The sequence below is a fragment of the Camelus bactrianus genome, chromosome 23 (genome assembly GCF_048773025.1).
Source record: "Camelus bactrianus isolate YW-2024 breed Bactrian camel chromosome 23, ASM4877302v1, whole genome shotgun sequence".
In the NCBI taxonomy this organism is placed as follows: Eukaryota; Metazoa; Chordata; class Mammalia; order Artiodactyla; family Camelidae; genus Camelus; species Camelus bactrianus.
In genome coordinates this window covers 15,729,433-15,846,057 of record NC_133561.1, presented here as the reverse complement: position 1 = coordinate 15,846,057, position 116,625 = coordinate 15,729,433, and the positions used below count along the sequence as shown (strand labels likewise).

General features: G+C 38.5%; 1 protein-coding gene, 1 long non-coding RNA gene and 1 other non-coding gene across 7 annotated transcripts; 1 reads left to right on the top strand and 2 right to left on the bottom strand.

The window, feature by feature from the left end:
• Positions 1-1,086: 1,086 nt before the first annotated feature.
• Positions 1,087-11,998, bottom strand: LOC141574757 (uncharacterized). Its single transcript, XR_012501813.1, has 3 exons — positions 11,482-11,998; positions 8,562-8,677; positions 1,087-5,688 (listed from the first exon to the last, which is right to left on the bottom strand). It is a non-coding gene; the product is annotated as an uncharacterized LOC141574757 (long non-coding RNA).
• Positions 5,061-5,132, bottom strand: TRNAA-AGC (transfer RNA alanine (anticodon AGC)). Its single transcript has one exon. It is a non-coding gene; the product is annotated as a tRNA-Ala (tRNA).
• On the top strand, positions 11,956-91,365 carry NVL (nuclear VCP like). 5 transcript variants are annotated; one of them, XR_006721439.2, is made up of 24 exons: positions 11,956-12,113; positions 15,522-15,595; positions 17,503-17,555; positions 17,641-17,740; positions 21,045-21,102; positions 21,812-22,084; positions 24,374-24,503; positions 24,710-24,786; positions 25,319-25,453; positions 26,882-26,983; positions 27,137-27,254; positions 31,942-32,086; positions 42,559-42,823; positions 44,304-44,522; positions 45,345-45,449; positions 50,123-50,185; positions 54,937-55,056; positions 58,256-58,355; positions 69,940-70,046; positions 80,080-80,156; positions 81,323-81,411; positions 82,076-82,261; positions 84,193-84,263; positions 91,042-91,365. XR_006721439.2 is itself a non-coding variant. In XM_045509473.2 (23 exons), the coding sequence occupies exons 1-23, from the start codon at positions 12,057-12,059 to the stop codon at positions 91,084-91,086; spliced, it is 2,583 nt and encodes an 860-aa protein (XP_045365429.2). In that variant the 5' UTR covers positions 11,957-12,056; the 3' UTR covers positions 91,087-91,365. The 5 variants fall into 5 exon arrangements, 4 of the variants coding, with proteins under 4 accessions (XP_045365429.2, XP_074207772.1, XP_045365433.2 ...); XM_045509473.2 differs by lacking the exon at positions 82,076-82,261 and having other exon boundaries at positions 11,957-12,113; XM_074351671.1 differs by lacking the exon at positions 82,076-82,261 and having other exon boundaries at positions 12,058-12,076.
• Positions 91,366-116,625: the final 25,260 nt, after the last annotated feature.

Here is a 116,625-nt window from a genome sequence, read left to right as displayed (position 1 = left end):
AGAGCATCACTAAGGAAAGAATCTCTGATCTTGAGAATATGTCAATAGAAATTTCCAACACTGAAAAGCAAAGGAAAAAACACTAAAAAAATGTAATATTTAAAAATTGTAGGATAACTCCAGAAGGTGTACTATATGCATAATAGGAATATATTCTCTCCAGAAGGATAAGAAAGAGAGAAACAAACACAAGAAATATTTGAAGCAATAATGACTGGGAATTTCCCCAAATTAATATCAGACACCAAACCACAAATCAAGGAAGCCCAGAGAATGTAAGGCAGCATAAATGCCAAAACAAAAAACCAATCAAAAAAACCTACAAATAGGTATATTATATTCAAAGTTCAGAAAAGCAAACATAAAAAACATACTTGAAAGAAGCCAAAGGAAAACAACATCTTACCTACAGAGGAACAAAGATAAAAATTACATCCTACTTCTCAGAAACTATGTAAGCAAGAAAAGAGTGGAGTGGACTAGCTAAACTGTTGAGAGAAAAAAAAACCCCATCAACCTAGAATTCTATATCCTGCAAAATTAGCCTCCAAAATTGAAGGAGAAACAAAGAGTTTCTCAGACAAACAAAAACAAAGACTTTGTTGTCCAAAATCTCACCTTGCAAAAAAATGTTAAAAGAAGTTCTTCAGAGAGAAGGAAATTGATATAAATCAGAAAGGAAGATCTGTATAAAGAAAGGAAGATCTTTAGAGAAGGAATGCACAAAGGTAAATAAAACTTTTTATTTTTCTTATTCTTGACTGATATAAAATAAATTTGTTCAAAATAATAATAGCAAGAATGTATTCAAGTATATATATATACATATATATACATACATATATATGTATATATATATATATATACACATACACACATACACACTTGCTTATGTGTAAGTGAAATAATTCAAGGGACAGGAGAGAGGAATTACAAATATTAGAATTTTTTTTTTATTTTGGGGGAGAGGTAATTAGATTTTTATTTATTTATTTTAATGGAGATACTGGGATTGAACCCAGGCCCTCAAGCATGCTAAGCATGTTCCATCCACTGAGCTATACCCTCCCCCAGGAATATTTTTAATAAGGTACTTGCATTAACCACAAAGTAGTGTAGTGTTATTGAAAAGTGGACTTGGATTAATTGTAAATGTATTTTGCAAACTCTAAGGCAATCACAAAAAAAGTAAAAAAAGAAATAAATGAGAGATCTTTTGTGTCCTCTAATTCTTCTTTTTTTAAATAGCATCCTGTTCTTATATCAGTGATACACAATCTTCTCATTTCTATGAGGATATAAATTTTGGTATACTTAAAATACTCTTTTGCTCTGTGCATTCTCTATTTTCTCTGATTTTTTCCATGACTTTGTTTTGGTTTATACTTCATGTCAGAGACTACCTGCAAACAAACTTTGATCCTTGACAGTCTTTTCATAAAGTATTAAAAAAAAAAAAACACTAAAAAGGTCATTCGAAGCTCAATGTGGATAGGCAGCGCTGTTTGATTAATGATTTCACTGTGTGTTGATCAGTGGTGACCTAGTTGATCAGTGATTAACCTTCACCTCCTCAAATGTGGATCCTTTCCCTACAGCTCTTCAGTTACTCCAGAAAAGAATCCAAGCTTTTGCCTGCAAGAGTGTAAGCCAGGCTGCCAGCGTTCTGAGAGACAAATGAAGAAATTAAACTGTGATTTCATGTTTGAAGACTTTCACTTAATCTTCCTATTTTCAGTGTGCTGGCCTCCTTTCTATTCCCTGCTATGTCTTATCAGTACAATAAGGGAAGAAAAAATATTTATGGGCTGGACAGGAGGATATTAATTTTTTCTATGTAGACTGTTTTATTAACAAGTTTGGAGGACACAAAGGCAATACACAAGAACCAATTGCATTTTTATATACTACCAATTAACAGCGAAAAATGAAAATCTTAAAACAGTACCACTTACAATATCACCAAAAAAGCATGAGATACTATCTGCAAGATCTTTTTGTGATAACTACAAAACACTAATGAAATAAATCAAACACTTAAATGAATAGACAGATAAACTGTGTTGGCAGATTAAATCATTCAAAATTGTTAAAATGTCAATTTCTCCAAAACTGATCTATAGGTTCAATACAATTCTAATCAAAACTATAGCAGGAAAAAAGACTATAGCAGGATTTCTTTTATAAAAATATCAAGCTTATTTTAAAATTTATGTGGAAAGGCAAAGGAAATATAATAGCCAAGACAATTTGAAAAAGAAAAAATTGAAAGGATTCACACTACCTGATTTCAAGATGTACTAAAATCTACAGCAGACATTGTGATATTAATGAAAGTAGAGACACATAGGTAAATGGAACAAAATGGAACCTCTGAAAAAGACCGACATATACATAGTCAATTTATCTTTTTTGATAAAAGTGCAAAGACGATACTGTAATCTTTTCCAGAATAAATTACTTTGTAACCATTGGACATCCATAGGCAAAAAAAAAAAAATGAACCTCAGCCCATAATCTTCACCTTATTCACAAACTAACTCAAAATGGAATCAGACCTAAACATAAACTTCGGGTAGAAAAAGAGGCATCCAAAAGAAATCAGAATCCCAGGTCAGGGCCATGCTTATACGCATGGTCTTACTGACACTCACATTTACACTACACATATGGGACGAGTTTCTAAGGTCTGCGATTAATAGGGAAAAAATTGTTCTCAAACAAAGGAAACACTGACAGAAGCAAACTACCAATTGAACAAAATAAAACATAAAAAAGAGGTTATTAATATTAAATTAATATTAGTTTTATTATACTATTATTTAATATTTTAATATATTATTATTTAAATTTTAATATATTAATATTTTAAAAGTACACTTAAAGATAGTGGAGAAAGCCAAAAAATGGAAATCACACAACAATTCTGATAGGCAAATGGGTTAAAAAATCGTGGTGTAACCATACAATGGAATACTACCTAGCAATAAAAACAACGAACTACTGATATATGCAAAACATGGATAAAACTCAAAGGCATTATCTTGAGCAAGAGAAATTAGAAACAAAAGAGTACATACTACATGATTCTATTATATGAAACTAGTCGAACTAAAATCAAATATATAGTAACAGAAAGCATTTCACTGGTGACCAATATTTAGAGAACAGTGGATTGACTGTGATGGGGCATAAGATAATATTTCAGGGTTTATAGAAATGATCTCTATCTTTCTACTGCTTATATGGGTTCACATATTGTCAGTACCAATTAATTTGAGTGACATCAGTGAAGCTGGTAGGGTAAGGAACTCCAAAAGTCTCTCTCTCCACAAAACCCCCAAAAATAAACTGGCAAAACAGTCAAAATCAACTTTATCAGAACTTCAGAAACTAATTAAAAGTTTACAGCACCAAGAAAAAGGCTTGATCAAGGAAAAAAACAACTGAATCTCAGCAGTTAAGAAAATCTCTGTTGAGTCACTAGCTGACCACTAAGCTAAAGGAACAGAGAATTTAGGTGCCACACACAACAAAGAATACACAGTTAATAAAATTAGTTCAGAAAATTTCTAAACAAGCACATGACAACCACAATAAGCAGCAACAATAAAACCTGGGGAGGGAGTTGTCACATTACAACATTCAAAATGTCCAGTTTTCAACAGCAACAACAATAATGAAGCATGAAAAGAAAGTACGGCCCATACACAAAATGAAAAGAAATTAATAGAAACTGTCTCTGAGGAGGCCAAGACATTGGATTTACTAGACAGAGACTTCAAATCAATTATTTAAAATATGCTCAAAAATCTAAAGAGAATCACATACAAAAAAACTAAAGGATACTGTGAGAATGATGTCTCAACAAATAGAGAAACTAATAGATAGATATGAAAAGAACCAAACAGAAATTAAGGAGTTAAAAAGTAAAATAACTGAAATGAAAAATTCACTAGAGAGTTGCAACAACAGATTTGAGCAGGCAGAAGAAGAATAAGCAAACTTAAAGATAGGCCAATTGAAATTACTTGGTTTGAGAAGGAGAAAGAAAGTTTCCTTAAAATTTTAAAGTAAGAGTTACCACATAATTGAGCAATTCCACTTCTGGGTATATATCCAAAAAAATTGAAAGTGAGATCTAGCAGAGATATTTGCACACCTGTGTTCATTGCAGTATTACTCACAATAGCAAAGAGGTAGAAACAAGCCAAGTCCATTGACAGATAAATGGATACAGAAGATGTGGTATATAAATGCAATGGAATATTATTCAGCCTTTAAAAGCATATCCTATCACATGCTACAACATTGGTGAACATTGAGGATACTATGCTACATTGAAATAAGCCAGCCACATATAAGATTCCACTTATATGAGGTACTCTAATAGTCAAACTCTTAGAAACAGAAAGTAGAATGGTGTTCTCCAGGGGCTGGAGTGAAGAGGAAATGGAAATTTTTTGTTCAATGGGTATAGAGTTTCAGTTTTGCATGATGAAAATGTTCTAAAGATCTGTTGTTCAATGTTAATATGGTTAACACCACTGAAATATACACTTAGAAATGGTTACGATGGTAAACTCTATTTCATGTTTTTTTTTACCAAAATTTTTTTAAAAATTTAAATGTGGGAAAAATGAAGACATTTCTAGAGAAACAAAAATTGAGAGACTCTTTTGCCAGTAGACCTGCCCTACAAAAAAGGTAAAGGATGTTGGTCCTTTTGGCTGAAATGAAGGACATTAACTTGAACCCAAATGAGGAAACAAAGAATTCCAGTAAAAGTAACTACAAAAAAAAAAAAAAAAAAAAAGTCAGTATTTATTCAATTTTGGTTTGAATTCTTTTTTGTTTAACTTTTTACCTAAAGTTTTTAATAGTTCATTTTTTATTTTTTGGTGGATGTGAACACCAATGAAACCCCACCACAATCAAGATAGGTAACATTTCCATCACTCCCGAAGAGGTACAAATTTTGAATTCCCAATTTATCCCTTCTCACCCCTATTTATTTTATTTTTGTTGTAGGGGGAGGTAATTAGGTTTATTCATTTTAATGGAGGTGCTGGGGATTGAACCCAGGACCTTGTGCATGCTAAGCACACACTCTACCACTGAGCTATACCTCCCCACCAAAACGGTGGACTTTCTGATTTGGTAACACTTTCCCATAATAGGTCACATAAATTTACCTAATACTCCCCCACTGCCCTATAATATTTTGTTACGAAAAAATTTAAACAGAGTATGTATAATATTTACTATGTATATGTATTCATCCCTGTGTCTATCCACTAATCCATCATTTTTTCTGTTTTTCTATCATATATTTTTATTTGTTTACTTTATAAAACTTTCCAGCATCTAGGCATTATCTCATTTTTTCTTTTATTTTGCTCTTGAATCAGCAATTAGTTACTGGAATTCCTTAAAACGTTGTCACTTTTATGAAGGTATCTTCCTGCTTTGCTTTTCTTGAAAATTTTCTCTCCTTTCCCACATCCTGGATGGAGTCAGGCAGAGGTTGATTTCTGGTTTTAGGAAAGAGTGGGACAACAAGACCAGAGAGGATGGGGAAGACTCCATAGATGATCCAGGGCAGGTGGGCAGGATACATCATTAGGATCATGATGAGGGGAGACAGGACTGCCCCAGTATTAGCAGCAATTCCCAGGATTCCTGTAGCTGTTATCCCATAAAAAAGAAGGATATTTTGCCATTTGCGGCCCTTCATTCACTTTTTTTTTCATGTCAAAAACCAGAGTTTTATAACTGGCATAAACATTTCCATTGCATCTGAATCAGCAAAATACCTACAAATAAACTTAACCAAGGAGGTTACCTACACTCTGAAAACTGTAAAACACCAATGAAGAAAATTGAAGATGATACCAAGAAATGGAAAGATATCTTGTGCTCTTGGATTGGAAGAATCAACATTATCAAAATGACTGTAATACCCAAAGCAATCTACAGATCCAATGCAATCCCTGTCAAAATACTCATGACATTTTTCACAGAACTAGAACAAACAATTCCAAAATTTATATGGAACCATGAAAGACCCCAAATTGCCAAAGCAATCTTTTGTAGGTCTTTTTCACTCCTTCTTCTTTTTGTTCTCTTTTCTCATGGTTTGATGACTAGAGAAGTCCCTTTAACATTTGTTGTAAAACTGGTCTGGTGGTGCTGAATTCTTTTAGTTTTTCTTTATCTTTTAAGCTTTTGATTTCTCCATCAAGTCTGAACAAGAGCTTTGCTGGGGAGAGTATTCTTGGTTTAAGTTGTTCTCTTTCATTACTTTAAATATATCGTGCCACTCCCTTCTGACCTGTAGAGTTTCTGCTGAAAAACCAGGTGATAATCTTATGGGAGTTCTCGTGCATGTTATTTGTTGCTTTTCTTTTACTGATTTTAATATTTTCTCCTTATCTTTAATTTTTGTCAATGTGATTACTATGTGCCTCAGTGTGTTCCTCTTTGAGTTAATCCTGTGTGGAACTCTCTGCACTTCCTGGACTTGGGTGACTGTTTTCTTTCCCAAGTTAGGGAAGTTTTCAGCTATTACCTCTTCAAATATTTTCTCAGGTCCTTTCTCTCTCTTCTCTTTCTGGGACCCCTATAATGTGATTATTAGTGGGCTTCATGTAGTCCCAGAGTTCTCTTAAACTATCCTACTTCTTTTCATTCTTTTTTTTCCTTCTGTTCTGCGGTAGTGATTTCCACTAATCTGTCTTCTAGATCATTGATCCGTTCTTCTGCCTCATTTAGTCTATTCTTGGTTCCTTCTAGTGTGTTATTCATTTCAGTGATTTTATTCTCCAACTCTGTTTGGGTATTATTTATATTTTCTAACTCTTTGCTAAAAACTGCTCTGTGCATCTATTCTCTTTCCAAGTTCTCTGACAATCTTCACAATCAATTACTCTAAATGCTTTCTTGTATAGATTGCCTATCTCCTCATCTCTTATTTCTTCTGGAATTTTTATCTTGTGCTTTGGCCTGGAGGATATTCCTCTCCTGCCTCATATTGTCTAACTTTCTATTTATATTTTTAGTCAGGTTAGTTACTTTCTCGACCTTGCAAAAGTGGCCCTCTGTGGGAGACATCCTATGCGTCCCAGCAGTACACTTCTCTCTTGTCACCCAAGGGCCAGGATTCAGCGGGTCCCAGGGTAGAGTCTGGCAGATTCCTTCCACAAGCTTTGGGATCGTTGTTTTCTTGTTTCTGATATCTGCCTCCTGGTAGATGAGGCTAGACTAGAGGCTTATGCAGGTTGCCTAGCAGGAGGAGTCGGTGCCTGCCCATTGCTGGGTGGAGCTTGGTCCTGGCTCTCTGGTAGGTAGGGCCATGTCTAGTGGCAGGTCTAGAAGTGTTTGAGGGCTCAGGAAGTCTGCTGATGGGTGGGGCTGCGTTCCCACCAAGTATGTTGTTTGGCCTGAGGCTTAATAAAGCTTTTTTTTTTTAAAGAGTAATGATACAGAGCTCTTTTAAATTGAAGTATAGTTGATTTACAGAGCTGTGTTAGTTTCTGGTCTATAGCATAGTGATTCAGTTACATATATATATATATATATATTCTTTTTTTATCATAGGTTATTACAAGCTGTTGAATATAGTTCCGTGGTATACAGCAGGACCTTGTTGTTTTCACATTGAGTTCCTATTCAAGAATCTTTTGGCTCTTCTCGGTCATTTGCTCTTTCACATTAATCTTATATTGAACTTTTAAAATTCCTCCAAATAACCTATATTCACTCTAATGTTGGTTGTGAATGGCAGAAGGCTTAAAAAAATGGTGATTTAAATAAGAAAGAGGTTTCATTTCTCTCTTTCTTATTCCTCTCTTTCTGTTCCTAGAACAGGTCAACTTCTTTCCTGCTTTAGGGCCTTTGCACTCTCTCTCTACCTGAAATTCTTTTCCAACACAACCAGTTCCTCCTATCCTCAAGGTCCTTATATGTCATGGTCTCAGAAAGTCTTCCACTAACTTCTCAGACTGAGGTAGGCTGTCTTTGTTATTCTCTATCACAGTACCCTGATTATTGATGTCACAATTTTCATTCCTTTACTTAGCCATTACTCACTGAAAACCTTCTATATGAAAGGTACTGTTCCAAGGGCTATGAACTCCTCATTATTTATCATTATTGTAATTATATGTTTATTGTTTTGCCAGCCCACTGCCTGACTCTCTTACTGGAATAGAAGTTCCAAGACCATATCTTTTTGATCATCACTGCATCCTCTGACTTTAGCGTAGTAACTGCCGTATGGTAGACAATGAACATTTGTAGATTGAATGTATAAAATACCAGCTCAAAATATTATTTTCCTTCTATTCAAGATTAGGGACATGAATAAGGCAATTGTCTCAAAGGAGAAAAAACTTGATAGAAAACTGAATTATTATTATTTACAAAATAAAATAAATCAGATCAAAGATTTTTTTTCCTTAACCTCACAAAACATAGACATAGACTCAGTCTCCAGCTCCCAGCATACAGGCAACCTCCCTCTTGAACCTTGGTAAGGAACCTCTGCTAAGCACACTCACCTTTTCTTCCATGTTCCTATTGTACATAGATGACCATATCATTCATTGTCCAAACTGGAATCCTTATGAGAGATGAAGGTGAGAAACTGAATATACAAATGAACAATGGCCAGACCCTGTTGAAAAAAAAAAAAAAAAACCAGAACTCTAACTTAGAGGCTGCAGCAACTAAGCCCAGGAAACCAGCCTATTATCTGCAGCAACCAAATCAGGAAGCCAGCCTGCTATCTACAAGTCAGACTTGTAGGAAATCAGAACACTATCTCTAGCAAACAATCCAGGAAGCCAAACAATAAACCCTGTAACATTGGCCCCAAATGTCTAGGATTCCATTGACAGCTTCCCTAATTTTTGTCCATGCTTCAAACTTAGGACCAACTAGAGAAAGCTAAGTACATTTTCCTAACTAGTCACATAACTGCTTCCAGTTAGTTCTCCCAGAACTTCCCTGTCCCAACAGACTTCAAGCAAGGCATATCTGAAGCCTTCCCTTTTTCAGCTATAAAGCTTTCCCAGTCCTTTGCCTGCCTTAGAGTCTCTGCCAATATGCAAGTGACAGTGGCCAAGTCCCTTGTTATTATTGCAAGCTCTGAATAGTCTTTGCCTGTTCTCATTTGGGCACTTTTCATTTATTTCCACAAAGGGAATACTATTAATAATCGTGCTGAATCAAGAGGGAAAAATCGGGACTGTCTTGAGTAAATTAGGACATAGGTCACCCTAGTTAAAAACGACAGTTGGACAAGTGGCTGTTTGCTTGAGATACAAAATTTGGGAGCGCAAAGGTGTGAAGAACAGAAGGTAAAATGTGCCATTACCACTAGGTGGGGTTGCACCATCAAAGAATGGAGGACTTTTCAATTACTGCAGGAAGTTCTTGAGCTGGACATGCATTCAGTAATCTTTTTAGTTTAGAGGTATAGTACTGTAAAATCTGAATACTGGAATTGAAGTAAAATTGTCTTCAGGGCGACAATTACTGGAAATAATTCCAATGAAAAAATGTTCTAGCATACCATTATTGACACTTAGTATTAACTCACTTTCAACTATTGCCTTCTGCACTGATGCAGTAAACTCCTTGTCCTTAACAAGTTTGCACTCTAGAGTACTTAAGGTCCAAATGAGCTACCTAACTGGGAGAGCCCAGTGCACAATTAAAATAAGGGACAACTAGTTCAAAAAGTATTAAGAATTTCCTGATAGCAACAGCTAAGCATTAAACCAAGGGTGGAGCCCTTCTGAGCACAAAGCCCTTTGCAACTGCACAGATCACATACCCATGAACCCAACCCTAAATGTAGAACAGTATTCTACAACAAATTATAGACTAACAAACTACACTGTTTATTGTATATGTTGTAATGCTGCTGGAGCCTTCAGTCTCTTACTTTATGTGATACTTTGGCATGCACGGAATTATATTACATTTAAAAAGTTATTGCATATTGAATATATTTGTGCTATTGGCTGTAGGGAATCTTTGCTAAAGTTTAATATAATCAAGCCCATAAATACTTGATCTAATTTAAAATGTTATAAAAAGTTACAACTAGAATTATTTTGCTTTTCCCTACATGACTCAAGGGGAGGGCAGAAATGAATACTGGTATGTACTCAATGAACACTTGTCGATTGAATGAAAGGAGGGTTCAATGGGTGAAGATTTTAACAACGAGAGATATCAGGAAAGGCTGTAAGGGAGATGGTTAGCTAGGATTCTGAAACTTATAGGCAAGCCAGGATGGACATTGTAGGTAAGGGGAAAAGTCAGTGAAAGCAAAGTTTTGTGTATAGTTTGTCTGTTTAATATCATTATCTTTCATAGGCCCCATAGAAGCAGGAATCTTTTCTGTTTCTTCCTAGCTGTACCCAGGGCCTGTGACATAGTAGCCCCTCAGTAAATATTTATTGACTGAATAAATGCAGGCAATGTTACTTAGCTAAATGCAGAATACCTATATACTGAAGAAGTAAAAAATGAGGCTGGAATCTTATTGATCAATATTTGAATATCAGAGTGAGAATCTATACTTTATCCTGTGTACAGAAAAAGAGCAATGGTAGGCTCTGAACTCTGAACAGAATATAAGTCAGTGGTATTCCCAACTAGAAGATTAAATTATCTGCTGTTGACTGAAAAAAATGCATAACCTAAAAGTTGATAATTATATTTTATCCAGCAGACTTACTGAGGACTATAGCCTGAGAACCAGCCTTTCAAATAGCTCTGAGAAACTTCCAAAGAGATAAGGGAGGGGTAAGGATATACAGGAGTTTTTGCTGGAAAACAAACAAAACCCATGTAGTCGAATATCAAAAGATTACTGCTAATCAAAAAAAACACACATCTCAAGTTAATGATTTGAGTGCTTTTCTCTATACGGGAAGATGCAAGAGTATGGGCTTTTTGAAATTATTCCTTTGATATGTACCTTAACTATCTAGGGCCAGTATCCTGTTTTTCTGCATCCTGAATTCCCTTCAGGTTCGGGGTGGCTGCAGTGGCTGATGGCTTTATGACCACAACATCCTTTATTTACTGAAATGGCAGGCAACATTTTGTCCACACTGTCAACATCTCTCTGCCTTCTCTTAATTTCATGTCCTCGCCTTGCCTCTCCATAGCCCAATACGTGACTTAGACTCCACTATAAGCCAAATAAGACCTCAAGTAAGAAAACTGAAAACGCGATTAAAACAAGCAAACTAAAGCTGGTTAATTTTTTGATAATTGTCCCTTTCTTTGTGTCTCCTTAGCTGCAGGATAAATTTCTCGGGGGCAAATACATACATTTAATACAATTCTGGGCAGTTTCTAGGCCAAGATGGAGTCTGCCACTGGATTTGCTCAATGAATTACCTGTCGAAAACAGCATAAGATCGAATGATTTACAAATGTAACAGATGGTTTAGTTACCTGGGTAAACCAGTCTTTCCTTTTGACACCTAGCTCCTTTGTGGTGCGTCAGTGAATCATGGGGTGGAAAGACAAACAGCAGGATGGTGGTGTTTTTTACCCTAATCTAATCGTCCTAATTATTTGTTTTGATTTTGTAAGATTCTTGGTCAAAACTAACTATGCATGCAAATAAGGTGTGGCTGGAACGCCTGGAAAGTGACAAACGAAACCTGTTACCAACAGACGAAGCGACCAAGCCAGGGCGGGAACTTCCCCGCAGCCGCCGCATGCGCGTGTCCGCCCAATTGGGAACAATAAAGTTGAGCGTGTTCAAAGGGGTCCTTGTCATCCAAGGCCTGTTGACAAGCCTGTAAAATAATACTTCTAAAAACTCCCTACTGTTTCCAAGTCTTCTCCTTGTTCTTGGCAGTTTTTTCCCCTCACTCGCGGTACAAAAATCCTGAGCGGATCGGCCCGGCCTAGGCCGGTTGCAGGGCATTTCGAGGGCGGCTGGCCCGGCGATCGCCGCGGGCAGCCTCAGGGAGGCCCCCGTCTCCCGTGAAGCCGAGGCTGCGGCGTCGGAGACAGACGAGATGAAGCCCAGACCCGCCAGGTTCGTGGATAATAAGCTGAAGCAACGTGTCACCCAGGTCTGTACCCTGTATCGCAGAGCCTCAAAGCGGGCCCCGTTCGCTGCTCAAGGGCACCGGAGGCCCTTTCTTGGGCGGCTCCCAGGTGGAACTCGACTAGCCGCCTACTCTGGCCTGGGTTCGGGTGGGGCTGTTGACACCTCCACTCCTCCTCGGGTGGTTCAAGGCCTTCCCTCTAGCCTGTGGGGCGGGGTTTCAAGGAGGGGCCGGGGACTGTGGGAGGCTGCTGCTTGATGACCCGGGCCTGCTGGGATCTGGTCGACCTCAGCGGAGCTCAGTAAGGGGAGAGGTGATGGCCTTTGAGTTTAAATCTTCCTGTCTTCTGAAGTTGGGAGAGAAAGGAAATGTGGAAGGGGCCGCTTTGGGGGCCATAAAAAATACGTTAATGTCCATTTCCAAGAAAATGGGGTCACTTGGAACACCGTAAAAATAAGTATTCTAGATCTGACTTTGTAATAGACACTTTACCTATAGATTTTTTTCCTCCATTTTCATAATCATCAATAGAAAGCATTCTGCGGTAAATGTCTGGGAATGGTACAGTAATGCACGCAATCTTAGAAGAAAGGGAGAGAGACCTGAAGAGCTGTGTATACTCTCTTTGTTTTTCTGCCGGCCTCTATACAATCTCCTTTTTTCCCTTCCTACCATCCCTTCCTACCATCTTTAAATGTTGGAAGTGCTCTGAGACCCTGAGCTCTTACCTTCTCTTTCTTTATCCTCATACTCCTCTCTTACCTGTCCACACTTTTAGGTGGTCCAGTCTAAAACCTTTAAATACTATCTATACATTCATGATTCCTAAATTTATTTTTATATTATAATCCAGTGCAGATTAAACTTGAATTCCGGATTGATATATCCAGCTACCTATTCAGCACCTCTTGAGGGTCGGATAGTTATCTTCAATTTAACATATCCATACGGAACTTTTGATATTCTCCTCCAAACCTGTTCTTTCTTCGTGTTCTCTAATTCAGTAAATCACATCCCCATCCATCCATTTGTTAAGACCAGAAACCTTAAGAATCATCCTGATACTTGTTTCCTGTAACCAATTAAGTAATTAGCAACCTATTTGGCTTTACCTTCGAAATATGTTTCAAACCCAACCACTTTTTACCATCTCCTCTTCTAACCATCCTAGTCCAAACCCCTCTCTCTATCAGGCTATTGCAGTAGCCTTCTAACTCATCTCTCTGATTCTAGTTTTACTTAAAGGCTTTTCCCTGCAGAGCAGCTAGGGAGATCCTTTTAAAGGGAAAATTGGAGTTTGCCAGGGCCCTGCTGAAAACCTTTTGGAGGACTCAGACATTTGGAGTAAAACCCATCCTCAGAAGCCCTCCATATTTTGGCCCTTGTCTACCTTTTTGTCCATTGCTTTTTTTCCCCTTTTGCTCTCTGCCTTGATTACACTGTCCTTTCCACATGGAACTTCCCAGCATGCCGAGCATAGGACTTTTGCTCTTGCAGTTCACTCACTCTCAATTACTGTTGCTTTGAATGTTTGTGCAACTTGCTGCTTCACTTTATTCAGGTCTCTGAGCAGCAACGCCTAATGGCTGAAGCCAGTGGTCTCTTCCCCGTCCTCGCCACACTTGACTGCTCTTCAGCATTTGACGTTAGCAGTTTTCCTCTATTGCTTTTACTTTGGTTCATTATTAAAGTAATGGGTTCTTATGGTTTAAAATAAAAGACGGTATAAAAATGAAAAGAAAAAATTCCTTTCATCTCCACTCCACTTCTCCACAGGTAACCTAGAGAGTTTCTGTTGTATTTTTCTTAAAATTTTGTATGCATACATGCACTTAGTAGATATATTAATTTCATTATAAATCACAAACATGGGCTCATCTGCATCTATTCTGCTGCTTGCTTGTTTCACTAGCAGTATATTTTAGACATCTTTCCACAAGTAGTACATTTGCCTCCTTTTAGCATATTAGTTATCTATTGCTGCATGACAGATGACTCCCAAACTTAGTAGATTAAAGTGGTTTTAGTTCTGTTGCTTTTTAGTTTGCAGTGGGTATAAGATAAATATATATATGTATAATTCAGAATTAACTGTAGTAAATGACAGCATGCTATAGGAGTCCAAAGAAGGGGAAGACTAACTAGAACAGTCCAGCTTTGGACACCTAGTCTCTTGTCATTGGAGGCATTTATGCAGACACTGTTACCAGTGTTAGGGATCCTTGAGAAGAAATTGCTGTGTAAAGTGGGGAACCTAAACTGGATAACTAGCAAGTATTGAAACTTGGAAGTTGTTTCATTCCAGATTTGAAATCTGACCCTGTAACTTATGTGCTGAAAGGCAAGTAATTAACCTTCTAAGCCCTCATGTAAAATGGGAGAGACTAACATGAACATCATAGAATTGTGAGTACTAAAAGAGACAGTGTGTAAAAGGCCCCCTAGAACAGGTTTACCAGGCTCTTGGTTTCTCAGTAGATTTTTCATGGTGCTCCTAGGCCAAAAATAATACCTAATAGGTCTGTTTATTAAGTAGTTAGGCTCAAGCAACTTAATAACTATTTAGTCCAAATAACTTAGTAGCTCTTTGAAAAAAAATAATATATAGAAATTGAAACAAAGTTAATACATTTGTATTTATTTCTTAAATAACCACAGTTACTTAGTAGTGGGATTTATGTGCCTGTTGGGCACTGCACAGCTTCTCACACCTTGTGATGAGATTTACACTGCCACTCTCATTTCCTGTTCTACATTTTTCTTACTGAGAATGCTGAAAACCCAGTTTTGCAAAGACAGAACATCATCAAAAGGTGATTTAATATTGAAACCATGTATTGTTTCAGGTTAGTGCAGTTGACCCTTAAATAACGTGGGGGTTAGGGATGCTGACCTCCGCTCAAATCTGTGTATAACTTTACAGTTGGCTCTTCATATCTGTGGTTCGTCATCGGCAGATTCAACCAACCCGGGATCATGTAGTACTCTAATAGATATTTCTTGAAAAAAAATCCATGTATAAATGGACTGGTCAGTTCAAACCTGTGTTGTTCAGGGATTAAGAGTAGTTCCTGTCATGTTGGACAAATGTCAGTATTACTGTGTTCCCTCAACTTTAAAATATCCCTTGGAGTCCATATGAGTTTCATCTTTATTCTGGTATTTTGGGAACCTAGGATATAGTTAAGTCCTCACCTACTACCTTATAGCTATTCTAGTTACTGTTCTTGTGTTGTCATGGTGATTAATAACAGTTAAATTCTTTGATTTGACTTAATTATTCAGTGATTTTTATGTATATTTCTGGTATGCTTTATTGATGAAGAGTTTACATTAAAGTATAACATGTTTGAAAAGCTCAATCTATTATTTGTTGATTAAAATCACCAAGTTTGAAATATTATTTCGTATTTATTGTGTTTTCTGTTTTAGTACCTCACCAGTAACAGATGTGGCAAGTATGTGGACACTGGAGTTTTAGCATCTGATTTACAAAGAATGTACAGGTAAAGAAATTTTGCCTCCAGATCTTGCTTTTCTTTCTTACCATTGAAAAAAAGAAAAAAAATTTTTAATGGAGGTACTGGGGTTTGAACCCAGAACCTTGTGCATGCTGAGCATGTGCTCTACCACTGAGCTATATACCCTCCCTCTTCTTTCCTACCATTTTTGAAGTTTTTGTTCTGCCTACATTTCCAATTGATGTTAATAGCTGACATTAGTTTACCAGTCCATAAGTTTATAATTCAATTTATTAATACAAACATTTGTCAAGCACCTGTTATATACAGTATGCTGTCCTTGTTACTAAGGGGAATGACTCCTTATGTTTCAGTACCTTATTGCCTGTTCAGGAGTATTACTTCTTTTCTTGCTTCATTAAAAAATTAGTGGAGGAAGGGCATAGCTTAGTGATAGAGTACGTGCCTAGCACGCAGAAGGCCCTGAGTTCAGTCCCCAGTACCTCCATTAAAATAAGTAAAAACCTAATTACCCCCCCACCCCCCCCAAAAAAATTAAAACTATCAGGCATGATCTCCCTCAACTTCTTGACTATCTAAAAATGTATCACTTGTTTGGTCTTTCCACTGAAGATTAAATCCTTCTCTTGTGCCTCTAATCCCGCCTCTTCTGATATTTTACCTCATTAATTATCTCTTCTTTGTATATTTCAGTGTCTATTTTCTTCCTCTCTTTAGTCTGTATGTTAGTTTGTTAAGGCTGCCTTTAAAAAGAGACTAGGTGGGTTAAACAACAGAAATTTAATTTTTTAAAGTCGTGGAGGCTTCAAGTCCAAGGTCAAGGCATTGTCAGGACTGGTTTCTTTTGAGATCTTTCCCTGACTTGCAGATAGCTGTCTTCTCCTTATGTCTTCACATGGTCTTTCCTCTGTGTGTCTCTGTATCCTAATCTCTTCTTGTAAAGACATCAGTCATCCTGGATTAGGGCCTACACAGATGACCTCATTTTACCTTAATTACGTCTTTACAGACCCTGTCTCCAAATACAGTCACATCCTGAGGTACTGAGGATTAGGACTTAAATGTGAATTTTGGGGGGATACAATTCAGCCTATAACATTGTGCTTCTTGCCCCCCAAAATTCATGTCTTTATTGTTTACAAATTCATTCACTCCACACCAGAGACTCCAAAGGTCTTAACCTATTGACATCAACTCTAAATCCAAAATCTTACCTGAATATCATCTGACTCAGGTATGGGTGTGACTGGAGGTATGTTTTCTCCTGAGGCAAAATTTCTCTCAAGCTGTGAACTTATGACATCAGACAAGGTATCTGTTTCTGAAATACAATAGTGGGACAGGCATAGGATAGACATTCTCATTCCAAGAGGGAGAAATTGGGTCATAATCTCAAGCGAGTCCGAAACCTAGCAGGGCGAATCCCTCTTTAGCTCAATGCTCTGCCAGATGCTCTCCCCCGTGGGCTCACTGGGATGACTGCCCTGCCTGGAACTGAGGAGGAGACAGTGCCTTTCCTTGGGCCTGTGCCTCTGGGTGTGTGGTGTCAGTGGTAGCCCTGCCAACTTTGGAGCCTCCTTTGGAGTCCTTCTTCCCTTTTCTTGAAGGATAATGTATTCGCAGCTGCATTGCTGTTTTGGCCTGTCTTGTAGAATCCAAAAAGTCCAACGGCCTTCCTTCATTTCATCCCTTCTCTGTCTTCTTCAGTATAAGCTGGCAATGTTGCTGCTGCTATAACCTCATTTTTAATCAAGAAAAATTACAGTAGTAAAAATACAAAGTCAGAAATTGTTTGGAAATAGGTTATTGTCAGTGTGAATACAATGGCATAATCGTATATTCTTGCAAATTTATGTGATCAATTTAGATTGAGCTTAATGGAAAAATATTGATGAGGACCACTGTACTAAACTTCTTGTTATATTTTCCAGTATAGACTATGGTCGAAGAAAAAGAAATGCTTTTAGGATTCAGGTAGAAAAAGGTGAGTCTTTTAGTGGTAGACCTGAATTATTAGTAAAATCGTAGAAAGAATTGCCTTAGCTCATGGCTTTTCCTTTTTGTTTCAGTATTTAGCATAATTAGTAGTGAAAAAGGACTTAAGGACCTAGCAGAATTAGAAGATGAACACCTGGCCAAAAGAGCAAGACACAATGAAGAGGATAATGAGTAAGGATTACAGAATGGAGGGTTTTTTCCTAAAACATGAACCTGATCATATTTCATTCCTGCTTGTAAAACTTCTAGTCGCTCTTCATTGCCAATGAGGCCCTGCGTTACACTTTTCTAACCTCTCCAGTCTTTTATTTCAGACGTACTGAATGCTCACTGTTCCCCAAAGAGATTAGATTCTTTCTTTGTGCCTTTGTAGGGGTAGTTTTCTGTAGCTGGAGTGTTTATTTCCTTTATAAGCTTAGCCTTGAAAGGCTATGTTACTGCCTTTTCAAGCCTTTTTGGACTCCTTTCTCAGTGTTTCCTTAACTCCTAGTTGAAGATATTTATTACAATGCTTCTGTCATATGGCTTGGAGATTATTTGTTTACGTGTTTGCATTACCAACAGAACTGTCTCATTATCTTTGTTTTTGTCTGCCCTAATACAATGGCAAGTACATAAGAATTGCCAATTAATTTTGTGTTTAGGAAATAATATTAAGTTTTTTATAACTGTGTTGCAGTGTAATTGACATACAATAAGCTGTACATTTTTAAAATGTACTATTTGTTGAGTTTTGACGTGTGTATATGCTCATTAAATCATCACTGAAGGCAAGACACTGAACATTTCCATCAACCCCACAAGTTTTCTTGTGCCCATTTGCAATTTATTTCTCCTTCCATCCTGTTCTGAGACAGCCATTGATTTGCTTTCTGTCACTATATATTTGCATTTTCTAGAACTTTATATAAATGAAATCAGTGAGTATATATTCTTAAAATCTGGATTCTTTCACTCAGGATAATGATTTTGAGATTTATCAACATTATGCGTGTCATTGTTCCATTGCTTTTTACTGCTCTATGTGTGTATGTACATGCTGTGATTTTTTATCCATTTATCTATTATTAGACAGTTCATTGTTTCCAGTTTTTGGTTATTAAAGATAAAGCTGCTGTCATCACTTATCTGAAGGAGTTTATGTGGAGAATGTTTTCATTTTCTTTGGTAAATACCTGGGAGTGGAATAGCTGAGTCATATGGTACTGTGTATTTAACATTATAAGAAACTGCCAAACTATTTTTAAAGTGTGTTTCCATTTTACCTTTACATCAGCAGTATTTGAGAGTTTCACTAGTTCCACATATTACCAACACTTGATATGGTCAGTCTTTAATTTTAGAGTCTTTCATTATAAATGTGATGTTAGCTATAGGTTTTTTAATAGATGCCCTTTAGCAGACTGAGGAAGTTTCCTAGTATTCCTAGTTTGCATCTGTATTCATATTGGTCTGAATTCTTTTCCTTTCTTTTTTTGCAGTGTCTTTGTCAGATTTTGGTATTAGGGTTATACTGGCCTCATAATATCCATTGGAAAATGGGGTTTTTTGGGTCTCTAGTTAATGAAAAAGTTTGTGTAATATTACTGTTATTTCATTCTTGAGTGTTTGTTAGAATTCATCTTAAATTCACCCAGACCTAGAGTCTTTTTATGGAAGGGAGTTTGATAACATTTAATTTTGCAAAATTTAGGACTCTTCCTATTTATTTTTTTCTTTTATCAGAGTTGGTAGGTTGTACTTTTAAAGAAATTTGTTCATTTCACCTAAGCTGTGGCATTTGTTGGCATAAAGTTTTCAAAATATTGTCTTGTTTCCTTTTTATAACTATAGGATCTGTGGTGATAGCTCCTTTTAATTCTTTATAGCTGCTGCTTTTGCATTTGGGTTTACTATAATTTTCACAACAGGTTTTGCATTTGTGAACATTTAGTTGTTTCTAGTTTTGCACTGTTGTACATGTAATAAATAATCCTTTAGTGCATATATCTTTGTACACATGTCTCTTTTTTATGTTAATTCCTGAGGTAGTATTTCTAGGGTCAAAAAGATTTATATTTTTGAGATTCCTGGTACATTTGGAGTTGCCATCCAAAAAAAGTTGCCTCGGTTTATATTCCCAACATCTTTGTATAAAGACTGCATTTCTCTTTACCTTTGCAATCCTAGTTATACTATTATTTAATCTCTGCTAGTTTTATAGACAAAAATTGATCATATAATTTTTATTTGTGATTTTTTGATAACTAGTGAGGTTAAATTTTTTTTATTGTTTCATGTTTCCTTTGTGAATTGCTTGTGTATGGGTTTTGTCTTTCACTTGAGAGCTACTTGAATTTTCCTTGTTAGTTGTCAGAGCTCTTTGTATAAAATAGCACCTCTTTTTGTATGTATTACAGATGCTTGTCACAGTTTGCCATTTGATTTTTATTTTTGTTTTTAGTGTGTTTTGATTAGATAAGTTTTGCATCTTTGCCTAGTCAAATCTTTCAGTTTTTCCTTTATGGTTTATGCTGATATGTTTAGAAAAGATCTCTATGACAAGAGTATATAGAATAATTACCTGTACTTTTTTCTTATACTTTAATGCTATTTCATTTAACTCTTTAAAATTAATTTTGTTAACTTATAATTAATTTTATTTGTAGGGCATAGATTATAGGGCAAAATAATTTTTTTCCAAATGTTTGAATAATCCACCCTTGTTACATTGATTAGAAAAGCCCCAAATTATATAAAGTGAATTTAATGAATAATGACAAAAGAATTCATGTCTTAATTATAAAGGTGGGGCATAGCATTTTTTTACTTAGGAAAAGTCCTTATTTATTTTCTAAAAAGCTGTATTAAATAGTAGTGTAGTCCTCTAGTTACTTGAAGCTATCAGATACCAACTCTCAGTAATAATGAACTGAGGCTGCATTCTCAATTTGTAGTTATTAGGATTTAATACTTGGTTTTGGCCAGATTATATGAAAAATTCTTTGTACCTTCATTTCTCATGAATGGTCTTAGAAAAGTTACATTTGGTCACATGGCTTGGCCATGTTGAATTTGTTAGTCAAACTGCTTAATTATGGCTTGTGGGAATATTTCTTCTACTGGCATCTTACGTTCCTAAATGAGACCCGTGGATCTGATGGAAATTTGTATGTCACTTTGCTAGGATAAAGGTAACCACAGGTTCTTAAGCACTTGCTGTGTGCTGAGGACTTTGCAAGCTTTCTTTCAATCCTCTGATAAACCAATGAGATGGACATTATTTATTATCTACATTTTATAGGTAAGGAAGCTGAGGTTGAGTAGAAACTGGTAACTGGTTAAGCTGGATTTTGAATCCACATTTCTCTGATTCCAAACCCTGGGCTCTTAACCACCATAATATTTTGCCTCAGTATATTTTCTCGTTTTGAGTAGTAATTTTTTAGGATGTGGGAGAAAACTTTAAAATATTTCTTTTCTTATTTTTACTAAGGTATACTGAAAGCTATTCTGATGATGATTCAAATGCAGAAGAATACCCAGATCCACAGGTAAGCCAGATGTTTAATGGACAAACTGATTTTTTAAAAATCATTAAGAACCCTCCATAGAAAAGATCAGTAAGGAATAGAATAAGAGACTTTTGACATCTTCATCAGTAGATAATTGAATATTTCCTGGGTACAGCATTGATGAACTCTTGAATTAGCCATCTTTCCAGTATTGGTGTGCATAGCCTATTATACAGGGAAAGAGAGGGGAAGAGAATGGCCAGAAATAAGGACAGACAAGAATAGAAAGGGGGATTAATAATAAAAATGGAGAAAAGTACACATTTTCTGCAGAAGAGGTGGCATTGCCAATAAATAGACTTGGATTAAAGAGCAGTATGAATTTATTAACAAAGTCATGATGATACTGTTAGATTTAATCCAGTTTGAATCGGTGGGGTAGTAGTGACTCATTGACTACCATCTCATTTTCATGCTTGCTTCTATTATATTTTTTTAAAAACAACCACTCTTATTTGGTTTTTAATTGCTAGTTATAAATTTGTACATTAACCTGGACTGGAGGGGGTGCATTCTATTTAATAGTAAAGGTTTGACTATTATCCTGTGTTGAACATCTATATTTTCTGACTGTAAATATTTTGAGAGGAGGTGTTGAAAGGGAAATGGAGAAAGCTTCTTAATATAGATAATCAAACTTTCGTGAGTACCTATTGAGTAATTTATGCTAAACTCATGTTTCTGCCAGTCAGCAAATCATATGAACAGCTCCCTGCTCTCCTTATATCGTAAAGGAAATCCTGATTCTGTTTCAAGTACTCCCGAGATGGAGCAAAGAGAAACCGCCGTTTCAACAGAACGGATAACTTCCAAAACAGGCTCCATTCCTTTGAAGACCTCTGCCAGAAGTTCTGAAGGAGGATGGTTTATTGACAAAACCCCAGGTGGAAGGAAAGACAGTTTTTTCTCGGACCTATCAGATGAGAAAAGTAATCATAAGAAGCCAATATCTGAAATAGAGGTATCTTTATAATGAAGTTTTAGCCCCACGTGGTCAGAGCACATTACAACCTTTTCATTGAATCATTGAATTCAACAAGCACATTCCTGTGTTTTGTAAAAGACACAGGAACTTGGAAATACATATAGAATTTGATCACCTCCCACTACCACCATGATTTTCATCCTAGTCCAAGCCTCTGCTCTTTCTGGCCTTAACTACTGAAATAACCTTCCAGCTGGAGTCTGCTTCCATTCCTTTCCCCCTAGTTTATTCTTCACTCAGATACCTTTTTTTACAAGTTAAGTCAAATCATTGTCATTCTTTTATTAAACCCCCCCTTGCAATGACTTCATTCAGTCTAAAATCAGAGATCTTGCAGTTGCCAGTAAAGCCCCATATGATTTGGCATCTTCTTTAGTCTTATCTCCTGCTCCCCTCCTCCCTGACTTCCTAGATTGCTTCAGCCACAGCTGGGCTGCTTCCTGTTTCTAAAACATACCAAGCACCCTCTCACTTGGGACATTTACCCTTGTACTTTCTGTCTGGGACACCTTTCCCCAGATTCCGGTGGCTCACTCCATCAGCTCTTCACACCTCTCTTCCCATGTAATCTTCTCAGAGAGGCTTTCCCTGACATGTACGCTAACACATTGGATACTATTTCCTAGCCCTTCTTGCTTTTTTTTTTAAAGTACTTAATAATCACTTTTTTTTTTTTAAGTACTTAAAATGACCCTGTATAATTGTTTAGTTGGTTTGTTTTCATTAGAATGGCAGCTCCAGGGGAGGAGGGACTTTGTTTCATAATGTGTTCCTGGCTAAAATAATGTCTAACATATAGTAGTCATTTTGTTGAAATAGTGCCTGATAAACTTCCTGAGATGCGTTTACTAGTGAGAGTTAAAGAATAACTACTTTGGGTGTGTATTACAGAAAGTGGATGGGCGTAGGAAGAAGGGAGGACAGCTGCTGAAACAGCAGTGTGCTTTATTTTCAGTTTAAGATGATGCCTTGAGGGGTCCAATCCAACATAAATGGGTACACTATGAAAATGGATAGAGTAAGTAGACAACTTTTTTTAAACCTTTTTAGATTGAAATATATCATACATAAAGTAAAGCTTGATGAATTATCACAAACTGAACACAGTAGACATCATTCTTACCTAATTCTTTTTGCACCTGGCAGAGAAGGAGTTTAAGGTAATCTGTCTCCCAATAGAGTGAATGTGTCCCAGGGCTCACTGTCCAGTGTGGGAAGTATTAGCTACATGTGGCTGTTGAGCACTTGAGATAAGGCTAATGCCAATGAGGAGTTGAAGACAGTTAAGTTATTAGAAAACTTCTAAGTATGTTTGAAACAAATTGGGTATGAGAATCTGCTTTTTCAGCTGTTAATTTTATGAAATCTAAATACGACTCAAGTTTTGAAACTTTTATCGTCTGAATTGAGATGTACTATAAGCATCAACTACACATTGGACTTTGATGACTTACTACAAAACCAATACAAAACATCTCATTAATAATTTTTTATACTGACTTTGTTGGAATGGTAATGTTTTAAGTATATTTGGTTAAATAAAATAGACTTTTAAATTTTTTCACCTTGTTTCTTTTTTCCTTTTTTGAATGTGGCTACTAGAATATTTAAAATTACATATGTGGATGGTATTTTTCTTTTGGACAGCAGTGCTCTAAGTGTTTTTCAGGCACCAAGCTCTTTGATTTGGCAAAACCCGTTTCCTCCCCTTTTGAATTATTAATGGACCTTTTCCAAGTCTATTTAATTATTTTGTCTTTAAAGAACATTATTGTGGTTGGCAAGGTCAGGGAAAGAGCTTGACTCTTACGTTGGCTTAATACTTTTTTATGGCTGTCAGAGCAACTCTGTCATATTTAATTTAGTGATTGGTCAGACAGCAGATAAACACCAACTATGTAAAAGAGTCAGTGAGATGAACTTTAGTGTCTTAACTCCAAAAGCCCACAATTCAATGAGAGAGACATAGGCATGTGAATACAAGGCAGGTTATGATACGCTTAATAAAGTTGCAAGTTCATTGTTCTGGGAGTGTGAAGAAGTGATTGGTTATAACTAGAAGATGAGAGGAGGTTTTCAAACGTTAGGATATCAGCTGTGCATGACATCCCCAAGCAGAGAACATCCTTAAGCAAAGAGGTTGGAAATAGCTAACAGGGGTGAAAGTGCTAGGGCAGGAATGGATTTTTTTAAAACAATGCCCATCTTTTTAAAAAATTATTGGCATTATAATTTCAAGCATGGCATATTTAAATTTCTTCCCAGGACTCAAAAGATTCTCTTCTGGAGAGTAATAAAAAAAGAAAAGGCAGGCTAAATAGCAAAGGAAGCAAAAGGAAGAAAGAAGATCTTCAGGAGGTAGATGGAGAAATAGAAGCTATCCTGGAAAAAAAAGGTGAGATGCGAGTCTCGTGGTGGGTGGCGACTGTGTTTGCTCTGAATACAAACTGTTTCAGTTAGGGGACCTTCTATGTGCAGTGACATACACGAGAAAATGTTTTAGTATCTAATGGAGCTTTGTTTACTTAAAGATTATTCGGTATAGTTCTGGGTTACTACTGAATCACTAATCTTATCACCTCCTCCTTTTTTGTTTACCAGCCAAAGCCAGGGGCCTAGACCTGCAAATCTCCAACGTGAAGTTTGAAGATGTTGGAGGCAATGATGCAACATTAAAAGTTAGTTCAAATTCAGAATTTCTCACTCAGAGGGAGGGGTATATTGCCAATCAGATAGTCAAGCAAAGCCTTCCCCTTTGTGTCTGTTAGGAACTGAGTGTAGAAAAGGAGGCCCAGAAGGTGAGAAGGGCAAGCCTGACTGTACCTTTCAGAGTGTTGAGGAATAAAAGAACCATAATACTTACATCTCTTTCACCATTTAAATTATAATGTGCATAAGATAGATGCTTTATAAGGAATGTTACTTTCACAGTTATAATAATAACAGTTACCATTTGTTCTTTTGTGTGTTTACTCTGTTCCTTTTACCATGCTAGTTACTTTTCATTATATCTGCAAGGTTGATACTATCACAGCTTAGGAAGTGGAAGCTCAGAGAGGTTCAGATATCAGAGCTGGGGTTCAAACTCAGGTGGAAGTGTAAAAGCCAATACTCTATTATATTTTGCTGCTCCAAAGAATAGGACATTTCATTCCACGTTAATTCTCTTTGAGACTGTGAAGGACATCTTTCCTATTTATTCCCTGCCAGGAGGTCTGCAAGATGCTCATACACATGCGTCACCCAGAGGTGTACCACCACCTGGGTGTCATACCCCCTCGCGGAGTTCTCCTTCATGGACCACCAGGCTGTGGGAAGACATTACTTGCACATGCGATTGCTGGGGTGAGATTTGCTGACACTTGTTTGCTTTTGTTATTTTTGTTTTTTCTCTCTGGTCATCTTGAACCAGACTTGGCATATTCTCAGGAGGATTGATCCCTTCTTCATTTTTTTTTTTTAATCTCTTCATGCTCGTACTTGTGAGACACTTTTTTTTTTTAATGCATCCAGTTATTTATGTGGCAAGGATTGGGTGGGAAGCAAAATACTATAGCTGTAAACAACCCTTTTTTTACATTATTTTACATTTCAGTTATTTCTTACTCTCTTTAAGCCAGTGTTTTTCAAGAGCAGTAAAATAAGGAAACAAAATTGTACTGTTTTTTATAGAGCTAACTTTACTCAGAATTTTCATTTTCAGAGTCATGGTTTTTACTTTTTAGTGTTAAAATATCCTTTCTAAAATGGCGGTAATAGATACTTACTTAACAAAGTAAAAAGTTAGCAATCTTAATTTTAGTTCCATCAGATTTCTCAGAAACTGTATTGAGTGGTAAAATGCAAAATGTCCAAGGAACTTCAATTTGAAAAATAGCATACTATACTAATCAGTAATAAATAGTGCTTTATGAAAGAAAATTGTTTTTAGAGGATAACTTGAGCCATTTGTCTCATGTATTCGTTTGTTGAATAAATCTTTTGTGTGACTGCTGCATGCCAGATGTTGAAATACAGTGATAAGTACAACAAACTCACTTGTTATCATTAAGAAATTTTCCAATCAAATATGAGAGACAGACATTAAACAGTCTTTCATACAAATAAATGTTGTTCATAGTTACAGTTATAGTGGGTGGGAGACAGAAGAAGTGCAGAATGCTGTGTGGGATGTCATTGGTATGTTGTCTTAACCCAAGTTACAAGTTAGGGTCAAAGAGAGTATCATTGAGGAAGTGAAATTTCAAGATAGCCGAAGAATAGCAGGGCTCAGGCAGGGTTGTGACCATTTGTATTGGTGGGACAGCAGTGGTTTCTGTTCCTTTACTTAAAGCACCTGCCTCTTCTGACCAGTAACTGCCTGCTGCTCTGGGTTCAGGGCAGGAGAAATGCCAGTGAGCTGTGTGGGAGACACATGTGTCACAACCCCTGCTGTGTCCTTTCCAGCAGATAAATAACAGATACAATCGCTTTGGCTCAGCTCTAAGTGGGAGGAAACATGTTTCTTAATATTCAGACCCTTTACTCAGAAGAGATAACAACAGTGTTTTATAGTGACGTCTGTAAAGTAAAAACAAGTAGGCATGGTATCCAGTCAATGTGTTTGGATAAAACTGTAGATTTTTAAGTAATACTTTTCATTGGACCAACACAGAAAGATGAAGGTCCTCAGAAAATTAGTCATTTAAAAATGTAATTTTGTGAGAAGTTCTGAATAAGGAAAAAAGTAGGAAAGTGAAAATTTGGTCATTCTTTTATGTATTTGTGCCCTAGGAGCTTGACCTTCCAATTCTGAAAGTAGCTGCTACAGAGATTGTATCTGGGGTGTCTGGAGAATCTGAACAGAAGCTGAGAGAACTATTTGAACAGGCTGTGGTGAGTTAGCTGATGACTGCCAGGTTATTCGGTGAATGATCCTTGAACGTTAAGTTTTTTTTTTTTTTAAGATTTTTAAAAATGTATGTACATCGCCATGCTGCAGTATGGAATACATTTATGATTGTCTTTCTTTGATATTCTTATTTCTAGTCAAATGCACCCTGTATCCTTTTTATTGATGAAATTGATGCTATTACCCCCAAAAGAGAAGTTGCTTCAAAAGATATGGAACGAAGAATTGTGGCCCAGCTCCTTACCTGCATGGATGGTCAGTTTAAAATAATGAATTCACTTTAAGATAATAATTTTTTTTGATAGTGTAAAGTGTGAAGATATGAAACATTCAAGTAGCATAAAACTCAGAATAAAAGACAGGAAGTTTTTCCTTTTCATTAAAGATTGCATCATTAATTTTTTGGAGTATATGTTACAGATTTCTTTATATATATATTTTTCAGATTATTTTTCATTACAGATTAAAACAAGAAATTCTTACTGTTTATCTATTTTATGTATGGTAGTTTGTTAATCCTATACTCCTAATTTATCCCTCCACTTCCCTTCCTTTCCCCTTTGGTAACCATAAGTTTGTGTTTCTATGCCTGTGAGTCTGTTTCTGTTCTGTATATAGATTTATTTGTATTATGTTTTCGATTTCACATATAAATGATAATCATGTAGTATTTGTCTTTCTCTGACTTACTTAGTATGATATTCTCTGGGTCCATCCATGTTGCTGCAAATGGCAATATTTCATTCTTTTTTATGGTTGAGTAATAGTTTAATACATTTACACACATATGTAAATATACTAACCATATTGTTTCGCTTTTTACAGCACTGGATTGCACCATCCACATTATTCTATAACTTGTGTTTGTATCTTAACAATATGTCTTGGAAATGTTGCCATTTTAATGTATTTATATCTACCTCTTTTTAGTTGCTGCTTGGTATTCTTTAGGATAAATTTATCATACTGTACTTAAATGTTTCCATTTCCATGGATATTTAAGTTGTTTTGGTTTTGTTTTTCAACAAGCTGTCGGCAGTATCTTTAAATGGGCCTTTTTGCTACACGTGTATTTTTCTAGAATGAAGTGATAGTTAAATATTTTGCATTTAAAATTTTTATAGGAAGTAGCAAATTGCCTTCTAAAAAGACTTTGCCATTTACATCTTTACCGATACTATACAAGAGTCACCCTTTCTCCAGATCCTTCACAACATTGAATGTTATCAATTGTTTTAATTTTTGCCAATCTAAGGGATGAAAGTTGATATCTGTTTGTTGTAATTTGCATTTCCCTGATTACCACAGAGGCTGATCATCTTTCCATATTTTCTTGGCTTTTCATATGATTTCCAGAATCCCTTTCCTCATCCTTTTCCCAATGTTTATTGGATTTTAAAAAATTCTTTTAAATGAGTATTATATTTTAATATATTATGGAAATAAATCCTTTGTTAAATATACTGCAGTTCCTTCCTATCTGTTTTGTTTAATGGCATTTGGATGCAAATTTGGAGGAAGGGAATCAGCACGAGTAGAATTTTTGGAACTAGATCTTACCTACTATGAAATAGCCTGTTTTGTGTACACAAGAAAATTTGAAGTAGTATGTATTTTACATTCCTTGTGATGCTAGGTTGTAGGTTGCTTATTCTGCTATATTTTTATATAAAATTTCCTTGCCATGTTTTAAGACCTATGCTCTGAATTACCACTTTATTGAAGCTAATTTATCATCAATTATAACATACACCATTACTTTATGTACCTTCAAAAAGGAAAAAGACAAGACACCAAAGTATGACATAATGCTTACTACATTGATAGTAGAAACATTCCGATTTTAGAGATATTAAAATGTGGAAAAAATGAACAAGTACAGGTTAAAAGCAGATAACTTATTTCTTGAAAATCTTGGAAGCCTGTTTGTTGAGGGTTTTGGCGTATTTCTGTCTGGGTGTTTTGAGGTTCCCCTTTATAAGCCAGAATAGTGAAAACGTTAAACAGTTCAACTTATACAGTTATCCTCTTACTGAACTGAACTTGTGTCTGTTTGGCTGATGCCCAGCGCAGCCAATCTACTGACTCTGGGTCGTGGTGAAGGAAAGTACAGTGCCTTGCAGAGCACGAAGCAAGGAGAATGCACAGCTAATGCTCCAAAGACTCAGGCTCCCTGATGGCTTTCAGGCAAGAATTCTTAAAGGCAACCTTAGGGGTGAGGATGGCAGGGTACATGATCAGCTCCTCGGTGTTTTGTAGAACTTTACTAATGCAGAGTCTACCAATATGAAATTTTAGTAATTTAAAACTTTTAAGTAAATTAGTATGAACAAGATAATTAAAGAGACTACTTAAAAAACTAGTTTTACCTAATTTTAAAAACTTAAACTCAGACATAATTCTGATTATTAAGAGCTGGGAAGGATCTTAAAATATCGTCATTTTGTGTCTGAGGAAACATGAACAGAGAGCTAAGGGCCAGGTGCTTACAGTGAGCCATTGGCAAAGCATAGGCCAGAATCCAGATGTTTAATTACACGGGTGCAGGTAGTGAGCTGTCCACAAATGCTTTCTTAATTTATGAGAGCTATTATCCCAGAAACATGTTAACTAGTTTTTTTTTCACTCTGTGTGAAAAGAAGTAAAACTTAATTTCTTCTGTAGTATTCTGAAAGTCATACTTTTGGCTAACATAACTTCAATTTAAAATGATCAAATCCTCTAGAAGAGGCAGAAAGAGAATGGAATTTATCTTGTAGTGGTTAACCAATCCTAGCTGAGCTGAAGGAAAAAAAGGTAGCATTTGAAATGGCACTTACGTTGCTAAGTATTGATTTCCTGTGGAAGGGTTTTTTCATTATGGAGGATTTAACAGATTTTCATAATTGTTCTTGTTGAATTCTGTTATTAACCCTTGATACGTTCAGAGCCTGTCACCGGTACTGTAGTGTTTGAGCAACATGAACTGGAAAAAGGAAGCAAACTCCTACCCTTGGTCACTCGCGCTGTGGGAATAAGAGCATCCGTGAGTCCTCAGTGGGGCAGCTTTGGCTCTATACAGCATTAGCGCAGGGAGGGTTCAGTGTAAGAACATCTTCCTGTGAATGTAGGTTTGTAGCTGATGGTGCTCCCTTAATTATGAGGTATCACCTCGTTTCCTGTAAAGTTCTTTTGCTTGTTCAAGGATTTTCTCTAATAGCACGAATCTCTTCCTTTAGCTGATTCCTTTTATTCAGTTTTCAAAAAGTATTAAAGAGCTTTCCGGTCTCAAACATAGACCTTATGCCTGTCTTCGTTTTAATCCAAAATTTATTGGAAGAGTATCATGCCAACTAAATATATGTTTCTATTTCCATTCTATTCTGTAACCCCAGTCCCATAATTGTCTGTCTGCCTTAACCATTCCACTGAAGCTAATCATAGAAAAGTCATTAACAGTCACTGTTAGCCACATCTTTTGGCTTACTCTTAGCCCTCACCCTTTGAACCTACCTCTTACAGTTGTTGTGAGGGTTAACTGGGGGTGTGGACTGTGCCTGGAGTAGTGCCTGGCACATGGCGAGCACCCAGTGAGTGTTAGCGGTGGTGGTTGTTGAGAGCGTCTGATACTGTGATCACCTGGTCCTTGTCATTGTTGGCTTAACACTCTGTGTCCTGCTTTCCTTGCCTCCTTTTTCCCATCCCTTAAAGGTATCTTGTAAGGTTTACACTTGATCTGCTTTTCTTCTTGCCCTCTACCTACTTCCCAACTACCTCCTGTTTAGCCCTTCATTGGAAAGCTCTTGAATTGCATCCCTAATGATTTCTGGTAAGCTTCAAATCCGCGTACCCACCTGCCTGTCTGGGTACTTGGATGTGACTACCCCAAATCCCCTCACACTCAGCATGTCCGGAGCTCCTCTTGCTACCCCTGTGGCCCTTTCTGCCCGTCTGACGTCCCTCCTGTATTCCCTAGTTTAGTTAACAGCATCCAAACTGAGTGGTCTTTGTCTCTTCTTCTCCCCCCACCCTTCACATTGAATCATTTGCTTTTGAGTCCATCTATAACATGGTACTAAAATTGGGTTTTTCCTTTTTATTTATTGTGTTCCTGCCTTACTTCACTCATTTCTCACCTGATAATTATAATTAGATCACAGCAAACTCTTTTTGCTTTTATTCCTCTATACTCTGTTCAGAATTATTACTAGAATTATTTTTCTAAAACAAATCTTATCAGAAAAGCCTTTCATGGCTTTCTGTTGGCTAAAGAATATACTTTAATCGCCTCATAACTTGGCTGTTAGAGGACTTAATTAACATCTTAGTACCTTTTTATTGCCTGTGAAGGGGTGTAATTCAGGCTCTCTACTAGTCAACCCTGGTTCAGTTGAGACAAATAATGCTTGTGAAAGATACATTTTAGTCCCTGCATCCTTTTTATTAATAAAAATCTGTATTTAGAGTAAGCTGTGTAACTGTGTTATATGCCCTATTTCAAATGAATTCTGTGAGTCTGAGACACATTATTAATCTATCCTGCCCAGATGCCCTGTTGTTGGACCACTTACCTTGTCTAAACATGCCACACCTGTTTGTACCTCTGTCCTTTTACTATTCCATTTCTTCCATGTAGAGTTTCATTAACCTGCCTCTCTGCTTATTAATATCCTATTCACCTTCAAGCCTTTTCTTGAAGGTTGTCTCCTCCCTAACCTCCCCCTGATTCCTCAGTCTGATTTCATAATTCCTTCCATTGTATTACTGAGGTGCTTTGTTTATACTTCCTACACTTCACAAGATTGGTCTTATATGTTTCTCAGTAGATTGTGAACTGCTTGAGGACAAAGTTTGTGTTTATTTTCCTCCATCTTTCACATATTAGAAATACTTGTGTAAGCATTATTGTCCTTAATGTCAAGTATCTTGTTTACCACTCATTCTTGTGTCTGCTTCTTACTAGATCTGAATAACGTGGCTGCTACAGCTCGGGTCCTAGTCATTGGAGCTACTAACCGACCAGACTCACTTGACCCTGCTTTGAGACGTGCAGGAAGGTTCGACCGAGAAATATGCCTAGGTATCCCAGATGAAGCATCCAGGGAAAGGTACACTCTTATAGAATGAAGTTTGTATGCCACTACGTGATCTGAACTGAATGCTTTGAAAATGAGGGGTGAGAAATACCATGTAACCTTTTTTTCCTCTCTCTCTTTTTGTGCCAGTGAAATGGATTTGGAAAGGAAAAGCCTACATTAAATGCTTAAGAAAACAATTTACTCTTAATACGGCAGTTGTTTCAGGCTGCTTTTTCAGTAGTGATGATGGGCTTATGTTTCCATACTCATTTGTCTGGTCTTACTAACAGTGTCTTTTGGTTTTTACTTGGCTAATCAGCCTAGGACAGTGTCTAGAGCTGTGGAATAGAGCATTGCTCACTGGTCTACACGTAGGTTAAATCTCAGTACTGTAATTTAACCTGTTGCACTGACCCACCTAAGATCATAGGTTCTGTGACAAATAAATTAATGGAGCCAGAGAGTTGAAAGCTGTGGGACCAGCCTTTCCTAGGAATTGGGGTTGAATGTCCATAGAACAAAGAAACGTCCACCAGTATCTCAGTAACCAGAAGTATCTCAGGAGGCACTGTTCAGGGGGTGGAGTAAAGAAAATCTAGTAAAGAAATATTCTAAAATACCGTATTTATGATGACTCGACTTAAGTTAGACACAAAATTGCTGTACACAATTGCCAGTGGCTCTTAAGGAAAGTGGTGTGCAGTGAAAGTATAGTCGTGGGACCGGGGAAGAAAGGAAGAGATGCAGAACTCGAGACTTCATGAATGCAGGATGTAAAGTGATCAGGAGGCACTGTGGGTGGGAGAAAGCGTTAGGAAGGAACATGTCATCCTCCCTTCTTCCCGGCGCTTAATGTGGCTTCAACTTTTAACTGTTTGGCAGTTTCTTCTTTAACTATTGTATTCAGTGTCACCTCTAGGTATGCTAATTGCATTCGCACATATATAATCTTTACATAGTTAATCAGTCATTCAGGCTTGTTTACTAATGTGTTTATATCTGCAGCAAAATATTATTTAATACTTAAGTTGTTTGTATTTGTTCAGCAAACATGTACTGAGTGTATAGCGTGTGCATACAGCACTGTGACAGGTAATATGAGGAATATAAAGAATTAGAAGTCCTTGCTTTTAGGTTGCTTATAATAACAGTAGGAAAGAAATAAGGCCTGTATCCTGTATCAAGCTTTTTTTTGATTAAGTGCCGAACTTAATGGTAGAGAGAGACAACACAGTGGAGCTCATCATCCTCACTAGGTAAAATTCTTTGTTTATCAATCCACGATTTCATCATCAACAGATGGCCATATTTTGAAAAATTTCAAATCTACAAAAAGTTGAAAGAATAGTAAGTAAAATATCTGTATGCCCTTTAGCTGAATTTACCATTTGTTAACATTTTGCTGTGTTTACTTTCTATATTTGTATGTATATGTATATGCATTTTGTGTATATCTATTTTTTTTCTGCCAACCCATTTGAAGGACAGTTGAAGACATCATGACACTTCAGTCCTAAATACTCCTCCTTTGTAATTATTGTACCATTTTCCACACTTAAGAAATTTAACACTGACAATAATATTATCTTAATATATAGTCTATTCTAATTTTCCCAATTGCCCCAAAAGTGTCCATTGTAGTTATTTTAACCTTTCATTTTGTTTAGCTTTTTTGTTTTACCTAGACTCCAGTTATCTGCTGTTTAGTCTACCTGTCCCTTTAATCTCCTTTAATCTGCCTTTTGAGGGGAGGGAGTACTTTTATGACATTGACTTTTTTGAAGTGTCCAGATAAATCTTTTGTAGACTGCCCCACAATTTAAATTCATCTGGTTGTTTCCTCATGATCAGATTCAGGTTAAACATTTTGGGCAAGAGAACTACATAGGTGGTGAGGTGTCCTTCTAGATCATCATTTCAAGAAGTTTGTAATGCCAGTTTGTATTACTGATAAGTTTGATCACTTGAAAAATTTGTCAGACTTCTCTCCTCTGAAGGTTTTTTTTTCTTTTGTACTTAATAAATAAAATCCAGATATTTTTGGCACCTACAGTTACTTACGGCTGCCTTTCATCAGTTTGTTCTTCATGTTAGATTCAGAAAGTAAGTTCTTTAGGCATATATTGGTGTTTTACATAGACTGTAATGGTCTGGCTAAGTCTTAGACGGCTTGGGCAAAAATTCTGTCTGAAACTAAAGAGGGGTATTAAATGTTTACGGTGTTTAAGGTTTGTTGGGAAGAGCAAGGTCAAAGCCTGAAAGAAGATAGCTCTTGAATGTAATTATGAGTGAGAATTTTTTAAGGAAGAGATGGGTTTTTAAAAAAATTTTTTTGTTATAAAAAATACTTACAAAACTTGCCATCTTAACCATTTTTAAGAGTACAGTTCAGTAGTGTTCTCATCGTACAAAACTTAAACTATACTCATTAAACACTAATTCCCCCTCTACCAAGAGTATTTCTGATTGAGTCTTTGACAAAGGCAGAATGTTGTTTTCTTACTTTTATACTTTGGTTTAGCTCTGAATGCAGAAGCGAAATAATGATGTTATCGTATGCAGATGTTAATCAGTTAAATTCTAAGAGGAGGAAATTATATAACTAGAATTAAGGTACATTGATGTTTGTTTTTTTATTTGTAATTCTTAAAAAGTCATTAATTGTGGAAACACTTATTTAAGCACCTGTTGTATACCAGGGAGACACAGTGATTGTCTCCTGTCACTAGTTTGAATAATCAGAAGTGTGGTAAGTCCAAAAAGACAAAGACAGAGAGGATATATCAGCAAAGCTAACATGGTCTGGAGTTTGTTTTTTTTTTCCCGTTGCAAAAAGCTTTATTGTTTCCATTTGGTCCAAGGCTTGGGAGAGGGCTCAAGGATGGTTAAAAAGCTGCCTGGTGAGTGCAGAGAGGCTTCAGGAAGAAGCCCTGACACCTGAGGTGCTCTGTAAAGGCTGCTGGGTTGCAGAGACTCCTAGTCGTGCTTGAGGGTGAGCCTTTTGGAGAGATACTCGCCCAGCCCAGCCTGGGGACCATAGAGCCTGCGGAGGTTAGTCAGGTGGTTGCCCATCTTGATGAGTTTCACCTCCTCATCCAGGAAGTGGTTCTCCAGGAAGTCACAGAGATGTGATCTGCGCGGGCAGAACCCAGGGCATGCAGATCCAAAAGGGCCTGGTTCAGGTTCTTCTCCAGGACAATAGCAGCTTCCATAGCATCCCGGGTTTTACCCCACTCATCTTGAGATGGCTTCTGCAAGTCCTGGAAGAGGGCATGGCCGCCGCGCTGGTTTTCAAGAAACGCTCCACGCCCTCGCGCTTCTCCTCAGCCAATTCACAGAAAAAGTGGCCAGCGCCCTCCAGAGCCACATCGTCGCGGTTGAAATAGAAGCCCAGAGAGAGGTAGGTATAGGAGGCCCGCAGATGCATGTTGACCAGGTGGCTGACAGAGGCCTCAACTTTGCTGGAATAATTCTGACAAATCTGGGAGCTCATGGTTGATCAGTAATAAGGAGCTAAGCTCACAAAACGGTGTTGGCTGGTCCCAGAGGCTGAAGATAGCACAGTGGCTGGCCTGGGGGTTCTTAAAGGCTTCTCTGAGGAAGCTGAGACTTGAATAAATAGTGGTTAACTGATCAAATGATGATGAGAGTGCTGGTAGGAATAGCACATGTAAAACCCTGAGGTGACTGAGAGCTCAGTGTGTCCAGGGGTCTGGAAGAATATGGCTGTAGAAGAAGACGTAGGATGTGAAAAGGCTGCAGAGGTGTACAGGAGCTGGCTCACATATACCTTGATAAGGATTTTGGTGGGAAGGAAGTAAAGCAACTAAATAAAGCAGAACAGATTTTTGTTTTGAAAGATCACTGTAGCTGCAGTGTGAAGAATGGTGACAGGAGAGCAGGAATGGGTTCTGGTAGCCCAGTGAGGAGGCTCTTGTGAGATCCAGAGGTGATGGGGAGTGGCCTTAAGGAGGTGGGAGCATAAATAGAGATCACTGGAATAGCTGGAGACGTTTATGAAGTAGAATCAGTAAGTTCATCAACAGAATATGTGTGTGGAGAGGTGGCAGCTAAGAGCAAGAGGGAAATATTCCCAAATTTCTTAAATACCTGATGGTTTTCTATTTATTTATTATTTTTATATTTTTGGCGGGGGAGGCAATTAGGTTTGGTTTGTTTGTTTGTTTAATGGTACTGGGGAATCAAACCCAGGAACTTGTGCATGCTAAGCCACTGAGCTGTACTCCCTACCTCCAATACCTGATGGTTTTCTATTGAAGGAATGAGAAATACTAGAGGGATAAGCAGATTTCAGGAGAGGATTTGGGGATAGATGGAATTTAAAGGGACTTGCAGGATGTCCAAATAGGGATGTCAACTTGGCAATTGGACAAATGAGTCTGGAGTTCTGAGGAAGTAAAAATTTGGGAATCATATGTGTATTGATGGCATTAAAGTTATGAAAGTAGATAAGATTTCCAGAGAGAGTGTGAAGAGCAAACGTCAGGTTCTGGGACAGGCCTGCAGGGGCTGATGGTCTAAGGATGTAGAAGGAGCAGCCGAAAGTATTGGGGAAATGAAGAGAATGTGTGTAATGGAAGCCAAGCAAAGTGAACATTTCCAGAAAGAGGAATGAGAGATCAAGCAAGGGAGGTCTGAAAAATTGTCTCTGAATTTAACAACCTAGAGGCCACCAGTGACCTTAACAAAAAGCTGTGTGCGTAGAACAGTAAGGGTAAACTCCAGGTTGGAATGGTTGAGGAGTACATGGAAAGTGAAGAAATGAGGGTAGCAAACTTCTGGTTCGTTTTAGGGAAGTTTGCTGTGAAGAAGAGAGAAAGTGGTAGAGAGTGATAGCTACGGGAGGTAAATAATGAGGTGTTGAAAGAGGATTTTTTTAAGATAGGAGAAGCAGGTAGTATCTTTAAATGTTGATAGGAAAGAGAAATGGGAGGAATGGGAAATCAGAGCTTATATATCGGTGCTGGCCTTAGAATGAGGGGTACTTTGTTGAAATGTTAGTAAAGAAAGATAGGATATATATAGGCAAGGAGGTTTATCAGCTTGGTACTGGAAAATTGAGGGCGTTTTCTCTGAATTCAAAAGTGAGATCATCTGATGAAAATGAAGCACATGATGGATAGCTTAGAGGTTTGAGGGTGATAAAGATGTAAAATTATTTTCTTGGATACTTTGAGATGAGCTGGCTAGAATAATAGGATTTTCAGGCAATGTTTAGGAAGGGGGTATGAAATGGTGCCACTAGGCCTGGTTTTATGATGTTTTTCCCATAGCAATGCTCAACAGTGTAGATCCGGGTAAGGAGAGAGCAGAGATTTAGAATTTTGATGAAGAAAGAAAAAAGTAGACCGTGGACTCTTAAATTGTTAAAATAAGAGTATTTGATGAGGAGGTGGTGACTCCAGGAACCTATTAAGGTTCAAGAACAGGTGTGTGGGAGACTGTGAGCAGAGAGGGAAATGCTTGAGCTAGTGATTTCAGAGGCAGAACAGATCCAGGTGCTGATAAGGTCCAGGGTGTGACAGTAAGTGAAGAGGAGAAGAGGACAGAGATGGGCGAAGCTGGGGTGGAGATGCTGCCAGTAGGTGCCAGAACTTTGAGTCATTGAAGGAAGGTATCCAGGAATTTCAGCTCTGCCATATGTCCTTGTGCCTTTTTCTAGATATTTAACATTTTCCAGTCTTAGTTTATTTAAGTGGAGTACAGTAATAGTAACAATAATAGTACTTAACTGTAAAAAGATAATGTCTTCACTTAAAGGCTTCTTGTAAGGATTGAATCAGGGCACCTAGCATAGCATCGACCCATAGAAAGAAAAAAAAATTTTTAAGGTAGCTATTGATATTTTCCTGAACTTTAAAAGCATTTTATTATGGCAAATGTGTACACAAAAGGCATCTAATATAATTGTTCTAGTTTCTATTGCTGCAAAACAAACCACTGCAAAAGTATTGGCTTACAACAACAACAGTCATTTTATTGTCTCTCACCATTTCTGTGGGTAAAGATTTCAGAAAGGCCTCAGCTAGCTGGTTCTGTCTCAGGGTTTCCTGTGGCTACAGAGACTGTGGCTGGAGCTTGAATATTGTGGGGAATTTGAGCAGCAGGGCTGAGCTTATCTTTCTGCCTACCTAGCTGTCTGTACATCTTGTCATCTCATCTAGTCTGTTCCTTACCCTCCCCCAACCCCTTTCTCTTCTTGTCCGCTGAAGGCCTCTCCATGTCGCACCCTTTACAGGATAGTGTGGGCTTCCTCAGAGCTGGGCAGCCTCAGGGTGGAAGGATTCTAACATGGCTGCAGCATGAGGATTGCAGGAAACAGGCTGAAGTAGCATTGCTGTTCTTGATCGAGCCTTGGAAGTGACATCACATAGTGTCCATTCTACTGTAACTCTGTTGCTTGATTGGTCACTTAGGTCAGCCCAGATTCAAGGAGAGGAGTCAGACCCATCTCGCGGTGAGAAGAGGGTTAAGAATTTACAAACATACGCTTTACAACTGTCACAATAATGAACCGCCATGTCTTAATAATTACCGACATTGTCACAGTCTTATTTTCTCCCACTTTTTCCCCCTGAATTAAAACAATGCAAATCCCAGGCATTGTATCATTTCAACCTATAAATACTTCCATGTCTAATGAATAAAGACTTTTTATTTAACATACACACAGTGTCATTATATACCTGACAAATAATAATTTAATATATCTAATACTAAAATCATGTTCATATATTTGTAGTATGTAGTTGTATTATGAATTTTGACTATATCCATATTTAGCATTTTCATTTCTCAGCTACATGAATATTGTTCACTGCTGACCCAAGTCATATATTATGATCACATTTCTTTTATTTACCTTTTTAACTTTTCTGAAATTCATAATTGCCAAATTTTTTCTAATTTGCTAATCCTTTTACAACTTTTTCTGCATTCTCTATTTCCTCCAAGTTTCTTTTCTTTGTGTATGTGTATGTGTTTGTTTTGGTCTGTCTTGTACATTACGTTGCCGTGAGAGGCAGCGAGAAATGATGTTTAAAATGCTGATGTTTAAAATTAGAATAACAGTACCTGTCATGTGGTAAGTCTTGATAGTTGAAAGCTATTACTATTATTATTTCATGCTGGCAGCTTAAGAGTGAGGCTAATTAGATGGCTGCAGTACAGGCTCCTTTACCGAAGTGTGAGTGCCACTGTGAAACAATCAGATTGGTCATCTGATTGGTCAAACTTTTTAGCTAGAAAATTCCAAATATCTATTTCTGTAGATTCTTTTGTTGAGCCAATTCAGCTTTTCAGAAAAAGATCTTCAGACAACACCATGGGGGTCTACATCTAGCTGCTGGTCTGCTGACAAGGGCAGGGGCAGGCGGTTGAGGGACTATATACACTGTGCACAGACTTTGACCTCCTTTTCTGGTGGAGTTGGTCTTACTGTTGTCCACAAACCTGGAGCTTCCCTCTCCTGGTTACGATTCACCAGAGAGCACATTCCTCGTATCCTGCTGGTTGAGAGGGTGGAGAATATGTGGGGCCTTCATATTTCTTATGCAGATTTTCAGATAATTTGTGTGTGCTTAGCTTTCTGCTGTGGCCCTCATTTCTATAGTCTGACACTTTGATGCCTCCTGTTCTTGGTCTTTGTAGTTCCACCAGACAAATAAACTTCCTTCTCACTAACGCACTTCTCTTACAAAAGGTTAATTTTGACTTCGTGCCCTCTGCTAGGTCATTTACCATTCTCCATAAATTTCTTCATAGATTGTGGTTCAAGGTTACAGATAATCAAATATCTGTTGGTGTATACTGATATAAATACATGATTGAATAAATAGATAAATGAGTGGGAATAGGCAAGTCTCTGGTGCAGAAGAATTCCAAATAATTTATGAAGAGTCACTGTCCTTATGGAGATGACGTATGACTCCCTACTCCTTCAGGGTGCACCAGGCATAGTGACTTATTTGAGAGTACAATATGGAAAGGGAAGGAAGAGTCACTCAAAGTGGAAACACTTTCAAACACTATCTCAAATGTGGAAATCAAGGTTCACACCCACAGTAAGTTGTGTTGATAGTATGTGTCCTTAATGTGATGTGATGAGAATGACACTTTACCTCTTAAGTATTCTTCCCCAAAACACATTGCCCTAGTCTAATCATGACAAAAATAACAAATTAATCCCAGTTGAAGGACATTCTACAAAATATCCAGTCAGTAATCCTCAGAGTTGTCCTTTTTTTTTTTTTTTTGAAGTACAGTTACAATGTGTCAGTTTCTGGTGTATAGCACAACATCCCAGTCATACATATATTCATTGTCATATTTTTCATTAAAGGTTATTACAAGATATTGAATATAGTTCCTTGTGCTGTACAGAAGAAACTTGGTATTTTTTTTTAATCTTTTTTATATATAGTGGCTAACATTTGCAAGTCTCTAACTCCCAAGTTTATCCTTCCCACTCCCTTTCCCCCGGTAACCACAAGATTGTTTAGTATGTCTTCGAGCCTCGACTTGTCCTTAATAACAGGAGAAGGGTGTGAGATCTGTAGAATCCTCTGAACTGTCTTTGCAGTAATTCTGTAAATATAGAACTTTATAAAAGGTTTATTTTTTAAAAATTAGTTAAAACTTACCTATTTATAGTCAATATATTACTAAACCTGGATCGTTTATTAAGGATTAGGGAATCCCTAGTATTTGAATCTTTATAGGGATTTACAGTCCTTAGGGCATCAGCTAGAGCCGACACAGAGAGCCTCATGTTGGTTGGCCTTTCTCTTCTTTGGTAGTAAAATGTGCATACATCAGAACGCCCCCAAATCTGTTTCCTTCAGTAATATCTCATACCAGTGTAGATACCTTCTTTATTATAGAGCCTTACTGAATGAAGCCTATAGCCTAGACAAATGTTGATAGCTTTTTAAAGACCTCATAGAGATCAAGACTGATCCTCTTGCTGCAAATTTCTTTGCAGTCCTTCCAGAGTAGGCCGAGTGGGTAGGGGGAGAGGGAGTAGAGTACAGATAATTTCCTAGTTTCTTTGACTGTGGATTTTGTGCTCCTGTTTCTTGTTCTGGTTCTTGTTCTGTTTTGTTTTGTTTTGTTTTGGAGTGGGTGGAGGAAATGTTGCTGAAACACTTTCGCTCAACTGTCTTAAAACTGGAAATCTCTTAATGATTATTTTCTCCTCCTTTGAAGTTTCTATCATATGATTACTGGAAATACCCATATTTTTTCAAAAATAGACTGTAATTGAGAAAAGAATGCTATTTATTTTATGTGAGCTATTGTTCCTAACATTCTAAATTTCTTAGTATTCTTATGCATAGCAGCAAGTCAGGTCTGTATCTTTAGGAAATAGTTGTATGATGGAACTTTTTCTTGGCTTCTATTGTTTATGGTATCTAAGTGAATTATTTTTTATTTGTCAGTAATGTTTGTCTGCTTCCATTTCACTTACATGATCCCAAATGACATTTCTGTAACTTATTCTTCAGTAGCTTGACATTTGAAAATATTAGTCTCCCCTACAAATTTGGAAATTTCAAAATATATTTCCTTATCCAAGTGAATTTATAATATTACAATCTGTAAATAATAATAATGAACTTTTATTGTGTATTTACTATGAATTAGTCACTGTTCTAAGAGCTTTGCATGTATTCATTTATAACATCTCAGTGATTAAGTGCTGCTACTGTAATATATATTTAACACATGAGAAAACTGAAGCACAGAAATGAAATAACAGGCCCAGGTTACACAGGGAGTGGCAGAGCTGGCATTCAACTCAGGTGGTCTGGCTTCAGACCTTTTGTCCTGAATACTTTTACTGCTTTTAAATTGTATTCAGTAGGTCTTACCAGAAGTTGTTTAAGGTATTCCTTTAGTAATAATAATTATCCAGGAGTCCACGTTTCATTTATACTTATCATGTTGCCAGTTCAGTTGAGCAAAATTTTTTATACATGCTGTATAGGGAATGAACAGTAAGTAAAGGTGAAGTGGGAGAAGTAACTGTCCTCAGAGGAAACTGGATATTGGAGTGTGTATCCGCCTAACTTTTTGTGATGAATAAAATGAACGGTTTGAGTTTGGAGGCTTTTTATTTCTGGTGGATGTTCATTTAATATACTCTAAAAGTAGAATTTCTGTATCCTCATAAATTATTTATCTTATTTCTCCTGTAATATTGTAAAATTCTTAAAGGCAGAATATTTTTAAGACCTATTTTTTATTCTTTTCAGAATTTAATGTAGTTCCTAACAAAACAGGTAGCTATACCTTAATCCCTAATGGAATAAGGCGGGATATGTAATAGTAATTTAACATTTGTTGAATGCGTGAACTATTTGATCTTACATTGTATCCATTATAATACCGTTGACAGGAATGATTTCAGATAAATGTTCGGTGACTTATTTTTACTAGTAGATTAGGAATCTGATTTTTCCCCCTTGTCTTTTCTACAGAATACTTCAAACTTTGTGCAGAAAACTAAGACTTCCTGAAACTTTCCATTTTCGTCAGTTAGCACACCTGACGCCGGGCTTTGTTGGCGCTGACCTGATGGCACTCTGCCGAGAGGCAGCCATGTGTGCAGTCAACAGGGTCTTAATGAAGCTGCAGGAGCAGCAGAAGAAAAATCCTGAGCTTGAAGGTTTGCCATCTGAAGGAGGCCAGGAGGAAAGGATTGGAAGCGAACCCACTTCTGAAACACGGGTGCTTTCTGTACAGGTACCTTAAACTGTCTTCTCAATTTAGGTTTTTAGTTTGTGTCATCTTAACATGCAAACAAGCATCAGTGAAGTTGAGGTTTATGGTTTTCTCTTATTGGCCTTGTATCTTTAGAATAATTATCATTTACACTCAGAATGTCTAAAATTTCAAAAGTACAAGTTGTTCTACTTTTTTTGGTTGATTCTGAATAAATTCATTTTACAATAATGACTATGAAATTCTTGAGCAGGGGTAGGCAAGTGATGGCCCTCCTGCCCACGGCCTGTTTTTGTGAACTGAGCTACGTCGGCGCACAGCCTTGCTCCTTTACTGACGTGCAGTCTTGTCTGCTCTCACACTTTGCAGCCGACTCCACACAAGGGTCCCGACAGCAGGGACTGCACGGCCCTCAGAGCCAGCACCGTTCACTCTCCCGTTCTTCACAGGGAGAGTTTGCCGCCTCCTACGACAGCATTGGCATTTAGTTCTACTTCCAGGTTACCTTTTGGTTATTAGACTAGGATGGTCTGCTGATGCAGCCTTGCCCTTGTCCCTAGCTGTGAATCTGCTGGAGGACAGTGCTGGGAAGGGGAGAGGGATGTGTATCAGTCCAAGATCTGTTAAAATTTGGAGTTTTGTGAGTATTGAAAACTCAATAGAACATTTATATAGCATTTTTTAGCTTGCACAGGGGCTTTTATATATTATATAATTTAATCTGTATAACTGTGCCAAGTAAATATCAGTTCTTACCCCATTTTATAATCAAACTAAGCCTAAGAGATTGTAATTTGTCCGAGGCCACATGGCCTCTACTTTCCAGATCAGGAACTTAGGTCCAGGTCTTTTGTTTTCAAATCATTTGTTTCTTCTTTACTCATTTGGAACCACGATTATATCTGTTAAAAATAATAATAAACTCATTCCTTTTATAATACTGCACATAAATTAGGATTTTATAAGTTGAATTACTCAGAGTTACTTTTTACACCTGTTCTTTTATATCCCTCACAAAGCGAGAAATCCGCCTTTGAAGCTCAAGATTCAGTAGTACTAGGAAAATTGCCTGCTTCCTGTTTAGTTGATAAGCCATCAAGGAACCATATTATGAAACTATACTGCCACCAGAGTAACTTTGTTTTAATTTCATCAAAATCCAGTGGTTTCTTGAATATTTATCAATGAAAAGTGGAAGTAATACGGTTGTTGAAATGAATATTTGCCAACTATTTATGTTTGCTACGGCTGGCCCTAGTATAGTATACAAAAATCATTCTATATTTGATTTGTGTCAATGCACCTTTTCTTGGCTGAATCAAATGATCCATTTACAATGAAATAAATGACATATGTCAAAATTATTAAAATACATAGAGGTTCACATAGCTTACAGAAGTATTGCAGTAATAATTTTAACAATTTTAAAAGTACAAATAGTAAATCTTTTTCAACAAACTTTGGAGTTTTTCATTTTTTTCCCTCAATTGCTCCCTTTAAGGATGAATTGCAAAGACTGCTGGGGTTGCTAAGGAACCAGGATCCCCTCTCAGAGGAGCAGCTGCAAGGGCTGTGCATTGAATTGAATGATTTCATTGTTGCTCTATCCTCAGTCCAACCGTCTGCTAAAAGGGAAGGCTTTGTCACTGTCCCTAATGTGACATGGGCAGATATTGGGGCCCTGGAAGATATTAGAGAGGAACTCACCATGGCAATATTGGTAGGTATATCTGCTGCTAACTGTTGTTGGCATCTGTGATGGATAAACAACCATATGTGTGTACTAGGTTGTAGGTCTACATTGGCTTGACTGTGTGTTTTCTATTGTATGTTCAGTTATATTATTAAGCCTTTGGTGATGGTTTTTTCATTCTTCTGAGATCTGAGACTTACTCTTTTGATTGTGCCTGAATTCTATGGCAATGAGTTTAAAAAAAAAAGTTTAGGTTTCAACTGAGACCAAATTGTTTGAGAAATAACTTTCTGATCTCAATCACATTCGTAATGGTCAAAGTAGTTTTAATGCCCATGAAACAATGGAGTGATTTTCATTTACTCTTACTTTCCTATTTTACTGATCATTTCATGGTTCATTAATGACATATGATCCATTCAGAGGTGTGTAACTACTGAAAGAGAAAATAGATGGAGAATTATAGTGGAGTATCTCTTGCTTTTGACTGCATAGAGTACTGCTTCTTTTGATTTCTTTAAGAGAAACATTGCCTAAAAATTTTATAACCTAGAAATCTAGATGAGTTTTCTAAAAATTCTTGATTTTAAAATGTTGAAATATTGTATCTTTATATTTTAAATGTTTTCAGATCTTACATTTAACTATGAATTTTTCAAGAGCAGGGATTTTTAAATTTACCACCATTTACCTCATGCTTGGAACAGAGGTAAGCTCTCTGTGCCAGACACTGTTCTTATCTTCAGGCCTCATGATCAGTATTTAAAATATGCTCCTAGAGATAAATTTGAATATGCAGTATAAAACGGACATTTGTAACAGATCACTGTTGGGATTGTTTTTTTCCAGGCACCAGTACGTAACCCAGATCAGTTCAAAGCTCTTGGATTGGTGACTCCAGCTGGAGTCCTCCTTGCTGGTCCCCCTGGCTGTGGGAAAACCCTGCTGGCAAAGGTATGGTGTAATTCAACTGCATGTATTTTTTTATTATCAGGTAGGGTAATATGAATTTAACTTTTATATGTTACAGTGAGCTATTTTTGCATAATTTCTGTTAGACGTTTATTTTAAGAATGATGGTTTTTTTCAGTAAAGTTTCCTACTTTTAATTACAAAAGGTACCTCATTGAAAATTTGGAAAAGAAAAAAAATTTAAATCAACCATAACCCCATCAATTTTAACATAGCAATTATATTTTCTGTGTATTATGTTCTAGCTTTTTAATGAGCATTATTACATAGTTGTAGTTTGTAGCTGACCTTATTTCCTGCTTTGGTAGAATTACCATTTATAACGTAAGTATTTTCCTCTGTGTTCCTTACTACAATTGTTATTTTTAAAATTGGATTTTTACAATAGGAAATAAGGATAAGCAAAAGATAAAAGCATTATTTGTAATCTTCTCACTATTTCCTACTAGTAACCACTATTTGATTTTGTTTTTTGTCCTTCCAGGTGTTGTTCTGGACATACATATCAAGATAATACGTATAACTTTTGCACATAAATTTACAAATAGAAGGTTTTTAAACATGTATTTCTTACTTAGCAATATTTCTTAAACAGCTTCCCATGTCAGTATTATACATACACATCAGTATTTTTAATGCCTGCATAGTATTCTTCCATAAAGATATTTATAATTTATGGAAATGATCCCATATTAAACCAACAGTGCATTAAACAGTCCCATACTTAAACGTTTTTGTATATTGATGGGTAATTTTAATAGAACGCATTCCTAAATAACTTTTCGGTACAAAGAATAAATATATTTAAAGTTTTTGATCCATTGCCATGCGATCAAAATGATCCATTACCAAATTGCCTTCTAAAAAGTTTATACCAGATTTCACCCTGTCAATAGGGTATCAGTATCTACTTCCCCACACCCTAAATTAGCAATAGCCATTAGTGTTGTTTTTGATGCTTGACAATCTGATAAGTAAAAATGGGGTCTTACAGTTTTTAAGTTACATTTTAAAAACTACTAGTAGGCTCTTTAAAATATATGTTTATTGGCTATTTTTCTTTATGAATTGTCTGTTCGTATCGTTTGTTCTTTTATTGACATGCGTGATTTTATTTATAATCATTCTTCATATATTAAGATGTTTTATTTGTAGTTTTTCAGTTTATTTTGGCCTTTTTACTTTATTGATCATATTTTTGACACTTTTTGGTGTGGATTTTTTTCGTAGTTAGTGGACAAATTTCTCAGTCTTTATGTGATTCCCCCCTCCTTGGAAGCATCATGCTTATTTTTAAACTTATTTTTGATGTGTATATACTAAAGCCCATTTTTTGTTGTTGTTTTATTTTTGGGGGGAGGTAATTAGGTCTATTTATTTTTTAATGGGGGTAGTGAAGAATGAACCCAGGACCTTGTGCATGCTAAGTACTCACTCTACCACTGAGCTATACCACCTTCCTCTAGAACCATTCTTCTTATTTGTAAGTTATATTAGCCATCATTATTCTTGTCTTTATAATATTCTATCTATAATTTGCTTAATCCGCTTCAGCCTTTAAACATATTTGGATTACTTATAAATAAGAATAAATAAGTAATTTGTGCCTCCTCAGTGAATACCCAATATCCACAGTGCCATTTGCTCATGTGTATATATGTATGTATATGTGTATATGCTGTACATGTAAATTTTTTTAAACTTATTTTTACTCATCGTACTAAATTTCCTTGCTTAACGCTTCCAGTACTCTTACAAGGCATTGCTATAAAGGAGTTTGGGAATAAAGGAGAACGAGGAGAACACCACAGTTGTTGCTCTACATTGTTTCACAACAGTTTTAGAAAACCATGGCCAGACGGAAGGTCCTGCATGCTAACATGTGAATTCACCAGGTGGATGCACTTCCCTCACCTGGGTACCTTATAATATTTGTGTTTTAATTAGTTAATCTGCCTTTGACTAGTCCTATTCAGAGCAGAAAGGAGATAGCATGGATAATTTGAAATCTATAATATTAAGATGTCATAGATCACTGGACAAAGAAATTGCGATATATTTATACAATGTAATACTACTCAGCCATAAAAAAGAATAAAATAATGCCATTTGCAGCAATATGGATGGACCTGGAAGATTGTCATTTAAGTGAAGTAAGCCAGAAAGAGAAAGAAAAATACCATATGATATTACTCATATGTGGAATCTAAACAAAAAGAAAAAAGTTACAAATGAAACTATCTGTAAAACAGAAACAGACTCACAGAAATAGAAGACAATCTTATAGTTACCGGAGGGGAAAGGGGGTAGGAAGGGATAAATTGGGAGATTGAGATCTGCAGATACTGTTTACTATATATAAAATAGATAAACAATAAGTTTTTGCTGCATAGCACAAGGAACTGTGTTCAATATCTTATAGTAACCTATAATGAAAAAGAATATGAAAATGAATATATGTGTGTGTATGTATGACTGAAACATTATACTGTACACCAAAAATTGGTACAACGTTGTAAACTATGTTTCCAAAAGAAAAATCATAAATCAAATTTTTCCTCTTCTCCCAACTTTCCCCTTCCCAAGTTGCCAGCAACTTGGAACCTCTCTGTTCAGTCACATCTGGTATCTGACCATTTGAAACAGGGAATCTTACCTAGGGCTCCATGGATGGACTTTAGCAGCTCAGTGGATCCGTGAGCTTAGGCAATATATTATGAGTATTGTATTTTTTACAGGGAGAGAGTTCACCATAATGAAATTTTTCTAAACACTGGTACATAGTAAGTATATAAACAGCATCAAGTAAAGACATGTCATTGCTGGAGCTGATACACGGAAAGTTGATGACCAATAAGAAGGCAACTGAAAAGAGAATAGTAAAAATCATTTAGTCATTTGGAACTGTATAGTATGGAAGCAAACAGCTCCTAACACTGGGTGCAAGATTCATAATGAAATCCATGAAAAAATTAAATTATGTTTGCTGTATTTCATTTGGAAGACAAGATCTCTGATAATTTCAGGAACTATTGGGCATTTTAATGGGTGAAATCTTAGTTATCTGATATATGGATAGTGAAAACCTAACGTAGATGAATCATACTTAGTTAGATATGTATCCTAACTCTACTTAGATTGTGAGAGGTAGACAAGTTAAGAAATTGGCAGCAGGAAAGACAGATTGCAAGATGTGGGTAAGCTACACGTTGAGCAATTTTTGCATGGCATAGCATGCATGCATTCATTTGCTCAGCAAGTATTTACTGAACTATTTCCTCTTTGTCAGAAATTATTTAAGATGCTAGGGACAAACAAGTGAACAAGACACCTACTCTAAAGGAATTTATTGTTTGTCTGGAAGAGGCAGGCAGTAAACAAAACAAAATTGCAGATTCAGCTAAGTTATGGTGGGAATATTCAAGGAGTGGTGATATTTAACAGAATCCTGAAGGACTAGCTAGCCACATGAAGACACAGGGAAAGGAGAGCTAAGTATTTCAAATTGTACTGGAAGATAAATGAGAAACATAGTAAAATGGTGTGTTCTGATTTACATTTTTAAGCATTCTCTGACATTGGAGAATGGACTGGAGGATAACAAGAGTGGAAAGGAAGCCAGTTAGGGTATTTTTGGTTTGGTTTAGTTTGGGGGTTTTTTGTTTGTTTGTTTGTTTGTTTGTTTTCCCCCAAGACCAGACAAAAGATGATAGTGGTCTGGGTGGGGGTGATGATATAATGAAGAAATAGGAAGTGTCAGACTCGCATATATTTTAGTTTTAGAGCTAATGGAACTTACAGATAGATTGGATGACCTGACAAGCAATCGAGGGAGACACCACGGTTTTGGCCTAGAAAATGTATTTACTGAGATGGGAAGGAAAAGTTTGGGGTATGGGGTTTGAAGAGAGTTGTGAGATTCAGGAGTCCTGGTTTGGAAATGATAGATTTGAAATACGTGTAAGATCCAAATGGAGATGCTGAGAAGCATGTTGAACGTAAATCTTGAACATAAATCAGACATCAGGTTGTAAGAATAGGGAAGAATTCTATTCCCTGATCATTTTGAAATTCTGAGTGATTTTCTTTGAATTTTATCTCTGGATTCAGATTATAATTTTTGGATTTCTTTACACATATAACCATATGTTTCTCCTTTGTTATTCTCTTCAGCTTTGAGCCATGCAGTTTAATCTTCATTTATTAAAAATAATCTGCAAATACTGTAAAGATTGATACTGATGATTTGAATTTTGGTTTATAAATGAATGATTGCTTTCGTTGGGCAGGGCATTTGTTTATACAGAAATTATGACTTCACTAGAATTCTGAGGTAGGGCTTCAGATGCACTTACATATAACATGTTTGTGTAAATAATATTTACATAAATGTTTCATGTCATTTCATTTCAATCTAATTTCTAGTCTGAGTAATTCATAGAAAGTTTTAAGCTAACATTTACTTCCTCTGATTTTCTTTTTATTCATTTCTCCTTTTCCCATTTGTCTTCTCTCCTTCTGATGAGAAAGAGGTGACTGTAAAAGGGGGGAAATAGAGTGTAAACCGCAAAAGGCACTTGCATCATCACAAATTATTGTTATTATTATTTTATTGTCTGTTTCCTAATTTGTGTCTTTTTGTTTTCTCTTACTAGGCTGTTGCAAATGAGTCTGGGCTGAATTTTATATCTGTCAAGGGACCAGAATTACTAAATATGGTAAGTTGTGGCATTAGCCATTATTTTTGATTAGGAAAAGTAATAGTCATTCATATTATAGGGCCCTCAGATTGTTGAAACAGTTGTGGTATTTTGGTAAAGCCACTGCTTTAGGAATGAAAAGGTTGAGCTTTGCTCTGCTATACTGTTAAGTGTGTATAAGTGCTTTCTTAATTAAGTCTGTTAACCTCTGAGCCTAAGTTTTCTCACCAGCAAAATAGAAATAATCAAAGTAGTTGACATTTTAAGGCATTAATTCTGTATTTGTCAAGCAATTTACATATATTATTCTTCAGCAACCCTGTGAGATAGGAATTATTCTTTCCTCTGATTCACAGATGAGGAAACTTAAGTTTGGAGGGTTCATGTAACTTGGCCAACGACAGCTTGGGGATAGTAGAGCTGAGATTTAAATCTGGGTTGTCTGACTCCTGACCTGCTTTCCTTGTCCTGTTGTTGTGTAGTTTGAGTGAGTTAAGTATTAATAAATAAAAATGCTTTGGGGGAACTAATGTACTCTATAACAACTCTTTCTGCATTTAAGCAGGTTGCATCTCAAATTTAAGAGACTTTGAATTTCTTATTTCCTGTTTATCTGTACGAAATGTAGTAATATTCAAACAAGAAATGACGGTGTTACCATTTGTTTTAAAAGGCTTTTAAAATTTATCTTCTCTCCCCCTTTTATATGTTTCCTACTGAATATATTACTTTCCTCCTAAAATAAGAATTCATTCTTTACTTTTCCTACACTCCATTTTGGCCTTCTAGAGGAGATATTAGAAATAAGCCTCGAAGGGGAGGGGATTGATAGGGGATAAGGCTGGAAAGGAAAGTTATAGCCAGACAGCGAAGGGCCTTCATGCCAAGCTAGAGTTGGAATTTTACCTTCAGAATTTCAGAGAGCTAACAGAGTGTAACATTTTTTTTAGGAGTAAAATTTTCAAATTTCTTGTGAACTATTTCAAACATATAAGAAGTTATAAAGTAATATAATGACCTCCCATGTCTCTGTCACTCAGCTTAAATGTATATATATTTGAAGCCCCCTGCAGAACTACCCTAATCATGACCTCTGTTCCCTTTCCCATAGAGTTTACCATAATCCTGAATTTGGTGTTTATTAATTCTGTGCACTTCTTTCTGCATTTACTATATATGTATTTATCCCTAAATAACATGTAGTATTATTTTACCTGTTTCAAAAATAAGCTTATGAGACAATTGAACACATTTGATTATGAGTAAATTTGAACACTTAACTGGATATTTTATATTAAGAAGATAACTTTTAAATGTGTTAATGATGTAGTTATGTTAAAAAATCATTTTCTTTTAGACATAGTAAAATATTTACAAATAAAATTGTGATGTCTTGGATTTCCTTCAAAATAACAAGGAGAAAGAAAAGTGAACAGGTTATAAATGAAGCAAGGTTGACCATGAATTGAGTTGACAGTGAAACAGGGTGATGGATATATTGTGGGTTCATTATACTATTATGTCAACTTTTGTTATATGTTTGGAACTCTTTACAAATGGTAAAGCAAAAACAAATTTCCTTTTATAAATGGTATGTGTTCTTTTGTAACTTGATTTTTTTGTTATTTTTATTTAACATTATATATTTGTTGATAGATTTCCTCTAGTTATTTTCTATGTAGTATTCCATTGAATGAGTATAATCACACTTGTAAAAATTCAGGTTTTTTTCTTTTTCTTTTTTTAATTGAAATATAGTTGATTTACAATGCTGTGTTAGTTTCTGGTGTACAGCAGAGATAGTGATTCAGTTATACATATATATGTATTGTATATGTTCTTTTTCATATTCTTTTCCATTATGGTTTATTACAGGGTATTGAATATAGTTCCCTGTGCTATACAGTAGGACTTTATTGTTTACTTTATATATAGTAGTTTGTATCTGCTAATCCCAAACACTTAATTTATCCCTCCCCCACTTCACTTTCCCCTTTGGTAACCATAAGTTTGTTTTCTATGTCTGTGAGTCTCTTTCTGTTTTGTAAATAAGTTTACTTGTATAATTTTTTTAGATTCCACATATAAGTGATACATATTTGTCTTTCTTTTTCCAACTTATTTCCGTTAGTATGATAATCTCTAGGTCCATCCACGTTGCTGCAAATGTCATTATTTCACTTTCTTTATGGCTGAGTAATATTCCATTCTATATATATACCACATCTTCTTTATCTGTTCATCTGTCGATGGACATTTAGGTTCCTTCCGTGTCTTGGCTATTGTAAATAGTGCCACTGTGAACATTGAGGTTCATATGTCTTTTTGAATTAGAGTTTTCTTGGGAAATTTGCCCAGGAGTGGGATTGCTGGATCATATGGTAACTCCATTTTTAGTTTTTTAAGGAAAAACATACTGTTTTCCATAGTGGCGGCACCAATTTACATTCCCACCAACAGTATAGGAGGGTTCCCTTTTCTCCACACCCTCTCCAGCATTTATTATTTGTATACTTTATAAGTATGGCCATTCTGACTGGTATGAAGTGACACTTCATTGTAGTTTTGATTTGCATTTCTCTAATAGGTAGGTAGGTTGAGTATCTTTTCATGTAGCTATTGGCCATTTGTATGTCTTCTTTGGAGGAATGTCTATTTAGGTCTACTGCCCATTTTTTGATTGGCTTTTTGTTTGTTTTGTTTTGTTGTTGTTGTTGAGTTATGTGAGCTGTTTGTATATTTTGGAAATGAAGCCCTTGTCCATTGCATCTTTTGCAAATATTTTCTCCCATTCTGTAGGTTGTCTTTTCATTTTATTGATGGTTTCCTTTGCTGTGCAAAAGCTTATAAGTTCAACTAGGTCCCATTTGTTTATTTTTGCTTTTATTTCTATTGCCTCAGTAGACTGCCCTAGGAGAACATAGCTATGATTTATATCAGAGAATGTTTTGCCTGTGTTTTCTTCTAGGAGATTTACGGTGTCCTGTCTTATGTTTAAGTCTTTAAGCCATTTTGAGTTTATTTTTGTGTATGGTGTGAGGACTGTTCTAGCTTTATTGGTTTACGTGTGGCTGTCCAGCTTTCCCAACACGACTTCCTAAAGAGACTGTCTTTTCTCCATTGTATATTCTTGCCTCCTTTGTTGAAGATTAATTGTCCTTAGGTGTGTGGGTTTATTTCTGGGCTCTCTATTCTGTTCCATTGATCCATGTATCTGTTTTTGTGCCACTGTTTTGACTGCTGTAGCTTTGTAGTATTATCTGAAGTCTGGGAGGGTAATGCCTCCAGCTTTATTCTTTTTCTTCAAGTGTTGCTTTAGCAGTTCTGGGTCTTTTGTAATTCCATATGAATTTTAGAATTATTTGTTCTAGTTCTGTGAAAAATGTCCTGGGTAATTTGATAGGGATCACATTAAATCTGTAGATTGCTTTGGGCAGTATGGCCATTTTAACAGTATTAATTTTTCCAATCCAAGAGCATAAGATACCTTTCCATTTCTTTAAATCATCTTTAATTTCCTTTATCAATGTCTTATACTTTTCAGCATATACGTTTTTACCTTGGTCAGGTTTATTCCAAAGTTTTGGGAGGTTTTTTTAATGCAATTTTAGAAGGAAATTATTTTTACTTTCCCTTTCTGATGTTTCATACCTTATGATATAATATAGTAAATGTAGAAATAGCTTAAAAGTTATAATAGTAGAAAGTGTTATAAGAGCAAAGAAGAGAGAGCAGTGGGAAGAATGATTAACAAAGATCTTTCAGAATGCAAGGAGGACTATTTGGAGGTAAGTTGGAAAAGCAGTTCAAGTGAGAGAAGCAGAATAAACAGTACAAAGAAAAGTACAGAACAGATATGAGGGGAGGACGTTCTACTCAAAAAGAAAATAAAAATACTTTAATCACTCATCTGTGATATATTCTGCTGCCTTAATTACTTTATTATGGCCATCTGGTCATAAAATAACATAAAAGATACCTTGTGATGTAATTGGCACTGCTAAAGGTGTTTTCAGATTCTGTGTTATTTAGCAGTATTGTTACAAGAAAAAAAGCTTTTCTCAGTTAACTGATTTGAAATTTTACAAGAACAATTTCTTGTGCCTAGCTAAAAGTAAAATCATATTTTGATGTATAACTTTTTATATTATTAGTCCTAATATTATTGCTGTTTGTGAATTGCTTTATATTTTTTTTACCTGTTTCTTTTTTTTAATTGAAGTATAGTCAGTTTACAATGTGTCAATTAACATCCAATTAACATCCATTATGCATTTTGAAACCTATTAGATGCCTAGCTGGTTGTGCCTCCTGATGCTATATGATCATGTAGCTCTTCCTTTAGCAAGATGAGTTGTGTAGAATTGACAGTTGGACAGTAAATTGACTTGTTTGCATTTAAACTACTGTTGAATTAATGAAAATTACTGCTGGGTATTTTCTATGCATAAAGCCTTGTTTAATTAGTTCTAAAATACAGAATTGTGGGATTTTTGTGACCTAGAGAAAAACTTTCCATTCCATTTGGTCTTCATTTTATAAATTAGGAAATTTATAGGCTTAAGTTATAGCTAATTTTATTAAGTTGAACCACATATAATTGGCTGTTTTTATAGATCAAAATGGTTAAATGTCAGGAGTTGCATATGGTTCAACCTAGCACTTTTTAGACTGTAACATATAAATGTTACTTAACACTAATTTTACTTGATTTGGACCAAACTTCAAAGTTGAATCATCTCTACATTTCATTTCCTTTATGTGATTAGTACGTTGGTGAGAGTGAGCGTGCTGTGCGACAGGTTTTTCAGCGAGCCAAGAACTCAGCACCGTGTGTGATATTCTTTGATGAAGTGGATGCCTTATGCCCTCGGAGATCAGTCCGAGAGGTAGGTATTATACTTTAATGATTTACAGATTTTTTTTTTAAGGCCCATAAACATTTTGTAAGTTCTTATAAAATTATATAAAGTTCAGATCGTTCTTAGAAAGTCATTCCTTGAGAACACTGAGACTCTTTAAGTGAAGAAACCTAGTAATTTGAAATCAGGACCTAGGAATAACAGTTGTATTTTTATTAGCCTCTGTGTTTTTTTTTTTCTGTGTATTATTTTGATTTTGCATACCTGATTCACACAAATGAGAAGTTGGGAATGGAAATAACATTAGGTTTGCATAGCCCACCTTGTAACCTTATGATTCTGTTAAGGGTTCTTGAGACAGGAGAAAATGTAATTTAAGAAATCATGCACTCAAAATAGGGTCAGATAATATGCTTTAAGACTCAGCACCATTGCTATCTGGGGAAGATATAAAATTGGTCTGCATTAAATACCACTGGCAATGGGTAGAGAGTATAGCTCAGAGGTAGAGCTCATGCTTAGCATGCACAAGGTCCTGGGTTCAATCCCCTGTATCTCCGGTAAAAAATAAAGCAAAGAAATAAACCTAATTACCCCCCCCAACACCCAGAACAAACAAACAAAAAATAAATACCACTTGCATTACCACACTGAGTCACTGTTCTTAGAAATTTCAGTACCCGGAAACAGTTATCAGGAATACAGTTATAAAAGAGCTTGAAGCATAGTGAAGCATATATAAAGAATATATAACCTTTTGAAGTAGATAGCAAGGACTGTAATAAGTACATTTTTACAAGATGATTAAGGAAGTGATTATATTTCTTTTGTGATTTAGTTTCAAATAACTATTTTGTGTGTGTTCTTGGGTTTTGAAATACTTATTAGTTGCCTCATTTTGCTTAAAATCTTCAGAAGCATTCAAAAGTTACACAAACAAAACGTTACCAGTGTAAGTGTGAGTCACATCATAGCAATTTTGTCTCCTCATCCACTAGTCATCAAAATCACGGAAAATCCCTATTACAGTCTTGTCTCTGATAATGATGTCAGTGGCCAAGGCAGAGATCCTTCCCAGGTTCCCCTGCTGACTGTCATATTCCAAAATCTAATGTGGGATTCAGAGCAAAACCCTACACATTATATCCAGCTGGTGGGGACATGGTATGCTCTGGATTTTACTCCTTTTTATTCCCTTCGCTTTTGCTATGAATAAACCCTTTGTTCATCGATAGCCTCTTTCATTAGTTTGCATCTCTCTGTTATCAACTGGTAATTTAAATAAAGAAGAATTCACTGAGATATATCGAGACAACTCCTTGCCCTCAAGGAAGTCTGCAGCCGTATGAACTACATTTCTAATTTCTAGGTGTCTCTCTCTCAGGTATCAACTACCACACGTTTCTGTACTCAGAAATGTGTTTTGCTTTAACATTTTCACCTGAAGGGGATTCTGAAAATATATTAATTTCAAATATATTCTTCTCTTATGATGCAAGTTATACTTCTGAAAAATTCAAATAAATACAAGTATAAAGAGAGTAAAGTCTTTCTTCCCATCTCCTCCCTGTTACTCTTCTTGGAGGTTACTACTGCTGACAGTTTAGGTCATTCTAGAACTTTTTCTGTAAGTTTGAAAACATGTATGACTTAAACATCTTTTTTTTATATAAATATGGTCATTCTGTCTTGACAATTTTCCCATGTGATTTCTTAATAAATTATTTTCTTAACTATTGCATAAATATTCCACAGTCTGCATAACGAAGAATTTATTCAATAATTCCCCTGTGTTGGGCATTTACATTGTTTCCAGCTGTTTCCCTTACAAACACAACTGTATTAAATATTCTTATCACATATTTTTGTATACCTGTCAGAATATGTGAGAGTTTTGGAGATGGAATTTCAGGGAAGAAGATATATACATCTTATATTTTGAAAGTTAATACTAAATCATTCTTTACAAGAACTACCAGCCTACCAACAACAGTGTGTAAAAATAAGCATTTCCTACACCTTTGTTAACAATGGATAATATCCATCTTTTTATTTTTCTCAATTTTATTGGCAAAACATGATATTAAATTTTAGTCTTCATGTCTCTGACGTTTTTGCTATTGAAATGTTTTTCTGTGCTTGCTTTAGCAGCATTTACATTAAAACACTGAAATGTCTTTTCTTTTTAATTTATAAAAGCTTTTTATATGTGATGGAAATTAATCCATTGTCATGTGTGTTGGTACTATTTTTCTGAGTTTTATCACTTGTCTTTAATCTTTTATTACATAAAATATTATAATTTTAATATAGTAAAATCTGGCAAGCTTTTCCTAAATTGATTCTGAGGGTTTGGTCTTGCTTAGGACAGTGTTGGGTTTGTTTGGCTTTTTTGTTTTGTTTTGTTTTGGGTTTTTTTGCCCAGTACTTCTCTATTTTTTAAGTCTGGATTATAATTCTGTTAATCTCCTATTAGTGTTATGTCTCCAAGGAGTAATAATAAGGTACACCAATTTTTTTTTTCTGGAGTGATCCTGTGTTAAACTCATTACCACCTCTGTACATAAAATTTATGTTGAAGAAGGCGATCAATGACAAAAAGAAACACAGCACCACTTTTCTCTTTTCCTCTGTTGTACATTTAAAACATTTCTGTATCTCAGTGATTTATCCCTCTATTCACCAACTCCCTGAACCTTTCCCTTAGATGTTGCCCTGAGGTAGCTATACTTTGTACTTATATGCTTCAGGGAAAAGAGAAAAGACCTCAGTGTCCCAGCTGAAAGATCTGGAGCATCTGATATCCTAGGGAGTCTGATCTGACATACAAAAGCTGAATCTAGATTTGCCCAAAAGGAAAGTCACTGTGGCTGTTAGGTCTTTGAATAACTCAGCGGCATAAGACTTTGGGGTCAGCTAGGCCTGAGATTGAACTTCATCTCTACCCTTATCTGGCTGTGAGGCCTTGGACAGATAGCCTCTGTAAGCCTCAGTTTCCTCATCTAAATTGTGGATGATTGCAGGATTGCTGGGGCCTCACACTGATGAGAACATGTTTTGCACGGTGCCTGGATGTTGTGACGCCTCAGGAAACTGTAATTGTTTTATCTTTTGACAAAAGCTTTCATTCAAGTTAGAAAATGTACTATTTTGTATGGGAAAAAAAATTGGTGATATATTTTTCTTTTTATTGGGAGCTGACAGAACTGTATTTATTTCTTTTTAGACAGGAGCAAGTGTCCGGGTGGTGAATCAGCTGCTTACAGAGATGGATGGTCTGGAAACACGTCAGCAGGTTTTTATTATGGCAGCCACTAACAGGCCAGGTAAGAAAGAAGAAGATAGAACAAATGAGTCTTAAAGGTTTTACCATTGACAGTGTAATTTATATACATCCTAGTAAAGGAAGATTCAGTTTGGGAAATCCCTTTTTGGTTCATAAGTTGTAAAAAAGAGAGTTTTTATGTAAGCTATAATTAAAAACAAAACGAAACAGTATTATTGCCTGGATTCCATGAGAATTTTTTTTTCTGTGTTAATTCTTAGAAAGTTATCTTATTGGCAGAGAACACTTGCAACATATACTTTTGACCACAAAGTATTATGAGAATATATGTTCTACGGTTTTTCTCAAGCTTACAGGAAGTAAGCACTAGACTCTTTTCACTGTATCTGAAGGTTGAAGATTGGTTTTTAAGGTTTTATACTGGAAGCATGTCCCTATAACTGAACTGCACTTAACTTACTTAAAATTGTTTATAAGCTTACACTCTGTGAGGAAGTTCAAAAAAGGCTCAGAACTTCAAAAGTACTGCAGGTGGCTTTTACTCTGGGTCCTAAATTCTCTTCATACTGTTTAGTACTTTGCCACCCTGTCATATAGCTGCTCCTTCATTGATATTAATGTTAATGATGTCTGCCAGCAATGATATGGAACTTGAATTGCTCAAATGGATTTATCAGTTGTGAAACTGAGGTAATTTTTCATTTCTTGTATGTTAATACAGATACTGAAACCTCATGAATTATATATACTGTTTCATTTTAAAATGAAAAGTTGAGAGGTGTTACGATTTTTACTTCGAGTCCTTTTCGAATTAGACATAACTGGTTTTGAGTCCTGGCTGTAGCACTTCGTATCTTAACTAACTTTTCTCTTTCAACCCCAGCAAGTCTACATGAACTGAGTAGATTGTATTTCAGTCCTGACACTAACCTCCTGGAGTATGTTAGGACCTGCAGGTTAAGGGAGTCAGTCGTCTACAAGGCTGCCCCATGTCAGATGCCAGCTGCAAGTGGTGTCTCCAGGACACCACACTTCTGACCTTCCTGCTGCAAACTTGGGGATTCCCATGACCCCCTCGGATTCAGTAACTCACAGGAATGACTAACAGAATGCAGAAAAGCATTGTACTTAAAATTGCAGTTTATTATACAGGGTACATGTAGGTTAGGGAATGCAGAACTCCCATACCCTCTCTCTAGAGTCAGGGCACATCACCTTACTGGCACATCATTGTGTTCATTAAACAGGAAGCTCCCTCCATCTCACCCATCCCTTTGGTGTCCAGAGTTTTATTGGGATTTCATAATATAGCCACAGTTGGTTGACTCATTGGCCATGTGGTTGAACTCAGTCTCCAGCCCAGCCTTATCTCCCCAATTGTCTGCCTCTGAGTTCCAGCCTTCTAATCCCATGGTTAGTCTTTCTAGACTAACCAGCTCTAACCTGAAGTTATCTTGGGTCCAACCTTGAGTCACCTCATTAACATAACAAAGACAGTCCTGTCACCCAGGAAGCTCTGTGCCAGAAACCTGGGGCAGAGACGGAATGGATTCTTTATTATACCACATTAATCCTGGGCTTATATTACTTCATCTTGCTACCAGTTATTTCTTCAACTATAAGATGAGGATAATGATACCTAATAGGCAGTATGGTCACAAAGGTTAAGTGATGTTGGTAATGTGTCTGCCATGGTGTGTGGCAAGGAGCTGTTTAGTAATCATTATCATTGTCATGAGCACTTTTGGTATTAACAGTAGGATCAGTCATTAGGTTATAAAGTCAGAGTCATCCTAGAGGAAACCTTGAAAGTCTCTCAAACTTGGACAGAATCACATCCTACCCTTCCTGAGCAGCTACAGATCTTTTCTAACAGATTTCAAGAAGACAGTCAGCTCTTTTTTCATATTTGTTTATTGCAAACACTCTTATCTTTTAGTTTAATCTCTGTAGATTAGAAAATAATAAGACTGGGTTTTACCTAAATCCCCTCCTTCAAAACAGTTCAGCTGCATTACCTTTTCTCATGAATTTTTTCCCCCCTGATCTTTTTAGTCATCTTTGAATTCTTTGAATTCTCCAGATTCTCCTTAGTTGTAAAACCCAGAACTGATGTTAATCATTTATGTTGAGGTTAGCCAGTGAATGACAAGGTGAATCATCCTGTGGTACCTCTGTTTTGTCCTTTCTAGTGTCCTTGAGTTTTATCTTCCTCTCCACTATACCTCACCCATCCCTTTCTCCCATAACAAACCCCATTGCAGTGAGAGGCCACATAAATTAAAAATAGGTGTTCCAGATCTTTTTGCTTGTATTGATGCTTATTTGGCCATTCTGTTCTGTTGTATACCATCCTGGGACATTCCGGTTTGATTGTTTATAACTTGTTTTTTGCTCAGCTTTAAGAAATCCCTTCTTGCCTGACTTTCTGGTTAGCTATTCCTGTATAACAAACTACTTCGATACTTAATGGTGTCAAATCACCATTTTTGCATTGCTTGTAATTTTGGAGGTCAGCAGTTCAGGAAGGGCTTGTCCAGTTGGTTCATCTCTGATCCACATGCCACCAGCTGGAGAGGCTGGGCCAGAGGATCCCCTTCGAAGGTGATGTCTTACTCACATGTCTGGTGCCTTGGTTCTCCTTGGTATCTCTTCTTTCTCTCCCACCCCCAATCCCAAGCCATCTCCATGTGGCTTGGCTTCCATTAGCGTGGTTCTCTGAGTATTCACACTTCTTACATGACAGCGGGATTCCAACAGATGAAGGCAGAAGCTTCCATTCCTCTTGAATTCAGGCAAGGCCCAGAACCAACAAGTTCTGCTGGTCAAGGGCAGTGACAGGAAGGGCCAGATTCAAAAGAAAAGAAGTGGGAATGTAAAAAAAATTGTAGTTATCTTTACTTCTTACATATATTTTTCTTTCATCACATTCTTTGTTGCACAACAATGCAGGTTATGCATTCAGTCTTAGAGTTTGGTGTTGTAAATCAGTCATATCAATATAATTTTCTTTACTTTCTCAAGATTGACTCCCTTACTCATCAAATATTTATTGAATTGTTATTACATGCCTGGCCCTACTGAGCTAACAATTTAGAAAATTTTTTTACCTCTGTATATTCTGATTTGGGGCTGGGGAACAGGGGGTAAATAATAGACAAAAAATAAAATAAAATAGGGTAAGAGGATGGAGAATGACTGGTGGCTGGGGAGAGGAATGCCCATTGAGCTATCATGGTACAGGAAGCCTTCTTCAGAAGAAGTGACATGAGCATGAACTCAAACAATGTGAAGGGTCGAGCCATGCAAAAATCTGGGAGAAGGCATTCCAGGTAGAGAACAAACAGTAAGTGTAAAGGCCCTAAAGTGAGAACAGGTTTGGTGTCCTGGAGAATCGGCAGGAAGGCTGGTGTGTCTGGAGTGAAATGAGTCAGGGGGACACTGACGGAGAGGTGCAAGGGGCCTTTTAGGCCACTGTAGGGGATGTGGATTTTATTCTGCTGTTCTGGGAAGCCATAGGAGGGTTTTGAGTGGGGGAGTGATGTGATCTGATTTTCCTTTTCTTTTTTTAAAATATGTGACTTTTTTTTTTTACTCTGTATTTTGAAACAATTATAAATTCACAGGATATTATAGAAATAATGTCCAGAAGTTCCATGGACCCAGTTTACCTCAGTTGTTACATTTTTAGTGACTGTGGTACAAAATCAAAACCAGGAAATAGACATTTGTTTGATTTGTATGTCTGTTTATTTCTGTGCCATTTTAGTACATGTATAGATTCCTATAGTCACCACTGCAGTCAACACAGGAACTATTCCATCACCACAGAGATCTTCCTTGTACTATCCCTGTATAGTAACAACCACCTCTCTCCCACCACCCCTAACTCAGGGCAACTGCTGATCTGTTCTCCGTCTCTATAACTGTGTCACTAAGAATTTTATATAAAAGTCCTCATACAAAATGTGACCTTTTAGGTTGGCTTTATTTACCTAGGCTAATGCCCTTGAGATTGATTCAAATTCCTATGTGTATCAGTAGTTTGTTCCCTTTCAGTGCTGAGTAGTATTCTGTGGTGTGGAGGTTCTGGTTTGTTTAACCAGTCTCTTCTTGGGCGTGTTATCATTTCCAGTTTTTGACAGTTACAGGTAAAGCTACTATGAACATCTACGTATAGGTTCTTGTGTGGACGTAAGGCTCCATTTCTTTGGGTTAGATGCCTAGGAGCATGATTGCTGGATCATATAAGTGTATGTTTAGTTCTTTAAAGAGATTGTCAAGCTCTTCCTGAGTGGCTGTAATTTCTATCAATTCTAAGAAAGAACCAGTTTCTTTGCGTATTTACCAGTATTTTCTGTTGTCACTGTTTTTTATTTTAGCTATCCTAAGAGATCTATAGTGACAGCTCATCATGGTTTTATTTGGTGTTTCTCTAATGGCTGAAGAGAACTTCCTTTTCATGTGTTTCTTTGCCATCATTGTATCTTCTTCAGTGAATTGTTTCTTTGTGTCCTTTGCCCGTTTCATTTTCTAGAAGTGGGACTGTATATATTTTTTTTATTATTGAGTTTTGAGAGTTCTTTATGTATTCTATATGTGAGTCCTTTGTCGTTTATGTGATGTACAATATTTAGTCCCAGTCTGTAGCTTGTCTTTTCGTCATCTTAACCACAGAGATCCAATTTGTTAATATTTCCTTTTATATATTGTACTATGGAGATCATGTCTAAGATCTGTTTTTCAGAACTATATCCCAAAGATTTTCTCCAGTGTTTTCTTCTAAAAGTTGTATGGTTTTATGTTTTACATTTAAACCTGTGATCCATTTTTAGTTAACTTTTATGTGAGGCGCAAAGTTTATTAGGTCAAAGGTTTTTCTCCTCTATGGATATCCAGTTGTTCCACCACCATTTGAGGAGACTATCCTTTCTCCATTGAATCACTTTTGCACCTTTGTCAAAAATCAGTTGGTAAATACCAGCAGTGAACAACTGGAGTTTAAAAATAAAAACACAATACCATTTACTTTGGCACCAACAGGAAAGAAATGGAGAGACAGACAGACAGACAGACAGATGGACTTAGGTACAAATCTAACAAAATATGTGTAAGATCTATATGAAGCAATCTATAAAACTGATGAAAGAAATAAAAGAAGATTGAAATAAATGGAGAGACACTCCCTCATACATGATAGGAAAACTCAATATTGTCAAGACGCTAGTCTTCCCAACTTAGTCTATAGATTTGAAGCAATCCTAGTCAAAATCTGAGCAAGTTTTTTTGTGAATATTGACAGATATTCTAAAGTTTATATGGAAAAGTGAAAGACCCAGGAGAGTTAACACAATATTAAAGGAGAAGAATAGAGTTGGAGGACTGACACTGCCCAACTTCAAGACTTACTGTTAAGAAAAAAAAAAGCCTACTGTAGAGCTACAGTAATCAAGACAGTGTGGTTTTGATAAAGGAATAAGAAAAATAAATCAATAGAACAGAAATAGACCCACATAGATAGTCAACTGATCTTTGACAAAGGAGCAAAGGCAATACAATGGAGAAAGGATGGTCTTTTCAACAAATGGTGCTGAAACAACTTCACACTCACGTGCAAAAAATCTAGACACAGACCTTGCACCTTTTATAAAAATTAACGCAAAATTGTGTTCTTAACCTTGGGAATCTGTGATTAGAATTTAGGGGGTCTTTGAACCTGAATGTGAAAAACTTTCGTCTTAATTTCACAAACCCCTAACTGAAATTTAGCATTTCCTTAAATTATGAATGTTGTCAGCAGGCCAGAGTAGTACTAGCATACCTGCAGCTGTCACCAACAAAATCATAGATGTTTCTGTGTCACCTTACAGCTGTTGCAGAAATCACAAAATACTATTTATACCCATACTACTACAAAATTACAATTTTATCATACCTGCTGTTTAAGATATTAATAAAGAAGTGCATATATTATCAATATCAAAAGTTTGTTTTTCTAACAGCTTTATAACTTTTAATACCATTGATTTCTTTGTAATCCTGTGTATTTTGTCTTATGCATTGAAAACCATTTTTTTTGAGAAGTCCGTAAACACTGCTATATTCCCAAAGGAATCCTTAACACAAAGGATCCTCTGAGTTAGAAGATCTATGGTCCAGGGGAGAATTGATGTGGGCTTGGTGGGAGAAGTAAGAAGCTGACCCCACTTTGGGATATGTTTTGAAGGTAAAACCAAAAGAAAGTGCTGAAATTAGATGTGGTTGTGAGAAAGAAAATAAACAAGGGTTACTGTTAGATTTTTTACCTAAAAAACTAGGTAAAAGATTTTGCTACTTACTAAGATGGAGAGCACTTGGAGATAAGTAGGTTTCTTTTCTGTTCTACAATATCTCTCATGGCATGAAGGAAAATCTGTCCCATTTTCTTTACACGTCCGTATTCTTTAAAGCTCATCATTGATAACAACTGGACTTCGTGGAGTATTGCTAAATGCTATATAAGCACTCTGTTAAGTGCTTCACCTTGTTAAACCTCACAACAACCCTGTGAGGAAAGTACTGTTATATATGCATACTAATGTTGCATAAATTAAAGGTCAGTGAGGTTGTTATTTGCCCAAGGATATAGAGCTGAAAAGTGGTGGAGCAGGGATTTGAATCAATCTGCCTGACTCCAAATAATCATAATCATCATACGAGCACTTTTATTCCAACATTGCTGTAAGTACTTCTGATAATTAGATCATTCAGTCTGCACAGTTAGAGCTCTGAAGCAGATTCTAATTACTTTGCCCCAGATAAGTTAGCAAGAGGCAAAACCAAGATTTGACCCCCCAGGCACTCTCCGAATTATACTTTCTTTAAGCACACGTTCATTCCCTGTTCATTCTATACCATGGTCACCTCTACAAACAAACATTGGAGTTTGTTTTGTTATGTCTCAGCTTTTGAACGGTGTTTTGTGTGACCAGGTTCCTGTAAATTGACAAAACTCCCTAAGAGAGTGGCCGTAACAGGCCTTGAGCTTGTGGATCCAATTAGTGAATGGCATGAAAAAGAAAAACCCACACATGAAGACATCAGTTAAAAGTCAAATGACACTGAAAAGCTTATAACAAAAACTGGTTATCTGCACCCCACTCCCCATCCCCTGCCCAGAGACAATTACTGGTAAATTCATTGAGCTATTTTTTTTTCTGTATTTCTTCCATATTTTCAAATAATATGCTCATACTGCTGCCTTATCAATTTCACACACTACCCATTAACTCCTTTTTAAGATAGATGAAAATTCATTATCTCATATTCATTCACCCTTTCTCCCCATACACAGCCCACTCCACCATCACTGCCACACCATCCACACCATCTGTTCTTTTCACTCCATCCTCCTAATATATTATAATACAGTTTTATCACAACTTTTGGTTAAATTACTAGTCAGCATTTACATTACCATGACTATGTTATATTTCTCTCTGCTGGCCCAAGAATAACACTATGATTAGGTTTCCTTTTTCATATAGCCATTTTATTCTTAGATTGAGACTCCTGATTTTTCGTTTGCTTTGTTCTGTGTTCTAATTCTTCACCAGATATGTTATCTACAGTACTCAGTGTTATTTATCAGATGATGTGTCAGTGCCATTTGGCTTTTTGTTCATTCTGGAGCTTTCTGTCCTGTTCCACTCTGGTCTGGTGCCATCTAGGTGTGTGGTACAAGTAGCTGTTATTTCAGGACTTGTTTCCTGCTTTTCTTTGTTTTGTGCTGTGTCTGGTCTTACGTTTGTCTCTTGGTTTACTCTCTCACTTTGCTAGAGCTTATCTTTCAGTGACTTTCCTAGGAGAGATCATGGAAGAGGCAAATTTTTTGATTTCTTATATATTTAAAAGTATCTTTATTCTACTCTCATTACTGATTGGTAGCCTGACCGGGTATAGAATTTTGAGTTGAAAATTTTTTTTTTCATAAATTGTAGACATTGCTTTTCTTCTTTTAAACATTTTATGTCATTCTGATCCTTTTTAATGTGACTTTTTATTTGTTTTATATGTATGCTTAGCACTTGGTGGATCTTAAACCTCTTGAATTGATCTTCTAAATTTCTTCCCTTCTCCTATTTTCTCTTTCTTTTATTCTTTTTCCCTGATTTTTGAGGTACTAATTTTTAGAAAGTAAATTAAAATCCTGTCCTCACCATTCTACTTTTGGTCATTCTGAAGAACTGTGACAGCCCTCTTCAAATGTGTGGTCTACCAAAGTCCATCCCCTGATCTGGAAATGAAACCACTTCCCTGTGCTCAACCAGAGGAGATGAAGCTCTGTATGCAAATTACATCTTGACCACAGATACCCTACATGTAACTTCTTCTGCACACATCTTTGCACTCTCTTCTTTAAATACCACTCCTGTAAAGGATATTCTCATTTGAGGATTAGTTTCCACTTAATCCCCTGTCTAGCTGATTAAAAACTCCTGCGCGACATACATAGGTTATGAAACCCAAATGGCCACACTGGCTTATTCCTTTTTCCTCTATTCAGTAGGTGTCTGTTTCCTACCAGTAGCAATTCAGTATCTAGAAAGAATTTCTGACCTCCATATATGTGTGCAGTCGAAAAGATACGTAAATACGTAAATAAATTGTGACATGTAAGCCTCTTCTGGGCAGGGAGTAAGTCAGTCTGCAGTTTTATATTTGAGAGTTGGCTTCTAGTTCAGGTTTCTACCCATTGTAACACCTTATTATTTATCAGATGAAAGAGTGGATGACTTACAAAGAAGACTGATTTTATTCATAGTAAAATATTCAGCTACTTAAGTTCCAAGTTAAATGCAGTGTTTTGAACCTTACCTATCTGTTTTGAATGGCCTTGGATCATGATTGAATGATCCTTCAAGGTGACTGAACAATCACTTGGTGCCATGGTCAAGCCTGTATGTCTTGCCCTTTGGCGAAGTACTGCCCTTTTAAAGTTAATTTAGGCCCTGGCATTCCTTGTGCTGGCATACAGGTACCCTGGTGCTTGACAGTACTCAGTAAGTATTTTTTTAATGAATCATAAGAAGAGATTTAATTCTGTTCTATGAAGGCTGTCTAATTTTATAATAATTTTCGCTGGACATACTGATAGTCTCATTAGTCTGAGGATCCAAGTTTGAAAAAAAAAACAGCTTTATTTAGATATGTAATATACCATCAGTTTTACCCATTTTAAAAATACAGTTCAGTGGCTTTGAGTATAATTACAGAGGTGTGCAGTCATTCCAACAATCTAATTTTAGGACATTTCTATCACCCTAAAAGGAAATCTGTGTTTGTTAACAGTCACTCCCCATTCTTCCCCCACCTCTAGCCTTAGGCAACCACTGGTCTACTTTCTGTCTCTATAGACTTCCCTATTATAGATGTTTTATATAAATAGAATCATACAGTATGTGGTGGGGTATGGTGTCCAGCTTCTTTTACTCACAAGTTTTCATAGTTCATAGATACTGTAGAATGTATCACTTACCTCATTTCTTTTTATTGCCAGATAATAGTCCAGTGTGTGGATATGCAACATTTTATTTATTCATCGGTTGATGGGCATTTAGGTTGTTTCTACTTTTTGGCTATTATGATACTGCTGCTGTGAACATTCATGTACAAGTTTTTGTGTGGACATATGTTATAGTTTCTCTTGGGCAGATACCAAGAGTAGAATTGCTGGGTCATGGTAAATGTATGTTTAACATTTTGAGAAACTGCCAAATTCTTTCCCAAAGAGTCTGTGTCATTTCATATTCCCACTAGTAATGTGACACAGCAGTATATGAGCGTTCAAGTTTCTCCACATCCTCACCAACACCTGTTACTGTTTGTCTTTTTTATTATAGCCATCTAGTGGATACAAGGTAGTACAAGTCAGTAATCATACAAGGGGTTTGCATGTGTATTTTCTCTTCTCAGTTTCTTGACGGTGTCATTTGAAGAACAAAATCTGACTCTTGAGTTTTAGGCCTAAAAAACTGGAAGAATGCGCTGGCATTAACCAAGATGGGAAGGACAGTAGTAGGGCCCTGTTTAGGGAGGCGATGGGAAAAGATCAGGATCTCAGTCCTGTCATGTTTAAGACGCCTATTAGTCAATTAGAAGTGTTGGGTATGAGCCAGCTTTTCTTTGAGAAATTATGTAACGCACAGAATTTTGTAAGAGCTTTTGGTAAATCATAGTGTAAGTCATCGTGTGTGTGTGTGTGTGTGTGTGTGTGTGTGTTTATATCCAGAATATATAATGAACTCAACAACACTTAACTCAAACTCAACAACAACAAAAAAGACATTAAAAATAGGCAGAAGATTTGTATAGACACCTTGCCATAGAAAGTGTGCAGGTGGCAGCTAAATACATGAAAAGGTGCTCAACATCATTTGTCATCAAGGAATTATGCAAACTGAAGCTGCAATGAGCTATTACTACAAACCTTAGAATGACTAAAATTAAAAAGACTGTGCTATGTATTGGCAAGGATGTGGAGGATCTTGAACTCTCATATACTACCCATAGAAAGGTAAAATGGTACAACTGGTTTGGAAAACAGTTTGTTGATTTTGAAAAGTTAAGCATACACCTACAGTGTTATAGCCGTACTACTTTTCATCGCACACTTAGGTGTTTACTGCAGAGAAATGAAAACATACGTAAAGGCTTGTACATGAGTGTTCGTAGCAGCTCTATTCGTAGTAGTCCAAAACTGGAAACAGACCAAATGTCTGTCAGCAGAAGAACTGATAAACAAATGTGGCATTTCCATGCAATGGAGTGCTGCTCAGCAATAAATGAGAGTGAAGTACTACTACACATAACAACCTGGGGGGATCTCAAAATAATTATGTTGAGTGAAAGAAAGCAGATAGTACATAGTGTGTGATCCCACTTATGTAAAATTCTAGAAAATGCAACTAATCCCTAGTGACAGGACAGATGGGTGGCTGCCTAGGAAATAAGGGGATTCAGGGAAGGGCAAGGGAGAAGGGCTAAAAGGGGGGCCTCAGTAATTTTTTATAGTGCCAAGGTTCCCTGAGATCAGAATGTTTGAGAACCTTTGCCCTGTAAAAAAGGTAGAGTCAGATGACCTTGTCAGACGGTGCTCTAGCATGACAGTGAAAGTGTTGGGCTTCATTCTGCAGAGGGGAGCAGGAATTGAGAGAACTGAACATGTATTGTAGGAGGATAACCCTCCTCTGCATTCTCCAGAGAGGATAAGTTTAGAAACAGACCGGTTAGGGGGACAGTACATTTGGCCTTGACTGAGGGTCAAGGTAATGGGAGGCAGATTTGATAGAATTGATAGAATGTGTCTCCAGTTAGAGGGAAGGGAGAAACCTGCCTGGTATTCGGGGGTCCAGCAGAGATCATTATCTGAGATGGAGATCCTGGAGGAAAGCAGGTTTGGGGCAGGAAGAGGGTGGGTGGATTTTTGGCTTTCTTAAGGATGTATTTTAATGGGCAGAAGCTTCTAATTGTAATAGTCTAATATGTCAATTTTTTCTTTTAAAAAATGTGCTCTTCTCATCTCTTGTGTTAGTTGTGTTTTTTATTTTAAAGATTTTATTTATTTAAGGCTTTTTCTTCCCTAGATATCATTGACCCTGCAATCCTGCGCCCAGGCCGCCTAGACAAAACACTCTTTGTGGGTTTGCCACCCCCAGCAGATCGTCTTGCCATTTTAAAAACTATCACAAAAGTGAGTAAAGAAAATGGCGTATTTTTGTGTATGTTTCTTGCATTTTAAATACAGACAAGTCGTAATTTAGGACACCTAGTTACTCTCTTTTTGTAGCTTTAAGTATTTGCCCAGCCTATTATCTCCCAGAGGAGGTGAAATTTGTTTTAATAATTTGAAGAGACTTATCCATTCTTTTTTACTTGCTTAAAATAAAAGGACTATTTAAAGTTCATTCTTATTAACTGATACATGTAAAATATCACTCTAATCACATTTCTGTTCTTTCAAATCTTTGATTGTTGCTTTAAAGGAATTGTCCTCAGAGCATATTTGAAATGGAATAGAAACTTTTGGAGATGAAAAGTAAATAGATTTAGAGCCATTTTAAGTGTCCAGAGAAAAACTTCCAAGTCTTTGCTTCATTTTAGATGGCATTAATTCAGTGTCTGCCCTGAAAATTAGAAAATTCGCATTCTTACATTTCCCTTTTCCCACTTACCAGCTGTTGTTCTCTGTATATTTTTTCTTCATCCAGTGTCATCACATTTACATTCTGTTCTAGCGTCATGTTCTTAGTTTTCATATTAAGCAGTTTCATATTATACTCAGGACCAGCACTTTTGCCACAACTTTTATATGTGTTCTAGTTTATTTCAGTTCGTCATGTGGTTGACTATACTTCCTCATTAGGTTTATTCCATTTATTAGTAGTTTGTTTATTCAGCTGTATTTCTTGAGTCACTTTCGTGATTGAGAATGTCTGCCCACAAAACTACCATCTGTGGGATAATGACTGACCGCCCGCCAGGCAGACCGACCTGGCAGTGCCACAGGAGCCATGGTTGGCCTTGGATAGCCGGTCCCTCGCTGTGCCTGCACGTGGGCCGGGCCGGTCCGGTGCGGAGAGCCCTTCTTCCTGGGACAGGGGTGCAGCCAGAAAGGCAACCGTCCCCTCACCCATCAGGCACTGCACGTTCCTAGCTTTGGGTCGTTCCTAGTTCTGGGTCAGGGCTTCGTATGTAACAGAGCACCTCCCTTGCTGCGATCTATTCACAGCCAGCCCTGGACACGAGGGTTGGTAAAAGGAAAGAAAAAAAAAAGAAAAGAGAAAACCAAAGAAAAGAATGTCTGCCTGTTGTCTTTATACTTAAATGGCATATTTGCTGGGAATGATTTTTCCTTGATTGCACAGTCTTTCTTTCTGGTCTTTGTAGAAATTGCGACATCATTTTTGAACGCTGAATGAGTTTGTAAAAATGTCTGAGGCCATCTGATCTTTGTTTTTTCCCATTGGTGGGTGACTTGCTTTTTCTGCTTGGATCCCTGAAAAAAGTCTCTGTCTTTGAAGTTTAATAAGTGCAATAAGATACGTCACCGTCAGTTGCTTGTTGTTGCTGGTGATGGTGATGGTGGGGCTTTATTTTGAGTGGCAAGGAGCTGGAATCTGGTGTACCTTTTCATTCTGTAGGTGCACTTCTTCCTTCATCCCAGGGAAGTGTTTCTGTGTTGTGTGTATAAATACTTTTTCTGTATCATTTATTGGATGTACTTCTCCAAGATCACCAATTATTCTTACATTAGATGCCCTTTGTCTTCCATATCTTACTTGCTTTAATGTTTGTCTTTTTCTACTGCATTCACTGTGATTAAACCTACAGTCTTCTCTTTTTTTCCTTTTTCCTTCCTTACATTGGAACTTCCTTCCAAGCTCATCCATACCTTCTCTTTGTCCCGATACAGAGTGGGTGAGTTCTCTCATCCCCCTTCTCACTCTACCTGGAACTAGTTTTCCTACCATTCACATATTACAGTTTGAGGTCTGGTTTATTGCTTTCTATCTACATGTTTACAGCCTGGGGGTGGCAAAGGGAGCTAAGCTGGTACTAATTTAATCCTTATGAGGAAGACTGAGCTTACTCTCTTCTGAAAGAGCCCCTGTCAAATGTCTTATGCCTGGACCTGGTCTGTCCGAGCGGAGCACGACTCCTTCCCGTGTGGTTGGTTATGTGCTGCACAGCTCCTGGATTATGACAAACGGCAGTTCTTCCTGGTTCTGCTGAAATCCCCTGAGAGTATATCTGAAGGTTTGTATGTAACTTTTCCTAGGGTTATCTTCTCCTCAGGCTGCTTCTCACCAAATTGGAATATTAATGGACATTTATAAGATTCTGTCAGCTTCTTTCCTCAGTGCTGCTTCCCAGAAATGGAGGCCTACTCACCAGAACAGAATGTTCTCTTTCCTCTGCACCACTTTTCAACATTCTCAACATGCAAGTTTTACCCCTTTCTTTAGTTGCCATTGGTAAATTTTTAAACCTAACTTTTTTAGTGTTTTCTTTCTATGTTGGCAAAGGAAGATTCTGTGTTTCTACTTCCCTGGGCCATCCGTACTTAAAACTGCATATTACAGTGTTCATAACTATCTCCCACAGGAGGGGGAACAGGAGGATAATCAGCTTTGTGGGTTAACAAGATCCCACTGATGGCAGTGTGGAAGCCACCTTGGAGGAGGGGGAAAGTAAAGCCGTAAAATGAAGCATGCTGGAACTAAGGCAGTATCAGGGGAATGGCTAAGAGAACATAGATATGGGAACTGTTTAAAGGTTTTAATTAACAGGACATTGGATTAACTGTAGAGTTAGCGGGTAAAGAAAAAGGAAGATGAATTCTCAGCTTGGGCAGCTGAATAGATGGTGGTATCTACCAACATAAAGAGGTTGAGGAATGAGAAGGTGATGTTATTTGAGTTTCAGGTGCTTGAGCATTATCCAAGCGGAGACGTTTAGTAGGAAGTTGGTTCTATGGTTGGGAGTTCAGAGGAGTCATCTGGCTGGGTTGTCGTTTTGCCTGTCATCAGCACATACAGTGGTCAAGGGCATGAAAACAACATTGCTTCAGTTCAGTGGCTCTCAACCTAGGGCAATTTACTGGCAACAGCAACCCATTCCCACGCCCAGGACAATATCTGGGGACATTTGTTTATCACCGAGGTAAGGGAGTGATGGTGCTACAGGCTAACAGGTGCTGTGGGTTAAACGCCCTTCAGCACGTAAAACAGCCCCACGACAAATTATCCAACGCAAATTGTCAATAGTTTCAAAGTTAAGAAACCCTTCTTTAGTTGTGTGTACTTGTTTCTTTGTATCAAGTAAGTTTGGTAATGAATGCTTCATGGCATTTCTCTCCCTTTCCTTGGCTTTGTCATTAGGAACTCTGATAGTGAGCTTTGGTTTGCTTTGGTTAATGTATGTGTGTATGTACATATACACACACAAGCACATATATACAATCCTAATTTGTTTCTATAAATTTCTCATAGTTGTGGTGATATAATGATGATGCTTGCATGCTTGCCCATGGGATGTCACTAATTAAAGGCATATATTGGAGTGATACTCATTTCTAGACATGCCAGACATGAGGTTTGTGGTGTTAAGGGCGTTACAGATTTGGACCCAGAAGAATGATTGGCTCATTCTTCCAGACATATTTCATCCACTGAATGATACTCAGCACCATGGAACAACTTTACACTCCATTCGTCTAGAATTTCAGCACTATTTGCCAAAATTATTAGCTCTCAGACTAAGGGGTAGATGCCCCATTTCAGAGATCAAATCATTAAAAAATAAGATACTAGAATATTAGCCTAAATGAATGATCTTCTAGTTAGTCAACAAGGAGTTATTGTAAACTAACTATATCCCTGATTGCATGTGTACTGTGGAGAGACTAAGAAACACAAGACACAGTCCTTACCTGTAAGGAGCTTGTCTGCTAGATGGAAAGATAATGTGAATGTTTATAAAACAACAAGCATATTAATTCATTCCTGAGGAAGGGGTAAATGAAGGTAAGTAGAGATTTCAACTATATAAAGAAATATAAAGAAGAAAGTCAAGAAGAAAACATGCCAAAATATGAACAGTGCTTCCCTTCCGGGGATGGGCCTGATTTTTCTGGCTTGTCAGTGCCCTCCAGTCAGAGAGCAGGAACACTTGAGATGCACAGGCGGGCCTCGTTACTCTTCACAGCGAGGGAGGACCCGCACACAGAGAGCTGGGGGGTGTCTCAGTAAGGGGGTGTTAGAGGGGACTTCAGTGACTTGTGTTTGTGTTAGACTGGGGAATATCATGAGCATATGTATATATTTGAGGGAGGGTTGTTTTTTGTTTGTTTGTTTGTTTAAACAAAAGCATAAGTGTAGATGTTAAGGAAGAAGAGCCTAGAATTAGGCCCTTTGGACAGCCTCCGTGCACACAGTTGTGACTATGGAAAGAAAAAAAAAAACAGAAGAAGACATTTTGATAAAAATCTATTTGACTTTTAAAAGCAACTTTTGTGGGATTGTGGTTTAGAAAGTTCTCAGATCTGTGCCAAAGGCAAAGGAGGGCTTTGGGCCATTTTATTCTTTTTTTTCTTTTAACTTTGTATCTTTTTAAATTTTTTAAAATGTACATATATGTACTTTTCATTGTTTCTAAGAACAGTTTAGAGCTTTAGCTTTTTAAACTTACGTAGTTATCAAAGGAATAAAGCCAACCACAAAATATGAATCAACAGAACGCAGTAATGCCATACGATGTCACTTATATGGGGAATCTAAAAAAAATGACACAAATGAACTACTTACTATTTATAACTTAGACAACTGATTCCTTGAATACGCATAAGCACGTTTGACTGGCCTTTACGATTGGGCCGTTTATTCTTAGAGTGAATTTTTGCTGCAGTTCTGGGTAGTAGTGTTCTCAGACCCGCAAGAGGACAGGGACCCGCGCTGGCCTGGGTGACGAAGGCACTTTCTGGTGCCCTCTGAAGAGAGCTGCTTGCACTGCATTTCACACCCTTATCTTACTTTTTCCCTCCAGAGGCCTCAGATGTTTTTGTTTGAAGATCTTTGTCGATGGCTGAAGCAGGGTAGAGGGGGGGAGGAAGCACAATCTTAGTTTCAGGGCAAGAGTCCACCAGGCGGACTTCCTGCCCATATCTAGTCTTTCGCAGTCAGCCAAAAGTGGAGAAAATAGGCATTTTCCATATTTAATAAACTTTTCTGTTTCAAAGGTTGCTGGCTTTTTACTTAAATTCTCCAATTTTTTTGTTTTTGTTTTTGTTTTTTGTTTGGGTTTTTTTGGTGGGGGAGGGGTAGTTTGATTGATTTTAAGTGGAGGTCCTGGGGATTGAACCCAGGACCTCATGCATGCTAGGCAGGCACTCTACCACTGAATTATACCCTTCCCCTAAGTTCCCCAATTTTATATAAAAATTGTTTATGTATACTGCTTCCTCTTTTTCCAGTTAATACCTGAAATATTAGGAGTAGATTAGAATAAAATTGTTTAGTCTTGATCTTAAAAGTCTAAAGATCTGAGGGTCAGAGCCACTTCTCAATATCTTTTGGAGTCTGGTTTCTTAAAAGAAAAGCAAGCAATGGGGATGGGAAGAGTATAGCTCAGTGGTAGAGTGTGTGTCTAGCATGCATGAGGTCCTGGGTTCAATCCCCAGTACCTCCATTAAAATAAATAAATAAATCTAGATATCTCCCCCCACAAAAAAAATTTTAAGAAAAGCAAGCAATGATATATTGCTTTTAAATTTTTGTTTGCTATTTCTGATAATTGTGTGGTAAGAGGTTTATCACTAAAAACCTCCTTGGACAAGTGGAATTTTTTTTTTCTTAATTCCCATTTCTTCCCTATAAATGTTATTAAAACTTAGCCTTATCTCGGAAAACCAGAAAGGTTATTTGATGTCTGGCAAGTGCTTTGAGATAATATGCAGTCTTTAAAACAGCGATAAAAACTACACTGAAAGATCCAAAACTCTCAATATAGTTTTTAAATGTGTCCCATAAGACTAAAACATATAATAACATTTCACCTAGAAACATTGTGTTAAATTTTCATGAACTAAGATAAGAATATCTGATATAATAATAGTAATATATTAAGCACTTACTGTATTCTAGGTACTTTACATATATGAATATGCTTAATCCTTGCAACTGCCTTTTTAAATGTTTGAATTGAATATTTAAATGTTCACAGAAATACTATTTCCATTTTACTGACAAGCAAAGTTTATCTCACAAAAGCAGGATACAGAGATGAGTGTTTCTATGTATGTGTTCAAAGACTGGCAAGAAATCACAGAGCAACAATTACCATGTTATGGTGATATGATTATGTTAAGTTTTCCTTTCTTTATTGTTTTCCAGTCGACTATGTGAATAAAAATCATTACTGATTCCAGACTCTGTTATGTGATTAAAAATAGATTTCATTGACTAAATAGAGATGTGATTATTGAAATAAAAGATAGTAGTACATTTTGAGTAACTTTTTGAACATGTTGTGTTCCATAACGTATATTGCTTAATGAGAATTACAGGATTAAGTATCAGAATAATAATATTTACATGGGTCATAACTTCCTTTTTCTTTTAAATTGTAGTAAGATATATTTAACTGAAATTTATGATTTTAACCATTTTTAACTGGACAGTTTTTTGGCATCAGTGCATTCACATTGTTGTACTGCCACTGTCCATCTCCAGAACTCTTCATTTTGCAGCCTGAAAATCTGTACCCCAGCAGCTCAACCCCCAGCAGCCACCATTCTACTTTTTCTCTATGAATTTGACTACTCTAGGTACCTTATGTAAATAGAATCATGATGTTTGTGGGCCATAACTTCTTAAGAGACTGTTTTCCTTTTTCTAATAATTCCTTTGGCTCAGCTTTCTCTGTCACAAAATTATTTGTGATATCCATCAGTGCTTTATTAAAGGATAGTAAAATCAGTAGTGAAGAAAAACCACATTAGTATAAAGCATTCTAAATGTTTCATAGATATAAGTATCATTTCAATAAATGATTCTCTAAAATGTTTATATATTTAGTTTTATAAACTTTGTAATATGCAATTGAACAATTTCTCATTGCTCCCACTTGACAGTGCATAGAATTCACCTTTCATTTCACATCTTACTGCAGGTCAGAAACATGGCCCCATTTCAGTTAAGAATAATTAGATTTTAATGATCCAGAGAGTCATCAGCCCTTTTTTCTGCTAATTGGAAAGTAACGTTGCTGTTGAAGCTTTTGGAGGTCTGCTGTGTGGGTCTCCACACCCACACTCCCAGAAAAAGGCAGTTCATTAGTTTCTTTCAAGTGGAGGTATTTTGGAGATATATTTTTTAAAAAATTAATTTCCTAAGAATTAGATTCTGAGAATCTAAATTTCTGAGATTTATTTTTCTAAGGTAGTAATTTTAGATAATCATTTATTTATTGTGTTCCCTTATATATTGACCTTTTGCAAAAGATTTAACTTAAAGGGTGCCCTCAATATAAAGAGCTGGCAGTTGCTCCCAGTATGTAGTTGTGAGAAAAATTTCTCCTCTGGGTTCTCATAAAAAGGACACCCAGATGTAATAGCCATTTTTGACAATACCTCTATCATAAACACAGTAGTAAGCCTTTCAAGACCGAAGCTGGTGTTTCTCTTAACTTAAGCCGAGGACAGGACTAAGGGCCAGTTCATTAAAAACAACTTCATGAAAAATCGAAGAAATGTACTTCTGAGAATGTGCGGCCCTTTATGGAAGTCCAGCTTGACCCAAGAGTAGAATTTAGACACTGAGAAGTGTAAAAGAATTATCTCCATGAATCTTTTTCTCATCAATGAGCATTAGGTTAAAACAAGACTGTAGATAGTTTGAGGTAAAATGCTCCAGCCACACATGGAATTGGTGTAGGGAGCATCCATATGCTGGGTGACAGCCAAGGTAAGGTTGGTAGTTTCTTAGAAACATTAAAGAATCTCATAAGGGCTCATGCCTAATAAGGTAGCCCCTCCCCTCTACCCCCTACCTCCTCCCAGTAGTGGATTGAGGGACTCAACAAGGCAGTGTTATCAGGCTTCAGGAATAGCTTGGAAAGTCCAAGCATTTCTATTCTCCATCATGAAAACTCCCTATTAGATGTTCACCAACACCATTTTAAAAAGATTTCTCCTTCCCCTCCCACATATAGCAGCAAATTATCTTTACTTATCTGGAGATAAGATGCTGGGGTAGGGGTGGAGGGGTTGTTACCAAAATAAGCAATAAAGATTTAGGAACTTTCCAAAGGTCCATTCAGTTGCAGATGGGAACTTTAGAACTCAGGTTTTTAAATTTCTAGTTCAGTGTTATTTCCGCTTTTTAGGCCTTTTTATTGAAGTATAATGCAGAAAAAGTATACATATCATTGTCCAACTTCACGCGTTTTTATAAACAGGACCTACAGATCAGTAAGGAGAATATTACCAGTTCATTAAATTCATAGAGACAGAAAGTAGAGCGGTGGTTGTCAGGGGCTGGGGGAGGAGGTAATGGCAGGATTAGTGGTTAACACACAGTTTCACTTTGAGAAGATGGATGGTTATGTTTTAGAGATTGATGGTTGCACAATAGCATGAATGTACTTAATACCACTAAACTGTACATTTTAAAATGGTTAAAATGATAAAAATTTTTAAAGTAAATTTTACCATAGTAAAAGAGAGACCATTACCAGAGTCACAGAAGCTGCCCTCCGGCTTCCTTCAGCCACTGCTCACCTCTACCCCCATGGGGTTAACTGACAAAATTACATTAAAGGGTGGGGAGGGTATAGCTCAAGTGGTAGAGTCCATGTTTAGCCTGCATGAGGTCCTAGGTTCAATCCCCAGTACTGTCTCCAAAAATAAGTAAATAAATAAATAAACCTAATGACCTCCCTCCCTTCCCCCCCCCAATTTTTTAAATTACATTAAAGGGAACCTTAGGAATCATACAGTCTCACCATGTAGTTTTATACACAACTGGAGGGGGAGGGGAAGCACAGAGATTGTTTCCCATGGTCACACAGTTTATTTTCCCATGTTTATTTCACAGAATGTTGAATGGGAAACGTAACCGTTTCTTGAACCTGTCTTACATGAATACTTGCATTTTAGCAAACAATAGCTGCTAACAGATGTACAGTTTATGAAATTCTTAAACACGCCCAGCTGGAAGGACAGGAGAGGACACCACCTCTCCTGAGCACGGGGCCTGGATGCAAGTAAATATTAGCTGGGCAAGTGCTCCAAGCAGAGCATTGGGTCACCTGACCCACCTGCCCAGCTAATATTTACCCTTGAGACAATGACATATGTTTATTTACTTTTTCCGTGTATTTCTTCTTAAACTGTTTATTTCCATGTAGTATTTGCTACCAGGGAAAGATGATATACACTGTATATATAAGTTATGAATCAGAATAATAAAGCAAATACTCAAGAACCTACCATCTAACCATGTCAATTACTTTAAATCACTAAAAACTATTTTGTTTGCCTCTGCAGTTTAAGTCACTAAAAATGTTATTAAATATGTACTGTATGCACGCAAGGTACCACGTTAAGTGTTGTTGGAATTCTAAGGCTGTTTGGATACTTGTCCTTTCTCGAATCTCTTGGTATGAGCTGAAGGGGAATTGGCACCAAAGTTGGGGTTGAGTTTTAGATAAAGGGTTGGAGAAGAACACATCTAGCACAGAGGACTCTGGCTTTTATTGTAGAGCCAGTTTGCTGCCTGTTCTCTCCTGGCCACTTTCAGTGTTATTTCTGCCTTCCTAGCCAACCTCACATCAAAACTAAACACATATCCACATCAAAACAAATCACTGCTTAAGGATTTGCCATATTTAATCAGGCAAAGCAAATGTGACTCTTTACCTTCGGAAAGATTGAGGTGGTGGTGTTTGTTCTTAATTGTTTTGTTTTTGCTGTAGTGCTTACAAATTCTTCAAGCTTCACCAGCATCAATTATTTATTTGCCTTTATTTAAGCTTTCCCAAGCCTGGAATCTGCTTCTTAAACTCATTTCTCAAAATTGAAGTTTGTAAAAGTCTCATAACTCTAGTCTGGGAGTCAGTTATATTCATTTAGTCAGGCAGCCATTACTATTTATTAAGGACCTGTTCTGTGGGAGAATACTGATGTTTGAAGCCTCAGTGAAAATGGATTTTTCTCTCTTACTTAGAATGGCACTAAACCCCCGCTGGATGCGGATGTAAATTTGGAAGCAGTTGCTGGTGACCTTCGCTGTGACTGCTACTCGTGAGTATCTCCATCTCAAATCAGTGAACTCTCTGAGCCTCAGTTTCCTCATGTGTAAAACGAGGGAGAATGATGTTGGGAGGATTAAATTCGGAATCCTCTAAATTGTCACCTCTTCTTTCTTCTGCCTTCTTAGAGAAGGGACTGCCTTTTTGAGACTCTGAGGGATTCCTGGGAGTAGAGGGAATCCTCTCGTATGTTGACTCTTGGTACCCAGCTGCCCTGACCACCATCACTGCCCTTCACAAGTTGTCTCTCTGTCGTTCCAGAATATTATAGCAGACATTTCATTAGCAGCTGCAAAATTATCCAGCTGCTTCAGCATTTAAAAGAAAATAATCTTCAAGTTTTTCAAGCCTTGGAATGCATTTTTTCACAGCACACCTGTTAACATCCACACAGTTAATTTCAGCTTTGTGGGTCTTTAATTAGTTTTGTGGATTGTCAGCATTACACATTAAATAAATTTAATGTCTAGAAACGAGGTTTGTTTTAACTCCAAATTCAAACTTTCTCAAAGAAGCTTTAAGAATCCTGTTAAAGATGTCATGTTATGAAACGCCAGTCAGCACCAATGTCTTTCATTGAACTCAGGAACCATGCTGACTCAGCACATTATTACACACAACAGTTACGTGAAGGCTTGTTAGTTTTTTGTCATATTTTAAGTAACTTATGATGTGTCCATTCAGCTTGAGCTTGAATCAAGTGCATCAAAGACTTTTTAGCCATTACATTTTCCTTTTTTGAACCAGGGGTCATAAGTGACTTTATATAAGCTTATTTTAGACGTTAGGTAATATGCTAATGGGCCAATCAGCACTTTAGCATGGGCCTTATGGATGAAAATTTTGCAATAAATAATGTGGAGGTTGCTTTCTACTGACTGAACATTTTAGACTTTTTATATTAACATTAGCATCTGTGGGGGAATATTTATGATTCATTGCATTGTCTCCTCCATCACTTCCTTTTTTCTAAAAGTTAGAAATATTTTAATTGAAAGCTAAAAGCTCTTTCATACTGACCATAATCAGTTTATTCCACCTTTATTGGTCAGTTTCTTTCCTGATTATTTAGTATGTGACTTAAAACTGCCTCAGACTTCTTTCTGGTCTTTTGCAGTGTCTAGGAATAAGCAACTAAAAACAATTCTTTTATTACAGGGGTGCAGATCTCTCTGCTTTGGTACGGGAGGCTTCTATCTGTGCCCTGAAGCAGGAAATGGCAAGACAGAAGAGTGGAAACGAGAAAGGTACAGTTCTCTCCAGAATCTCTTAGTCCTAATTAATTATCACTCTGGATACTTAAAGCCACTGTTAACCTGGAAACAGGAATCCTGTAAATGTGGCACCTCTTCTTTCTTCTGCCTTCTTAGAGAAGGGACTGCCATTTTTGAGAAAATGATCATTTCCTGGCATCTGTCATCTGTAATATTAAAACTGACATTTTTCTGGAATATTATGTAACCTCTGTGGCTGACAGCTGTAGTACTAGCAAAGTTATTTGGTGCCTAACAAAAGGTATTCTCTCTTATCATCATATGCAAATACTTAGATTTAGGCAAGTGGGTCCACGCACTGTCTTCATCGTAAGTTTGGTCCATTTATCAATTCTGGAAAACCTTCTCACCTTTTGCTAAGGTGATACCTCCTTTCCTATTAAAATGTAATCTCAGTTGAAGAGCCTAGAAAACACACACACATTAGAAGTGAAAACTGAAATAACTTTCCATATACTTACACTTTTCCTTTCAAAACACAAAATCCATATATGTACTATGTGATGTGATTATTGTTACTGTGTGATGTGATTTGGCGCCATCTCAACAGTTTTGCACCATCCTTCACATTTGACAGTATCTTTGATTGTACTATTTGGGGATGTGTGCACAAAAAAGATTCATTTGTCATCTGCAGACCAGCCGTGCCAGTACAGGAATAGCCTCACTTGTCTTGGTACCTGAGACAGTTGTCTGATCAGCTGCAGTGTGTGGCCACCTTCCTCACAGTGCTGTCGAACACCTTCTTCAGCAAGACCCACCTTGTCCTCAAAACCTGTGCTTTCATCTGAAGTTCAAGTCTCTATTGATCCCCTTTTCTTCAGTAGGTTTCCAGAAAGATGTCTTTTTTGATTTTTATTCTTTTTTTTCTTTTCTCTTTTTCCTTTGGCTATGAATACTCTTAGAACTAACTTTTATTTACAGCTATAGCAGCACATGCTTAGCTTAGATTTGTCAGCACACATATATTAATTATGAAGTCCTGAGGTTTTTTTGTCATTTAAAGATTCAGTTATCTGAACTTCTTTTCTTGTAAACCATTTTAAGTTCTTTTGGAAGTGAGTGGGAAATAATTAGCAACATTAGAAAATCTTATTAAAAAAAAACCAAAAAACATGTCGTGGCAGCTGCCTGAGCACTGAATCTGATGATTGTCTTGTTTTGTCACTAAAAATTAACAGGCCTCTGTGTATGTGTTAGCTGCTATTAGTAATTCTGATTGGATGTTATTTTATAAACGTGTGTAACAGATTCTGACATCTCTGCTTTGCTCCAGTTTACATTTCTAGCTGCATGTCCTTCAGGGACTTTGCATTCATATTATACTAAACCAGAAATCAGTAATACCATCCAACTTCCATTTGATGTGTTCAGCTATACACTTTATTTTATTTTTAGGTAAATATATTACTATCTTAATATCTGTGTAGGGAGTTTACTATTTTAAGTATAAATTATCATCTTGTAAGTTGTCATATTAAAATTGTAAACCAAGCCTTATTTAACATTTAGTTATTTGATTTCTCTTACTATGTAATGGCGTAATCGTATAAAGAATTAAAATCCAGTGTTATGATATGCTCCATACATATTACATGACACCACAACTCCATAGCGTCTAATTATGTGTATGCACTCTTAAATACAGTGGAATTTTACTTTCCATTCTCAGTTAAATTTGTTTGAATTGTCTTAAAAGAGAACAACTGTGGTTCTTCTTCATGAACGATGCTATTAAGTTAAAGCAAATAATGCACAGATTACAAAGGGTTATCTGTTTACAAGTGACAGGTCTCTTTGGATGGTACTGCATTAAAATCTGATGAGCAGAGGCTGGGAGAAATGGTATGTACCCTGGTCAGAGGGTACAAACTTCCTGCTATAAAGAAGAGTAAGTTTCTGAGGATCCTATGCACTAATTAACAGTACTGTGTTCCACACAGTTGACCCTTGAACGTCGTGGGTTTGAACTGTGTGGATCCACTTTCATGTGGATTTTTTTCAGTAAATACTTGGCTACTACACAATCCATGCTTGGGTGGATCCACAGATGTGGCACTGCAAGTTCAGAGGCCAACGATAAAGTTACACATGGATTTTTGACTGTGCCGAGGGTTGCCACTCCTAACCCTCACGTTGTTCAAGGGTCTGGTACTTCCAGGTTAGGAGAGTAGATCTTAAAAGTCATCATCCCCCACCCCCACCCCCAAAAAAAGGTAATCATGACGGGATGGAGGTGTTAGCTAATATTCTCATGGTAATAGTTTCATTTATATCACGCTTTACTCCTTAAACTTAAATATGTTATATGTCAACAATATCTCATTAAATCCAGGGGGTAAATAAGTAAATAAAAGATACACGGACTGTTCTTCTTTTTAAAGAATAAGAATCTCTCTAATTAAATATGGATAAACTTTTTTATATAATTTATCCCAAGATAAATTGTTTTGATTGCTAGGGATAAAAGATTGCACTAAAATGTATGAAACTATAAAATGTAAGCACTTTTGTAAAATTAAATATGATCAGGAATGTGTAAATTAAATGAAAAGGAAAAACGTCTAAAAAATATGATGAGCAGAATATATCTGGCTTGAATGTTGTTCTGAAAAAGGATAGAACCAATGTCATCACTCATTTCCTGAGTGCTCCCCTTGAATGCTTCTTGGAAGTCTCACAAGAGAAACTAAGTTGTAAATCACAGTTAGCATACTGTACCCAGATCTGTATGTTTATGCGTTTGCTCCACAGGTGAACTCAAGATTAGTCAGAAGCACTTTGAAGAAGCTTTCAAGAAAGTAAAACCATCCATATCAAAAGAGGTAAGAAATGTTCTTAAAGGTATGAGAAAGAAGAGATTAGAATTGAGGCCAGTAGATGTGAACTCATGAAAACAAGTGAAACAGTTGCCTTTGTGAGAGTTCTTGAGAGATTTTAATTTTGAATGTTTTTAGAAACTAGGAGAAAATGACCTCTTGTGTCTGTTCTATCTCAGAACTTGTAATCAGTCTCATTCAAGTATTATTTGACCTGCTTCACTCTTTTTAACAAATAGTTTCTTATCTTTGACCTCAACTGCCCAAACTCAGCACTAGAGACTTAGCCATAGTTTCAGAAAATTAAAATTACCCTCATGATAAGGTCAGCTTAGAAGGGTTAAAAAAAAAAATCACTCTGACTTTTCCTGTGTTGAGGAATTCTGTTTATAGTTATTTCCTGTTAAATGAAGGCAGTTACTTGACACTTACAAGGAGAGTTGGCAGGGGAGTGCCCAGCCCAAAGAAATGTCTGAACTGAACAGTGTTGTGATGAGTTTTGTTCACTTGAATATCTTTCATTTCCAGACTCCCAGAAGTATAATAGACCTTAGCCATGAGATCCCGTTTATTGACTATACTAAAACTTCCATTAAATCACTAGCCATTTATTACTCCAGACTCAGTATTTCTCATTATGATTGTTGATTGAAAATTCTTGAAAGTCCAAGTTCAAACAGTTGTATGAGATGATTGCTGTGTTTCAGTGCCTCCAGTCTTGGTCTAAATGCTCTAAGTTAGTTGACCATCTTATCACTTTTGACTGAAATAACCAGTTAAGGGGTTTGAGCTGGTGGTGGGTTTTTTTGGACATATGACTTAACTCTTCTTCTGCTAGAGTAAAGTCATGTCTGCTGACCTGGACTGGGTTTTTTACCATATTTGAAGAAACAGTAGTCTGCTTTGACCTCTCAGGCATTCTTGGATCCTAGAGGAAATGTTTTTATTTACATTTCTCTAATAAAATGGGCTTATTAATTAAAATCAGAAACAGTTTTACAGTTAATCTTACTGGCACTTTTCATTCTGATCACCAAGAGAGTAGTCATATAAGTGTCCTCCCAAAGATTTAGTCATTAAAAAAATCTTTTTTAATTGAAATTGTTTCTTACCTCCAGCCAGATTTTCGAGGCTTTTTAAGAATTGGGACATATTGGCATAGCTCCACATTAGCCACTCTCACCCTGTAACCTTACTTTTTTTAATTGAAATTTAAGTTACCCACAGTAATGCATAAATACAGTTCTGTAAGTTTTGACAGATGTAACCAGCACTGCAGTCACTAAGTAGAACGCGTCATCACTTCAGAAAGTTCCTTGTGTTCCTTTATGGTCTTCAGTCCCTTTACAAACACTGCTCCAGGTAACCCCTGATCTGACTTCTGTCATCATACTCCGACTTTGCCTGTTTTAGAACTTTATGTAAATGGAATCATACAGTGTGTACTTATTTGTGTCCGGCTCCTTTTGCTCAGTGTAATGTTCTAGAGATTCATCCATGTTGTTGTGTTTTTCAGTAGTTTGATTCTTTCTCTTGCTGACTAGTTTTCCATTATATGAATATACCACAGTTTGCTTGTCCTTTGACTTGTCAGCAGACACTGGTTATGTCCAGTTTTGGGCTTTTATGAATAATGGTACTCTGAATATGTGTGTGTGAGAGAGGGAGAGAGAGAGAGAGAACGTGTGTTTTTATTTCTCTTGAGTAACTAACCAGGAGAAGAATTGCTGGGTCTCATGGTAAGTGTATGTTTAACTATAGGAGACTGCCAGCCTCCTTTTCACAGTGGCTGTAGTACCATTTTGCAATCTATGAGAGTTCCTGTTGGCCCTCTTTCTTACCAACACTTGAGTTTTGTCAGTCTTTTAATTTTTGCCATTCTACTAGATGTGAAATAGTATCCTGTTGTGGTTTAAATTTGTGTTTCCCTAATGACTGAAATGCTGAGCATTTTTTCATATGCTTATCAGTCATTTGGGTATCTTATTTTATATCCTCATCTTTTGCTCTTAAAAAATTGAGTTGTTTCTCTCTGTATTAAGTTGTATAATTTCTTACTTTATCTTGGATTGAAGTCTTTTATCAGATATGCTGTTGAGGATATTTTCTCCTATTCTGTTACTTACCTTTTTATTTTCTAAAGGCATCTTTTGAAGGACATGAGTTTTTAATTTACATGAAGTCCAATTTATCATTTTTTTTTAATGGTTTGTGTGTTTCTGTTGTAAGGAATCGACTATCCTAAGTTAGCAAAAATTTTCTCCTTTGCTTTTTTGTAGTAGTTTTACAGCTTTAGCATTTACATTTAGATCTATGATCCATTTCAAACTAATTTTCTAAGTTTGATGTGAGGTTTAGAGGTCATGATTACTTTTTCCCATGCAGCTGTCTGGCCTTGTTTGTTGAAAAGACTTTACTTTCATTGAATTATCATGCCCTCTTTTTGAAAACCAGTTGATCATAGATGCATGAACCTATTTCGCACTCTTTATTCTGTTCCATTGATCTTTATATCCACTCTATGCTACTGTATCTTTTTCTGCCACTCTCTTGATTATTTTAGATATATTAATCTTGAAATCAGCTAGTATAAACCATCCAAATTTGTCCTTCTTTCTCCAAAATTATTTATGTCTAAATCTTAGGCTCTTTGCATTTCCATGTAAAATTTGCAGTCAGCTGATCAGTTTCTGCAGAAGCAGCCTGCTGGAATTCTGGATGGGATTGCACTGAATCTGCAGAAAAGTTGGGAGAGCAGACATCTTAAAAATATTGAGATTCCCAATCCATGAACTTGTTACTAGTATATAGAAGTTCAGTTGGTTTTTACATATTGACCTGGCATAGCTCATCATTTGTCACTCTTACTTTCTTTACCTCTAGAAAGATCACTTAGGTTTTCTAGAAACATGTTTGTTTGTATTTGCTTGTTGTAATGTTGAAAAGCTTCTATGTTTATTATTCAAGTAATTTTATTACAGTTGGGTACAAAAATGTCATGCAGAGTTTGAAAACTGCTTGACCTGTCCCTAAATTTGGCCATGTTTTCATCCTTGCAGCTGTGATATTTAAGGGTTAAATCTTTATTTTATCAGCTTTGCTTACTTTTCACAGGTAAATTTGAAACCAGCATATGTTATGTTTACTGGGGGCTCAGTCCCTTCTTTCTGGTTCTGGTCCTTCACTGTTCAAAGTGGTACAAAAGAGCCTCTTCCTTCTGATTTAGGAGAATTCAGCTGAAATTAAAGAAGCTGGATAGTCAAATAAAATCTATTTCAAAAGTCAAACCAAAGGAAAAACAAACCAAACCAAAAGAAAGATGTGACATTTGTTGAGATGCTTTTCTGAATGTAACATTGAGCAGCTCATTTATGTCACCTCTTTCTACTTTTAATATTATTATGCAAAATTATTTTAATGGATCTACTCTTTATTTTTTATTTTAATTTTTTTGTTTTGTTTTCAGAACTAGACAGGCAGGAAAACTCCAAAAAGAAAGTCAAGCTGGGGTGGGGCCTAAAAAACACTAATATAGTTTTCAAAAGCCTCAGTAAAACATTGCAGTGAATTAACTGACGGAGAAATGGAACAGAATATAAAGTCCAGGAATGGACCCTAATATAATACGATATTGGAAATGCCTAATATATAATGTTCCCCACCCGAGTGACAGAAAGAGGACTATTCAGTGAGTAATATTGGGACAACTGGGAAGCCATCTCAAAAAAGTTGAATTCATACTTTATACTGTATACCAGGATAAATTCCAAATGAGTCAAAGATTTAAGTATAAAAACTAAAACCATCAAAGTACTAGAAGAAAATAGGGAGACTTCTATAACCTGAGGTAGGGGTTCTTTTTTTACTCTGAACATAAAACCCAGCCACCATAAGTGAAAAGATTGAAGAATCTGATACATAAAAATTAAAATCTCTGCATTAAAACAATGTCATCAAAGAACAAGTGACCAACTAAAAAAAATATTTGTAGTTCATATCACAAAGGGCTAATCTCCTGCATGCATAAAGAATGACTAAAAACTGATAAGAAAAAGACCAATATCCCAATAGAAAAATAGAGAATATGAACAGACCCTCACAGGAAAGGAAATTATCTTGTTAAACATATGGGGAATGTCTTAATTTATTGGTAATAAAAGAAAAGGAACTAAGATACCATTTTTTGCCTATCAGTTGACAAAAGTCTCAAAACTTGATCACACACACTGTTGGCCAGGATATGAGGAAACAGTTGCGATACATAGCTGATGAGGTATTGCTCATTATGGCCCTTTTAGATGGCTCAAATTATAATCACAACAAACGTTGACCCAGCAACTCCTTTCTATGAATTTTTCCTCAGAAATACAGTTATTTATTTAAGGGAGCCTTGTAGATAATAGTAGCTAAACTCTAAATGATACAGTGAATTCTGATGTAACTACTCTGAAAAGGCTAAAGAATATCTCCTAAATATCTTGTTAAATAAAAAGAGTAGGAATCAAGTGTATGACATGCCACCATTTATATAAAAAAGAGGAAAAAATAATGAATATTAGTATTTGTATATGCAGAAGGAGGGTGCCTTGATGGGGGCAGGGTAGGAAAGAACCTTTTCCCACTTTATAACTTTATATATTTTTGAATCTTATAAACATTTTATGAATATTTCTTTGGGATAAGTGTATAGGAAAAGAATTGCCTCCCAACACTTGAAATGTTAGTGTGACCATGTGAGTGGTGATCACTTTGTAAGTGTACACCTGCAACTAGTATAAAGTTATATACCAGTTATACCTCAGATTAAAAAAAAAAAAGTTTCTTAGGACTCACCAGTGAAGCCATCTGGTCCTGGACTTTTGTTTGTTGAGAGGTTTTTGATTACAGTCTTACTAGTAATCAGAAAAAAAATAGAATAAATGGTGGAGAAACCCTCGTCAAATTGATCTGCATCCCAGTGATTGCTGTGCTCTGTTCTAGCCGTCCTCAGTGTCACCTGAGGCCTTGAGTACAGATGTGAATGTCTGAATTCTGTACTTAAGTTTTGCCAAAAAGTGACAGCCACTGCTACTTCGAGTATTTAGCCATATAGAATATAATTTGGTTTTGTTTAAATAGGTTTTTTAAAAAATAACTTTAGGTTTTCAAAAAATTGAGCAGAAAGTACAGATTTCCCAAATACTGCCATATGCACACCCACCCACACCCACACATACACACACACACCCCCATTTCCTTTACTATCCACATCCTGCACCAGGAGTTTTACATTTGTTGAATCTACACTGACACATCATGATCACCCAATACTTTACATTAGGATTCATTATTTGTCTTGTACATTCTGTGGGATTTGACAAATGTATAATGACATATGTTCACCACTATCACATCATACAGAATAGTTTCACTGTCCTGTGTTCTACCTGTTCAACACTCCCTCAACTCCTGATATTTTTTACTGTCTCTATAGCTTTGCCTTTTCCAGAATATCATACAGTTGGAATCATTCAGTAGCCTTTTCAGATTGGCTTATTTCACAGCAGTATGCATTAAAAGTTCCTCCATGTTTTTTCATGGCTTGATCGTCTACTTCTTTTTAGCGCTAAATATTTCATTGTTAGGATGTCCCATTCACATACTGAAGGCCATCTTGGTTGCTTCCAAGTTTTGGCAATTATGAATAAAGCTGCTATAAACATTTGTGGACAGGTTTCTGTATGGACATACATTTTCAGGTGACTCTGGATCTTCTGGTAAGAGTGTTTAGTTTTGTAAGAAACTGCAAACTGTCTTCCAGAATGACTATACCATATTGCATTCCAACCAGCAATAAATGAGAATTCTTGTTGCTTCACATCGTCACCAAAATAAACAAATAAATAAAGTTAGTGTGACCACAGTGAGATTCCACTACACATCTATCAGACTGACTAAAATTTAAAAGACTGACAACACCAAGTGATAACAAGGATGTGAAGCAATTGGAACTCTCATACAGTGTTGCTGAAAGTGTACAATGATACAACCAAATGGAAAATGCTCTGGCAGTTTCTTATAGATATTAATATAGTGAAGAAGCCTCTGCTTCTGCCCCCCATTCCCATCTGGACCCAGTATAGTTTAGAATTTTGCTTTCCTGACTGATTAGGTATAGGCATAAGAATCTCTCAACATGACTTTTTGGGCAAACTTCAGTCAACAATTGTGAGAGTCTTGGGGCATTTCCTGTAAAAAGTGTAAGGAATTTAGATGCCTGGAGGTGAGCTCAGCTCTCTTTGCTCGGGCTTCCATACCAAAGCACCACCCACTGGGCATTTTCTCCCAGCTCCAGAGATTAGATGCCCAAGATCAAGATGTTGGCTGGGAGTGGTTTCTTCTGAGACCTCTCTGCAGGTGACTGTCTTCTCCCTCTGTCTTTACAGGGTCTTCCCTCTGGGCATGTTTATGTCTTAATCTTCTCTTATCAAGACACCAAGTCCTACTGGATCTGTTAGAGCCCACCCTCCTGGCTTCATTTTAACTTAATCACCACTTTAAAGACCCTATGTCCAGGTCCCGGGTTCAATCCCCAGTACCTCCTCTAACAACAGATAAATAAGTAAACCTAATTACCTCCCCCCACCAAAAAAAAATTAAATTAAACTAAAGACCCTATGTCCAAATGCAGTCACATGCTGAGGTACCGGGGATTAGGACTTCAACAGATGAACTTCGGGGAACAGAGTTCAGCTCACATGAGACAGTGATCAGCACTGTGTTCTGTCTTCTCCCCTCCTCTCAGGATCAAGCGATGTATGAAGCTCTGCAGTGGTCCCTCAGCGGGTGACTTCTCCAGCAGCAGGCCCTGGGGGAGTCCTGTGCATTGAGCTGACAGAGAAGCCCACTTGCTCTGAGCTGCCCACTTTCAACCTGACACATGTGGTTTCACGTAAGCGTTTTATCCTCAAATTAATGAGGCCGATTCGGAGCTGAAGATTCTCCCCATCTGACCAGCTGTGTATGGAAACACCCTACCTCCTGTTCTAAGAAAAAGAAAATTTTTATAACTGTCAAAATAATAGAAATAAAATGATTTTTTTAAATAAAATGATTATTTTGGAACAGCCTCAACTGTACTATAGAAAAGTTGGAATTACAGTAAAAAGGTCGTTTTTCCCCCTGAACCATCTGCGAATAGTTGCCAGGGAGTCCCATCACCCCCAAATGTGCATTTAATGTATATTTTCTACGCACGAGGAGATTCCCCTCCGTGACCAACCATGGAAACGACATCAGCAGTGATAACTGCCGCCACCTAGTCGTCAGGCTCCATTCAGGTTTTCCAGTTGTCCCAATAATGTTCTTGTAACAACAGGGTCTACTTTAGAATAAGCTGTGGCAACTAGTTGCTGTTTCTCTTTGGTTTCCTTAAAGTCTGGAACAGCTCCTGCCTTGACTTCCGACACTCCTCAACGTTACAGGCCAGTTACTTCACAGAGTGGCCTCAGCGTGCGTTTGTCGGGTGTTTCCTCACATTAGACTCAGGCTGTGGGTCTTCAGCGGGGCTTTCATGAAGTGCCACGCTCCTCCCCGCTGCATCTTGTCCGTGGTGTGCAGCCTGGATTTGCCCCATTGCCGATTATGTTCATGTTGATTGCTTGATGAAGGTGCTTCTGCCAAGCTTCTTACACGGTTAAGTTACTCTTTTCCTTTGTAATTCATATGTATTTTGTGTGGAGGTACTTGGAAGCTATGTAAATGTTCCATTCCTCATCAAACTCAGGTGTCACTATTTTTTCAGTGTGTCGTCCATTACTGTCATTATATGATGTTCACGTTGTCCCAGGCCCGGCCGGTTGGGAGCCCCTTCATGCTGGCCTCTGTGTACCTTGGACAAGCCTCTGGCTGATACTTTCTGAGGGGCTTAATTTATGTCATGCTTTATCTCACTCCCCATTTTCAGTGCTGCTTACAGTGTATCCTGAGGTGGTCTAGATGGCTTTGGTTTCCTTTTTTTTTTTCTTTCAAAATTTCTGCTCCACTTCACTCTCCAAAAATGTTGATGCTACCTTTAAAAATGTAATTGACAAAATGGAGAAAATATAAATAGATAAAAGTAAGTCGGGTAAATAAGACAGTCCTTTTGTTCAAGGAGCCCACAGAAGGACACAGACACCTAAAACAGAATCCCAGTGCCCACGGAGGGGCCATGAAAAGGAGGGTGCTGCCCAACCCCAGAGGCAGGAACACCCAAAGCAAAAGCAAATCAGGATCATGTCCTCAGCTTAGATGATTAAAAATGAAAGTTAAGTGAAATCACAAGTGTGGCCCTGGAGGTCTTAAATAGTTACTAAATTTGAGTAGTACTTTTGACTGTGCTTGATATCAGCCAAATCAAAAGAGAAACACAGTCTGGGTTTTTTTGTCTACTTTTTTTAGGTCTATACTGAACTTTCTAGTTTGGCTTAGGTAGTCTAGCTTAACCTAAACATAAAATGTAGAATGCATCAGAGATTAGACAGGCTGCATGTCCTTCCACTTTGCAAATCAGCTGTGATCCAGGTTGGACAGTAGACAGTTATTGGGCAGAAAGCCAACCAACCAATGTCACGGGTATTGCCAGCACTTCTCCATAAGGAAGGAAAGAGAACGTGTTCTAAGCACGATCTGTGTGCTCAGTACGTTCTCTTTAATCCTCCCAACTCTTACTCCCCATACAATGGGGATCAGAGGGCACCCCCATTTTATCATGAAGAATAAGATTCAGAGTTTGTTCAGAGTCACCTGCTAATACTGAACAGTCTGAACTCTGGCCTACAGCTATGCAGCTTTTCTTTCTGATGAAAAATATCCAGTCCAGTGTTTAGAAACATCTGGAGTTATATCTTCTGTTCTAGCATTGTGAAAGATTCAGCAGTTTTAGTAAACGCTGTGTGCTAAGCACTGATAACATAACAGTGAACAAACTTGGAACTCGTTGCCTAATTTGGTAGGTGTGGCAGAAATAGCTAATTGTCCCACAATATCCAATCCCTCCCTCCTTCCTTTGAGTAGATCTGTGAGACCTATCTCACTAGTGTCAGCATTTTTTATTTTCAACTGATTTTACGAAATCAGGACAAAAATATTCAGTTAAACATGCAGGTGTTGCAGTTGTCTGACTTTGGGTCTTCTGCTAAGTTTCATGAGGAGGGGGTCCTGGTGGTCTTGTGTCCTCAGCATCCAGCCCAGTGCCTGAGTCACAGGAGGCACTTCATAAATGTTAAATGAATTATCTTTCTTGGACAACAAGACTGTCAAAATTAACTGCTGGCTGGTCCCCAGTGCCTCTGGATCCATGTGAGAACTCAAGATGTAGATTCATAGGTAACAGAAATCTAACTTTGTCATATGAAAAAAGATAATGGGACACGTGAAGAGCCTGTAACCCATGGTTCCCACTCCGACGTACATACCCAACAGAAATGCATGCACCAAAACAGCAACAGAATTCATAATTGACCAAAACTGGAAACAACCCCAAAACCCATCAGCAATAGAAGAGATAAACATAGTGGTTTCACGCCCTAGAAGACTACACAGCGGTGACAAACTGTACACAACAGCACGGGTGATTCTCACAGATACTGAGTGGAAACAGCCAGACCAAAAATCTTGTGTGATTCTACTTATTAATGCATAAAATTCAAAAAGGTAACTAACCAATGCTGTTACAGAGTCAGGTTGATGGTTGCTATTGGAGGGCAGAGCCTGAAAGGAGCACAAAGTGGGGTGACCTCTGGGGCGCTGGCCATGCCCCTCCCTGATCTGGTGATGGCTGCGTGGGCAGCTTTGCTTTCTGATGATCCACTGCGCCATATGCTTAGCACCACTCCTCTCTGCAAGTATGTTCACTTCAGTTAAAAAGCTTTTTTAAAAAAGATTAAAATGAAATTTTTTTTCTGTAATTCCTGATTCTTCAACTGATTTTATAGTAAACATTTCAGAAATTAAAACCAATAGGAGTGAAAAAATGTTCTGTCTAATTTAGGAAGTTCTTCACTGAGATTTCCAGTCAAGATGGTGGACTAGTAGGACCACGAGCTCACCTCTCCTCATGACTGCAACAAAACCACAGCTGACTGCTAAACAGCCATGAGGGCAGGGGAGGGGGAAGACTGGAACCTGGCAAAAAAGATCTTCAACTGGAAACATAAAGAGGGAACCACAGTGAGACAGTAGGAGGGGCGTGGTCGTGATAGAATTGGGCCCCATACTCCCTGGGAGGGCGACCCACAAGCTGAAGAGTAAGTCACAGAAGCTCTCCCACAGAAGTGAGAGTTCTGAGCCCCACATCAGGCTCCCCAGCCCAGGGTTCCAGCAGTGAGAGGAGAAGACCCCAGAACATCTCGTTTTGAAGGCCAACAGGGCTTAACTCCAGGAACTCCGTGGGACTAGGGGAAACAGACTTCACTTTCTTGGAAAATGCACACAGAATCTTGCCTGAACCAGGGCCAAGGGCACAGGCAGTGACTTCATAGGAGCCTGGGCCAGACCTGCCTGCTGGTTTTGGAAGTTCTCCTGGAGAGGTAAGGGGCATCTGTGGCTCACCCTGGGGACATAAAAGCTGGTGGTGGACATTCAGGGAATGTTCACCCACATGAGCTTTCCTAGGGGCTGACCTCTTGCTTGGATCATTAACACAAAGACCTAGCCCCACTCAACACCTGTAGGTTTAAGTGCTGGGAAGCCTCAGCCACACAACATACTGAGTGGGAACACAGCGCCACCCATCAGCAGACTTCCTAGCCCACCTCTAGACACACCCCCGAGACACAGCCCTACTCACCAGAGGGCCAGGACCAAGCTTCAGCCAGCAGCGGGCACGCAACAATTCCTCCTGCCAGGAAACCTGCACAAGCCTCTAGTCCAGCTTCACCCACTAGGGTGCAGGTACCAGAAGTAAGAAAATAACAGTCCCAAAGCCTGTGAAAGGAATCCGCAAACCCAGGCCAGACTCTATCCTGGGACCAGCTGGACCCTGGCCCTTGGGTGATGAGAGAGGAGTGCACTGCCGGGATGGGACACAGGACGTCTCCCACAGAGAGCCACTTCTCCAAGGTTGAGAAACGTAACTAACCTACTTAAAAATACAAATAGAAATTTAGACAATATAAGAAGGCAGAGGAATATGTTCCAGTCAAAGGCACAAAAAATCCCAGAAAAAGAAATAAGTGTTGAGATAGGCAAACTATCCAAGAAAGAGTTTAGAGTAATGATTGTGAAGATATTCAGAAAACTCAGGAGGAGAATAGCTACACAGAGTGAAGCTTTTAGCAAAGAGTTAGAAAATATAAATGGTAACCCAAACAGAGTTGACGAATACAATCACTGAAATGAGTAATACACTAGAAGGAACCAAGAACAGACTGAATGAGGCAGAACGGATCAGTGCGCTAGAAGACAGATTAGTGGAAATCACTATGCAGAACAGAAAAAAGAATGAAAAGAAATGAGGACAGTTTAAGGGACCTCTGTGACAATATGAAGAGCACTAATATTTGCAAGATAGGGGTTCCAGAAAGAGAAGAAAGAAAGGAACTGAGAAAATATTTGAAGAGAGAATAGCTGAAAAATTCCCTAACTTGGGAAAGGAAGCAGTCACGTGCTGGCCAACAAAGCAAGCCTGAGTAAAATTAAGAAAATTGAAATCACACTAAGCGTCTTTTCCAACCATGCACTGAAGTTAGAAATCAAGTACAAGAAAAAAAAAAACTGCAAAACCTGCAAACACGTGGAGGCTAAACAATATGCTATTAAACAAGCAGTGAATCACTGAAGAAATCAAAGAGAAAATCAAAAATATTTTGAGACAAATGAAGGCAAAAATACAACGATCCAAAATCTCTGGGACACAGCAAAAGCAGCTCTAAGAGGGACATTTATAGCAATACAGGCTTACCTCAGGAAACAGGAAAAGTCTCACATAAACAACTAAACTTATACCTAAAGCAACTAGAGGAAGAAGAATAAACAAAACCCAAAGTTACTGGAAGGAAAGAAATCATGAAGATTGAAGCAGAAATAAATAAAATAGAGACTGAAAAAAAAAATAGAAAAGATCAATGAAACTAAAAGCTGGCTCTTTGAAAAGATAAACAAAATTGATAAACCTTTAGTCAGACTCATCAAGAAAAAAACAGAGGGCCCAAATTAATAAAATCAGGAATGAAAAAGGGGAAGTCAAAACCAACACCACAGAAATACAAGGGATCATAAGAGGCTACTGTGAGCGACTATATGCCAACAAAAAGGACAACCTAGAAGAAATGGACAATTTCTTAGAAAGGTACAGTTTGCCGAGACTGAATCAGGAAGAAATAGAAAACATGAATAGACCAATTACCAGCACTGAAATTGAATCAGTAATTTTAAAACTCCCAACAAACAAAAGTCCAGGACCAGGTGGCTTCACAGGTGAATTCTACCAAACATTTAGAGAAGAGTTAACATCTATCCTTCTGAAACTATTCCAAAAAATTGCAGAGGAAGGAACACTTTGGAACGCATTCTATGAGGCCACCATCACCCTGACAACAAAACCAAAGATATCACAAAAAAAGAAAATTACAGGCCAATATTACTTATGAATATAGATGCAAAAATCCTCAACAAAATACTAGCAGATTGACTCCAACAATGCGTTAAAAGGATCATACACTATGATCAAGTGGGATTTATCCCAGGATGCAAGGATTTTTTCAGTATCTGCAAACCAATCAATGTGATACACCACATTAACAAATTGGAGGAAAAAAAACATATGATCACCTCAATAGATGCAGGAAAAGCTTTTGATAAAATTCAACATCCATTTATAATAAAAACTCTCCAGAAAGTGGGCATAGATGGAACATACCTCAACATAATAAAGGCCATATATGACAAACCCACAGCTAACGTCATACTTAATGGGAAAAGCTAAAAAATTTCCTCTAAGATCAGAAACAAGACAAGGATGCCCACTCTAGCCACTTTTATTCAGCGTGGAAGTTCTAGCCATAGCAATCAGGGAAGAAACTGAAATAAAAGAAATCCAAATCAGAAAAGAAAAAGTAAAACTGTCACTGTTTGCAGATGAAATGATACCATACATTAAAAAAAACCCTAAAGAAGCTACCAGAAAACTACTAGAGCTCACCAATGAATTTGGTAAAGTTGCAGCATAAAAAATTAAGATACAGAAATCAGTTGCATTTCTATAACTAATAACAAAATAGCAGAAAAAGAAATTAAGAAAACAGCCCCATTTACCACTGCACCAAAAGGAATAAAATATCTAGGCATAAACCTGCCTAAGGAGGCAAAGGACCTGTACTCCAAAAACTATAAGACACTGATGTTAAGAAATTGAAGACAACATAAACAGATGGAAAGATATGCCTGTTCTTGGATTGGAAGTATCAATATTGTTAAAATGGCCATACTGCCCAAAGCAATATACAGATTCAATGCAATCCCTATCAGATTACCAATGACATGTTTCACAGAGCTGGAACAAAAATGTTAACATTTATATGAAAACAGAAAAGACCCCAAATAGCCAAAACAGTCATCTTGAAAAAGGAGAACAAGGCTGGGGGAATCATGCTCCCTGACTTCAGATTATACTACAAAGCTGTGGTCATTAAAACAATATAGTTCTGGCACAAAAACAGACACATAGATCAATGGAACAGGATAGAAAGTCTAGAAATAAACCCACACACTTATGGTCAATTAATCTACAGCAAAGGAGGCGAGTATATACAATGGAGAAAAGACAGTCTCTTCAACAAGTGGTTCTGGGAAAACCAGACAGCTACTGGTAAAAGACTGAAATTAGTACATTCTCTAACATCATATACAAAAATAAACTAAAAATGGATTTAAGACTCAAATGTAACCAGATACGAACTATAAAATGCCTAGAGGAAACATGGGCAGAACACTCTTTGACATAAATCCCAGCAATGTTTTTTTTTGAACCAGCTCCTACAGTAATGGAAATAAAGCAAAAAACCAAATGGGATCTAATTAAACTTAAAAGCTTTTGCATAGCTAAATGTACCATCAACAAAACAAAAAGACAACCTGCAGAATGGGAGAAGATATTTGCAAATGATGTGAATGAAAATGGACTAATTTCCAAAATATACAAACAGCTCATCCGGCTTAATATCAAAAAAAAAAGAGTAACCCAATCACAAAATGTGCAGAAGACCTAAGTAGATGTCTCTTCAAAGAAGACATCCAAATGGGCAACATGAAAATATGCTCAACATTACTAATTGTTAGAGAAATGCAAATCAGAACTACAATGAGAGATCATCTTATACCAGTCAGAATGGCCATCATTAAAAAGTTTACAAATGATAAATGCTGGAGAGGGTGCAGAGAAAAAGGAACCCTCCTACACTGTTGGTGGGAATGTAAATTGGTGCAGCCACCATGGAGGACAGTATGGAGGTTCCTTAAAAAGCTAAAAATAAATTTACCATATGATCCAGCAATCCCACTCCTGGGGCATGTATCCAGAAAAAATGTAACTCAAAAGATACATGCATCCCACTGTTCACAGCAGCAGCACTATTTACAACAGTCAAGACAAGGCAACAGCCTAAATGTCCATCGACAGATGACTGGATAAAGAAGATACGGTATATTTATACAATGGAATACTACTCAGCCATAAAAAAGAATAAAATAATGCCATTCGCAGCAACATGGATGGACCTAGAGATCGTCATACTAAGTGAAGTAAGCCAGAAAGAGAAAGAAAAATACCATATGATATCACTTATATGGGGAATCTAAAAAAAAAAGACATAAATGAACTTAGTTACAAAACAGAAACAGACTCACAGACATAGATAGAAAACAAACTTATGGTTACCAGAGGATAAAGGGGGTGGGAGGGGATAAATTGGGAGTTTGAAATTTGCACCTCTTAGGGAGTTGATGGAAATGTTAGGTATCTTAATTTTGATCGTGGTTTCATAGGTGTATACATTTATCAAAATTTATCAAATTGTACATCTGAAATATGTGTAGTTTACTGTATAGGAATTATTCCACAATAAAATTGCTTAAGAAAACAATAAGAGTATCAGTATTGAAAATGTGAGTTACTTAAAAGAGAAGAAGTGCATAGCATGCTCAAGGATGAGCCAGCCACCATTTCCTCCTGCTTTTTCCCCTGGAGCCCGAGGCACTTTGCTCACACTGTCCTCCCATCTGGTTAGTGGTGAGAAAATAAGGTTGAAGAGGAGAGTGGGAGCAAATGTTGTTATTTAAATTAGTCCAACACTAATACCCTTCTCTCCTCCTGGGAGAATATGAGCTTCAGGGATGCGTACAGCCATCAAGGTTGTCCAGACAAGAGCTACCTTCTAGAATGCTTCCTTAGGTAGCAGGTTGACCATGCAGTCTGTTTCCACTGTAGGGAAGCCTTGCCCGGGAGGAACTCGGCAAAGTTCGTTCCAAAGAATTCTTTCTCAGGTGTGGAGATAAATGGTCCCCGTTATGTCACAGCCAAGGACATTATATTTTCGAAGACCACAGTCAGTCTCAGGATGGAAAACTCTGAGTTCACTAGCTTCCTGTGCCCCTCTGTCTGAACACCTACTCCTCCTCCCACAGACCCACCATCCTCAGTTCTTCTGATCGGTAATCAGTCAGTTATTACTTAGAAATGTTTGTTCTCACAGACACTGACCTAATTCAAGCTGTTATCACCTTTCATATATTTACTTTGGCTTCCTGTTAATCTCCTGTTCCAATCTCTTATACCTTAGCGCCAAGGTTGCCTTTCCAAAATACTAATTAGTCATTCACTTAGCTTAACGACTGTCTACAGCCTAAACTCATTGGTTTAATTATACATTACAGATTACTTTGTAATCTGACATCAACCCCCTCCTTTGGCACCTGTCCTGCCCCCTTTCCCCTGACTGGATTGACTGCCTTTCCTGTGAAACACCGTGTTCTTTCCCATCTCAGCCTTTGCTCACGGTGTTCCCACTACCCGGCACGCCTCCTCCCTCCACCCAAACCCACAGGGCTCACTTCGGGGCTTGGACTAACCTTTCTTGAAAAGACCTGCCCAATCCCTCACTCTGCTTTCTGCTCAACCTGTGCTCTCTGCTGACCTGGACTGTGGCACTCAGGCTCTCTGCTGAAGGACCAGACTGAGATTCTAAAAGGCAGAGTCCCTACTCATTTTTGCATCGATAGCACTCGACACGTAACAAAGTAACTTGTTAATTGCACGACTGAATCCCTTTGTGGCACAAGGCACAGTTAACACTGGGGACGTTTGGTGGAGATTTTATGTTGTTTCCACCCCAGAATCTATCAATCTGGGACTTCATAGCTCATGGCTCCCTGAAGAGAAATCAGCAAAGCTTTGGGGGTGGGGCGTCCTCTGGTATTTAGTTACTGCTGGTCAGATGTCCTTTAGCAATACTTCTCTGTGGCTAAGGAACCCCTGAGTGTGCTCAAGGTGTTCAAAAGAAACTGTTTTTAAGAGCTTGGCCTACACAAGCATTCGCTGAAGCAGAAAGCTTTAAGGAGGAGATTATATATATTTATTACAACCAAAATTCTAATTACCTCCTTCTTTGCACAGACAGGAAAACCTGCCCTCCTACTCTGGCTGATGGTGAGTGAGCCACGTAAATGGACAATGGGTCTTCCTCACAGATTCCAGGAAGTTTTGCAGGCTTGTACTTTCTCAAAACTAATACTGCAGAAAGCTAAATGAATTTCACAATAACTGAGGCCTCTAGAACTGGCTGTACTAGGCGAGGGAAACAGCTTAGTTCTGGGAATTGTATAAGGAAGTCCTTTTTTTAAAAAAAAAAGCCCTATCTGAAAAGGGCGTCAAAAGCAAGTTAATTAGTTCAACAAACACTTTTTGAGCATCTACTTGATGTCTCCTTTTCTTCAATTGCCTCCTGTATTATTCTCAGCTCACTAAGATCTTGGATGTTGAAGCAGCAGTTAGATTCTCTAACCCTTTAATGCCAAACTCGGTTTGTAGTCCAGCTCAGATTCACTTATTAAAAATGAAATTTTGGGGGAAGAGTAACAGTTCAGTTGTAGAGCAAATGCTTAGCATGTACAACGTCCTGGGTTCAATCCCCAGTACTTCCATTAAAAAAATTATTTTTTAAAATCTTTAAAAAATGAAATTATTTGTGCCACCTTAATTTTGCATCTTGCATGGCACAGGTTTGGAGCATCAGTGCTTTAACACAATGTCACAGGCTTTGTTGTTGCTAGCAGCATGGGATAGGGGAGGAAGGGGAAGGTAGGCTTATAAACTATATTCCTAATGTATCAAAACTGAGACATTGGGAGTTTGAGATTTGCAGATACTACTATATATAAATAGATAAACAACAAGTTTATACAGTTATAGCACAGGGAACTATATTCAATATCTTGTAGTTTATAGTGAAAAAGAATATGAAAATGAATATATGTATGTACATGTATGACTGAAACATTATGCTGTACACCAGAAACTGACACAACATTGTAAACTAACTATACTTCAATAAAAAATTAAAAATTAAAGAAATCTGAGACATATAGTATCTTCATTTTATATTTGAGAAAACTGAGGCTCAGAGAGGTTCAACAACTTGCCTTGATCACACAGCTAACAAGCAGCATCTAGGAATTCAAACTGGAGACTGTCTTAACTCTAAAGCCTTTGTCCTTCTACATCCTAGGGGCTTTTGGGGCAGGAAATGGACTTGAGTGTCATGTCCCCTGGGAAACTCCCAAAATGCTTTCTAAGTCATTAACTAGTGTTAATTGTAATAATAGTCATCTGTATTAAATAGTGAATAACATTTTTTTTAAAAATTTGAACTCAAGCAACTACTATCAGAAACAGAGTTTCTGTGACAGAGTTTACACAGTTGCTACACAGTAAACTCTGAAGTTGTGACAAACAGACAAGCTTTTAAATGACTGTAGGGTCTTTCTGAGGAGATAATTGTTTTTCAAGCTCTAGACTGCAAAATGTAGCCACAAAGGTAAAAATGAGAACAGTGAGGGTACAGCTGAATGTGTGATTTAACTACTTATGGAAATTTTCAAATATATATATAAAATAGTACTCCGTTAAAACCAAATGAAATTGCCATTTTTGTAGGTCAAACAGATCAAATGTCGCAGTGTCATCATGGTTCAAACAGACTGATTCCCTCAAGTGCCCCATCACCCATCTTCCCAAGTGATCAGCTCACAGCCAATCTCTTTCTATTTCTTCCCTTACTACTCCTCACCCTGGATTATTTTGAAGAAAATCTGAGGCAACCTATCATTTAATCCATATATATTTTAAATAGTGATTTTTAGGGCTGGGGTACAGCTCAGCGATAGAACTCATGCTTAGCATGCATGAGCCTGGGTTCAATCCCCAGTACTTACATTAAAAACAAACAAAAAAAGCCTGTGACTTAAATGGATAAGGTGGAGGTAAAGAAATAGCTATTTTATTGTCTAGCCTCGGGAGTAAAGGATTTAAGAAAACGGGCAAATCTTTAACTCTAGGGCCATTAAAGAATGCTCATGTCCCTCCTTAGGGATAATCAGAAGCCAGTGTTCAAACTGTGTTTTCCTTTTCATTCTTTTTTTTTAATGGAGGCACTGGGGATTGAACCCAGGACCTTGTGCATGCTAGGCACACGCTCTACAAATTGTGTTTTCAAATCCTGTTGAATTCTGGGGAACAATGGGTATTTCCCCACATTGTAAGGGAGCTGAGGTCCTCCAGCAGCATTACCATTTGGGTTTATTTTGCAAAATATTACCTACAGTTTAGTTACCTCCTTTTCAAGACTACTGAATCGTAATGCTACAAAAGCCCTTTGAATCCTCTGTCAGTGTTTCTCAACTCTGAATGACACAAAAAAATCAAGTGAGGCTTTTAAAAACTATGCCACCTGGGCCCCACTGCAGACCTAGTGAACCGGAGTCCCGGAGTGGGGTTGGGGAACTGCAGCTCGTTCAGTCTCCCCAGGTGATTTTTTAAAATTTAAGTATAAGCGACATAAAAAATTATATTAGTTTCAGGGGTACAACACAGGGCTTTGACATTTATATACATATGAATCGATCACCACAATGTCTAGTAACCGTCTGTCACCATACAAAGTTATTACAATATTATCGACTAGATTCCATTCTGTATCGAGGTGAATTACATGACCAGGTAAAACTTGAGTCACGTTAAACGGAGAGAAAGCAAAAGTGAGACCAGCAAGCGCTGGCTTCCTGCCAGCATTGACTCACTGAGCAGAAGAGGTGGAGTGCAGTCCAGACATTCCTGTCTCCCCTCCTCAAGGTGAAGGCTGTGGGGAGTTACTAGCCAGTTGACGCCTTTGGTTCCACGCTTTCCCCCTCTCCTTCCTTCCCTTCCCCCCTCTCCTTCCTTCCCTTCCCCTGCAGCCAAGTCCAGCCAGCTGACTGGTGGGTGAACTGACACATGACAATTAAAATTTGCTCCGGTGAAACCTCACAGGCTCCTTTTTTCCGCTACAGAAGAGCAGAAGAGAGGCATTTGAGGTTGAGAGGCCGTGCCGACTGGCCCCGGGTAGGGAGCGAGGAGTGATTAGCAGCAAAGGGGATAAGAGACCAAGGCCAGGAACACGTGTAACAAAGCCGAAAAAAAAAAGGGGGGGGGAGACTTCCGGATTTACTTTAGGTCTCCAATTGTGAAGGACTGAGGATTTGTTTTCACTGGGGACCTGTAGCAGGTTCAGATGGCAGATTAAAGTCAAGCCAAGTTCATTTCAGGTGAGCCTAATAATTTTAATTAGCATCAGGGCACAATAAATACTATGGACTCTGCAGTCCATAGTCCACTCATAACGTGAAATTAGAAACTGAAAGGCAGTAATGTAAATGGGAGGAGAGAATTCATTAATTCATTCAACAAATATTTCTGGACTGGCAACAGGGAGCAGGTTCAGTGCTGGTTGCAGGCAAAGTCCCTCGCCGGAGTGCCTCTCTCCCCTCTGGGGGGTGCACGGCAGAGTCAGTAAATCCAAGGACTTACATGCGTATGCGCACACATATCAAGCAGAACAAGTGGTGAGTGCTGCGAAGAAAAGGAAGGGGCTGGTGAGGGCCATCTCTGTGCCACTGTCCCTTAACATCCTACTACTTTTTCATCAGAACCATACAAAACACAGTGACACCTGGTCAGCCTCTCCCTGGTGGACGGGAGGCCCCCTCTGCTATTTTCAAGCCTTGTAACAGACCAGGTTAGTGATTTGGTGGTGCCTCTGTCCTGCTCACTGTCCAGGGTAGGATGTCGCTGCATTGCTCCTGTCACAAGCTCCATCTGTGGCATCGATGGCCCGTAACCTCTGCAGGGGAGGGGGTGTGCAGAGCCATCAGCATAGCCACACTCCTGGTGGTCTCACGGGTCCTTACCTCAAGGCTGAGGGACAGCAGCAGTTTGTGAGCCACCTGCCTGCCCACGTTTTAACTGATTCACTTCTCACAGCAGCCCTGGGAGGGAGGTGTGCAGATGACGGAACTAGCCCACGGCCAGAAAGAGGCAGAGTCTGGGCAAGTCTTATCCACTGAAAACCCCTTTCTTTAAGACAACAAAGCACAATTATGAAAAGTTCAAATGTCTAGGGTTTAAATGACGCCCCAAGTGTAGTCACAAGGCAAAAAACAGTGACTCAGGAAGGAGGGAGGACTTAAATGCTCTTAAGTGCTGGCTGTGGGTTTGCACAATAGAGGATTAAGTGAAAGGAGCCAGGATAGAATGACCAACTCAGGTGTGGAGAGCAGTTTAACACACACGTGTGTGGGTAACTTTGTTCCTTTATTTTTCTGTTGCTAAAGGAATTTGGAGAAATTTACAGAAAGATAGATGAGTCATCCATAGTCCTGCTTCTCAGAGACCACTGCTGTTAACAGTTGTCAAATATCTGCCTGGTCAGATGGCTTGGGCTGATTTTTGTCCCTGATCAGATGTCAACATCACCTCCCCATGAAGCAGGTCTTACTGGGTTTCTGTCCTGTCCTTCCAAATTACCCACCTTCATTCCTACAATGATAGACTCCCAGAGGTAAGAGAGTCCTATGGCGACACCTGACCCCAAGGTCCAGGGGCCAGAATCCTTTTGCTTTATCTCTGACTGAGAGGCACCATGAAGTAAGAAACAGCTGCAGGGAAGGGCACCTCACAGCTTTGCAGGCTAGCCCAGGTCTTCTCGGGCCATTCTGATTGTCGGCTCGAGCCTGACCCAAGGCTCCAGGTGAGGTCTGATCCTTAACACAGCACGCTGGGTGGGTAACCCAAATTGCATTGGTTTTTTTTTGGTTTCTTTTTTTTTTGTCTTTTTTGTCTTTCAAGCCATCTTCCTTGCAGTCAGTAAAAAAAATCCGAGATGTTTCCTCCATGAGCTGCTTGATATCATCTGTCTCAGTCAGCTCTGGCCGCCGTAACAAAATAGCACCAACCAGGGGGCTTAAACAATGCATTTATTTCTCACAGTTCTGGAGGCTGGAAGTCCAAAATCAAGGTGCCAGCCAGGTAGGTTTCATTCTGAGACCTCTTCTCTTGACCTGTAGGAGTCCTGAGACCTGGTCACTGGAAAATCAATACTCAAGGTCCTGCTGCTGGTCACGGGAAAATCAATATTTGAGAGGCAAGTGTTGGTAGAAATAGAAAACATTGCTTTTAATCAGAAAGTCAGCATTCTGGGTGGGGAGACAATAGACTCATGCCTCCAAAACCAACTCCAAAAATTCTGCTTAGCCATGAAAGTTTTTAAAAGGAAAAAGGGAGTTACTCTCAGTTAATCACCGAGATAGGGAATCAGACTCATTGCCATCGCCCACTGGCACAGGCTCATGACTCCTTGTGATCTTTCTTTAGATGCTGTCTGGTTCAGTTTGTTTGCCACATTAGTGAAGGAGAAGATAGGGAAGAGATCTGATTATCTGTTAATGACTTGTTCTTCACTTTCACTTCTTTGCTCTACAGAAAGAACCAACAGGTTAGGCAAGGTATTGTGTGATTAAAAGATTTGAAAGGTGTGCTTGGGCCAGAGAAGAGTAGAGCATGGGGGAGTCTGGTTTAAGGTTAGTTACAATATAGCTCTGCTGAAGTGACAAGACAGAAGGGGTCTCCTGTAGAGAGCTCTTTCCTGCCAAAATCCCCACTTGTCAGAACATCATTCCATTTCTATGGGATCATGGGTGAAGGTCCGTCTTCTGTAACTTCACACTGACCTAGGGGCCTGTATTCTTAGGATGCAAGATGTCGACATGTGTCTGTAGCATCTCTTTGCTGACAATTTTAGTTGCTCACTTACATATTTGGGCAGAACAAGCTACAATTACTTTGATGCCCACAAAGACAGAGATTATGATGAGCAATAATGTTGATCCCGTTCTCTTGGGACCTGTCCTTGGACTTGTGCCAGCCACAGACTTGGTGCTGCTCAAGATGGAGCAGCTCATGCGGTGGCTGCTGTCTGGTCATCATGTGGTTAGCTTTTACAGTGTCTGTAAAACAACTCAGGAATGTGCCTCAGACACTGAAGGACTCTGTGACTTTATTGTCCTAATCATTAACCGTTTGAGCCTGCTCTTTTGTGACTCAGGGAGGCCTGAGGGATTTCAGCTTTTCTACAAACAAGAGGCAGGGGACATGGAGAGGCCTTTGTACTTGAGGGGGGCCCCGCAGGGTTCTGCTCGGTTCCATGACCTCTTCCTCGTGTGTGTGTAGAGAGGAAGCTCTGGTCTCTCTTCTCATAAAGGCACTAATCCCATCATGGCACCCCCCCACACCATGACCTCATCTAAACTTCCCAAAGTCCCCAGCACCTAATGCCATCACATTGGGGGTTAGGGCCTCAACATACGAATGTTGGGGATTGCAAACATTTGGTCCATAGCACTGTGCCAGTTCCCCCAACCATGAATGATTTGTGAACCAACCCTCTTCATCAGAAAGGGATGACTTTTGGAAGGTCTGTAAAGTGAGCGCTGCCAGTCAGCTTCTCATCAGGATTGTCTATCTCATGCCAAACCTCAAGCCAGGCTCCCTGTAGCCCAAGTCCCCTTGGAAGCCAGTTAAGAGTAAGAGAGCAGAGATGTGAACAGGCAGTTTATTTATTTATCATTTACAACAAAAGGTTAGGAAGCCCTGCCAGGCTCTGTCAGAGAGCTGGGGACACTGTGGCAAACAGACACACAAGGCCCCTCCTCTCACAGAGCCCATGTGATGGTTCATGACTGAACCAACCAGTATCTGGCTAGGACGACTTCAGGTAGAGCTAAATACTAGGAAGAAAATAAATCAGTGGAATGGGTGGGTGCAGATCCAAGTTTCGTGGCACCTGAAGCTTCTCTGGGGCCCCTTTTAGAAAAAGAACACGTAGGACCACATGACTACATGGGGAAATTGGTTCCCAGGGCCGCCTTAAGGAAATATCACAAACTGGGGGCTTTGACAACAGCTTTCTCACAATGCTGGGAGCTAGAAATCCAAGGAGTCGGCAGGGCTGGGGCTCTGAGGATACGTCTGTTTCAGGCCCCTCTCCTTCCAGAAGCCCCAGGCGCTCCTTGGCTTTACCAATCGTCCACCTTCACATGGCATTCTCCCTGCACCTCTGTCTTCACTGGCTGTCTTCTAGTAAGGACACCAGTCTTGCTGGATTAGTGGCCCATCCTCCTCCACATGACCTGGTCTTGAGTTATCACATCCTTGATGACCCCAGGTCCAATAAGATCCCATTCTAAGGTACAGGGGCCAGGGCTTAGCCATTTTTTGGGGGGGGGGATGCAATTCAACCCCCAACACAAGGTTAGGACTCCTCCCAGGCTTGGAAGGGGCACGTGCCAGCCAGGGGCTCCGAGGCTTCTGCGTCCTCAGCATGGTACCAGCTGTACCCCGGCGGTGAGGATGGAGGATGGTGCAGTGAAGGTGGGCGCACCACCACTGGGGGCAGAGCGGGCCCACCAGTGCCCCTCCCATCCTCTCCGCCCACTCAGGAGGTCCCAGTTCCCGTTTTGTGGAAGCCCTCCTAGGTCTCTGTGCCCAAAGGCTTTCTCTGTCCCCTCCACTCCAGCAGACTCCAAGTGGCCCCAGCAGAGACCTTCAACCAGAGAGGAACAGGGTCCGTGAATGTACACCTCCCCCTCCTCATCCGTCAGAGGGACTTTTAAAAAACTCTTTTATTGTTAGCATAGATAAGGAAACACACGGAAGAAATCTAGAGCTTCATGAGTTACTCAGGCAGGCGCCCTGTCACCTGAGCGACGGGACCGTTCTGAGGCATAGTCCCCCCAGTCTCGGCAGCCGCAGCAGAGACTCCCCTTTCTGACTCATTTTCCCTTCCCATTTTCACAATGCTCCTGGGATCACCTTCCCAGGAAGCTGCTTGTACCAAACTCTTATCTCTGGGTCACAGCTTTGGGTGAGACTCTGAATCAGGCAGTGGGTAAGGAAAGGCTTCTTTAATGGGACCTGAGTATTGAGAAGGAGGTGGCCACGCAGGGAACTGGCCTAGTGCTCCAGGTGGAAGGGCCCGCGGGGGCCCCAGGCAGAGGGGTCCTGGGTGTGTGGGAGCAGAAGGAAGCCCGCTGTGGCTGGAGCACAGGCACAGGAGAGGCAAACAGAAGCTTTGAAACTGTGTGTGTGCTTTCGCAGCTACGTGGGAGGTGAGGGGCCACAGGAGGGAAGGTGAAAGGCCCCGCCTCCTTCTCCCTTTTACCCCCTACCCCCGTCCCTGCCGCCTGACACATCCATACTCACCGGAAGCTGCTTTCAAAACCCAGTTTCATGTGGCCATTCCAGTCCCACAAGACGTATCATTCATATCACGTAGCTGGAAAACCGAGACATCTCAACACGCGCTGCACTAAGTGCGGAGATCCCTGAATGACCAGGATCCAGCTTCAGGGCTCGGTGTTGGCTAAGGATGGAGATGCAACTGGTGTTGCCTAACCGGCTGCCCTGAAGCTCGGGTGCTGGAGCGGGCGGGTGGCAGACAGGTGCAGCCCCTTCCTCGGAATGAGTCTCTCCAGCTGCAGGGGAGGGTGAGTCAGGATGTTGAAAAGTGCCCCCACCTGAGGCTGGGCCGGGTGTGGCTCCCGCTCTGACTAAGAAGAACCTGCCCCTGCTGCTCCGACGTGAAGCAGGCCTTCCGCGGAATGCTCGTGTGGGTTGCAGAGTGGAAGCGTTTTGCTAATTTAAAAAAACACAAAAAACAAAAAACCTCAAGTCAAATTCACAGAGACAAGAAATAGAATGGTGGGTGCCGGGGGCTGAGGGGGAGAGGGAGTGGGGGCTGTTCAGTGGGATTAGACTCTCATTGGTTGTCCCACAGTGTGACTGTTCTTAACACTACTGAACCCTCCACTTAAGAAGGTTATGGTAGTGGGGAGGGAATAGCTCAAGTGGTAGAGCACATGCTTAGCAGGCATGGGGTCCTGGGTTCAATCCCCAGTACCTCTACTGAAAAGGCAAATAAACTTAACTACCTTCCCCCCTGCCAAAAAGAAAAGAAATAAGAATGGTTAGGATAGTAAATTTTACATTATGTGTATTTTACCACAATTTTAAAAAGATCCTTAGGAAAAAACCAATGTCAGACAATAGTTTAAGCAGCAAGCAGTAACTGCCATGGTCTGGAACAATTGTGACATATCCTTTTGTCTCTGGCACTGTCCCAAGTGACTCATTCCAATACCTTGATGCTCCCAGGGGCAACAGTCACCATCATAACCAAAACTCACAGTGGCAGTGCCTTAAGTATTTGATCTCCACGGCCCAGGCCTGTGGCCGGGAGGTAGATTGATGGATAAGGAAACCAGCTCAGAGAAGCTAGTGAATTTGCTCCAGGCACACAGGCACTGAAGGCCCTGTTTTTCTTTTCCATGGCTATTCTGAGACATCTCGAGGTGATAGCTTCCTCCAAAAGCCACAGAACACTGGTGACCCAGCCGGGATCCTTCCCAGAGCTGCCCTCACAGGTCGGCACTCCGTCCTGGGCCCTGGCATCTGGGTTTTACAGCTGAGGCTTATTAAGTAGCTGCCAGTTGTCCTCCTGATCAAGAGGAGGAGTCGCCTCTTGGAGGAGCTCATGACATCCAGCTGTCCACCTTCTTTTCCTGTTGGCAAACTGGGCCCAGGTTTTGCCTGTTTTTGCTAGAATGGCAACTTTATTATCTAAACCTGGTTTTGCAGGGTGGAATTGTTTGGGGGAAAGAAATATATGCTTCTGAGCCAGCTCTTAAAAATGTTTGGTTCAATGTGAGCCCCAGGTTCCTGTTCCGACATCCACTTAAGCACTCCGTGGCCCAGTCAAACGTGGGAACAACTTAAGGGGTTTACAGGCGATGCCCCTGCCCCCAGCCACCCTGTTGGGAGCCATCCCTGGGCCTGCTGCCCAATTCCTGGGAGTGGCAGAAGTGATGCTGTCTTTTTTTAAAACTTCATGTTACACTAATTAGGAGAGGGCTCTGGATTCAAGAGAAGTGTTCATTGTGAAGTCCTTTTTAAGCAATGCAAATGTCATGGATTTTGAATTTAGACACTGGATTTGAGTTGACTGGGGCTTTAGACAAGTTACTTATTCTTTCCTATTCGTTTGTCTTCTTGGCTGCAAAATGACACTGATACAAATGTGAGGACTAACCGCTCCCGAAGAGACCAGCCTGGTGCCTGGCACGTGGTAGGGGCCCCATTAATACTGTCAGCTAGAGTATTGTCAGTTAGAATTCTCTGGGAATAAGCAGGCTCATTGTCCTTTCGTCCTCAGAAATAGTTTGGCTTCTTACCATACCCTGTGAAGTAGATTAAAGTTCTTCTTACACCCTTGCTGACATTATTATTTGCTCAGCAAACTTCTTCAGAGCCAGGGTAACTAACTCACAGGACAGCTGGGTCCGGAGGCGACGGGAGCAATGCCACTTTCTCCCTAGGAGTGCAGCCATGGGCCTGAGTCCGGTGCAGAGACGGCTTGCTTCATCATTAGCTGTTTTTCTCCCTGGAATGTGTGGAGGTGGCCTGGGGAGTGGGCGGGGCTCAGCCCTCACCGCAGAGGGATACCCTCCTAGTTACAGCCTGCGCTGGAGCATTCGGGGACCCCAGGATTCCAAACTGGGTGGCCCTGTGGCCCCAAACCCTCGCTTCACACAGGAACAAACAGCTTCTTCAGGGATAAGTACCTGAAGAGATGTGTCATGTTGTGCTGGTGAGGTTCCGGGCTCAGAACAAAGCTAGTGAACATGTGGGTCCCGGGAGATTACACTGGCCAACTTCTTCCTCTAAGTGAGAGCAAGATTACCTACTTTACATTGTGTGATTTAAAAGGAGATAATGATGCCAAATTGAAATAGGACAGTGATTTTCCTAATACATGGTCACCCTTGTCCCAGATCCTTAAGAAAGAAGACAACAAAAGGATCAAAGGATGGAGTTGAGACCGTCTGAGCCCACCTGAGGGGGTGCCCCGGCAGCCCCCAGGGAGCCCCGCCGCAGCGCTCAGGGGCGGGCAGCTTCCCACACACACTTGGAGAAACCTGGAAGAGCAAGGAAGGGCTCTAGATCAGTTAACTAAGAGCCAACTCAGTTCCCAAAGGACCAAGGAGGTTTTTGAATTTTTGACTTTTGCCCTTTCCTCTGGCCGATCCCCTCCCTCGGGTGGAAACAAACAGGACTTCAGACCCGGCTTGTCTGCTGGCCTGGGAGCTTCGGCCCCAGAGGGAATCAGCAGCACTCAAGGGAAAGAAAGATATCTTCAGGAATTTGATGAATTTGTCATTCAAATGATTTTTGGTGAACTCTCTTGCTTTAATTTATCTGTTTCTGAGACGATAGCAGGAGGTGAAAAAAACTGCTTTTATAAAATTGAGGCATGGCAGAGCTTGAGTTAGAATCTGCCATTGTTCAACTCTGAGTCCTGAGGTGGAGGGTGCGGGGTGCAGTGGGATGAGCTACCAGATTTATGACCCTGTCTCTGTGAAGAGAAAGCACTTTCCTCTGGCTGGGTCTCGAGCAGTGCCCTTTGGAAAGCAGAGGTGTAAGCAGCCTGCACAGGGTGCTGTCCTGTGGGGCGCCCACCCCAAGAGGCAGCGTGGGGAGAAAGCAGGACCCTGGCGGCAGGCTGGGCAGCCCAGCCAAGTGGACACGCAGGGCTTGGAAGCCTGGCTTGGTGGGCCAGGACTGCAGGGGAGTCTAAAAAAATGATACAAACGAATTTATTTACAGAACAGAAACACTCACAGTTATAGAAAACAAATTTCTGGTTCCCCAGGGCGAAAGGTGGTGGGGGTAGGCATAAATTCAGAGTTTGGGATTAGCAGATACAAACTCCCATATATAAAGAAGATAAACAACAAGGTCCTACTGTACAGCACAGGGAATTACATTCAATATCTTGTAATAACCTATAATGAAAAAGAATATATATATGTATAACTGAATCACTATGCTGTACACCAGAAACTAGCACAACATTGTAAATCAACTATATTTCAACCAAAAGAAAAAGGAAAGGTGACATGAAAGTGTCAAGACAGCAACAGAAAAGAATCACTTTATAGACATTTACGACCCAGCCTGAAGGGGAGGGCAGCTGTCCAGATGTGCAGTTATGGCTAAGATCGCAGACTGCCGTTCAGGGGGGACGGTCAGCCCCCTTGTGCCAAAAAAACTCAGCTACTAAATGGGAGGCAAAATTGAGGCTTAAATCGTTACCAAACAAATGACTATCACCTCCCCTTTTTGACGAAGGAAGGGTTACTCTGAGTCCAGGGCCTGTTCCAGCAGCCTTGGATAACGATAACCTCGCAGGGGAGGGAGGTTACAGAGGCCCTCTCTCCTTGGATTAGCAATTTCCTGATCCACAAAGATTTAGAACCCAAAATTGAGGGCAAGTTAATTCCTCCAGGCCTTTTTCGCAACACGTCTATTCTGTCCCTTCACCAAGGATTGCAAGTACAGGGATGTGTGCCTGGTAACACGTAATCAACCCATGCTTGACTCTATAGAAATGCTGCTTGAGTTTCTTTGGGTTCTGCCTTTAGAAGAAAATTCTAGCTGTGTGCCCCAGATCCCACAATGGGTCTGTTACAGAGAACCCTCTCGGACACGTCCATGACCCCTTGATTTTGATCTGTGTGCCAACTCACACGTGCAGCTACCTTCTGAGCGGCAGCCATGCATTCACTCGTCAGCATCTGAAAGCTTCCCCTCGCTGAGTCATTATTAGCTCTCCTGGGCCAATCGGATTCAGTTTGGCAGAGACAAACTGTCCATTTTCAGATGACGCTCCCCATTCTTCTTCTCTACCATGTCATTAACTTTCCAACCGAAAAGTACCTGCATGATCTGACCTGCATATCCCTCTATTGTCAAATCCTGCTCCTTTTCCCAACAGGGACTCTCCCGGGGTTGGTCACCACACCTGTTTTGGCTAATCCCCAGCGCTGTCCTCGCCCACTGCCTGGCACAGCCAGGCTCTCTGGCTTTCATGTTTTCAGGCCTCTGCTACCCTCTCTCCTCCACTCTGAGCCCCTCTTTGCCACACTCGTCCTCGTCCTATCTCAGGGTTTCATGCTCTTGGGTTTCTGAGGGTACAGTATTTGCAGGGCCTTTCCAGCTCTGTAATTTGCTTAATTACAAATGACTAAGGCTTCTGAAAGGTTTTCCTAAGACAAGGAAAACACATTTCCTTATCCTAACAAAGATCTTCCAAGTCAGCTGGGCGAGTGGAACAGCAGAAAGAGTGCAGGCTCGGACAGCCCTGGGTACAGCCCTGGGTTCAGGACCCAGCTCTGCTGCTCACAATGCACGTCCCCAGGCTAACCTCCTGGAACCTCCATATCTTCAAGTGAATGTGGGGGATGATATCTCTCCCTCCCCAGCCCAACAAGGATTAAAATAACCTGCAGGGACACTCTGGCAGAGTTCAGAACCTGATGAACAACACTGCCATGAGCTGTCTACTCAGTTCCAGCCACATCGTGACTCTCCTGCTTTAGGCGCTGAGTCATTAATGAATTCTGATTCCATATGCGCATCCCAGCATAAAACCATCAGCTCCTTAATTTGGGACCATGTTTTGTCTTTGCATCCTCTCTGCCTAGTGCTCTGCTTGGCAAAATACCTATAGAATTAATGAATAAATGTATTAAAAAATTTTTTCTTTGCAGGGGGAGATAATTAGGTTAACTTATTAATTTTTAGATGAAGTGCTGGGGAATTGTACCCAGGACCTTGTGTACGCTAAGTATGCACTCTACCACTTGAGCTATGCCCTCCCCCCTTGAATAAGTGCATTTTTGCTATGGATTTAAACATTAGTGTTTCATATTAGAACTTAGATGGGCCCTTTACTCAGCTTCTGATAAAATGCTCGGTCCTTTTAAGGAAGCCAAGGCAGTGTGGGATTGGGGCCCTCAGGTCTGGTGCTCACTGCCCGTGGCAGCCGTCCACCCAGCACTGGCCTGCTCCATGGCCTGTCTCTGAGCTGCATCCACCTGACCCTCATCCTGCATGATGATGCGGTGCCACTTGTGTAGGGTAAGATCAACGCTCTCATTGAAGAAGCGAGTGTGAATGTTGGACCTTTCTGGCCAGGCTTGTTTGCAAAGACCTTGATCAACATCAACATCGGGGCTCTTCTCTGCAACGAAGGGGCTGGTGGCTGTGCCCCAGCAGGAGGTCCTGCCCCGACGAAGGAGAGAGTGGGAGTAAAGGAAGAAGCATCTGAGGAGTCCGATGATGATATAGGCTTTCGTCCTTTTGACAAACCCTCTTTTGCAACATGTTCGATAAAACACTGAACTCTTAAAAAGATGAAAAAGAATTTCAGATTGTTAAAAGTCAAAAAACCCAAGAAAGCTAGCCAGAACTGCTGGCACACAAGGCAGTGGAATGAACATGAATTTGGCAATGTGTGGGAACACATTTTTTCCCTCTCGCTCCCGTTGCAGGACTAGGCTCATTAGACAAACCGCGTGAAGCATGGTTGAGAGTCTGCGTTCTGGAGTCACAGTTTCAATCTCAGGTCCTGTCTCTGTGACTCACTAAGTGTGACCTTGTGCCAGGTTCTCAATCTCCCCAAGCCTCGGTGTTCTCATCTGTAAAATGAAGATATTAATAGTACCACCCACATCACAGAAGTACTGAGAATGAAATAAGACAATGCATGCAAAAAACTTAGTACAGGGCTCAGTAAATAATAAGAATTCTCAAAAAATGTCCTATGTTTTCAGTACACCACACTCACTCAAAGGTTATCCAAATACCCTCCATCTTTTGCTTTGTTTCTGTTTTCAATGAAAAGCTTCTCAAGTTCAAGGATTACCTCTGTTGGCCTCTCTCCATTCGTTAAGCACTTTCTTCAAGCGAAGCACTGACTCTGCTAGATTTGGGGAACAGAGAAATCAAAGATCATCCCTGCCCATAAGGAGTTACAGCCTGAAGGGGAAACAAACAGCGCTGTTTACAAAATAGTATGTGGACCATGAATGAATCCCAAAAGTGGCAATCGGCCTTCTGGGTACAGGGACTGGCTACAGAACACTGGTAGGAGCCTGAACGAGGAGCTACCCAGACCAGGCAGGGAGGAGGGGAAATCTAGGCAGGAGGGAGAACTTGTGCAAAGCCACTGACTGACTTCTCAGGACCTACTCTTGAGCCTTAAAGGCTCTGCAGCCCAGCCTTCCCCCTACACGGGTTCACAGGTCTCTCTTTGGAAAAGTCACCACCAGTGACGTTAAGTCTAGATGGAGCTGGCAAATGGGAGCCAGACTGGCCCGGAGAGCTGCCAGGAGGCTGGAACCTACATCAGGAAGGGAGTGGAACCAGCAGGTGTGGGGAAGGATGGTGATGCCCCCCTCTACCCACCCAGCAGGAAATGGACCTGAGAGAGGGCTGGGCTGACAGGAGATATGGGGGTTTCCAGCACTTCCAGCATTCGGGCAGCTGGAGCCCCTGGCCAGAGTTCTACAGGCAAGCGGAGCCGAGGGCTTGAGGAGAGCACACGACCCATTTAAAGTCTAGCATCAAATCCATGGGGGTGTTTCACAAATTCTTTTATACTGACTGACCAAGTACATCTGAACTGTAAAGTTGGTTCTATTAGCACTGGAAATGTGAAACCAAGGGGTCTTTGAACAACAGTTCAAAGATACTAGGAATTTTCCCAGGCAAGATCATCCGGAAGGGAAAGCAAAGTACTTTGTCCCCAAAAATTAGGTCTGTGAAAACCAATGCCCCTGAGGACGAGCATGACAATCTCCACTACCAGCAGGCGAAGCTGCAGTACAGAAGCAGGAGTCTTGTGTCTCATATTCAGGGTGCCTG

Coding starts and splice junctions, on each gene's coding strand:
- NVL (XM_045509473.2), top strand. CDS start 12,057: ATGAAGCCCAGACCCGCCAGGTTCGTGGATAATAAGCTGAAGCAACGT. Junction 24,787..25,318: donor GCAATGATGCAACATTAAAA/GTTAGTTCAAAT, acceptor ATTCCCTGCCAG/GAGGTCTGCAAGATGCTCAT. Junction 45,450..50,122: donor GGAAAACCCTGCTGGCAAAG/GTATGGTGTAAT, acceptor TTCTCTTACTAG/GCTGTTGCAAATGAGTCTGG.